General features: G+C 39.1%; 2 protein-coding genes across 4 annotated transcripts; one reads left to right on the top strand and one right to left on the bottom strand.

The window, feature by feature from the left end:
- The first annotated feature begins 14,053 nt into the window (after positions 1-14,053).
- On the top strand, positions 14,054-34,899 carry PTGFR (prostaglandin F receptor). 3 transcript variants are annotated; one of them, XM_032118398.1, is made up of 3 exons: positions 14,054-14,366; positions 15,790-16,637; positions 32,702-34,899. In XM_032118398.1, exons 2-3 carry the CDS (start codon positions 15,849-15,851, stop codon positions 33,005-33,007), a joined length of 1,095 nt encoding a protein of 364 aa, XP_031974289.1. In that variant the 5' UTR covers positions 14,054-14,366; positions 15,790-15,848; the 3' UTR covers positions 33,008-34,899. The 3 variants fall into 3 exon arrangements, with proteins under 3 accessions (XP_031974289.1, XP_031974291.1, XP_031974288.1); XM_032118400.1 differs by lacking the exon at positions 14,054-14,366 and adding an exon at positions 14,566-14,679 and having other exon boundaries at positions 15,790-16,316; XM_032118397.1 differs by lacking the exon at positions 14,054-14,366 and adding an exon at positions 14,566-14,679.
- Positions 34,900-97,019: 62,120 nt separating this feature from the next.
- LOC116448095 (vitellogenin-1-like) lies at positions 97,020-141,458 on the bottom strand. The gene is made up of 36 exons (XM_032118115.1): positions 141,419-141,458; positions 141,092-141,112; positions 140,715-140,866; positions 138,024-138,275; positions 135,708-135,869; positions 134,868-135,019; positions 132,019-132,169; positions 131,763-131,920; positions 131,498-131,663; positions 130,288-130,410; positions 128,512-128,730; positions 126,233-126,450; positions 126,055-126,152; positions 121,638-121,762; positions 121,450-121,551; positions 121,248-121,367; positions 120,807-120,996; positions 120,625-120,718; positions 120,327-120,512; positions 113,931-114,075; positions 112,180-112,399; positions 111,116-111,285; positions 110,035-110,473; positions 109,586-109,845; positions 109,447-109,503; positions 108,417-108,611; positions 107,188-107,394; positions 105,877-106,019; positions 105,216-105,354; positions 103,898-104,033; positions 103,007-103,193; positions 102,507-102,604; positions 101,828-101,922; positions 101,563-101,722; positions 100,218-100,379; positions 97,020-97,253 (listed from the first exon to the last, which is right to left on the bottom strand). Exons 1-36 carry the CDS (start codon positions 141,456-141,458, stop codon positions 97,135-97,137), a joined length of 5,661 nt encoding a protein of 1,886 aa, XP_031974006.1. The 3' UTR covers positions 97,020-97,134.
- Positions 141,459-144,179: the final 2,721 nt, after the last annotated feature.

The raw sequence follows: 144,179 nt of genomic DNA, 5'->3' as shown, positions 1-144,179 counted from the left end.
AAACTATGTAGATTTCATTAGAAAGAAGAACATTTTAGATTTGGATAGGCAAGTTATTTGGATAGGCACCCATTATTTTAAAGCAATAATTTAGTTTCTGTAAGATTCAGCCAGCCAAACTAGATCCAGTGGTGACACTGATTACTTCAGTAGGCAGGTGATGATCAGAACCATTTAATACCTATCGAAATATATATTGAAGGAGAATCAGGAATCCTTTCATGCCTCAACATTTGATTGTTACTGTTCTCCAAGGGAGAAAATTTTTAAGAAAAAAAATCAAGTAAAGATGGATAGTGTGTCTAGTACTGAACTGTAACAAAGAATAGCCAAGTAAAGGAATTTTTTAAATACGAAGTACAGTATTTATTCTGAGGCTGTCTCGATGACTATGTCTGAAGTGATCACAAGGAGGCAATCTGGACATTTGAACAAAATAAAAATGTTTGAATCAGGCGATCCCTGGGAACTGTTACTCTATGGCCAAGGTAAAGCATTGGATGCAACTTCTTTCCCTGCAAAAAGGACAAAACCAGACAAATGTCTGATCCAGATGACCTGCAGCTCCTCTGCAGTTCCTTTGGCAGAAGGTTCAGAAGCAGTAGGTGAGCACTATTTACATTTATTGGTGAAGGGTCCTGATCCTGGTTTTCATGTGTCATGATAAAGTGGTTGAGACAGCAAAACCTCAGCCTGCCGAGCTGTGAACCCTCATGGAGGTTAATGTTATGGTCAATACAGAACACCAGTGATAATGCACTCGATGACATTCAATCAAAATTTCAGGGAAAGGGATGAGATGTAGACTACAGCTGTTCAAACCTGTTGGAATTACTCTTTTCCAAATGCAATCAGGCTCTCTGCTGAGAGTCTGATTCGCAACATCCTCAATGTGATTCAAGTGTTTAGGTCCCTTGCATTCTAAGGATAGGTTTTGTGTGAAGTATGAGAAAACAAGGAGCATGAAATATAAATGTCAGCTGTGACAGTGCCTGGTTGTAGAAAAAGTAACACTGTGTTAGAATTTTAATTCCTTCCTGAGTGAATTACTCAGTCAAATTCAGGCCCACTGGAAAAAAGAAGGCAGAAATTAAATTTCTGATGCAGATATGCTCCTGTCAACATCATACACATGGGAAAAATATGTAGTAGCATGAATTTGACCTTTAATTAACTATATTTCAGCATAATTGCAAATATGAGCGGATTTAGGTATAATATTTAATGAAGAAATGTCCCTTACAGTTTACTAAAACAGGTAATATATTTTCTACCCCTATTTTTAGATCAGTTTTCTGAACAGGGGAGGGATTTTGGTGTATTGCTTGGTATAAGTGATTTTTAGGTTCTTTTTTTTTTTCTGATGTTCAAGCCTGAATTCTCCTACAAAACAAAACCCAAATTGTTTCTTAGTATTACAGTTTTCCCCAAATTCAGTAACTTGTCTTTCCACTTTGCCTAAGTGGTCACCAGGAGAACTTAAGCATGGTCCTAAGTGGTTAAAAGTGCACAGCCTTAGCATCCAGGGGAAGAGATCTAGAGGCAGTTCTGGTTTATAGCTAAATGTGACCTGGATGATCTATATGCTGAGACTGCACAGAACCCTGTTGCACTACAGGCATTCAAATCAAGCAGCAAGGTGCAGTTCCCACACTTGTATCACTCCTGATTTTCTATTCCTGCACTCTCCTGCCCTGTTGCTAAGTATTCTCATGCTGCAAAGCATATAAAAGAGTTTTCTTTTTTCCTGATCCTAGAAGGTTGCATTTAAAAAAATACTCTCATTAATAAATGAGAGTCAGAACTGGTGTTGGAAATGGTGGTATTGAACTAGCACCACTGGAATTAGTGAGTGAAACCTACCCAGAGATGAATGTCAGCCCAGGGAAGGAGCAATTGAACTGCACAGCTGGAACACTTTTCTTGGGAAAACCCTGGTTGTAAATCTAGTCAAAAAATTATATACTTCAATCCTGTAGTTTATCAGGTCACTACCAAATGGCCACCTCATTGTGATTATGCATGAAAGCATGAAAAAATGTGAAAAAATGTAAAAAAATACTCTGCTACAGAATTGTTCTCTTTACCCCATCTCCATTAGTTTGGAATAGGATTTTTCTAGAGAACAGCTGATTAAGTTCTTGAACTCTGTACAGAAATGTCACGCAATTTTTTTTCTTTCAAAAATAAAGTGAAATGGAGATTCTGCATGCCCATAATTTCTCATTTAAATGAATATGGTCCACAAGCTTTAATATTTTTATTACTTCATTGATTCACTGCCTAAATAATTATTATTTATTAGAAAGTTGTTGTTGATGTCCTGTATTGTTAAACCAAATTATTTATGTAGGCCTCATTTTATTGTCTGTATCCACACCTGAAATTCAGTAGCATGGCTGACTTCCTTGCTAGTATTTCTACGAAGAAAATTTTAACTACTGCTTCTCTCTTTTGCCTTCTGCACCAGCAAGACTCTTGGGTACAGCTTGTCCGAAGAAACATTTTCGGGAATGTAACATGATTTTCCTCTGTTTTAGTAAGGCCTTAATTGTGCAATGGTGAATAACTTAATTACTCGGTTAGCAAAGCCTAAATCAATGTGATGCTGCTGCATGCTTATACTCTGTGCTCCAATCTGCAACTCATTTTCCCTCTGACTCAAAAAGCCACTAATTCTAAGGAAAATAGTTCTTTAACAGACTTTAGTATTTTAAATAGATTTTTTTTTTTCTATTAGCATGTTTAAAACTGCAATGGCTAACCTGAAAACCTGACTCAGCCGTGTGACAGTGTGACAGTTTGTGACAAGAGGATTGTGCCATACACAACAGAAGATTGGCACCAAATCCTGTGTGCAATTGGGAGTTCTCTTTATAGAGAGTGCAGACTAATTTGCTGTTTGCTCAAGATGATGAGGCAATAGCAGGGCCATTTGTTTGGATCATTATATTTTGGGTCATTACTGAATTTTTAAAAAGAAGATTGTCCCACAGCCTATTACCTATTAGGGTTTTTGTTGTTGTTGTTTTAGGGTTTGGTTTTTGCTAGTTTTTTTCTGTTTGATTTTTTTTTTAAATGTCAGCTCAGTTAGAAAAACTTTTCTCTCTTCATGGATTCAGCTACAATTTATCTGCTCCCAAAAAAGATACCATACATCTTATGAAGGTATTAACAACTCATGGATATTGATGCATTCCATCCACAGGTGACTCTGAATATAGCTAAATTGCTACACAACTAATCAGGGCCCCAGCAATTTACCTCCAGATATTATTCTGTTGTCAGTATGCCTCATCAAACATAAGGACAGAGAATTTAAGCAAAACATTAAATAATACTTGCTGTAAACAGGTGATGAAAAATACCAGATCATAATGAATTTCATCCAAGAGAAGGTTCTGGCAAACAAAGGACATTGTGCTCAATGATCTTACAAACCTCTGAGTCACTTTGGCCTATTCCTTTTTAATACTGTACATTGCTTATGATATGTGCTCCTCTGCCTGTGACATTTACTGTGGGTACCGGCCTTGCTGGAATACTCTGTTTTCACACTCAAACAGTGAAAAAATTTTTTTCAAATTAAAACATGGAAACATGAGATTTGAAAATGGTAACTTTTCCTGGTCTGTGGTCATTGAAAGTATCATGAAAGAGTCATTGGTTTCATGAGGCCACAAGTTCTCCATTTGTATTCATTTCATTCAAGTATGGAATTTTAAAAAGAATTATTATTCATTGATCTGTATAAATTATGATGTTTTCATGGGATGTTCAGTCCCACATTAACTTGGGACTTAATAGTTCAGTAAAAGTAAAACCCCATGATTTCATTCATTCTGATCAGTCAATCAATACGTCTGAAAAATAGAGCTGCCAAGGAAATACATTTCACGTAATATACTCAATAAACAAAAAATAGCCAATTTTAAACTGATATGGTCTTAGAAAAAATAGAAGTTCTGTAAACAGTCTAAAAATGTAATATTGTTATGGGTGATTTTATATTCCTAATTTAGGATGTAGCTGTTATTATTTAAGAACCAGTTTTTTTAAAAACTGATAGTGTTTATTTTCAGAAAGCAGGAAATATTAAGTAAAAATATTTTCTTTTCAAGCATTGAAATTTCTTTTCTTGTCTTTCATAGCTTGCAAGTGTCTTCCCAAAAACTCCAGTGGCCTGTTTTACCACTGTGAACCACAATGTCTTTCTATAAATTTTACCTTTCCATTCTCATATGAAACCAAATCTACTCATGCAAGTCTTACCTGCCATGATTCAGTCTTTTTTTTATTCCTGGCCTTCCAGATGAAAAGAATCATATAAATGCAAAAAAAGAAAAATAAAAAAAATCCCAACCAAACAACAAACAACCTCTCCCAGGGTAAAAAATAATTAATTTCATAAATTGAAAAAAAACTGAAATGAAATTTGTGTGGTTGAACTGGGCTTTGAACAGGTTTGGCTCTCCTGTTCAGTACTGCATCAGTATCTTACCAGAACACATCACAGCTGCTCGCCTCTCATCTTTACTACATTCTTCTGATATTTTTCATTGCCCAATTTAGTCCAGTTAGCACTAGTTTTGTCTGCTTGGGCTTCATCCTTAGCATTTTCTTCCTTGGTTTTGGTATTTATGCTCCTGTAGAATATAATTTCTTCTCCCACTTAATTTCTGCTTAGCCAGGCTTGATTTATTTACAGCATTCCCTCAAAATTCACATTTTTCATTCCAACCCCTTAATCCTTACCCTTGTTTAATTATTTCCAGTCTCTTGGTCATCTGCAGTAGCAAGACAGAGCAATTTAAATTTTTCTAGCTGTGAGGAAACAGTAACACATTTTCGTAAATAATTCCTTTTTTATCAGCTTTTATCAGACATAACGGAAGACCTTCAGAAGACCTCAGAGGAGAGTGCATAATTAGCTGTGAAAGCTAACAAAAAACATAGGAAAGACTGATCATCTTGAAAATTAAATCAAAGGCTGAGAGCCATTCAAAATGAAACATGGAGACTCACTGTCAGTTTTCACTCCTCGAATACAGCTCAGGTGCACCAGGACCTGAAACAGTAAGGGCTCAATGTTTACCCTTCATCCTAAGGGCTAAGTCACTGTCAGAAGGAAGTAAGTCTGATCTCATACTAGCAAATGAAAGTTAAAAAGGAAAGTAGAAGAATCAAAGCTGTTACTCGGGTTGGGATGAAATGTCCTCTTATAAATGTCTTGATAGTTGATTATTTAGGCGAATTTCAGCAGAAATGGTACTTGTCCAGAAGCCTTACAGACTCATCCATTTAGTACTTTTCTAACCCAAATCAGGCTACTCAATGGCTGTCTTGTTTTCACTCCAGTGCTACATAGTGCTACTATTATGGATTAATTTTGTACCTTTTTTCATTTTACTACTGCAAGTAAAATGTTTTTTACTGTTCTACAGTAAACAGCCCTGCCTAGTCCAGTTTCCTGAGCTAGAAAGTAGAACTCTGATGCATAATTTCTTGGCTTACTATTAACTAGCTATGACCCCAGGCAATCAGAATGTTAAAATGCTATTAATTGTTTTGTTCCTAATTAGAGATTAAGAAAAAATAAGTCCTTCTCATGTTTTTACAACCTGTAGTGTTATTCATGGATTCACAGCTGCTGAAGAAAGCCCAGTTATTAACTCTTTAAAAGTCAGAAGTCAGACTCACTCTTTCTGTGCTTCTCTCACTTATATCTATGTATAAACAAATGTTGCTGGCCCCCAAGAACCTCTAGGACACTTTTTGTTCTGAGTCCATAAAGTCAAACTTTCTCATCAAGCACCTGTACCTGGAGAGTGTGGTTGAAAATCTGTGGCTCACAGATGTTTAGCCTCTGCCCCTGGACCTTCAGAGGCACATGGGCCCTACTGATTACTAAATCCTTGCATGTGAAACTTGCTCGGTCAATCTGGTCATGTAGAGGTTCCTTACTGAACTGGAACATTTCCTTTGTCCTAGAAATTCGGCCCTCTGCCCTTCAGAAAAGAAAGCTGTCCTGGTTTTTGAGACAAAACTTCAGGAGAAAACAAACACTCTGGAATGAGCGTTCCTCCCCTTTTCCTCCGTCAATGAGACAAATGGGTCACAAGGAGTGAAAGTGGGAAAAAGAAACCAAACTGTTTATTAACACACAAACAAAACAGGATTAAAAAACCCCCTCAAAACACAACAAATTCCCGGAGAGGGAACACACACGTGGGCTTGGACCAGCTGGGGCCACCCTGCAGGCCTCCCGCACCGGCGAGGAGGGAAGGGAGCCAGTGATGCAAGGGGAAGGAAAGGGAAAAAAGAACAAGAAAAACCAACAGAACCTTTTCCCAACTAGCTGGAACACAAAAGAAAGCAAAAAGCAGCACAGTGCTCCCAGCACACTCCCTCCGGAGCCCCCCGAGCTCCGAGCCGTTGGGCTGAGCCGTTGAACCGCCCCGCACTCGGTCCTGCGGCCCCGCCCCCCGGGGCCATCCTAAAGGCACAGCGTCCTTGGGCATTGAGCGGACGGTTCAGGAATAACGTGGCTTCATAACCTCACCCCAGGACATGAGCCAAAGAAAACCAGTGTGTTGACATGTACTGCACGTGAAGTCTCCTTTGCTCTCCTCCTTCACAATAAGCTCTCAGGCTTTGACTCTTTTGTTCCTCTCCAAATACCTTCTTGTTCTTCTCTCTTCTCTCCAGTGGAACTCCATTAATGCAATTATTGAAAATACCATTATCTTTCATTAGCTCTCTACTTATCAAATCCTGTTTATCAAGAGTAACTGGCTTACTGAGATTTCATAGGTAATTTTTCTGCTTGGCTTAAGGCTATAACTATGCAGATTGTATTAATTTAGTAAGAGCTCAATGGTTACATGGCTGCCTATCACATTAATATATTCTAATTAAGGATATAAACTTGTTTACCAGCTTTCTGTAGCACAGATTTTACTTGAGGTAAGCCAACACTGTGAGAACTACTTATAAAAAAATTAGATAATTCTTAATTAAATCCCTCCACAGAGAGATCTCTCCACATCATAAATGAGTGCTCTTTCTTTTCATTAGGATGAATTTATTTCTTCATCAAAAAATTATCTTCTGCCAGGAAATTCAAACACTTTCACTTAGTTGAAAGCCTTGAGGCTGCTTCTGGTTGTGGTTTGTTGTTGAGTCTAAAGCTCCTACTTTGTTTTAAGATAAGTATGATTCTAGGGAAAAAATAATGTTGTGAAAACATGAAGCTTTTTTCTAAAATTAGATTTGCTTGCCTAAGCTGTTGTCTTACTCTAAGTTCCTTTAGTTTACTTTGGTATATCATAAAAATTTATTTCTCCTCAATTTTAGATGATAAGACACTCAGATAACTTTTTATTATCTATCTGGAGAAATCACATATTTTTGCAACCCTAGCAATCTCTAGCTGTGGTGACATTGCTCAGGGAGGGAACTGTTAATTTGAAATGTAATCACTGGCTATTCTGGGGCTGCTTTTTCTGCTAAGCAACTGCCATTTACTTTGTTTGTAGCCTAAAGCCTCGTGATGTTACTTGAAATCTTCTTACTGCTTTTTAATGGACTTTGAATTTATATTTTATGATATACTTAAAGAACAACACTGAAGTAGTTTTACTTTGAAACATGAAAAATGATAAGAGGACAATCAGAGGGAAAAAAACCACCAGAAAACCAAATGAACCTTCCTGCACAGCAGGATATATTAGAATAGGATAGCATAGAATATTTCAAGAGAATAGAAGAGAATGGAACAGAAGCTAGAAGGGATATAAGGTGATCATCTAGTCAAACTGCCTGATCACTTCAGGACTGACCAAGTTCAAGCATGTTTTTACTGATGTTTCCAAATGACTCTTAAATATTGACAAGCTTGGGGTATCAACCATTGCTTGAGGAGTAATTAAATATAATAGGTTGGGACAATTTGAAGGAAATTATTTATTTAATTTCACATGAGCAGACTGATTGAAAAGAATACTTGATGAAAGACTTCTTCTGGCTTGTTTTTGCAGTGTCTCCATCCCGGAGAATGGAAGAAGAGAAAAAGAGATACTATGAAGTTAAAAGAAGTTAATTTAGTATCATTTTGTAGGATGTTTGTTCTTATGTCTCCAAATACTAAAGAGGTGAGTCATAAAAGAGAACATTTTGTCCCACATATTTAAAATAAAAGAAAATTACATTTTTATTGTTATGCGTAGAACTGTACTTCCACTCCTGATTAAGCCCACTTACTACAAATTATCCCAGCCTGAACAGGCAAGATTCAGTCAGTAATGGCAATATATCTCTCCTCAGGCCTTTTAAAAATTTGTGTCTATGGTAGTACAAAAAATGTACGCTTTATATAATCATAAAGGAGGCAACCCTTGGTTCTGAAATGTGAAATGGAACTTTAAAAAATATGTTAAAAAATGTTTGATCTGCTATTCATTAGTCAGATAGATGGATACAGAGCTACTACATGAAACTTCTTATAAATTCTTGAAGGGAACGCTTTCAAATTCATAGGTTTATAAGAGGAACATCCTCAGTGATACACCTGCTACATAATCACATTGCTACTACTCTATTCCTCTTCCCCCATTTCTAAGGGCTATACTTGTACAAAGTATTGCATAAAACTGCACATAAAAAAGAATCAAACCACACTCAGAAGGATCCTAATCATCTCCCATGTATGCCTTGTAGCATCATACCAGAAAAAAAAGAGTTCAAGAAAGTACCAGATATACAAGGTTTGCAAATGAAGAAAAAAGGGGAATTATTGTCCTGCAGTTCTTTCTGACACAGCCAAATTAGTCACTATTTGTAGCAATCAGATAATTTTAGGGTAACAGTGTGATTAAGATGAAAGTGTATCTCTAAGCAGGAATAAATGCAAATCAATAAACTGATGTAATGAGAGGTTTCAGTAGCCGCTGCTAATATTTAGCATTGGTTGTCATGCTCCATTATGGAATCATTTGACTAATATGCAACATCTTAATTTTTACGCTTGTGTAAACATTGCTCTGAACAAATGTGAATAAGGCAGCATAGAATCAAATTTTTTTGTTGTTGTTGTATTGAATATCCTGGAAGATTGCAAATATTCTGATTTAGACTGGAAATTTCTGCAATTAGTAATTTTTTTCCATTTGGAAGTTTTGTCTGTGTCTTTGATAGCTGGATGATGGATACTTGAGCTCTCTCCTCCTCTGCTAACACAGTTGGCAATGATGACTCAGTCAAATTTAGCTGTTTCAGCAGTTTAGCAGTTTAGTTTTGGATTTGCCTATCAAGGAATTGCTTTGCAGGTCTGCTGGTATCTCAGAAACAATCCGTTTGCTTCGTATCAACACCATCAGCCATCTGATGATCAATTCCTTGGTTAAAGTTGCCTCTGAACGGACTTCTTGGACTCTTCTTGTGAGATCACATTAAAACAGAAAATCTGTCTTTGCTCTTTCTATTGAAAAGAACTGCAATGCAAATATGAATGTCACAAATTATAGCAAACCTCTGTGTCCCCTTCCCGCCTCAAAACCTCACCAGGGAAATTGAGAATAATTCCTCTTTGTTCTGTATGCAGGAACTCTTACCTCATTTGCCAGGAGCTGTGTCTCATTATCAAGAAGCAAAGAATTTAACTTCCTTGATGATAGGGATGTTTAGAAAATAAAATGCCATTATTCACAGCTGTACTTCCAGTAAGAGCAAACAGTCCCTTGTTAGATATCAGCAGGTGGAAATCTCAGCAGAAAGATGCATGTTTGTTGTTATGATTCCTGATGACCTTTCTTGGTTTTATTTCACTCTGATAGTGAATGCTTACTGGCATGTTGGTGGTTTTAACCTCCTGAACTGATCTGGGGCTTGTTGCAAAACACCATTTTATTTATGTTTAACTACCTAGGAATTTCCTCCTTTAGCTGCACTGGCCAGTGTCCCAATTCAGGCAGTACATAAGCCACAATTTGTGACTGTTTTACTGCTTCGTGGTGAGGTATGAAGGTCAGAGTGGTGGTTATAGGAATGACAAAGCCATGGCTGAGTTGTCTGCATTCTGCTGAACCACACTTTTTTTAACTTGGTGAATTGTCTTAACATATTTTAAAATGTGTATTTTGAATATGACAGGATACAGCAAGTATTTTATCCACCCTTCTCAAGAATCAAGCAAACCCAGGATCCTGAGACCAGATCTTTAAGGAGACATATTCTGACTTCCATTACTTGTTCAGATACCTACACGGTCTAACTGCACACCAGTATGACCGTGCATGTGTTCTTCCAAAATCTATTTCCTAGCTTGGGCAGGAACTTACTGTTTTGTCTTAACACTATCAAGCCAGGACCCTGAGGATACACAACAGTCACATAATGCTTTTAAGAAAGCTTTATTTGCTAATTTAGATGAGCCTTCAAAAACCTAAGAATTTGTGACATCCTTTATTGTGCACTTACTGCCATTTTACTATGTACATGATCGCCTTCCACATTACTGACCTAATTTTCTGATTGCATTTTCCACACAGGAGGTGTAATTAATATCTAATGCAAAATTAGTCCTTATCAGTCTTAACTGTTTAATGAAATGAGATTGCAAATTGTCCTTCACTTATATGTAATTTAAAATCAGTCTCTTTGAAAATCTGCTGTAAAACCAAATTAACAACCTTAAAAAAGACATGGAAATAATTCTTTGTTTCATAATGAGAATACTAAAAAACACCACTAAAAATACAAGAAGAATTAGTAATGCTGGAGTTCTTAACAAATGACTCAGATTTTCCAAGACTATAATTTTTCATCTCTGTGTTTCTGCTGTCTGACGATTGCTTACTTCAGAACAGAGCAAACCTCTGCTCAACCTCTCAGCACTGGTTATTGACTTTTTGAAACTCATCATTTGCATTAATTTAATTTTTTTTCTCAGCCAAATAATACTTAGAATGGTATGTATGCATCAAAAAATGTAAATCTTTCTGATGTAAATCCCATCTACTCTAAATCTCCTTTTGTACGTTCATCTGGATATCAGCTTTTCCACTTGAATAGCTCATTCACCTTGTACAGTTGGACCTTTGACAGAAGTTTCTCTTTGGGGTGGCAGGGATAACACTAATTCTACAGAAGAAGGAAGTCCTGAAGGATTGCTAATTTTGAAGAAGTGGAAGGCAGTAACTCTAACCCTCCATGGGACAGGTACTGTAGGACTCATTGTCAGTGCCTGTGGCCTCAGAAGTCTTTTTTGTCTCAAACAATTATGGGCTGAACAACATGGCATTTAACAGATGGATTTTCACTGACAGTTTTATTTGACTGAGGTGCCCCAGATCTGATCCTATATTAATAATTTCCCTCTATAGCTATTTTGATTTACTACTTTTGTCTCCGAAATATAGAGGCTTTTATATCACTGCTATTTCACTAAATGGAAAGATGACACTTACTGTTGTTATGTACAAAAAGGAAAAGGTTTCCAATGTTTTGCAGCAAGAACTGTGAATACAATAAACATATATAGTAACTGTTACTGAAGGCTGCACAAGAAATTTATGAGTGGATGAAAAAGGAGGAAGAGATATTGTTTTTATTTGCATTCTACCAACTCTGTTGTTGCTGCTGAAATGCCTACCTGTTCATTTACAGCAAGGTTGTTTGGAGCTGGTATTTAGCAAAAAATTAGTGCAACATTTGAGTATGTTCCTGGATTTGTAACAGAAGGCTTTGAGGATTTGATTACTGTACACTTCATTTGGCAACCAGCAACATGCCTCTCCATCCAGAAGTTTTTTTTACATTTTCTTTCCACTGTTTGGTAACCAATGGGTGGACTCCAATTGTCACAGGACAAGAGATGTCTTTTTATATCTGTATCTCTTTCTCTCTCTGTATATTAAACTATTGCTCTTGAATTTAAACCTATTGAATGTGAGCAGGGAATGCTGGTTGATACTTGTAGCAAAAAGAGTATTTATCTTCTTGATTCTTGGAGTATCTGGGAGTCAGGATTTTGCAACAAACACAAGCAGCCCAACACATTAAGAACTGCTGAAGTCAGTGAGCTAAGCCAAGGCACCACCTCAGTTCTTCAGTCTTTTGCAGTCTTTGAACAACCAGAGCAACAAAGGCTTTAGAAAACACTCCACTGTGGCTCCTGCACCTACAGCTTTTCTTCTCAGACATGAAAATGAGCTCAATCAAACCCAGCTCCATAATGGTTGACTGTCAAACTGTTGATGAAAGGAGGAGCCACTGCCCTGAGGAAGAGGACATTAATCCTTCCTTTCCTTTCCCACAGCTCTCGCTCAGGTTTTGACCTGTGAAAAGACTGCTCCCCCCTAAGAAAGCAGTGGCTGCCCATTCAGGACCCACAGCAGAGGCTGTGATGGGACAATTTTGGCCACTCCTTCTGTTTTCACCAGTAATAGGAAATGAAAGGAGCTGACCATTGGTCAGTATGAAAAACTTACTTCTGCTGGTGTCACTGCGAGTTTTCACCCCTCCAACACCTTCTGAAATCTCCATCCTACTTAGCCATAATCCCACATACAAACCCAGCCCATTCCAGAGAAGGCATTATTTAAGTTATTCTTGTACCAGGAGCACACAAATGTGTAGAGGGCTGAGTCCCAGACATAGCTGTCCTGCTTATGCTGATGCATACAAGCTGCTGCCTTGCTCACAGCACAAAACTGGGATGTGGCTCTTTGTGCTCTTTGAGCTGTACAGGTGCAGGAGCACTCTTCAATACCTCTCATCTGAAAAGTGAGATGGAAGCTTACATTTACTTTCCTAATGCTATTTCTTGCCTTTTTTCTCCATCTTTGCAGCAGCTGAAATGCCACTCCCTCCTTTTGGCAGACTACTGCTTTACTCAGGATGCACTCTACAAGCCTGCCTTTCCCTTCCTTTCCCTAACTACAGTTTTACAAGCACACTGAAACAGCTGTCTTGAGGTTTTTCTGTTCTTTCCTTCGTCTTGATCTACCTGATAATGCTGTCTTAGCTTTTACCATCCACACTGTGGCCTTGAAATATCAACTTCATTGCTTCTTTTCAAGCAAAATTGCTCCCCTTTTCAGGATCTTTGGGTGAGGAAACCTGGCTAGGGAAGAAGGGCATGGAGCAAGCCTTTTGTAGTTTGAGATCTCCATCTCCATTTATTCCTGGTCAGGGGAACATAAAATAAACTCTCTTTCTCTGAACTTCAACAGGCAATAATGTATTTTGAAATGTTTTTATATTTTACTGTTGTCTTAAAAAAGAACTTATGGGAATTTATAGGTCCCAATCAGACCACATTGAGCATTTTTGCTCATTGTATGATAAAATGCCAAAATCTGACAAGCATTTTGAAGAAGAAGGCCATCATGTGGTGCTTTTAACTGTTTATGCAAGTGACTTTAAATACTACTTGAAGAAATAGATTTAGCTGGCCTGTATTTCCTCACTGGTGGATTAGAGAGAGGAAATTTGTACCCACAGTATCCAAGGTATGAAGGTAAGCAAAAACTGTAGTATATTTGAGAATTTTAATTTTTAAGTAATTGTCTTGTGGTGCCAGGAGTAGTACAGCTCAAGGCTGTATGTCAATGAAAACAAGTTCAAGATCCTCATCATTGTAGCCCATGAAAAATTCCATAATATTTTACAGTTTTGTTTTATAATTTGATGTTGATTTTATATTTTGGCTTATTTCTATTGTAAGAGTTATTAATAAAAGTTCCCATTCAGGCCCGTTTGGCAGTCCTGGACATTGATGGATGAAAGAACTTAAAAGTCATCTATATAACTTCAAGTTGTAACGGCTTGAGTGCATAATGGGAAAAAAAGAACCTTTGAATATCCAGACTTATCTGTCATATCATTAATGCCTCATCTGGATGTGTTCTCATTGTATTTCTTCAGTGGAGAAATGCTCCAAGTAGAGCACTATTAGCTCTGCTTGACCAGGGAGGTAGGTGCAAGGGGCTGTGTGTCTAATGATGTGCCCAGCTGCATCCCTGACAGTTTTCCTGGGGCTACCCCTTCCCGAGCTCCCTGCGTTCTGCAGAAGTGCGTAGCTGGGAAGAAGCACGTGGGAAGTGAAGAAGAGGTGAAGCTGTGGCTGAGGACAGATGTGGCCTCTTGGCTGCAGCCTGGTGGGCACGAACTCGCCCTGCCTGGGTGGGGTGGCCCCGTCGCCCGTCGCTGTGATGTGATGGGACACGGCAGCCTGGCTCTCCTTTCCGGAGACACCGCCGCACCCCGGCAGAGCCGGGCAGCCGCTCCGCGCTCCCGCAGCGCTCCTGCTCCCACGGGGATAAAGCCGAGCGCAGGGGCTGCGCCTCCCGGGACAGCGGGGCGAGGTGAGCGTGCCCGGGGCGTCGGAACCGGGGCCCTGGCGGCGACACGGGCGGGCAGCGCTGCTGCCCGGGTCCCAGGACGGAGCCGGACCGCGTGCCGGGGGCGGCGGGCGGGGAGGGCGGACGGGAGGCCGGGTGGGAAGGCGGAGGGAGGCCGGGTGGGAAGGCGGAGGGAGGGCGGGCGCGGGCGGTGCCGGCGGGAGTGGGGCTCGGCAGCGGTGGCGGCCGGCGGAGCTCCGCGCTGCGCCTCTCTCCGGCCCCGCGGGGCGAAGCGGACGGGAGCGGCGGCGGGGCCGGGACGGACACCGAGACCGGGGTAGGGAAGGAGCGGTGGCGCGGTGGGGCTGGTCCGGGCCGGTGCGGAGCGTGGCACTTGTGCCCGGCGAGCCGGGCTCGCCCCGCCCCCGGCGGGGGCAGCGCTTAAGGGCGAGCGGGGCGCTGCTCCCCCGGCACCGGGGCTGCTCACCTGTCTGTGCCCGCCTGTCTGTGCCCGCCTGTCTGTGCCCGCCTGTCTGTGCCCGCGGAGCGCGGGGAGCCGCGCAGGGAGGTTGCGGTGCGCGGCTCCGTCTGAGGACGTCGCCGGCCGCGCTCCGCTGAGCGCTCCCGAACGGTAGAGGTGCCTCTGGCTCCGGCGTGCCCCGTTCCCGATGTAGCTCAGGAACCGAGAGGCTTCAGCGGCCGTTCGTAATACGGCTTATTAACGCCTGCCTTTTTTTTTTTTTTTCCAATCTTTTTTCCCCTTTTTTTCGTTTTCCTGCCTGGGAAGGTTTTGCTATTAGGAATGTCCTTGGAGCAGAGATGGGAGATAAGCTGTAAAGTAACTTGAGGAATTGGTTTCTGAATTACGGCACATCTAAAAACAAAGTTTGTGCTTCAGCGAGGGCGCTGGGAAGTTGAAGGCTTCAGTGCTGGTTAGGTTAAAGCTTTGAAACATGAAGTTGTGGGAGAAGAATTGTTTAGAAGATGCTAAGACATTGTTTTGAGAATAAATGTTTTAAAATGGAGTGTGATTATGATCTCTAAATGCTTCAGTTTCAGTATTTCCCTTTTCACTGTAGATGGGCTGGCTAAATACTGTCATTCTAGGAGTTTGTTACAAAAACGTTTAGCGTAGTTTAACCACCAGAATTGTTTGTATTGTTTCTGTTACTATATGTACATAACCATTATGTATTTTATACATTATTTTGTATATATTATCCATGCAGAGACTCTAAATTTCCTGTAGGCTACGTTTGCATTGTGTAATGCATGCAGATAATTGTTTACCCTTTGAGTGATGGGCTTAAAATGTGATGCCATATCATATCACTCAGAAGACCAGAAATTAGATTTGTACTAATATTGTGGAATTTCTGCTTCAAATGCCATTTGAACAGTGGTATGCCTTTTACAGCATTGTGTATATTTGTTTTTAATATTGCAGATGCCTTTTGACTGCAAGACTGCTGAAATGCTTTGAGGGCTGCGTCTCCTTTCCTAATCATGAACAGTTCAAAATCACAAGGGCTGGCTGGATTTGGAGTCTTGAAAAACACAACGTGCCACACGGAGAAAAAGATTTCAGTTTTCTTTTCAATAATCTTCATGACAGTGGGAATTTTGTCCAACAGTCTTGCAATAGTAATTCTCATGAAGGCATACCAGAGATTCAGACAGAAATCAAAAGCTTCCTTTTTGCTCCTTGCCAGTGGTTTGGTTGTCACAGATCTCTTTGGTCACCTCATCAATGGAGCCATTGCAGTGTTTGTGTATGCATCAGATAAAGACTGGATTCGATTTAACCAGTCCAACATTCTTTGCAGTGTTTTTGGCATCTGCATGGTTTTCTTTGGTTTGTGCCCGCTCTTCCTGGGCAGTGTGATGGCTGTTGAACGGTGCATTGGAGTCACTAAGCCAATATTTCACTCTACAAAAATGACTTCTAGACATGTGAAAATGATGTTGACTATGGTATGTCTGTTTGCTGTTCTTATAGCTTTGCTACCTATTCTTAGGTTTAGAGCCTACCAAATTCAAGCATCGAGGACCTGGTGCTTCTATAAAACAGAACATGTTGAGGACTGGGAAGACAGATTTTATCTCTTACTTTTTTCTTGCCTTGGGTTCCTGGCCCTTGCTATTTCATTCCTGTGCAATGCTGTCACAGGAATTACCCTCTTAAGAGTCAAATTTAAAAGTCAACAAAGACAAGGCAGATCTCATCATTTTGAAATGATCATTCAGCTCTTGGCTATAATGTGTGTTTCTTGCATTTGCTGGAGTCCATTCCTGGTAAGAGCCTAATGTGTTTGCCAATGTTTAATGCACATCACTGTATAAAAGTTATACTTTTTTATCTCCAGGTTTTAAAGCACTTAAACTGTGATAGCAGCTCCACTCACTCAATAATAATAATTTTATAGCATATTGCCCATAATGTATGTACCTATGCATCTATAAAAACTGGTAGCTATTCTCCACTTCTGATCAATATTACATTATGCTAAATATATAGGGGTTGTGAGGATTGTAATTCCAATGCTGTAAAGCAGACAGTAGTAGCAGAATCATAGCTAGAATAATTCAGAACAAATATTGAGCTGTTCCAAAAATTCAGTGAATTTGGGAATTTAGGATTGGGAAGTCTTTTTACTCTGTACAGTGTAAATAATTTTTTTATTCATGGCAGTCTGATTGCTGTTATTTTAACAGTTTACTGCTATTTGTGAGCTGTGTTAGGGCAGTTAAGAACCTAAAAATCCTCCCCTCTATTAACAGGGTGTTAAGGGTTTTGCTTTAGAGTTGTGTTGAAAAGCAGTGGTTGGCCGTGGGTTGAAATCAGCGTTGGGTTTAGACCTAAGCAAGCTGGGTTTGTAATGTGGACAGATGAGCAGCAGAGCTGCTGTGGGCAGGTGGTGTAGGACTGTCCCTGCTGTGACTCCCAGAAGGTCAGTGCCACTGCTGTTAGCACGTGCTCTGTCAGTGAGCAGGATCAAAGGAAGTGGGATTGTGATATGGGAAAGAATTTGACAGATCCTACTGTATCATGGCATTATAAAGCTCATACTAGCTTTGTCTCCTTTTAGTGTTGTAAACATGCCTGAAGAAATTTAGTTTTTTTGCTAGGGTCAGAGGGTTAAAATCACAAGTCATATGAAATCTTAGTTTCTTCCCTAGAAACAGGGTCCTGTAGTTTTCCAGTGTTAAAAATGAGGGGCAATTTTGGTTCGAGGTAACAAATACTGACATTTAAATCTGATATCTGTATTAGATACAGCTATATCTCATCTGCTCACTGCTTATGGTAGATTCTGAAGTTACCTGAGTTAGTTCTAGATTAGATACTGATACCAGCCTAGCTGCAGCAGTTTGGTATATCTGGCAGGTAGCATTTAATTAATCCAGTATCTCAGGCTTCATGGAGAAAGTCTGTATATAAATGTCTGCAATCACTGAAATGCACAAAAACTCTTTCACTTCTGTTCAAATCACAGAGAATTCTTCTAGTCTTGCTCTGCAGTGTAGTTTGAATTCATTTTGGCTTCTGTCCGTGTCCTGGCTGTAGTGTGTGGAGCATAAACCAAGTTGTCAGAGCAGTATAGCAAGTTTTGTAGGGAACTTCTTTACAGTTTAGACACCATCTGAAGTTTGGGGCAAGCCACAGAATGGTTTTCAAGAAAAGCATCTCAGGTGACGACTTTACTTTCCATGAAAAAGCAGCATTATTATCCTCTGGTGGCATTTATTTTGATTTAAAATAATTGTTCTTAAAAGTAGGGATTAATTTGGTTTTTATAAACCCTTGGGTGTCAGAAGAACTGTAAACTTTTTTAATTCAACAGAGATACTTAATTTATTTAATGCATTAAGGAGCACTAAATTGCAACTACTATGGTTGTTCTTTCGGTGTTGGTAATTTTGTTATACCATTCAATTTTAATATTGCTATATATTAAATATAGATAAAATTATAATTTTAGAAATCATGGCAATCTAGTGAAATCACAGCAGCGGTTTTGTTAAAGTATTTAACTTCATCTGAGTTGTAGTTGAAGATGAATTATTATTATAGAAGGAATTTTTTTCAGACCCTTTTTGGAGTTTGGTGTTTGCTTCAGCTTACAATACAGGCCCGTGAATGACTTCTTGCTTAATTTTGTACTTGGTATTTTTTGGGACTGTGTTGCAGAGGGGAGCTGGTAATCAAGGAATTCTGGTTCACGGGGTGGCAAATCTGCTGGTGCTCTCTGTCTGATCCAGGCTTGTGCTGCTTTGCCTCTTTTGAAATGAGATAAGGCAAACTTACACTGTAATCAGCCTGGTGCTATGGAAAGTAGTTCTGCAATATGGATAAATTTAGGTTAGAAAGGAAGAGTTAAAAAAAAAAAAAAAAAGTTGGTGTAAAGTGGGATTAAATTCTTGAGACAAAGTTTCAAGGAAGTGAACAATTACTGTTTTAGCCAGAGAGTTTCACTGGGAAATGGGATGGGGTCTTCTATTGGTATTTCCTTTCTCAGCTGTTATGATCATAGAGTTTATATCAGTTAATTTGCTGAGTTATGTACCCATTCCTTGTTTTGATAGCAACAGAACACAAACAAAATTACAAGTGTGGCGTTAATTTAGCAAGATTTTTTGGCCTGCAGTTGAGTAAAGTCTTGTCAGGAATGTACTGCTCAAGTGCTACATTAAATTGATCCAGGGTTTATCAAATTGTATGCTTTATGATTAATTGCTGATTCAAACCTACTTGTCTGATGTATCTGAAAGGTCTCAGGGCTTTTAATTTGTGAAAAGAATGGTTTACATTCTATAATATAATCAGCATGTACCAAAATAAGTTCTTGACGTATGTATGAGCAGGTGTTCATAGGTGAAATTATCTGGAAAAGGACATAAATACATGCTTGTTCTGCAGTCATTTGCTTCTTTACTTTTTTTTCTCCAAGCTAAATCTAAAAGTCAGAGTTTGAAGTGTAGACTTTGAATTGTGAATTCTACCTATGTTCTCTATCCCAAAGAGTATACAGAACAAAATGTTTCGTGGGAGTCAAATTGCCTCAAAGTAAACCAAAGCAATTAGAAACCAAACAAACTTCTGGAAGAGAAAGTGGAGGAAGGCAATGCGTTTTATACCACATGTGGTTTGCAGATACAAGAGTTTGGATTCATTTGTGTGATTCCCCATCTGACGGGGGGTTTACTTCGTTTATTCCCCATCTGTTTTCAATCTAGTCTGGTATGTCCATTGACATATGTGTATGGCTACCATAATCAGTCTGTCCAATACTGTAATCCAACTGCAGATTCACTTCACTATTAGATTTTAAATTAATTTTATTTCTTTTCCAAGTGGAGTTAATATTCAGACATTGTCACTGTCCTGTGATAATATCACTTTCAGATGTCATTAAAGTCACAAGACCCTGGATTGTCCTTTATAGTGTCTGGTGTGGAACTGAGCTTGACTTCTGCATCTGCTCAGTGGTAGTGAAGTTGTTTTGATGCCTATTTATATATGTGTTTAAATGTATATATAACTAACACTTAATATTATAAATAATAATATATATTATTGTAATCAATAACCACCTCTGTCTTAAGATTCCTGAAGGTATGGGGTGTTTTTCAAAAGCAGAGCCCATGGCATGGCTCTTGTAGAGCTCTGCCTGGAGCTCTTGGACAGGGAACTCCTACTGATTTCTTTTTTTGCCTTTTGATTTTTTCCCCAAAGCTCCATCTCATCTGTTTTTGGAAAATAAGCAGCTTTTTCAACTTTTCTGCCACTGTGAGAGAATCTTTCCTTAATGAAGTATGGGAATGAGAGGTGCTCCCTGCTCCTTCCCTTAAGGGGGAACACTGATCTCCTTTTGAGGAGTTGAGAGCGAGAGAAAATTCACAAAAAACCCCAAACAAGTGAAATTCATGATTTTTATAATAATATATGTAGTCAATGAGTTGCAGAGGCACATTTGTTCTGATGGTTCAAATAATTTTGCTTTGTGATGGGTAATTCCAGGTAAATATGCTCTGAAGATAGTAACATCATCTTCTCTGTGTAGTTCTCATCCTTGCGAGAGCCTTAGCCCTTTGCTTAAGGGTATGTCAATTTTACTGGATGAATTTGGTCCCCAGGGATTGGATTCCCAAAGCAAATAGTTGGATGGGAGCATTTTGTGACAAGCACCTCTGATGAAATGCATTGTTATATAAAGCTGTTTCTTGGCTGTGACTTGACATCTGGCGTGTCATGAAACAGCTTGGTTTGGAGCTGTGTTTGTATGAGCAGATTCTGACATCGGTATGTCGTATTCTGTAGGACTCAAGGGATAAACCTCTTATAAAATTTATTTTTTTGGAGTAGCAAAGAGAACTGCCTGTAACTATGGACAGGAGAGAGTTATTTCAGAGTGAATTTATTTACAGGAACAAATTATGATCTGGAAAAATTTCTAAACTTTTTCATGTGTGAAACACAGCCTGAGAAAAATACTTCTACATTCAAATTATTCTTGTTAAGATCTTTTTCCATGCAGTTAACTGATTAATTTCATTCCAGCTTTACCTCCCCTCTACTGCAGAAAATAGCCATTCCTGTTTTTTTTGGAAAGAGCTCTGTTTATTTCATATGAATAAATCAACTCTTATTCAGTTTGTTTTTTTTTTACTGCTTAGATTAATTTTTATCAGTCCCTTCTCATGTAATCTCTTCTCTTTCCAATTTGTTATGCTAATTGTGTCTCTCCGAACTTGCTCTGACTTTTTCTTGTCCTCAGATTGTCTCACGCAGTGAGGCTTGATGACTGCTTTTCCTGCACCTAGGGCTTGCAATTTACTGAATCACTTCAACTCAGAAGCTGCTGGTGCTGGTCTGAGTGGTCCTTTCAGAGAATGTGCTCTGGAACTGGTGAGAAGGGCAGTGATGTACTAACAGGGAGGCTTTTGTTGGAATACCCTTGCCCCATCCTACCCTAGTTGCTCCACCAGCTGTTTTGGGTGCAGAGACAGGCTCACGGTTGGTGTGTGCTGAAGGAGGTCAGTTTGTTGCAGGTTTTTTTGAAGGAGGTCAGTTTGTTGCATGTTTTACACTAAGTAAGTTCTGGGCCACATCGTTGGGTACAGTATAAGGTAGTTTGATGTACAAGGCAATCCTCTGTGCATCTCATTTGAGTATTTTTGCATGTGTAGCCATGTACACACTTTGCCAGGAGTTCATATCTGTGTTACTCTTGAAGTTTCTCCCTCCATTCTTGTTTTCTGTCTTTAATAAGCTGGTAGTTTATGGTTCTGTTACACTACCTTATGCTTATATGTGTGATGGGCATCATCTATATGGGCTTGTTGCTTTATTAATGCTGTTTGTATGCCTTCATTGCTGGTTGTATTGTCCCTACAACAGAAGAGTTACTGAAAAATTTATCCCTTGTGCTCTTATGACTGGTGATTTCTCATAATCAGAAAGTGCAGCTGAGGAGAAGCAGGGAGATGTCCCAAGATGCAGGTCCATGCTCTGCCAGTGAGGACTCATCTCTCATGGGGGGCTGCTCGGCAGAAGCCTATTATTGTCTTACTCTTTATTAGTCAAAGCTGCAGCCATCGTGAGCTTGTTTTGCCTGCACAGGCACAGTCAACAGGGAGAGTGATCTTTTCTTTTGAAATAGAATAAATTAGGCTTTCAGTTTCCAGTCCTGTGTTTCTGAAGAGTGAAGGAGGAGATACTCTTAAATATGTTCAGCTAACCTTGCAGCTTTGAATGCTGCTGTAAACTTTCAGTGGGAAAAATGACACTTACCTGTCCTTTTCAGAGCTCAGATTTTAAAGAAGATAATCAGTGATAATTCCTATGCTTGTGCTGGCTTTTGCCATTGAGTTCTTGCTAGAACGTTTGTCTGCTGACACCACACAAAGACAGGATGCACTGTCAGCAGAGTGGTTTGTGTTGGGTCTGGAACACCTCACACCCTGCCTGTGGTAGGGGAGGTGACCTGCGGCAAGTCTACCATGGGAGAACTCCTTGGACGCTGTCTGTGCATATTTGAGGGTGGGTGCAAACCCCTTTTAGGAGCCCACTTCTGTCACAATGATTTTAATAAATGAACCAGTTTCATGGGGAAAGGAAAAAAAGCTTTTTGCCAGCAGCAGGCCTGCTAGCTACACCTCTTTATCTCTAGTCCGAAGCATCAATACAGTGATAGTTATTGCTGACTGTAGGTAGTTATTTCTCTTCCAGACTTTGCTGTGTCAGCGGAGATCAGGAGTGTCAGTTTGAATGAATAAAATGCTCCCTAAATTCCTCTGAAAAGGAAAAATTCTCGTGTTTGATTGTCTTTTTGAGCTACATTAGAGAAAGAGCTCTCCCTCCTGTCACGGTCCTTTGATTGTTTGCTGAGTTTCTCAATACATCCATTAACTCTGTGCAAATTCAATTACTGTTCTTGCTTGAGTTTCTCCTAGTGTTTGATAACTCAAGGTTAAATTGCTGAAAGATTACTGTCATTGCTAATATTATGGCCCTAAAGTTATTTTAAAATACATAACTCATTTTATAGGTTAGGAGGAAAGAGAACACTCATTTTTGATTGAGGTTTATATTAGTCTCAGAAGTTAGTTAATTTGTTAGACAGAAGTTTCTTTCCAGCTTAGCTCCCCATGGAATAAGGTTTATTCAGCAGCTCAGACAATTTGAGTGTGCTTTTCTTTGTCCCCATGAAAATACTCCTGGAGAGAATTTGCACGTGTAACAGTTTAATACAATGCATTTAAAAGTCCAATCCACCTATTCAGATGTGTTTCTATGATACTAGAAACCTTTGGATTAGATGTTCATGCTTTTACTATTGGTTGTAGAGAACTTTCTTTTATTTAGTATTCTTAAGTGGCACAACTGCCTAATTCCACCAGGTTAGATGAGAAAAGGAATGAGATTAATTTTTGACTATACCTACCTAAAATGATACTGAATTTTAAAGATACTGTTTTGGTGTTTAGAATTGGTCTGTTCCTATTTTCATCTTTTACAGTACATAGAGATCTTACAGGCCTTATCCTTTCTGAGAAAGAGGAATCATTTTAACAAAAATGTTTATAAGTGTGGGCCAGGGCGTAGTTTATCATAGAGTACTTAGAAACTGTATATTAATCGTGGCTATATTTGTAATTCAAGTGTTTACCTCCCTCTCACAGAAGTCGGGGGGCTGAGATGCTCTTCCAACAGCACAGTGCTGGAGAAGAAATGGGCAGTGGTAGTGATACAAAGCAGGGAAGGAAGGAGGGCTGAGATTGACATACTGCCCTTTACCAGAGGCTTACCAGAGGCTTTCGGGGAAGCATAAATATAGTTTTTGTTATCTGTGTTTACTTGTGCTGTTTGGAAAAATGTACGTAAAGCCTTTTTTGAAAGTGCAGTGCTATCAGAATACAATAAGATTGTTTATTTTGGAGAGAAAAAGTAGGAAAGGTAGGTTTCCAGTCGTGTGAGAACGTGGCATTTTCAGAATAATGTGGTTCTGGTTTTCTTTCATAATTGTTTGCTTCTTGATTTTTAAATTTAGATGCTTTATACAGAATTAAACCATGAAGATCTATAAATTGAAACACAATATTTTGTTTCAAATGGATGCCAGTGACTTTCACAGAAATTTTTTTTCAATTTTGAAGTTTCCATCTCAAGAAATCAAATTCTAAAAACTTCACCGAAATAAATTTGCCATTCATAACCTTTCCTTGTTTATTTCACTTGGGTAGGTTTTTGGATTCTGTGTTTGATATTAAAAAGTAAGTCAGTTTGACATTCATTCTGTTGTTTGATATAAGAGAATTCTTCCTATTTCCTAGATATTACACTTATTCAGGCATTTCTTACTTGAAAATGTCATAACCATCTTTGGGAAATATCATACATGGCATAACCATTTTTGGATGGTTATTTTAGGAAAGCTGTCTTTCCTGACTATCTAAACACTTTAAATGGTAAAGTTGTTGCTGAAAAATCTCGGGGAGTAATACACTCACATGGAAAAACTCCAGAAAGTCCTTCATCCTCACCAGGTTTAATGACAGACATCAGGGTGTAATACACATTCATATATTCTGTGCGATAATTATTATGGTGTAATTCACAATTTGAGGTGTGGCATGGTGCTTTCTGGTGTAAGTTACTTGTCTCACTAGTGCTGTGGAATTTGTTAATGTCTGGGAGGAATTGCTGAGTTGCAGTTTGGGTTGCAAGCTCCCTGAGGACAGAGATTCCCTATGTGCCCAGTGCCCGGCAGTGCAGAGCACGGTCCCATCACAGCTTCTGTAGGTGTGCTTTTAGGAACAGCAATGGGCAGGGAGCAGAACACTGCAGAAAGGGTTTACACCGGGGGTGACAGTGAAGTTGTAGTAATCGTGACTCAGTCTTTGGGATTCATTTTTGTATTGGATGAGGTGAAGTAGAGGAATGGTGGAATGAACTGGAGCTGCTTTGTAGGTACTGTACCCTCTCCTCAAGGATTAATGTCCAGGCAGAGCAGGAGTGGAGAGCAGCTCCTAAACTTGCTCTTAGCTCTTCAGTCAGAGCCATGGGCTGAAGGGCAGGTTTGAGTGGCATGAGAGCTGTGCTTCTGCATGATTGCCCAAAGAAGGCTGAAAATTAACCTTTGCGTAAGGGATGTCCTGAACTGAGGTTTTTAAGATAGTTGGGCCTCAATACTAAACTCGCAGAAACAAAAGATTAACTGTCACTGGAGTATTGGAAGTTTATGACTGCTCTCCAGCTGGTTCCCCTCCTCCTGTGCTGGACCTTTGTGCTGCCCCTGAGGAGGTTTGGGGTCCTGAAGTTAAAGGAGTGGGGTAGGATGAAAAGGATGTAGTGAATCTGCTCAAGAGTGACCTCATGACCCATGTTACGGCTGACATCGGGGCATGAGTACGTGGGGAGGAAGATTCTTGTGCTGAGAAGGATGTGACCACCTATATGCCCATCTGCTTCACTGCATGGGGAAAGTGAAGCAGAAAGGAGGTGAGGATCCCTGTAAGTGGTAGCAATTTGGTTTAGGATTTACAGGTCATTAGTGAATTGGTAATAAACTTGAATCCATGTTTTACCAGAAGTGTGCATTTACAGAAATAATGAGAAATAAATCACTTTTAAATGGAGACTTGATTTTTCTCTTCCATCCTCCTCCTGAAAGGTGGTTGAGCTGCAGGCCCTTTCAGTTTATTTGCCAACATAAAAGAGAAAAAGTAACTGCAAATTGTATATTCCAACTTGGTAGATACATTGCTAATTCATTAGTCTTGATATTTCTGATCATAGCTGCTTAGTTTACTCCTCCAGAATGATACTTAGAATAAGTCACTTTAACAAAGGTGATCTAAAAAGAATAATGTAAAAGCAATGCATCATATCTTTTTTTGCCTCCAGTCAGATTTTTCAAACACTGCAAATGAGGTAGCACCAAGTGATTAGGTGACTGTGACTCCAGTCCATGTTCAATAAGGACAGGATCACCAGGAGAGTTTTAAATAGAAATTAGGAAAACATATCTTCATTGAAAGGGTGATCAAGCATTGGAATAGGCTGCCCAGGGAAGTGCTGGAATCACCGTCCCTGGAAGTGTTCAAAAGGCATGTGGGTGTGGCACTTGGGCATATGGAAAAGGTTTAGTAGTGAGCATGGTGGTGCTGGGTTAATGGTTGGACTTGATGACCGTAGAGGTCTCTTCCAATCTTTTCAGCCTGTTCTATAGCTGTGGACCTCTGCAGCTCCTCTTCCCCCCAGGCTGTCTGTATATTGTCTCTTTTTTTCTTCATTCAGACAGTTCTCTTCCTCCCCAGTATCAAGTGTTATTTGTGATTCTTCCTTTGGATATTTGTAGGGTATTAGTGAGAGAACTTCTGTTGTTCCTAAATAAATTAGAATATTTATTTAACCATTAAAAATGTGATTTTTTTTTTTTTTTCCAAATGGGTGTGAAAACCTGGAAGAGCAAAGCAACAATAGAGAAGTAATAGGTCATTTCCAGGGTTTGAAGCTTTACCCAACTGACCCTAATGGAAGAAGAAAAGAATCCCGAATACTTACAGTCCTTGCCTCCCTAAAGATGGTCCTTATTATACATATTAGAAATATTCTATTGTTTTCTGGTCCTTAAAATTGTCCTGTAAAGCTTCTCTAGCACTGCTGGTTAAAGAATATATGAATTTTATCTATAAAATTAATTATTTTGTGCAAGAGATTTTTTGTTATAGGCCTTGTTCTTAGGCAGGAATACATTCCTCACGCTGTGGAAACAGGCTTTCTTGTAACTTTAAAACATGTAGCTCAGGAAACAGGTTGTTTATTTGACTTTGGTATGGACGCTATGTCTTTTCATTATGAAGTGAGTCATCTACTGTTTCCAATGCTAGAATCTTTTCTATCCATATCCACAATGCTTTCCTTTCAAATGAGTTATCAATTAAGCTGTGAGAGTAATGACATTGGCATCTAGTTGAACTAAAGTATTTCTTATTTTGCTGGCAAGGAAAGGAAATAAAGAAAGAGGCTGTCAATCCAAGATAGAAATATTTGGATTATTTAGGAGAAACAAAGAGGTGACCTGGAATGTTTTATTCAAGCCCAACAGGAATTTATGCTACTGCAAAACTGATGCAAAATAGGTAGTGTCTAAGGGGAAAGATGACAGAAAATTAAAACTTCACTTTCACTTAATGTTTGCAAGTTCATGTGCACACACCCCCCACACCTCCCTGCTGGTAATAAAGTGAAGCAGGCTTGCTTCATAATTTCATTCCTGTAAACTTCAGTGAGAAATTCCCTGGTCACAGACTAAGCTGTGTCTGAGAAAGAAATATGAGAAAATATGTTTATTTGCTTTGCAAAAAACTGTGTTTTTCCTATTTTCTCTATACTTTTTGGACTTTCTACACCTCTGAGCACCTTTAGCTCAACAATACCTTCAAAATGTTTATGCAATTCCTTTTTAAGGGGGGAAAATAGTGAGCCAGTGGATCCACTCTTAATTTTTAGTGGCATTCTTATTTTATCACAGAAATACACATGAGACAAAAGGAGACTCCCTTATTCTGCTGCTACTTCTCAAGGGCTGATCCTGCAAAATTTTACGTAAGGAATTATTACATGTGCCCTTAAAAGTACCCTCTGGACTTTAATGTGATGGAAAGCTGGCTCATGTATTTTGTTGTCTACAATTCCTTTTTAAATTGACTTTTTTTATAAAATCGCTATGTTCAGTTAAAATTTAATTGCTGAGCTAAGTGATCATCTGGTATATAAAAGTTGAAGATACAGTTAATGTTTTTGTTTTAGAAAGGGAAAGGAAAGCATTAGGGGAAAAACATGTTGCAGATCTAGAACATAAAAAGCATTATGTGGCATAAGTAGAACAGTGTGTGTACTAACATTTTGATGGCAGAAGTGGTGCACTGCATATTGTTCTTGGAAGCTCTTGTTTTTAAACTGACTTGCAGAATCACATAAAAAATAAAATGAAGCATACTCAACTTTGTTGCAACAATTGCTTGGCTTGTATACTGCAAGATCAATATAGCAATGGTAGAGGCAATTTGCTGTCAGTGTTTCTTTTTTATTAGCTCTACTTGGGAGATGTAAAATGGTACATAAAATGTGCAGATTATGCATTTTTATTTCTTTCTCCCGCTATTTTGCAAATTTATTTTCTTAAAGTCTATAGAGTACAACAAAGTGGCATCTTGTATGATCCCTTGCCTCTTAGACTGAAGCTGCTTTTTTGACACAAAAAGTGAAAGTTCCAAAAACTCTAGAAATTCAAAATAAGTGTATATTTTTTGTTTCCATGGTTTGGCACGTAATCAGTAAAGTTCTGCCTTGAAACCTCTGTGGTGTAGGAGAAGGGGATTTGCACCTCAGGGTTCAGCATAGGCAGTAGTGACAAAACATAAGTGTTCTGCAAATACTGAAAAATCCATGGGCTTTCTTCCATTAATGGAAATCCTCAGGACTAAAGGAAATCCAAAGGAAGAGGAAGAGGCTTGGGAGGGTCTGCAAGGTTCCCACAGGGAAATAGAGTCCAAAGGCTGAGCTGCAGAAGACAAGAATTTCCGATATTTGTCTACTCTGCCTTCCATGTCAATCTCTTGGTGACTGGTTTTTATCCAGTTTCCTGAAGTCAAGGATAGAACCTGGATTTAGAGCCTGTGAGGTGAAATGCATCAAAGTTGCATTTTTGTCTTTCTTCTTAACTAGCTCTAAAGTCTGCTTCTTGTTTTGACTGGCTGTCCTTGAGTACTAACAGGAATGTGAGTAAGCAGCAGAGCTTTTTAGCCTATTGGTTGCTCTTGTGTAGACCCAACTGGAAAGAAAATTAAATTAGTGCTGTTTATGTTTGGTGAGTGGTGTGAAGCCTTGGAGCAACTTTTTTGTTTATTGCACTGAGGTTTGTCCTGAAGGGAAATGATAATTCTCTGATGCTGTCTGGTAGGTGCAAAATTGAAGAAGTCAACAATTTTAAATTGTTTTAAAAAATTTTCCGTCAGACTTTCTGGATCTTGCAAAATGAGCTTTGGCTTTAATGAAGCTTAAAATTGGACAAAAAGTCTGTAGAAGTTTAATGTATTGTGTCAAGTCCTTTCTTGACACAAATTTGATTTCTCTCTATCTATTTTTAGGGACACGGAATTCTCTGGTCTTTTCTTAAACCAGTAAGGACTAGTAGGAGTCAGAGTAGCTTTATATCTTACAAACAGGTACCCTTGGTTTAAAATGGCTTTTACAGTTATTCTTTTGTAGTACCTTTTCTAAAGAAAGTTTGAATTGTCATAGTTACATCATGTGATACTTTTTCTTTTTTTGCAAACCAGGGAGACATACTACAGCTGTCTTCATATAAACAGTGTATAAATCAGCAAAGTGCTACTTGGATTCTTACATTTCTAGATAAGTTAGAAAATGTCATGAGTTATGTTTTTTATTTACCAGCTGGGGATTAATTTTTTGAGTCACACTGCTGAATCTGCATGAATATTAACTTTAGTTGTGGAGATCAAAGATGGTTAGATATGATGCAATAGTGCTGCCTCCTGCCCACTTGTGTGTTGCTGGCTACAGAGAACAGAATTCCTTTGTCCTACCTGCCTGCTGGGCCTACAGGGAATGGAAAAAAGTGTTTGAGTTGGTTTCCTGACTTTGAACCAATTATTGACCACTAATACTCAAATAAGAAGAAAAGAAATGTTCTTTTTGTGCCTGTCGAGGTGGTCCCACTCTCAAAAGTCCACTTGGCACTGCACCAAGTTCTGGTGGCAATTTCTGAGCTGATGACTTGAACCATTTCAGTGACGCGAATTTCTCACACCCAGGGAGCAAATACAGACTGTCTGCATGCATTGCTTCAATGAAATCCTTTATTTAACAGCTGCTAGTGTATTAGTCCTTTTAAGAATTTATGGTTTCAAACTGATTTTGGAACAGTATTTTAAGAATTTAAATTTAAATAGAACAAATTGACTATGAAAATGTGATAGAAATAATAATTTATTCCATTCCACCCCTCTTCCACTGAAGTTTAGGTCTTGTTCTGGGAATCAGCAGATGATTTTAGAAAGGCTCCAGGACACAGTCTCCTCATTGCAGTGTTGGTGCAGTTGATTCAGTTGCTTGCAGTTTTCTTCCAAGATTTTTCAGAAAATGTGAAGGCCCCCAGGGCAGGGCAGTCCCTTTGGAGGAGTGAGAAACTCTCTCACTTCATACTCAAAGTGATGGCAACATGTTCTGCTGCTCTGCCACAAGTATTTTAGGATAAAAATGCTCATGCTGAGGGCTACAATGAGATTCTCAGTCTTTCTGTATGGAAATCTCGGCCTCTCAGAACTTCAAAAAGCTGGATATTATTTTATATTACTTTTTGAGATACAAGAAAGAAAATATTTTTTAATTTCTGTGTAATACTCCCAAATAATGTAAGTAATATGGTTAGGAAAATCTTATTTTATAAAACAAAATTTGTAGATAATTAGATTTTATCTTATTATTTCAAATCCAGGGACCCACAGCTGAATTGCTTAAACATGTGACTGTGTATATAAGCTCTACTTGCTCTGCCTGAGTTCAGATGTATTATTTTTTGCATGTCCGATGTTCAGAAGAGGCAACTGAAATGTTCTGGATGAAGCTTCTCCCCCAAGTGTCAGAATCCATAAATTATGTATCAGTTTTCCTTGTTGTCCTGATTTACTTCATGCAAATCTGTAATCAAAGCAGAGGTATGTTTATGTTGAACAGCAAATGAATAGATTCACTTAGAGGTGATTGCTTCTAAATGCAAGGGAATCTCACAAGTGTTCTAGGTAACATGAGAAAATAAGTTTTACAAAATCTGGATAGAGCTACTTATTAGCAACATCTACTGCTTGTTTTTCTGGACATGACATTGCGTTGGATTTGGCATTTATTAACTCCAGAGAATGTGAGAGAGGAACAACAAATGAATTTTTAAGTACATCAAGAGGCGGATTAGGAACCTGAATGCCTGTGTTAAGTCAAACATGCTGTATGGGATAAGGACATTGGTCTTGTGGGCGCTGTTGAGCTGTCATTTGTTGCCTAGTCCTATTTGCAGAGTAAGGAGTATTCTGTCTGAGTTTGCCTTGTGGTATTAGACCTCTAATAAATAAAATGTAGACTGTCCTGAAAAACATCCCATGCGAAGCCAAAGGAGCCGTTCAAGTTTGGGTGGGCTGCTGATGTCAGAGGAATGTGCCCGGTGGTTGTGGGGTGAAGAGCAGATTCAGGGAACTGGCTTGTGTTTGTGTTGGCTTGGTGCTCAGACATTCCTCCTCCTTTCCACACCAGTTCCCAGCTGTGCTCCTGCCAGCCCTACCAGCTTCCTTAGCAATGTTCTGAGGGGCTTCCTCTGCTGCTCCCATAGAAGCCATACAGAAACACTGGATCAAATGCTTCGCCAAACAAGTTCAGTGTCCTTTTATGCATTCACTTTGTGCCATTCAAGTTTATACTCAGATGTGGTGACCTGCAAGCTATAGGTAGGGTCTGTAAATACAGAGAAGCATTTAAAAAAGAGCGAAATAGGTTTGCTGGAATGCTGAGCTTTAGTTTTCTCTTCCTTCATTATTATTTTTTAGTTTTTCTGTTGAGTTTTTTTTTCAGTGCCTCTTTTTGAAACTACGACCCTGCACTTAGACAGACTGACCCTACCTCTCATTGCTCAATAAATCAGTGTACTCACAGCATCAGTTGTAAAATATCCCGTTTCTTAGTTAAATAACTGCAGCACTTTAAAGGCTTTGGAACTAAAAGCATTGCAGTGTTTCATCTTTCTACCAAAAAAGTCTTCATGTGGTTTTAACATTAATAACAGGGAGAGATAATTTACCATCTTCTGGCAGATTCCTGGCTTGGCAGATCAGGCTTTCTTCACACAGGAACTTAGGTTACAAACCCCCAGTGGCAGCCAGCCTGTAAAGGAGGTCTCTGCAGGGCAGGAGTCCCAGTGGCCTGAGTTTCACTGGGGCTGTGTCTCACAGCCCAGCTTGCTGCTCTGCAGAGCAGGGAGGCCAGAGCCACAGCTTGCTGGGCTGGTGTAGCCCTTGGGTATCCTCTGCCAGATGCTGTCCTGCTGAGCCATTCTGGAATTCCACCATGTGGAATTATTGTCTCTGGTAGTGTTGTTGCTGGTGGAGGTCTGTCCATGTGCAGCACCTCCAGAGGTGAATGAAACCCTCTGCATCTCCATTGACAAGTGGAGGGGTATCAGTGGCTTTTGTCACCATGGCTTAAATTTTCCTTCAGACCTCTAAATCTTCTGGTGTCAATAAATTGTGTTCTGCTGCAGTGTAAAACATGAATCTTCTTGTTGAAATCAAGGTACTGTGTTCCTTATGCAGCCTTTAATTAGGAAAATGTGAAAAAATAAATAGCTTTTATAAAAAACGTGTTGACCTACAAGTGGATTCTGCCCTTGAGAAAATCCATTTCTGGAACAATATTGGCATGCTTTGTTAGATCAAATTCTGGATTAAATTTTTACTTGTTGCTCAGATCAATCCCTGGTTGCCATCCTCTGCTCAAAGTTCTGCAGAAGTAATTCAGCAGAGGCACATGTATGTCCTTTGTAAAACATTTTAGAGGATTTCTAGGGTGATAAATGTTATATGCCTGAAAGTATTTACATTGCAATTTGGGATGCACTGATGCTGTGAAGGTGTGAAGTTAGAGACAACGTTGAAACAATTTCACTCATGCTCTCTTGGTATATTTTTTAATATATGGTTTTAAAATATGTGATTTTCAGATAATTTAAATGCTCTCGGTGTATTTTTTGATGCATAATTCTAAAATACTGCCTTTTCAGGTGACAATGGCCAGAATTGGGATTAACGAGAGTCGCTCAAAGGAGACCTGTGAGACGATACTTTTTGCTCTCCGAATGGCCACGTGGAATCAGATTTTAGATCCCTGGGTGTACATTCTTCTCCGGAAGGCTGTTCTTAAAAACCTGTACAAGATCACAAGTGGATGTTGTGGTGTGCACGTCATAAACTTACACATGTGGGAACTCAGCTCCATCAAGAATTCTCTGAAGGTTGCAGCAATATCAGAGTCACCAGTAAGTTCCAAACAGATAAACCAACAGCCTCTCAGCTCTATGGGACAATAAAGTTTAGCTCAGTCTACGAAGAGATGATGGAGGCAACGCTCCTACGTGGGCAGTTACCTTAAAATGAGTTCCAAGGCTCAGTGGTTTGGCATTTGTTTTAAATTGTGAGTGGTTTGTTATTGTTGCTTACCAGTTTGATATTGGTGCTCCAAAAGATGCCCTTGAATGTTTTAATTCACTTCCAAAACTGGTAGTGGAATGTTAAATCATCTATATTTTTTCTCTTCCATGTGCTAAAGTGAAGAGGCCCCTTATAACACTCCCCACCAAGCCTTTCACCTTAACAGACTTGTACAAGTGCAAAAGTGATCTCCAGGGTGATTTTTGAAAGGGGTAGATTTTTTTCTGCCAGAGATACCCCCAAATCCTTTGCAGAGCCACTGTTTTCTAGAACAAAGTCAAGCATCCTTTCCATAAGGGTATTCTATACTTCTAGGCATTGAATTTACCAATAGTGTGTATGAAAGACACTTTGCTTATGCCCAATTTATTAAATGGTCCACTCTGCTTGGTTCATTGACTTGGCCTCTTAATTATTTACTGTTCCATGAATTTTTGGGAGAGCTGCAAACTTCATCAGTGTTAGCGTTCCTTTCAAATCACTGACAAAACCTGAGGTTCCCTGTGGGAACACAGAAGCAGAGGAGCTCGGCTGCCTTACAGTTATATTTTGAGATGTATTGGTGAGCTTTTAGTCCTTTCAACACATTTTGTTGAAACTAACAGGCATAAAGCAGTGGTTAGTCTGTGAAAATTGTAGTTTTCCCCTCCTTACCAAACTGAAGGATGATTCTGGAAGCGTTCCCCTAGTGCATGTACTGAAATACTCATGTGGTACATTGGTTTCATTTGTAAAAAGTCACGTGTGTCGTGAAAATGTGTGTGACCAAATGAGCACCTCTGCAGGGAACTGCTCTGGGAGCAGGGTTTTGTTTGTGAAAGCAAGTTGGATGCTCAGGTTTTGCAGGGTCTGTGTCTGAAGAGCTGAGCGCATTCAATATATTTGAAAGTACCAGAAAATTTTTAGGACAGCTTCACACAGAAGTTCACACTTCACCTTTAATGCTGCTAAAAGAAGCTTTGGTTTTTGTGACTGTGTGCTGTTCAGAAGCCAAAAATGAGAGATACTGTTTTAAGATAGGTCTATGTTATTTTTACCTACTTAACTTTAAATAACTATATTAGTGAAGTGTTGGTATATTTGAACGAAGTAGTTAAAAACAGATTCACTAATAAGACAGTCTGAGGGACCAAAACTATTCACAAAGTACAAATTCATGTTGTATGTGAATATAGTTTATAAGTCAGCAAATGAAAACCCAAAAGGTTTAAGTATTTCTTTTTAAAAAAATTTTTTTAAAGCTATTTCCTTTTTGTTTTAAAAAGGTTGAAAAATAAGTGGGTTAAATAACCCTGTAATGAAATGGCTTCATTTACCCTAAAGAATTTCTGTATGTGATTTTTTTTTTTCTCAGTCATAGGGCTGATAAACTGTGGAGAGATTTGATGTTAGTGTAAGTTCTGCACTATTGCTTCACGTGAGTTCTGCTGAAATCTGGAAGCATTCAGTCAGTGCTCAACTTGGCTTTTGATTTCGTAGAATGCGATGTCAGTGTATCTGTTGACATAAATTATTTGTTCCTTATGGCAGATTGTTGTTTTAGCAGCTGAAAAATAATGTTGGTCCATAAGTTGTTGAGATATTTGATCGGTGAAGAAAGCTTGAAAATGTTCCATTTTGTTATGTGAATAAATGTAGCTTGTGTAGTTCATTCTGGTTGGTTTGTAAAACAACAAAGCAAAGTTTATGTGTATATGTGATTTCTTATATTTTGTGTACTAATACACATTGAATGTAAATTGCAAAGCCTCATTAAAGTTATCAAACTGTATGCTGTTATGGTGTTTTTGTGTAACAAAAAAGATCCCAAGTTATTAAAAATAATCCTTATGACAAAAAACCTCACACTTGATTACAGCCAACCACTAACATTTCCACATGTGCTATCAGTTGTGAAGGCAGAGAGGAGGCCAGGGAGAATTCAGATAAGAGGTACCAGTGTTTGTACACAGCTCTCACACGAGCAGCTCAGGGCAGTTGGTGGTCTGAGGCAGACAAGGTCACGTTCTGATGACCCATGCTTAGAAAATGCAAATAAAAGCAGAACTGAGGCAGTTTAGTGCTTGGGATGAAAGTATTTTTATCCAAATATCTGCCTGTGTTTCACATATACTATGAATCCTGAAAAAAATGTGAGTTTTGCTGATAATATTTTGCCTTTCTCAGTGATGTGAGAACCTGCAGAGGCAGCTCAGGATACAATCACCCAAGGACCTGTTACCACTGAAAGTGATTGGATTATCATTTCATTTCATCTCACAGGAGAGCCAGCAATGTGCTGTGTTGTATGATTAGCAAGTTATATGTTTTATGGAATATGAGATTATTAAAAAAACAGTGGGATGGCTTCACATTAGGATCTGAGTATTGGCCAGACAGGGAGCAAAGGACAGGCTGCTCAGTGATGTGCTGATGATCTCCTTAGAGGGTGGCTAACGATGTGAGCAGTCATGAGCTGCCGATTTACTGCTGGCAATAATTAGTGCCTCCAGAGCACGCCGGGGCAATAAGTGCTCTGGTGGGACGAAAGTGAATCTCATTTCTGACTAATGACTGAGGAAATCCTCAGGGTGGGAGAATATTTTAATCTAATTGGGATTTTAAGCAACGGCAAGCTCTATAAGGAGGCACGTTATCCTAAAATGAGGTCCTGGCCTGGCCTGAATCAGCCTGCTGAAGGAAAGAAATCATCAGTAACCAGTTGCTCATCACTGGTTATGCTCATCACTATTATGCAAATACCTGTAGTTTGTTACCTGGATACAAAGATGGAGAACAAGGTTCAAGATCTTTTAGATGTGATTATTGAGACAAAGGGTCCACCTTGTGTGTTTATTTTCAGATATCTGTATATTAAGTGTTTTTATTAGTTTAGTCTGATGCATTAGCAACAATTTCAGGAAGAGCAATATGTACCAGTTCTGTAGCCATGGTGATACTTTAGGACAAGATGTTGGGACCTTTCAGATGTGCCTTATCTGCCAATGCACTGCTCCAGGATGTTCCAGGTAACACAGCACTTCACTGAGTAATGGCATAGATTGGAATGAGATTTGATTTTCTTGGGAAAAGTGCTCAAATGCCAAGGGAATTTACAATGCCCATGGTGACTTTTATTGCTTCCTTGAAAAACCCCAGATGCTTTTCAATTTTAACTTCTGCAATCTGCCACCATTAAAAATGGCAAAACTGGTCTTTCATTCCAGCAAACAATGACTTTCTGTTAAGAGTTCCTGCATTATATTGATGGAAGTATTTACTCCTTGAACAGACAATGTTTTCCTGCTGAATGTCAGTTAATTTTGGTACTAGGAAATTTTAAAATACTAATAGTGTAATGCTGTTTCAAAAGTGAGATAAAAGAGGGGCTGTTTAAAATGCATTTTGTGTTCTTGAGATAACCCCAAATTTACTGCTATGGTGAGGAATAGCTGCAAGGAAAAAAAACCCATCATGAGTTCCAGTACTCCTTGGCCATCAGCTCGTATTGAGGGTGTATCTCAGGTGGAAAATGTTGCCCATTGGTGCTGTGTTGATTGGCTCAGTAGCAACATGCTTTGTATTCTCATAAAAACGACTTTTTAAAGGTGTTTTGCTCCTTACCAGTGGCTGCAGCAGTGTGGGGATTGGTGGTGACAGGTGTTGTGTGTCACACAGCTTCTTGTCTTGGACACTGGAGCTGGGCAAACAACATGTAAAATATCATATTTGATTGTCTGCATGGAACAGCCACTATCACAGCTTGCTTTCTGGTGACCATTAATACATCCAGATGGATAATTTGGAGGCAGACATTTTTATGTTCTAAACAGAACAATTCAGACTATCAAGTAAACTGCTCTCTCTACACCAAAATGTTTGCTGTTATTTTTACTCAGTTGTTTTGGGACCCCATGCCCTTGGTGGGAAGAGGTCAGGCTAGTGAGCAGGACCTACACTTGCTTATCATTAGAGATCCTTAAATGTAACTCACAGATTCTTTAGCTCGTACTTTCTTTAGGCTTTCCAAGCTTTCCTGGTTATTTAATTAGCTCTCAATTTTTTATGGTGAAGGCTGAAAGGCAATGACAGTTGCAGGTCTTTATTGTCTGTTATTGGCTTGTCTTTGGTAAGTAGTAATTTGTACTTTTTCTGGTTTCCAGTTCACTTTAATAGTGTCTGGGAAATCAGAACCTTTTGTAGCTGGTGCTCTGCTTTTATGCAGATGGATGCAATACACATATGTGGTCTACAGTTTCTGGTTCAAGTGTCTTGAATGCTACCTCTGAGTACAAAGTTTGTTAGTTTTTTTTAGTTTCTTTCGTTCCCTTAAGGGATGCCATAGGAAAAAGTTCCATCCAGCTCTGGAGAAATGCAGAAGTGATTTATGTTTAGAAGAGGTAGGCAGTGCAGTCGAGGAATAGATCTGCTGGCGGAAACAGGGATTTGAGCAGAGAGCCTGAAAATTGTGCAAGCCCTAAACCATTAGGTTCTTACTCAGTACAATTTATTCATAAGAAACAGAAAACAAACAGACATAATATTTGCAGCAAGTTACAGGAAGAATTAATAACACAAAAATGCCAAAGGTCGAGTCAATCACAACTGTTTGCTGTAATAGATCTGACCCTCCTCGTGTGGGGGAAAGGCTTCCTGTAAACACTTCAGCAACTCCAAGAAAACTTTAAGTAAACTTTAAGAAAAACCCTGTTTACTTCACTTGTCCCTTTCTACTGCTTCCTGTAAATAAATTGACATCTGAAGTGATTGGACAATGGCTAGATATTAAAAATATAATTTCAAATGCAATTTAAAAAACTGTTTATAATTAGGGTAAGTTAAAGAGTGACATAGATATACGAAAGACTTGGTCTCTTAGCAACACATTCATGGAGGCTTTAAAAAAAAGTCCTGTGGTTGCAGGAATATAAACATGTATCTATCTAGCTGTTTAATTTCAGCACCATGGTTGCAAAATAAATACTTTCTACAGAAGTTTATGAAAATTAATCCATTTCAATTTTTTTTAAAAAACCAACATACTTTCAGTAGGAGGTTGACAAGTTAAAATACTTGAGGCAAAAAATTGTTACAGTAAAACATCTCTACAAAGCAGCTATCCTTCCCAGCAGAAGTTTATGTGTGTGTATTTACTTTCTTCTAAAGGCAGCAGCAGAAAAATACTTTAAATTCTGTTGTAAATTATAAATAAGATATTTATAATCTGAAACAATTTCTTAATTGGATTGCATCTTTCAGTCCTATTTTTGCTTCAGACATGCTGAAGGCAGAGCTGTGTGGAAGTGAGGGCTCCAGCAGTAGAACACTCCACACCAAAGCAGCCTGGTAGCCTAGAGTGGAACTTTTGCAATGACACTTGGCCAAATGAGAAAGTCTAAGTTTAATTTCAGGATTCAAATTTATTTTTATAATTCCTGACCAGCAGTGACATCTAGTAATTTCTAGGATGCCTTAATTTTTATCCATGAAGTTCCCCAAGTGCCTGAAACACCATGTGCTATCTGCCGCTCCTGGTCTATGTAACACAGGCACAAGAGGAAGATGAAGAACACAGAACTTTACTCCATGATTGCCTGAAGCAATTCAACCCCTGCTTCCTAAAAGAGTAATTTGGCATTTTTCATCTCTGTGGAAGATATTTTGTTTTGTCTTTAAACTGAAAGAGGGTAGATTTAGATTAGATATTGGGAAGAAGTTCTTTCCTGTGAGGGTGGTGAGGCACTGGCACAGGTTGCCCAGAGAAGTTGTGGATGCCCCATTCTTGGAAGTGTTTGGGATCAGACTGGATAGGGCTCTGAGAAACCTGGTCTAGTGGAAGGTGGGCAGGGGGTTATGTTTCTAAATTATTTTATGTTTCTTGCACAAATTCTCAGCCACGTGTCCCAAATCAGACTTGTTTTCAGTGCAGCTAATTCTAATCCGTATTTGTGGTTGATAGAACAGGATTTCTTGTTGCTGTGCTTACTTTTGGACACACTTGTGCCTTCTGACAGGTGCACTCTGTATTTCTGATAAGTGAAATTCTTTGTGGTTACCCTTCTTGCAGCTGTGTTGCCTGCAACCATGGGACTTCAGCAGTGATCCCCTTTAGTTTCAGCTTTGTGCAGCGCAAACCAAACAACCTCTTTGATTGCACATCCTGAAACATTTAACAGAGCACATTAACACCACTCCTTTATTGTTTTACATCATTTCCTAGAAGAGAATAATCACTTTTATGAGAATGCAATGGCAGTATCAAATTTTACACAGTGTAAAATAAAATATCTCGTTCAGATTTGTCTCCTCCAAATGCACCCATGTGTTACCTGATTCTTTGCAAATACGTTTAACCTGGAGATACTTTTTACTGCTCTACAGCAGTCTGTAGAATCGAAACTTGCAGATTAATAGCATATGGAAGAACAATGTAAAAGTCTTTTTGGGTAAAGCTGAAATGAAAAACCCTGCATTTTCTTTCTGAGTGATTTAGAAAATAGTCTAAGGCGTCTGAATCTTAATCTTACATATGGTGCCTTACTGGTCCTCTGCCTCCCTCATTTACAACCATCATGCAAAGACTCATGTTGTGCAAATAGTGAGGATTCTTGAGAAATGTAGCAAAATCTTCAAGAAAGAAATGCAATCCCTTTTAAAGTAAAATTATTTTGTTAAAAATTACATTTTATGTGGTATGCTTACTGCAAGCCTATTCCTCTTGTAACCACTGTCAGAGTTCACATTGACTTTGATGGAATGGTTTTCAGTTCTAGAAGATTTGACAGAGCTGTAGCAAAACATTCCCTGCTTGAAGAAATACTGATATGTTTTGAAATTACTTCCTTCTACCAAATAACTGAAAACTTGACACAAGATAATTCCATAAAATATCACTCACTGCTTCATTTCACTCCCAAACAAATGTTCACATTTCACCATGTTTGGCTGCTGGGTTTTGCTCTCCTAAGTGTCATCTTGGAAAACAATTTATTTCCCAAGAAATAGTTTACATGCTTCCGGTGATCTAAAAGGAATGCACTATATGGTTTGCAAATACATAGAGGACAACCAGGTTTCTCCATGGAGCCTTTGCAAGCTGTTTCAAAAAGTTCTGATTTCAAAGAAAGTAAAAAAAAAGCCAAGTGAAAATTAGCATCATTCATATTTTAAAATTTGCTTTTGTTCTTAAAGCACTTCAGGTCATAAAGCAGGAACTCTGCTTTTTGCTGTAATTAAGCAGGGGTGGTTCTTCTAACTTGCATGCCTCTTCTTTATTAAGAATTATCCAACTCACTGTAACTAATTTTAGAGGATGATATTTTTGTCAAGGGAAGATGAATTATTATTATGGGGATATCCCAATAACGAACTATCATCTACTGCATCAAAAAGCTGTGCTCGTTTTTGGTCAGCAGTTTGTGCTGTGTATTGTTGTGCTAGTGCTGAAATGTCAGCAGTTCATGATAAATGGTCTGAGTTTAGGGTGGTAATCTGCAGAAAAATAACATCCTGAGTCAAAGCCTTGTTATAGCTATATGTGAGTGCTGGTGGCTCCTGCCAGTGAGTAATTAGTGTTGTAAGGTCATGCATACTATGTTTTGCTTAGTTCATTTTTCTTTCTCAGATATAAAAATTAGAAATGCCATTTTTATCTTAGAGCTGTGAATAACAGGTGACTCAACCCAGGATGAATGTGTCTGTGCACAGCATGTTTTCCAAAGAAATACAGAATTATGATAATTTTGTAGTGTAAAGGTTCAGCAGTGAAATAGATTAGGAGTTGCCAATGATACTCAAAGTCATTATTTGCATGCCTCTTTAATTTTCTTACATAGAAAATTTTCTTACTTAGAAAAGGCTTAGGAAATGTAAATCAAATCAAGAATCATGTCATACTCTAGAAAGTACATGTCTAAGTCTGATCTCAGTGCTAGTGTGAGACTTGGATCCTGGATATGTTAATTGTGAGTGAGATCACAGAACATCTGGAAAAATCCTGGATGACAAAACTAAGCCAATAAGACTTCATACAAGGTAAAAAAACTCTCAAGTGTGTTGTTGTCCGGTATACTTGTTTTCAGAAGAATTATGCAAAGAACAGATGGGGAAAGTTACAGCTGTAGCTACCCTGCATTTCAAACCAGCTTTTGACAGAGTCCAGTGCCCTGACCTGAATGGATGAGCTTAGTCCCTATCTTCATATCTTAACCCATATCTCCAAACAAGGAAAAAACTTGGCTGGGGACAAGGAAAGCTGTCTAAAGCAGGTTAAATGATGGTGTCACATACATGGCAGCCGAGCCCCATCAGAGGAGCCCCTGTTTGTGCCTGTGCTCTGGCCAGGAGACAAGGCCGTGTGGCAGCGTTTCCCATCTGTTTCATGCTGCAGGTTGCTTCACAGAGCCCCCAGATAAATCCCACATGTCAGCACTCCCCACGGCCTTCTGAGTGATGCTGCAGGGGTCGGGATGTGATGCTTCAGCAGTGGCAGGACGCCAAGGAAGCCCTTTGGGGCTGAGGGACATTGCTGAGCACAGCTGCTGTGACGTGTGAGCATCCTCGGGAGGCTGGGTGGGGCAGCAGAAAGTCCTGCCAGCCTCCGACATCTGCAGATCCACTCTGCAACTTGCGTGGTGGGTGAAATCTCTTATGCTCAGCCAGGATGAGAAACATTGGCCTAAAGCCGGGATGGTGAGATGATTGTGAAAAAGGAGGGGAAAAAGTCACTCCTGTAGTAGATTTTTTAAAAATAGTAGAACATTTCATTTGAAATACAGTTCTGTAAGAACCTGCTACCCAGGGGGCAGCACTGGTAAGGTACTCATTCCTCAGGGAGACTGAGGCCACTTGAGAGTAATAAAAAATTATAAATGTTCCTACTTATCTCAAGTCTTACTGACTATGTGCAGTCAGAACAAAGAAATTTCTCAAACAAGCCTGTGTGGAAGGTAGGGGCAGCTCTTGGGAGCAGAACAGGAGTTCCTTTTTTACTTGATGCACTTGGTTTTCCTGCCCCAGATGACTTAATAAAATCATTCTGCAATGTGGTCAGTAATTTCTTGTCAAGGTGTTCACCTGGAGTGTAGCAATGTCAGAGAGAGGTGAGTAGACACGAGTAAAAAGTCTACATAAATTCAAGGGACATTAGCATTTTCTGTGGAAAGTACTACTACTTTTGTGAATTTGAAGAGAAATTAAAGAGAGTCTGGGTGATTTTGTGATGGTCTTTCTTCTGTTATATTATACCTGATAGGAGAGAAATATTCTTTTTCATTTCATTTGTTATGAAAGTGGGACTCATTTCTGAGGAGACCTCAGGTTCTATAAATCCACATACAGTAACAATGTCCCTTCAAATTCAGGTTTATTAAATGCAAATGTTGCCCAATTGGGACTGAATCATTTTTACTCACATGGAAAAACAGTAATTGGTAATCATAGTCTACTACAGAAGAAACGACCACCAAAGCAATCCATTAGAAAGAGGAAAAGCTACCCCTAGCACTTCATTCAGCACTCCTATTGCCAAGCTGTCTTGTAATTTCTATTTTTCATCTTTCTTCTATTTTTATGCCTCTTCTCTGTTTTAAGTGCTTTGTATTTTCATTGTCTTTGGTAGGGATTTATGGCAGGTGTAATGAGAACTGACCCTGTTACCCTTCTGGTACGCTTTTGTGTCCTAGTTCCTTTCCCAGCTGTCCATCTCTACTGCTTATCTTTGGGATGATGAAATGCTCATCTCCTCCACCATTTTTTTCATAAGCAGCTACCAGCAAACTCAATGTACAGTGTCTTTCAGAATAAGAAGTGATGTAAAAACACTGAGTTACAACAGAATAAACAAACTGAGAACCACCGTCAGTCAAACGCACATGGCAGAGGACTGAGTGCAACATGATGTTACAGTTCTTTGTACTGTACATTCACAGTTGCTGTCCTCTCAGCCTGTCTGCTGTGCAGATCAAGGAGTGCAAGGACCAGTGTTGTGACTGTCACCTTTTTGAGAATATTTCTCCTTGGAGGGCACATGCTGGACAGAACTAAGTCTCACCTGGGGGGTCATGAACAGTGCCTGTAGTCCCATCCCCTCACTAGGAGGGTCTGCTTGGCCAGAGGAATCCCAACAGCTTTGCTGTGTTTCCCCTGCTTTTTCCACCAGGAACAACAGTGAGAACATGAGGGGAAATGAGGACTGTGCCACTAATTAAATTACTTTTATGAGCTGCGCTTGCTAATTCCTTTTTTTTCTTCCCCTGTATTAACAAACATTTATTACTGCTTGCAGACAAAATGGGAGATGACGGTGGTCATGCTCTGAAAATGGGTTCTCCAGTGTCTTTTCAAGTTGCCATAAACTCTGCTACCAGTTTCGAGTGGCTTATTCTGCGTTGGGGATGAGTTATATTTACTGTGATGGATTCCACTGCTACTAACCCATGATGATTCACATCACAATCTTTCATGAGTGCCTCGTGTCTGCTCGCCTCTTTAATGCCTCAAGTAAACACGACAGTCCACAACTGCATAGCCTGCCTAAGATAAAAATAAATGCCTGAGTAGGGTTAAAACAATGATGCTCAGTAATGTCTCTTGTGCTGAAGACAGTATGTTCAAGTTTTTCCATCCAGAGGAAAGGAGGGTCTGAGTGAGTTCTTCAGTTGTGGTTATGAGGGAAGTTTCTGCTTGTCTAGGGAAGATGCATAAGTAGACATACACTTGTTCAGTATTTGCTAATAGCTCTGTATGTGTGAGGCAACATGCCACTATTCTACTCTTCACCAAAACAATTTGGGGGATGCAAGAAAAAATGCAGTCACAGAATACAGGCTCCACAGGTTTCTGGCTGTTTTTGCACCACTAAAAATGTACATTTCTGTCACTTTCTTTGACTCTGCTCTTTTTTTTTTTTTGATTGGATAGAGCACAACTTATTTATATTTAAAATAATTTTTAATTAAAAATTCCCTACAGCGGCAGGGATCTGACAAATATTTATCAAAATCTTTGCAATTACTCTAAATTTATTAATCTCTGAACAAAATCCCGTGTGCACTAAAAGACTAATCTGACAGGTATCCTTTTGACACAACATGACAAAACACAAAAATAGATCCTTGAGTCTTTAAAAATATCCCAAGGCTGTAAATGAGCCCATTAGAAGACTTTATTGTCTTTCATCCAACAACAAAACACAGATGCCTTCTTTGGGGCCCAAACTGGATGTTGTAATGCCAACATCCAAATCTTCCAGCCAGCTTCATTCCTCCGGACTGCATGTTTTCCTAATTTATTCAAAACTCTTTGCATGATAATTGTAACTTGAATCTTTCGAGTTAAAAGTGTTGTGGGACTCTAAGCAGAAGGAAAAAGCTGGGATTGGGTAAGAAAAGCAAGACAGAATGAAGATTTTCTTTAGGCAGCTTTAAGAGATTTTGAAAGCTAATGAAAATGAACATTTTTATTAAAAAACCCACTTTTTTATTTTCAAAATATTAGTAATGGGCACAAATTGCTATTCAGTCCCAACTGAGTAGTATATAATAAGAGTCCATGTTCATTGGAAGCTGGAAAATGTCATGTATTACTGTTTTTAATGGCCATATAACCTGTTTGTTGTATCACTGGAGCACTCAGGGTGAAATGCCAAGGGTAAGATGTTCCCTAACTATCCACACTGTTTTTGGCTTGTGGGATCTTGGCATTCTCAGTAAACATAGAATGAGACACAGAGTTCTGAAGGCACTAGTGAGAATTCCTTTTACTAACACCTAGTTTTCATTTCATTTGTGTTCTATTTTAATAGAAAATGTTTCTTGAAATAACCGGAAAGGTGTGATAAAGATTTATGTGAAGTTCAACTTCCCATTACACTTCAGAATTCAGAAATGGCGGAAACACAATTTATTTTACTTTTTCACTTATTTGGTGTGGAAATTCAAGTGCTGTCCTTTGTGTTGGTGCCATGGTTGATTTTTAAATTTTCTTTTTCTTTTTTTAATGTACCAAGAAATAAGGCTTTTGATTCTCTTGAATGTTTAGGAATATATTTGGGCACTGAAGCCATGGAGATCTTTTTTAATGACATTCACCTTATCTTAATTTCATTATTCTCAGTGAGAAGATAAAGGGATTTCCTTTCAGTTATATGTCAGTAAATCAACAGATGCTTAATGATACAGCAGTCAAAACAGGCAAAGGGGCTCACAGGATTTTAATTTAAAAAATATTATTCAAACTCAGCCACAAAAAGCCCTATGAGCTTTTATATTTGAAAAGCAAAAGTCCTGAGGAAATGGAGGGCTGTATTTTTAAGTCTCAGAAGGCAAGAGAACTTTCACATCCACCTTCAATCAAAGTAAGCTGATCTCCTTGTTACCATCACAAGCTGTGAACTCTGTGTGCTATACAGTCAGTATGTGCGGTGAATAGAGCAGTATTTATCTCTCATGCCTTGAAAGGAAAACAACTTGAAATAAAAAAAACCCCTGAAAGTAAACTGAAAGAGACCTTGGTCTCCATCGCTTAAGTTGTGTTTACTTGGGAGGGACAGCCCCATTTGTGTAAGAGCAGACTATAAAAGTTCAGAGTCCAAATTGTGAGAACAATAAGGAGCTAGAAGAGAATCCCTTATCTAGATGCCATTAGGAAATTCTGACTGCTACCAGCAGTGTGTGAACACTTCAGCCACATCTGCACTTTCTAAAGCATTGACTTGTACTTCTTTTATCTGCCTTGGAATAATTTGTTGAAGGCAGGAAATTACTTATTTGAGCTGGTACAATAAAGATAGGTATGTAACTAGGTATTAATATGCTTTTAAATGGCTATTAAAATGAGGGAGGCATGATTAAATCTGCAGAAAGATTCAGTCTTGGATTTGATTCTCTTCTCATAGTGATGGAAATAAAAAGCATTTAATGGAAAAAGAAACCACACCAAGCAATTTAAGGATATGCCAACATTTTGCGCTCCAGTGTGCAGTGGAGTGATACCTTATCTCAGTTCAAATAATGTAGCAGGAGTATCAGGAACAGTGCCTGTGCAGTATGAAGCCTTGCAAGGCAGGCAGGCATTTTGTAATGGAATCCAAGAGATGGCCTTGAATTTATTCAGGAAATTGGCTCATAATAAATGTACATGGTTTAAATGAACATGAAAGAAATTAGTATGCTGTAAAATTGACTCATTTGGTTCTATGTTCTAGCTGAATTGAAATTATGGAGTTAATAGGTAGTCTAAGTCACATCATACAAATGATACACAATCATATTACTTAGTAGTAGATTTAATAATTACAAGAGAGATAAGATTTATTTGCAAGTCCTTTTTATGAAATTTAATACAGACCTCTTATTAGGTTGGATTATATGGGGCAGGAATTCTGATACGATTTCTAGTTCAAATGGCAGAAGAAACCTGCCTGTCTTTGGTTATTTTTTTGCTACAAATATGAAATAGCAGTATAATGTTGACTTGAACAGAGAGAGCAAGCAGAAATATGGTTTATAAACAGTGGCAGCCAGGCTTGCTGAGCACATACATGTAGTCTGTCTTGATAGCAGGCAGGAAACAGGACAGTGTGGGACAGGTTAGCACAACTGAGTGAGGACTCATAGCAGCTGAGGCAGATCTCAAAACGGGCAGGTGGCTCAGAGTCATTCAAGGTGTTGTCATGAGCATCTGCATGGATCAGGCTCAGACAACGTGATCTCAGTCCTGAAGGAACTCAGTGGCCCGAGTGTAATGTCCCTAATCACCTATCCCAGCCCCTTCCTGCTCCGGGTATGGCAGGGGAGGGTGGGTGAGCTGGGCACTGGCTGGACCCTTTTCTCTTCTAATGAATTCTCTGTCCCTGAATTCTCACAAAGGATGTTTGTTGTCTACGTGTTTGCAAGGAGGTGGCAATGAGCCCATCTGGGAGACCTCGTGAGAACTCCAAATACAACCAGCAGTTGCACTTGCTGAAGTTTGAAACTTTAACCTTTTGCTTGAAATAGTTGTGTTGGATGGCTTCCTGAAGGGAGTCTTTTTGGGAAAAAAATCAGCTAAAGTGGTTCAGCTGTCTGTGAAGACAGGACTGGGGAATGATATGTTATTTGGCTCACAGCCGGTGGGAAAAAAAGCGAAGGATTGTTTTGTGGTGCATATGTACATGAACCATGAAGTTTGGCTGCAAAGGCTGTCTAAATTATTAGGAATTTTCTGAGAGCTTAATTTTAAAATCTTCATGTCTTTAACGAAGTTTTCAATTAGTCGTAAATGTGATAAAAAACTTGCCTTCATAAAAAAACTTGATTAACATAAAACCCCATCAGAAATTATCTGAGGTGTTCACCAGACAGAAAATAGATAGTCTTTCTTTGGGCTGTATCCATTCTGAATTGCTCTGGAATTGCAACACGTTTGTGCCTTTCATGAAGGGAACAATGTAGGAAGTTCCTGTGGAAGGGACAGGCTGTGGTAGATAGCACACAGGGTTGTGTGGGAAATGAGGAGGTTTGGGACTCAGGTTAAGGAGCACCACACAGGTCCTGGTCCTTGGAGTGCTGCTTGCTGGCAGTCTGAACTTCGGGCTTGGTGTAAAAATGGAGGCTGTGGTGTAAAAACACCTTTTTGACAGGAGAACCTCCATCACTGAATTACTCCATTGATGCAGTTATGATGAAGAGGTAAATTCTTATCTTCTATATTTTAGGAGACAAAATTTTTAAGTCAAAAGGACAGGGTTTTTTTTTGGAAATAAAACTTACTTTTGAGCACAAAAAATATTAAAAGCTCATAAAACTTCTAGCATTCTTTGTTGGAAAGGAAATATTTTTAGTTCTTAAAAAATAACCGTTTTCCTGCTTCCTCTGTTTCCTAGTTCTACAGAATAAATTTTAATCAGATTATACATAAAGAAAAAATTAAGAATATATAGAAAACTTTGATTTTAGAAAAAATATTGCTTCAAATTATCCTTCCCCCCCACCCCCCCCCGTTTTATCTGCTTTCAAATAAGGTACTGCTAGTCCCATAACTACCAGCAGCAAACTAATCACATCTAACTATTTCTAGATGTTCATATTTTTATCACAGATATATATACTTTCTTGGGATCATACACCAAATGATAATGTATATGCAATGTTAAAAATTAATACCAATGTTATTGCTACTAATAATAGCTATTAATTGCTATTTATTAATTGCTATTAATTAATATTGCTATTCAAGTAGTGAAAGAGACAAATTATTTAAACATTTTTTTTCTCCTGAATGGAGTGTGTCTGTACATAAACAAATGTGAACACACAGAGATAGGTATGTATAACACAGCATAAAAGTTTAAATTTAAAAGAATTGAAGAAAGATCTAAGCCTTGCCCTCCCATTTATAATTATTAAAATGGCTTGTGTGTCGAGAGAAGGGACACATTCTGTGTGGAACAATTAATTATGTGAAAACAATCTGTGTAAATAAAATACATCAATGTACAAGCCATCTGGAACTTTTATTGCTGCAGAGGGAAGAACAAAACTTTTCTGTTCTCTGTAAAAAGGATTCTTATTTGCATCATTTTAGCCTGACGTATTTTTATCCTCGTCTGGAATACTTTTATTACTTATGTTGTAAGTTCATCTTGGAAGGTTGTTTTGACTCTGCACTGATTTCAATTTACCTAATAAATAATTTCATTGTATGCAATTTTGACCATCTTTTTACTCAGTTATGATTAGGAAATCACATGGGAAATGTGATACTTTGCCTATAGCAGTGCAAGGCATTGCACTGTTCTAAGTCAGTTTTAAACACAGAAAAAGATGAAGATATATTTATTCTTTCCTGCAGTCTGATCTCTATTAATTTTGCTACTGTTATTTCTAAATGAAATTGTTTGTTTTCTGTTTTGCTGGTTACTGTCAGAGAAAAAACCCTGACCTTTAAAATGCTGCAGCTGAAAACCCAAAGCCTTTGTATTACAGTAATTTTGATGCATTTTGAATTATTGTGTGTAATTCTGTAATTCCTTCAGCTGTGTGTTGTTTTTCAGGTAAGCCCATAGACAAATAACTTGGACCAGGAACAGTAAGTCTGAATGTGTTTTACCTCTTTTTGAGTTAAGAGGGATGATGATTTCAACTGGGATTTTTTTGAAAAATATTTTATTAAAAATACTGTTTTTTTTCTTCTTTCTGAGTCAATATTTTCTAATATGATAAATTTCTAGCTATCCCTAACCAGATGACATTGGTTTTCCTTTTAATGTTGTGAGAAGTGGCTTCAGACAATAGGACCAATTAGCAAAGTACTGGTGTGTCCAGCTCTCCATTGTGGTATCCTAAAGGACCTTGAAGGGAGTGCACTTGCACTCAGGAGATTGTACAGATAAAAATCCGAAACCCAAAGCAATTGAGTGTAATTTTCTTTCCCATCTGCATTTACAATCCCAGTAGGATGAAGCTCGTAGCTGAACAGATGGAGTCACTAGAAACTATCACTATATCTGTTAGATTTTGAAATTATGATAGGGTGCCTAAAGCCCAGCTCTCAGCAAGGAAGACACAAACAGTTATGAAGCCAGAGCCCAATGGGTAACTGTAGAGAGGCAGTGGAAACCTGTTCCCCATGAAGAAAGATGGAATCATGAATTGCTGCTCTTGTGGGACCATCAGTTCATCTTGTTCGCTTTGCATCAGTGATAAAATTCCTCATGTGGAGAGGAACAGCCAAAGTCTGTCTGGGTGATGGCAGGAACAGCTGGAGATATGCTCTGTGTCTCAGATATTTAAAAAGAGAAAATCAGCTTCTCTTTCCTAAGTCCTGAAAATGTCTAGAGCAGAACAAGAAAACAAGCTGTTGGTCATACTTTCCATCTGATCCACAGGTTTAATGTGTAAAACAGGAAAATCCCTATTTGTAAAATTATTCTCAAGCATGCCTTAAGCATATTGTATCATTTTTAGAATGACTGAAAAATTCTGAATTAAAACCAACCAACCAACCACATGTTTATGTAAAACAAAACAGAAAAAAATATTTAGGTCTGGTTAATGATCCAGAATATTTTACTGGACCCTGTGTCAACAAATCAAATGAAGGGAGGTTTGTAAATTTGACATGATGTATAAACAGAGTTGTACCAGGGCAGATGGTAAGGAAATACTTTCTTCATCATTTTTGAAAGAGAATGGCAAAATCCAGTGTGAAGTAACTTTAACCTAATTTTATTTTGGGATTCTTTTGCATTGCCTGGAAACTATGTGTCCAATATAATGCTGCCTTTGTACAGTGTCTATATAATAATGTTCCTGGAAAATACAAACCAGATAGGGCCTAAAACTTTGCTGCCTGTGTAAGTCTTCCAGTTTCACATTTTAGAGGATAACTCTAGTCACAAAGATTATTAAACAAATCTTACTGGGGGATGTCACATGTTTTTCTTATTTTTCCCTGTCAGATTTCTTGGGTGTGTGTGTTCTCTGTGGTATGTGAAATATAGGTTTGTTGGTAGGCATTTGGAAATGCTCTGCAGCTGAATTTTAATGTTATATCTATAATAATTTGTGAAATAAATTACAAAAGGTTCCTCTTTGGGGCATATTTGGGTATCCCGTAATCATTGCACATGCAACAGCACATGGAAATTTTGTCATCTGGGAGGTACCTGCTCTATTTTGTTCACCAACTAAATAGCTTACGTTTTAAGGGTGAATTTAAAGACCAAGGAGTATATTAGTAAGTGTATTTGAAAATACTATTTGCTGTTGTATATCCACAACAGTAGTATTAGCTTTAAGTGCAGACCCCTATCATGTGGATTTTATTTTTGCATTCCTTTTATTCTGTATTTGCATTTTCTCAGTAATGTGACCAGATATTTTGAGGTTTTAGTTAAATAAAACTTAGTTACTGACATTGTTTGCTTTGAGATAGAGCTTTGTAGTTTTTGCAGTTTGAAAAACATTGATAAAGATGGTTCATCTAATTCTGTCAGAGAACTGGAGTAACACATCTGAAATGACACTATGCTGAGAGCTGCTTAAATTCATGCCACTGCGTGACAGTGTGCTATCAGATCTGGCAAGCACTTCATTATAGCTTCTTCCAGATTTGAATCTATTTTTAACTGAGGCTTTAAGGTGCCTGAAAAAAAGCATCTGCTAGAATAAATTGGAGGAAAACTTAGTTTTTATATTTATTGTGCAGGAAGAATATGATAAATTCCAGATAATGAGAAGCAGTAGAAATGTGCAAAGATCAGTTTGATCTGGAAGCTTTTTGGCACTTTGGAGTGTTCCTTTGGCTTGGCTTTTGAGCCTGCTTACTGTGAAGCCAAGAATGTATGCCTTTAAATTTAAACGTTGTACTGCCTTTCAGATTGTAGTCCATTTGTCTTCTGCTGTAATATTATTCACCAGTTACTGAAAAATTCCTTGGAGTTACTGTTGCTCTGGTTATCCTTTCTGTTTATGCTGTGAAAACTCTGTTGATATTCCCAAATTCTTGCAAAGCGATAGAATCCTTTGAAGTTTTTGCATCTTCCCCCAAATACAGCAATTTGTTTCGTGATATTTTACCCTTCTGTTTTGTTTTGCTGTCTTGAGGATTGAAGTTCAAATTTCTCTCTTTATCTCCCACATTATTTTTAATTCTTTCTTGTTCTTGGTGTCAAGATATATTCAGCTTTAAACTTGACTAACTTTTGCTTGCCAGCAAATAATTCCTAAGATTTCTAGTCCTTCTGAATGTCCTATGGTAGACCCAAAATGTAATACAGTCTGAAAGAGCTCAGAGTCTTCACTTTTAAAATAGTCACAGTTTACTTCCATTTTATACTTTCTAAACGGATATCTTGTAAGTTTGAGTGTGGTAGATGTCATGTGTCAGTACATAGTATCTCAGTTAATTGTCCATCTAACCAGAGCAAGGCTTAGAGAAAACAGTTTCAGAAATAGAAATCTCCAGGGATAAAACTACCTTCTGCTTATCTTTTTTCTCACTCACTCCCATTGCTTGCTGAAAGCCTCTGCTTCTGCTGTTCCCACATTTTATGTTACTTTTACTCTGTTGGGACATTTTTAAAAAGTCTTAGCTTGCTCTTGCCTACTGTGATTTGTTTTTCCACAGTTTCACACAGTCTGATGTAGACTTGCTTCAAAGGATTTCTAAGTTTCTATGTCACTTGACGCTTGCTCTTTCAGTCTTCTGCTGCTTTCTTCTGTTTTGTTTTCTGCCTGTGATTTTGTTTTTGCTCACCATGCGCAGGAGATGGGGTGGCATGGCCATATGGGGAGAGAACTTGGCCTTTAAGACACAAATCTATAACAACCTCAACATCTGTGAGTGCTCCATGCAAAAAGGAGCAAACATTCACCCCAAGTAAGCAATCCCCAGCACAAAGAATCTGCTGCTGAGAAGAGGAATATAATGGAACTAGAGGAGGTGGTCAGACGTGTGAAAGTGTTTACATGACAAAATAAACTAGAAAACCCATAACAAGGCAATCCCAGCAGGAAATCACTGGGTCTGTGTTTACTTCTTGTCTCCATCTGGGGTTAGAGGAGAAAGGTGGCCTCTAACAGCAACAGCAAAGGCACAACACTCAAATTACAAATTTGTGCCATATGTTTTCTAATGCTTGAACAAATTTGGGTGTGGAGGTTTTAGTGCTTAATGAGAGGCTGTCGTGGAGGTCATCAGGTTTCTAACAAAACTGAATCACGAGGCCGTGATCAGCGAACTGATGAGCAGAATGCAGGTGTCTGGAACAATTGCTCTTTGCTTGCTTTGCTTTGGTGATGTGATTTATATTTTGTGCAAGAACTTTCATAGATCTCTCTTGAGACCTTCTCTATGCCACCAGTTGCACTGAGTGCCTTTTCACAATAGCACATTTCATGTGTGTGCTGTGGCTGGTTCAGTAAATATATTTGCTCCTCTTAGTAAACTAAAAATGGTTGATTTTTCCAATCAGCTGTGAAGATACTATCCTCAGCTAGCATCTCTCTCTTTAGTGTAGAGACCAGAATGAAATGAAACTGCAATGAAAAAAGTGCCAAGACAAACTATTTTTTCCTTCTGTTTAATTTTCTCTCTTCTCTAAGTCTGCCTTTTCTTCTGTTTCATACTCTCTCTCTCAACTCTTCCCTGCTTCATTTTCATTTCCTCTTGTTCTTAGGTGTTACAGTAGAAGCTATGGTGGTATTATCCTTCAGAACCAATGAATATCTACAAAAAAGGAGGAAAAAGATGCTATAACTTTTGCATGTTATATATATATATATATATATATCTACAAATTTTTAATTTTTCACTTTTCCTTTTCCTGGGCAGCAGAAAAAAAAAAGGTAATTTATGTATTACATAAATACAGAAGATAGAGTGGGTTTTCAGTTGTTTGATACCGTGTTTGTGTTTCAACACACAGTGGCTGCTAGGACACTGTCTTACTCATGATAAAGATAGGAGCTTGATGGCAAGTTCTCACTTTTGCTCTGCCCTGATTAAGATCCATGTTTCCCTGGGTGTTAGTGCACTCTCTGGGTTTTGGCATTCATTTCTTCATGCTAATTAGGCATAATTCCTATGTATTAAATATTAGAGTTAATAATATATTGACTATAATTAATTACTGGTGTATTTTTTATTTCTAATGGACACGATGGATAGTTACATGGTAATGCTGTAATAGAGAACATGGGGCAATATAGTGCTGTGTTGAAATAATGTCCTGAAACAATGCAAACACTGCTTCCTCCTAATTATGAAAAAAGCATGAGTTATTTTGTTTTTTAATCTTTGATTTCAATGCTCTGGCCTGGCAGTGGTTCAGTATGTTAGAGTAGATACTTCCAAAATGATTGAAAATTGCTTCAGAACATCTCCAAGTAATCTTTTGTCTTTGCTATGAATTAAAAAGAATTGGGACAAATTCAAGATTATATAGATGAAAAAAAGCGTGGAGAAAATTTCTAGGACCATCTGCAATCCACTTGAACACCCAGAAATGTAAGTGGGGAGCAGACACAAAAAACCAGTCTAGTGCATTCTAACTGTTGTAGTAAGAAAAAATAGAGTAAAATATGAGGAGAAACCTATAAATTGCTGGGAATCAGGGAGCATCAAAAGACCCAGCACAAATATAATTGTGTGCTTTTTCCTGGCTCGTTGCTATTTCTGTCCTTACCAAAGAAGAGTTGAGGCAGGGAAAGGCCTAGGGGAGAGAATAGAGCAGTGTCAGGGCTGTGTAGGAGGGCAAGGATCGAGAGAGCTCTGGTGCTCTGGCTTCTGTGGTGGCTGTGTGCTGACTGACATGGGGAGGTGGGCAAGGAAAAAACATCAGGAGGACCCCGTATTTATTTGGAATTCAGATTTGTTTGCTCTTCTCAGCCCTGGCTACAGTACACTCATTTGAGTAGCTCCTGCTTGCTTTAGACTGGAAAAGCAGTTTCTATTTGTCATGCACAAAGCCCTGTATGAATTATCTCAGTCTGAACAGAAATTAATGGTATCTCTTGTTCTTCAAAGTCTCAGACAAACTGCATATCTTAATACTGTGAGTCATATCTGATATCCACTTAAAAATAGAGAATCATTTCAGAAAGGAAGTTCAGCTGAAGGATATCACTTTTCATGTTTTACATTCTCTTTCTTAGGATCAGAGCAGTATTTTAAAATAATGTTTTTGGGAAAAGGGCAATTAATTTATTAGTAAAATAACAGTTTCTGTACCTTAGAGATGTTTTCTTTTACATGTTGTGAAGGAAATTCCTACATCTTTGCATAACATTGATTTAGGATCACTTATGCAGGAGGAAAATCTTAGAAGAGTAGAGTTTCAGGAAGGATTCAGAGGACTCACAGTAAAGAAACTAGGCTCTTTTACTGAATTTTATGCCTTATTACTGGCTTGAGAATTGGAAGATAGGATTTGTCACGGGTGGAGAAACCTCCACTCTGTCAGTGAATTAATATAACAAGGTTCACACATCTTGTGTCTGAAAGAACTAACTGGATGAAGATCAAATTTGGTTTTGTAGTACTTCAGACTGTACTCATAAAGCCAGTGTCATACAGCCTTACACACATGCTTTACATGGCTGTAAGAAAATGGGTTGTGTATTATTCATTGATGGGAAATTCATCTCATGGAAGTGCTCTATTCAATAAAGCCATCACGATAAAACACATCAAGACTTAATGAGCAACAAGACCAAACTAATTATTATGTCATTAATTAGTAAGGATTAGACTAAGGGGTGATAAAGTGTTTTTCACCTGCTCATCACAAAGCCCTTTTGCAAGTCAGCATCCCTGTTCCTCAGGGAGACACTGATGTGCTGAAGGTCAGTCACCTTAAATGGGAAATAGAACATGGTTCTACTGGGGCCTAGTCCTGTGCCCTGGGCAGAAATAGCCCAATTACACTCACTGACCTTTTCTAGGAGCATTACTGAAACTAATATTATGGATTGCTGCTGAAAAACATGTTGACTTAATAAGCCAATTCAATTTCAAATTCTTGTTTTACAATCAATAATATTTGGTTTCCAATTACTGCAAAATTACTCTTCAGCCTTGGTCAGAATATTCAGCAGTGGAAAAATGATCTTTCGTTTATTTCAGAACAGTTTCAAAACGTCACAAGTTGACGTGGAAAACCCAGATGTTTTTAATTCTGAAAATTGAGAAATAGATTTTGAACAGGAAAATTATCTTGTTTGGTGAGCATCCTCAGGAAGAAGGATAGCAGAAAATTCCCCAGTTCCCTGCCAGGCTGTCATTTATATAAAAAGATGAGTGGACATAGTTTTGGGGCATCTGTGCAGAGCCTTGGGAAGATCTTGAAGAAATCAGAAGTAAATAAATAACCTCCACAATTCTTGCATCTTCATCAACTATTAAATCCTCTACCAAAACTCTCAGAGTAAATCAGATAATTTGTGTTCTTCATAACCTTTCTTAAGTAGACATAAGAGGAACTACAAATATAACTTACCAAAATACTATCTCAAAAATTAGCACAATAGTCAGGAAATGCTAATTTAAATTTCTGCGAAGATGTCTTTTAAAAAAAAAAATAAAATTTACTGCACTCTGTGCTGTGACATACTTGCATTCCATGCTCAGCAGACAACATTCTGGGATTTTGACACAAGTGTGGAGGAGAGCACTAAACCTTCAGTTTTGATGGTAGTTGGCATAATGGTCCACTCAGGATCTGAAGCAGAAAACTTCCTTGGAGGACAGGCTGCATATTGCAGCAAGGTGTGGCATATTTCTCTCAAAAATTTGAGTGAGAATCTGCTATTTATGACTATGTAAAGATGTGGCAAGGGCTGTGAGGGACCAAGAGTAAACAAACATTGCCATGAACTCTGACCTTAGGATCCTGATGGAATGGGTTTAATCTGAATTTTATGTGGGACTATTCTCTCTTTTGGGTGATGTTGCCATACTTGATCTTTATAAAGAGCATTTGTCATTTTCCTGCTTTCTAACTTATGAATGTCTAGTAAACTCTTAAGCCACTGTTACTCGGGTAGGGAATTTCTTTTTAACATGAAAACATTTTTAGAAGCCTGCTTGAAATGCATGATTAGAAGTGGTGGCAGTGTACTATCAGATGATAATTTCATTTCATAGTGATGTTTTATCCTTGGTCAAGAGAAGGCCCTTTGGATTTCCTCCAGTATTCTGTGGTTTTCTTTTCATTTTGAAGGGCTCTAGAGTCATATCAAAGCCATAACATGTGACTGTGATTTGCTGTAATTAAGCAGGACTGCTTTGTATTCAGTTGGCATAATTGAGATGCTCTCTAAGAGAGCATGAGCTCTGGGCTACAATCTGGCATGCAAGTTAATCAGGAGTTTCAGCTGATAAGGCATGGGTGGGAATGAAGAGAGTGAGGGGTTTTTTTTGTCTGGCTGAAGTGAGAGGTGCATGCAAGGCAGCTGCAGAGGGGGGAGTACCCAGCCCCCTCCCACAGGTGGGTATGGATCTGCTGGGAAGTTCTGTCTTGCCTCACAGTCACGTATCTTGTCCTTGTTTCTGCGTGTTTAGTTTTCCATTCTGGTCACTGTAATCAAAAGTCAGAGTCATGGAGTTGCTCTGTCTCCCTTTTGGCTGTGATTGTTTCTGCCTTGTCTTGGGTGCAGCTGAGGCTTTTACTGTGCTTGGTTCTGCTGCTCAGGTGCTTCAGTGGTGGTTTGCTGGAGCCTGGGAGAGGAAGGTGCTGCTGACATCCCTTCTGGACTTTGTTTTGGCAGCAATATGTGATGAGCTTCTAAACATAGGTGTGAGGACCTGAACACCAAACCTTGGTGAGACAGAGTGGGACATGGAAAAATAAACCAGTTTAAAACTTTTAATGAGCCAGGAAACTATGACAAAGGAACAAAAGTATCTTGCCAAAAATTAAAGGTGAAAGTAGAGTTCTCTTTTTAATCGTATGTTCTCAGTTCAAGCTTCTTTTTTTTTGCAGGAGAGCTGGATTTCTGTAGAAAAATCCAATATTCAGCCTGTCTCTTTAATCAGAACTTCCACAACTCAATCTAATTTCCCAATTGTTGATGATTCTTTTTCTATCAGTTCACATCTAAGTCTTCAATGGATCTTTTTTTTCCCCCATAAGTAAAAATTCTCACTGGCAATTCCTGAAAAAAATGTTGCTCTTATATTGGCATGTAAATTATCCTTAACTATCTGCTTTAGAGCGCAGTATTTCTTGCTGATAAATATTCCAATATTTTCTGCTCTGAGACTTGTAGGCATCGCCCTGTGAAGAAGTGAACTTCACGTTATTGCTCTTTGTTGTGCTTGTCAGTGAAACTACCAAGAATGACATATTTGAACCAGAAATGTCCATGCACTTTCCTTACCATTCCCCTGTGAACTTCGAATTTTTAAATTCAAATTTTTAAATTTTAAATGCAAAGTCCTGGAATTGTTGCACACATCCTACTGCTCAGCTAAGAAAAAAGGTATTTAGTGTGTTCCAATATTTTCAACCCCACTTGAGTTCAAAGAATTTTTAATGTACCCTTTAGATATTTTGCTGCTTGATTATAATCAGAACATAAAAAAAAGAAAAAGAAGTTAACTCAGATAACCTGGGCAGTCCTGTCTTTCATGTATGTGGAAAGGGGAAAAAGTAGAACATCAAAACATCTGTTTTAAAATGCTGGAGAAAGAGAGGAATTTACGTGTATAAAGTCTGTGTTACCATGTGCCTTGAAAGGCTCACTTGACCATTTTAAGTAACTCTTGAGTAACACTTCAACAAAATATTTTCCAGCTGTTATTTCTGTCCCTTCACTTAAAAATGTTATTTCTAGCAATATTATTCAACATTTCTGTTGTACGCTGTGAAAACCTCTCATGTTCTGCTTCTGCAACTTTTCATTTCAGCTACTGTTTTTTGTTTTTCTAGGGAATCAGAAAATAATGTAGGTAGGAAGAGACCTCAGGAAGTTGCTTGTTCCAAACCATCAGTCTAAGTAGGTCTAACTTTAGATCTGGTTGCTTAGGGCCTTGCACAGTCAAATTCTGATTATCCTCAAGGACGGAAATTGTAACATCAGTGTAAAATGCTCTTTGATTTCTGTGGTGCAGAGCTAGGGCTGGATGTATTTTAGGAGAAAAACCAGTCTAACACTCAACATTCAGGAGGTTACCAGAGTTGGGATTGCTGTGATGAATCAGTGGCTTGGGAAAGACCTCAATAAGAAGTTGGATTTTCAAAGCTGTGTAGCCTCGAATGGCATGATGAAAAAGTAGTAGTCAGGACTCAAGGGATGTTTTCATGTAAAGAAACAATCAGTATTGAATAATTTAATCACTAGTAAATATCTCATCAGTATTGCTGCTGTGTAGTCCACTAACTTCAAATTATCCTGACAAGCCAATTTTGATGCACATCTCTGTAAAACTGTGTTCTATTTCGTGTTTGAACTTTGGGGACTTTGGTTTCGGAGGGATATTGCTGTAAGTTTGAAGAGAGTCTCAATATGTCTGTCTTTTTACTGACAGAAATTAACCTCAAAAATAAGGTTAAATGGATTGAATAATAAGACACTGGCATATAATACTGAAGGATTAAAGCACTAGGATGTGCTTTTGTTCTTTTTTATTTTTGGTAGAGTGTATACTGGTTGTGCACATCTGGAAAGATCTCAGTGCAGTTATCTGTTCAGAGTTTATTTCTACTAGCTATGTTTACACATCTGAAATTCTTTCAACACACATTTTAGCTCTATAAATGCTAGTGTCTATCTAGTGTACAGATGCATATAGGATATTTCATTTAATAAATCTATTTCTACTAAGTTACTGTAAATTTCCATTAACGTATACAGTTCTCCTAAACTAAGCTATGATAATATATCTTTTATAGAAGAACTAAGGCAAAAGATAACACATTGGAAATGTTGCTTTGCTTCTTCTATGCTGCAGTAAAGCAGGAGATGGCAAAACTACTTCAGACATGGAATCTAATTTTAAAAAAGTTAATAATATATATATTTGGTGAGATCTTTGTTCTTTCAAAATCACAGCATACATCTGAGATGATATTTCAAAGGTAAAACACAAATTTTACTTTCTCATGTCTGTTTTGGGGTTCATTGTTTTCAGATGCTCTTTTTAGCAGTGGACAGGGTTCTGTGGAAACAAACTTATTTCTCAACATTTTTCTCCTCAGAGAACTTTACATCATCAGGGTACCAGTGAGGAGTGGGACTGAGCATCTAATATCAGGAAAACCATTCAATTTTCCTGTGACCTGTAGTGTGGGAAATGTGTAGTCATATTGCTTTTCTAATTTCTCTGTTCTGCTGGCTTCCTCCCAAACCAGATTTAGGAAGAGCAGATTCATCTGGAAATGTACTTTTTCTCGTTCTTGTTTTTGCCAAATTTTCAATTAAAAGTGTTCAGCAAGCCAAGAAACCTGCCTCCCTTCTCCGGTCCCCCCCCCTTTTAAAAATATTTATTATGTTTTTGCTATTTTCAATAATTTTGTACTTTTATAGCCTCACTTTATGCATACGCACATAAATATTTGAGAATATTTTCCATGTAAAGGCTCGATAGGAGTAGTTAATAATTTTTAGAGAACAGAGAGGGGTGCCAAAGCTCCTCTAATGGGACAGCTATGGAGTTTATGCGAGAATGAGATTCCAGTCCTGAAGAACAGAGCAGGCCCTTAAATGTGGATCTCTTCCACTCTATATGAACAAATTACAATGTGGAATATATAAATCTGTCTTATCAGGAGTCTCTGTCTTTTAGGATAAGGGATTTGACATTAATAAGTGTCAAAACCTTAAATTCCATTTTGAATGATACTCTTGTCACTCACCAGCTGTGCTTATTTTTCTTTTCTTCTACCCCCATAATTTGTTTGGCCCTTCCTAGGAAAGTGGGAAAGCTTCTTTGAGGTAGTGCAGTTTCATAGCGTTGTTAAGAGCACTGCTTTAAAACCCAGAGCAAGTAATAGCTGCCTCAGTGACCGCCTGGGACTGGTGACTTTCACTGTTAAATGAGCAAAGAAAAATGGATTTTTCACACACAAAAGAAAGCTGCATAAGTTAGACCCTGTCTGGTAAAAGACTCAATTTGATCACTGAAAAGCTATTCAGGTATTCTCTGTTCATTTACTTGTTAGTTTTTGAGGTAGAATTAAGTCATATGAGCCATTGTGCTTCCTGTAGGAACCAGAGCATTTCCAAAGAAAAGGACCTTAATACGAATCTGACCTATGGCCCTTTTTAAAGTGTTTAAATGAGAAAAAAGAAACCATGAACTCCTCTGTCATCTTGGAAATGTTTAGAACTGAGATGTACTCATGAAGTCCTTTCCCTCTGCACCTTGAGGAGAAAGGGTGAATGGGCTCTTTGTGCTATCTCTGAGTGAGAACCTAATAGTATTGAATATAGTGGTAAAGTGTACACTGAGCAGGGAGGAGGGATGATTTTTCCACCACGTGTGATGTGAGACACGTTGGTTAGCATCAGGGAACTTGCCACAAAAAGTACAACTAGAAAAATGAAGTTAAAAAGGAAAATGAGCTTGCTGGGACTGGCATTGTAGCACTCACTGGTGTAACACAAAGGAAAAGTATTGCCTAAAACACCCCATGCAGGTGAGGAATTGATACTCTACTTGAATACTCTTCCAAAAGATGGTTTATGTAAGGGATTAGGGCAAAGTAAGTGGCTTCAACAAAATTTCAACTTACTGTTTTATGTAGGAATATTTAAAGAAGGGAATAAAACTCATACTATCCACCGAGAATTAGACAGTTTCATTGTAGAAAAAATGAGATTTTATGCTATAGATTAAACCTATGAATTGCCTATGTAGCCAGATGGAAGATGCATGTAGGATATTTGGGTTTAATAAGTCTAAGTTACCTTAAATATCCACTAATGCATACAGTTCTCCTAAACTAAGATATGATAATTTATCTTTTATAAAAGAACTGAGGCAAATGATAACACATTAGAAGTGCTGATGTGCTGCTTTCACCAGAAAATCCACATACCCTTGAGGAAGTGAGGAGAAACCGGATCCAAGGCTGCAGTCTAGCTAGAGTAGCCTTTATAAAAAGGACTGCTATTAGGGAAGTTTGGGAAGTTAAGGAGGGAATCTATGGAGTTAGCATTTGGTGATATAAATGGAAGGACTGAGAAGACACATTTAGAACTTAACAGTGTTCTGAAGTTCTTCATTCCATAAGATATCTGGAAAGCACATGTTTTTGAATAATGTGATTAAATAGATGTAGTGATGATCCTTCTTGGGCAGCTGTTTAGCTGTGAGGAATGGTACAGTGAATACTCAAAAAGTGAGCCAGGAGCAGAGGCATGTGCTTCTCCAAATATTGACCCCACAACATTTCACTTTAAAACTCTGGTCTCTAGCTATAATGAACCTAGAGCTGGAAAAAGCAACAGTGTGTTTCAAGCTATTGGATTCTCAAAGTGCTTTTTTGTTTCTCTGGCATAATTAAGTCATATTTCTGAACAAGTGAGAAGCTTCCTTTCTATAGAGGAGTCCTACAATAAAGTGCTGTGCATTTGGCTGTGAATACTGGATCCCAGCAAAGTAAATCATGGCAGTACTGGAGTTTCCACCGAGCTTTCCAAACACAACTCATAGTATTATATCCTTTATTATTTTTATTATTATTACTACTAGTAGTAGTATTAGTAGTATGCTGTGAATTTCTGACGTCTTGTTGAAGTTCAGTTTCTTTCAGTCTTCTTGACTATAAATATATTTGACAGAACAAAAAGCAGTCAGAGACTGAACCTCATGGTTGGCAAGGGGAATAATATGTGGATATAGATAGGTCTTAGGCACCTCACACAGCCAGATCAAACAGATTTAACAGTAGAAATGAGTTTAATCATGGCTCACCCTCATTCTTTTAGTCACTCCAATTCAGAGTATCCAAGAAGAAAACGTAAGCTCACTTTTGACATGTTTGCTTCGTGTCTGAAATTGGGCTGGTTTGTCTTTTACTTCTCAGCACTGGCAATCAAAATTGCACGGTCATGTGCAGGTTCCCTCAGGGGCAGTGAGGAAATGCTCAGCATGCCCTAGGAAGACCTGCTGTGATGGAGTAGGGTGTATTGTCCTTGGACTCTAAGCTCTACAAAGTTTTATTCTTTCCTTTCCTGAAGTTCTTGTCAAAGGACATTGCCCAAGATTTTGTTCAATCAAACATCCACAAAAACGATGCCTTTTCTCTAATCACTGTCAGACAGGCAGCTAAATAGGTTAACACCAGAACACTGGGCAAAGTGAGTCTGGAAAGAGAGTAAGGACATTTATTGCAACTTAGGAAGGATAACTTTGAAATATTGAAACCAGAGAGTTCCTTGTCTCCCATATTTGATCTACATTAAAGGCCTATTTCAATCTCAAATATGTTTCAGAGGTCTATTAAAATGATGTGCCAGGAACTAAAGAAAAAAATCTTCAGTACATAAATGGAAAGATTTTTTTTCCTGTAACTGCCAGCCTAGCAAATTAATTTTTGGCCATGGAAGTAAAATCGTGTTCTTTATTTCTATTTCATTACCAGTAATAAGTGGTCATCAGGTCAAATTATGCTCCCACAAAAGTGTGTAACATTTTCTGATGGTCTGGTAGCATCAAAACAGGAGCAAAACTGGGCTGTTACCAGGCAGCATATCTGATAGCACTGCAGAATAATAGATACCCTGGAGGAGGAAAAGGCTGATACTCAGTGGAATAGGAAATGGTCTTAGGGCTACAGTGAAGTGGTATGGCTATGTTTCTTAAGGCAAAGATTAGGGAAATAACTGATAAGTATGATGCTGCAGAAATACTGAAAAAGAAACTATTCTTCATAGAGAGATGTATATATCTCCAAGATTTTATTTTTTAACCTTCACATGTCATAAGCTAACACTTGGTGCAGGCTTCTGCATGCTTTCATTGTTAATTTGAGATAGTCAAGGGCTCCTGGCTGCAGCTCAAAGGGATGGCTGTCTCAAAAGGACATTTCTGCTAGAGGGTGCTCTGTGTACTCCATACCCCTCCCTTTCTGCCATAACATGTTTCCCTCTGCCCTCCCCTGAGAACCACCTTTCTGGGGCTTAGTGGAGCAAATTGTTTCAACAAATACCCAAATCTGTCCCCAGTTTTGTTCAAAACCCTCAAAATCTAAGTACCCCAGCAGTGCCTAAGCTCTGCTCGCCTGTACTACAGGTGCTGAAGAGGCTTTCATGGCCCTTGTACAGAGTGTAAATCGTGTAACTGCTACAGTCAGCTGCTTCCCACACCTGTCCCAGGTGCAAGGGCACAGGAACTGGGAGCTGCTGCTGGTTTATTTGTTCCCAGCATCAAGAAGGATTTCTGTGATGGATGTTGCTGGAACAAATGCAACTGTTCATTTCCATGGACACAAGCCACAAAAGACCATCAAACAAAGCCAGAGTATGAGGATGTTTATATAAATAAGTATACATATGTGAGTATAGATTATATATATACACGTGTGTATGAATATTACATTTCTTCAGAGAAGTGAATATGGGAATAACAGAGCAAATGATTTTCAAGGAGAATCCCCAAATAGCCAGTCATTCTACAAGAGCTGACCTTAAAGGTGTTCTCAAAGAAGTATTGCTTCAAACTGGCAGATTGAACAAGTAAAATTTTGAGGATGTGGATTTTTAAAAGGCAGACTGTAGTTTTAACATGTTTCAGTGTTTCTGAAAAGCTGTGATATTTTTTGCAAGAAAGAATAATCACAGCAGAACAAAGTAATAATAATTGATAATATATAATATTTTGACAGGCTGATCTTCACTGAAGACTCAGTCAAGCTGCTCAGTTTTCATTATGATTTTCACCAGCTTATGTTAATTTCTTGGTTGTGTACTAATATTATTTTTTTGACCATTACTCTTGATTTGTACTATCACAAGACTAAGGAGAGATAGTGCATTAACCATAATGGATTAGTCAAAAAGTGTTTCCATCTAATGTTGATCGAGATGAGGGTGTACTACACTGTGCCATGGTACTCTGGTGCAAGGTGTGCATTCAGGGCATTCTCCAGCCTTCTTCCTCTCAGATGCACCCTTGTGCTGTGGTTCTCTGTTGGTGTGCAGAGAGAGAGTCTCTGTTGACAGATATTATCCTCTCAACAGAAGACCTGTGATAAAATATCATCACTAAGAGAAATGGTCTGCAAAATATTGGTGGGTGCAATGTGATACAATGTCTTGTATCATTCAAGACATCACGGAAAGGAATTAGTTTCAGTAGTTTCAATGCAATGTTTGTTCTAGCTGCCAGTATTACACAATCATTTTGGATAACTCACAGTCTTATTTCAGCAGTAGAAGAGAGCTGTGGGAGCTGGAATGCTGAAAGCTGCTAGTAATGGCAGTGGCTGTCTTGGAGTTTTCCGGAATTTTTTTTTCAAATCAAAGCTCCTGAGAATGGAATTTAATTTGTGGTTGAAACCCATGTCTCAAACAGGTAGAAATAACATAATAGGTTCTCTAAACAAGTTCTTTCAGGTCAGCCAGCTTTCCCATTAAAAATTGAAGCTCACTTCAGAATAACCTGAAATTGAAAACATATTTTTTTCTTTAAAAGAAAAAAAAAAAAGGGGTTTTAAAGAACAGGTGTTTAATTCCTGTTACTGGTACCTTTATGGGCTCTTTTTTCAAGAAAAGCCTGAAGTGATTTAATTGCATATTTTCTTTCTGAAGTAGTGCAAAAATTATATGGTGCCATTTTAATGTTTATTCTATACTTCTCTGTAGCTACCTTTGGTTTATTACACTTGGTGAGAAAGTGTCATCAATGAATTTTCTTTGCAATAGTGAATAATCTCAGTTCAGATCTAGATCCAGACATGTTTTGCTGGCATTGGAATGAACCAATGAAGCACATCTTCTGTGGGGATTTGCTGATTTGTTTTTTGCTTTGAATTTTCTCCCCTCCATGGTTTACATTCAGAGTGACCTAAAAGCTCAAACTCAGTCTCTAACAAACTGAAGACATGAAGCCAGGTTACTGATTGTAAGCATATAAGGGTGCTGAGTGTACTCTAAGTTCATGTAAACACGCAGCTTGATTCATTGTGACTTACAAATTCATGGGAGACCTTCAAGAACTCTTCAAAAAAAAAAAAAAAAAAGGAAGAAAGAAAAACAATGAAAAAACCCAAGGCTAATTTTCAGATTTGCCATGAAACAAAGGAAAATTTCTTTTAGACCTAGATTTCCTTGTGCAATACTTGTGATCTATAAAGTGCAAGAGACTTGCACTTTATAAATCATCCTGTGCTTAGGACTGTAGAAGCCTCCTACTGATGTGTGTGTGAACTAATAATGCTGAGAGAAATATGCAGCCTTTAGGTTTGAACTCAGTACTGGCAGAGTTCAGCAGGCCCAGTAGCAGCATTAATAGTGCCAGGAGAGAGCTGCAGGGGAGGATGCTTCCTCCCTTCTTCCACCCTTTGTTGGATGGTCACTAACTCAAGAGAGAGTACAGAGCTAAATTGACTTTGGTCTGATATATGGACATTTAATGCTTGGCTTCTCTTGGTATTCCAAACTCTTTTACAGGTCAGAAATTTAAGAGCTGATATGCGATGAAAATATCATAACTTGGCTCCTCAAAGCTGAACAAGTAAATTTTTTTTTCCTTAGGGAAGGAGGGAATTAGATTTTATTCCTTATAGAGAACTCCTAGTTTGCGTTACTGGCATCAGTCAACATCCTCAGCTGTCTGAAAGGGATGTAAAAATACACTGATTGCATTAAATGATAACTGTGCTGTTTAACTATAACTGGTTTTGGCAGGTTATCTATCTACAAAGAATTTATTCTAGTTTTACAGATCTAAAATTTATTGCTCTTTAACAGAATACAGTGCTTTGCTTTTGCATTCAAGTTATGTTTTGGGGTGATAATCAAGAAATAATTGTTTCAGTGTGTCTTCAATACTTCTGCTAAGCTTTCTGGAACTGCTCAAGGATGCATCCTTTAAAGAACTGCTGTTTTCTTATACTCTCACAAGCTTTTCATTATACTGAATTATTCATGATCAGCAGTCAGCCATGCAGATATTGGTAAAAAATATACTGGCAAAGATTACCATTACTGAATTATCTACATTTTAGCTGCAGGCACAGATCAGAGATGAGTTACAGACTGAAGTTGGAGAGGGTGAACCTGGCAGGTTTGGCATCCCCAAAACCTCAGCATTCAAGTCAATTTCTAAAAAGGATGGAAAGACCTGCAGTTTATTTTCTTGCTATGTGTAACAGACAAGTCCTAAAGATTGTCGCCACAGTGTGGAATTAGAAACAACAAAACATTCTCTAGTGAAATTTGTAGTGGTTTCTTTGTTTTTTTTCAACTGTTCTTGTTTGTCACCATTTTGGACCACTGGAGGCCCACGGGAAACAGGCATGCCTGACATATGGACCATAAGTTATTGCTGATCTTTTGTTCAAGAGACACATTTGAAGTGTGATTGGTACCCCATCCTATTCTGGGATATTCCTACGCTTTACCAAATCAGCATCACGTTGTCCTGAAATGATCCCAGCTCAGCTGGGCTGAGACAGGGCTGTCCTTCATCCTGCTGGCACTCCTTGTTGTAGCATGTTACAATGTTGAACACACACAGTCAGGAAACTAGTAGGTTTCTAGGCAGGAGGCAATATATGTAATTCCTTGGCCTGCTTTGAATCACCTTAATCTAACCTTTCAGGAAATGTTATGGAAATTCCCCAATTTTAGACCAGCAGAAGCCTTAAAAAGAGATATCCCTGAGCCCTGTCACTACAGCTGAAGTGTAAGCCAGAGACGGAACGAAACAATTTCTTTTCCTTGCTTAACATCACTGTGCCCAATCACGTGGCATTTGGGGGAGAAAACACAGGAAATGAAACAATGCCAGGTCAAATATGCCAAGCAATACCAAGAATCCTTAAGAAAACAGTGACAAGTAGGAGATGCAAAACATCATGATGGGAGAGTGAGGAGGAGTGCTGCTTACCCTGCATCTGATGTGGTGGCAGCCAGCCCTTGTGATGGGAAAGGACTCTTCTCCAGCTCTCTCTCCCAGTGGCCATGGGTGTGCAGTAGTTACGCTGTGGGCTGTGTGTCCATGTGGAGGTTGAAGTGGGGAGTGACAGCGTGTGCTTGTGACTGTGCTGGGGCCAGGATGTTGGGACAGCACAGCCACAAACTTGGCCTGACTGGCCCCAGAGCGTGTGAATTAATCTGACAGATTCAGGAATTTTGCTTTTTCTTCTGCTAACAGAAGGTAGCAGGGAGAAATAGACTATACATATATATAAATGAAATGAAACTAGAATATTGCAAGCTATGCGTGATGAATAAGGCAAGCATATTGTGTACCACGGCACAGACAATATACCATGAGGGCCATCTTGTGGTCAGAGACAGTTTATTCTCTGTGAGCACAGCAAAAAAAAAAAAATACCCAGAAATTTTTTTATGTACCTGAAGATACTGTCAGCTACATTGTAATTCTTAGAACCTCAGAATGGTTTGGGTTGGAAGGGACCTTAAAGGTCACATAGCTCCGACCTCCCTGCCATGGAAAGGGACACCTTCTACTAGACCAGGTTACTCAAAGCCCCATCCAACCTGGCCTTGAACTCTTCCAGGGATAGGGCATCAAAGTTTCTCTGGGTAAACAATTCCAGTGCCTCAACACCCTCACAGTAACAAATTTCTTTCTAATCTCTAAACCTACTATTTCAGTTTAAAGCCATTCCCTTTTGTTCCATCACTACAGGCCCTCGTGAAAAGTCTCTTTTCAGCTCTCTTCTAGCCTCCTTTATGAACTGGAAACTGATGTTAAGGTCTCTTCAGTGCTTTTTTATTTTCTCCAGGCTGAACAACCACAACTCTCTCCTGTTTTCTTAGGAGAGGTACTTTGGGGACTCCTCTGGACTCACTCCAGCAAGCCCCTGTGCTTATGCTGGGGCCCCAGAGCTGGGGCTCCAGGTGGGGTCTCACAAGGGCAGGGTAGAGAGGTAGAATCCGCTCCCTCAGCCTGCTGCCCGTGCTGCCTTTGACGCAGCTCAGGACACAGTTGGCTTTCTGGGCTGCAAATGCACATTGATGGATCATGTTGAGCTTCTCATCCACCAACAACCCCAAGTTCCCCTCCCAAGGCTGCACTTGATCCATTGTCTGCCCCACCTGTGTTTGGGCTTGGGATTGCCCTGACCCAGATGCATCACCTTGCACTTGGCCTTGCTCAGCTTCTTTGAAGGTTACACAGACCCACCTCTCCAGCTTGTCAAGGTCACTCTGGATGGCATCCCTTTCCTCCAGAGGGTCAAAATTAGAAATTGATTGTGATATGCTGTAACAGATAGAGCTGCTCTGCTGCTGGTCATTAATTGGATCATTAATACTCAAGTGACAGCACGATTAGCTGTGATCCCATGCCAGTAAACAAAATAAGATGTTCCACGTGCTGGGAAGGCTGTTGTAGATTAGTAACTAGATTCAGAGTTTTCCCTTGATGAATATTTTATAACTATTTGCTTTGGAAATTTCTTTCATCCTCTAAATTGTATAAAAGCTTTTTGAAATCCACGGATTAAATACCATCACAGTGCTAGAGTTAAGAATGCTATTATTTGTTGTCAAATAACAGTTCAAACCGAGAACCAACATCCTTTGCATGGTTGTCACAATGAACCCAGTCTGTGTGAGATGGAGTTCTCAGCTGCACACCTCTTTATTTCTGTATTCCTGTGTTCTTGATGAAAAACTAAAAATGATGAATTAAAAGGAAGACTGTCCATTCAAATTAAATGTATTATCCAACACAGACACGGGCAGTTGAATACGATCTTCTCTGTATCACCTGATCTATTCAGAATGACTCCATTTCCTTTTTTTGTGTGCTTCCCAGTAAATCCAGATGCCTCCCAAAGAACCCAGGAACTTTACTGCTTTCCTAATGGGAACCGTCTGCCAATGGTGCTGGACAGGCACAGCTTTGCTTATTTTATGTGGGACTATGATCCATGGTCAATTAACCAGGCTTTTTTGGTTCTAGAAGAGGTGTGTTTACAAAATACCAGCCCCACCATCTGGTACCATTGGCTGCAGGTCTGCTGTAGATCACTTACAGTGAACAAATATTTTTCTCATTTGTCAGTCAGCCTTTGTCCACACACAACTGACTTTTCTAATAACATTAAGTGTTCCTTATTGTACTGTTTAACTGCTGCTTATGGATTATTTAATTCTTTTAATGGCTCTGCAATGGTTCATTTGCTTCCTAAAATTATTCTTTAAAGTACTTGTGCAGATGGGGAAAGACAAGGTTGATTCCTCCTGCAAGGAGCTGCTGATAGATTCAGAGATGCTGGCTGCTGAGCACTGCTGTAAATATTCACTATCTCAGCTCTGCAGGCTTAGCCTCTTTGTAGAGTGTTTGGGAATATCTGATAGTGCAGAGTATAAAAGCAGAACAGGGGAGAGCTGCCTTCAACTTCCAAATGAAAATGACTGATTATAAAATCTGTATTTTAATGGCATTGTCTCTCCCACGAACATTTGGAAGTTAAGTCAGCAAAGTCCCAAACAGATTTTATGGACCAGGCACATCCATGGGTTGTACAGGCACATGTCACTCACTGGTAGTGTGGGTACCAGCTCCCAGAGTCACAGTTTTATAGCTCTCTGCCCACCTTCTCAGGTGAACTGCCTGCTCTGGAGAGAGGCTGTCTGCACTAGGCATGAACCAGACCAGGAGAGACCTCACCTGGGATAAGCTTTCAGCAAAGCAGCCTTTCAGTCAATGCTCAGCTGGCCTTGTATCATGGTGTGATAACACAGCCTGGCTCCTGGACACCTGCTCAGAGGAATGACCATCACCTTTCCTGGAGGGGAAATGAGAGCAGCATCGGTTAGAATGGTACACGTGTCCCCTGGAGGGGATGTCCCTTCTCCCTTTCCAGCTCTTTCTGTGCAGCGCTGCAGCTCTGGTGCTTTCACAGTGCCCTCTGCTGCAGGCTCTTGATTCGGATCACAGCAGAGCCCTCGGTCTGCTCTGCATCAGCTGGGAAAGTAGGTACTGCTCAGGGAGCCAGACCACAGCACTGAAGTGTGTCCATGTGCAGAGAAATCCCTGACACAGTAGAGGGATTGTGAGCTGAGTGAGTTGTGGCATTAAAATGTATTTAAGAATTTGTATTTTTTAAGAAGCCAGAAGGATTTCTTGCATCTACCTGTCAGAGTATAGAATTACACAAGTATAGAATACTTAATAGAGATATTGTGATTTTTCTTGTAATGCTGAATCACTGAGGACCTCAGAGATGGAGTACAGAGCCGTGTAGAAAGTGCACTGGATATATGTATATAATTTGTGTACACAGCACACTTTCTTATGTTTTTGAATGGTCTGATAAGGAATTAAAATAAAGAAAAGGAACCCTTAAGAAATTCAGATTAGAACTGTTTCAAATAAATAAAAATTTTCTTCAGATGAAAGAACAAATATTTAGATAGATATGCATATATGCAAAGTTGATCGATTTCTTTCTTTACCCCTGTAACAATCAAGATCCTTCAACTGCAAGACACCTGGGTCCAAACTCGCTTGGGACTCTGTCAGCACAGGTGTATGTGAGGACTTGAGGGGGCATTTTGACACATTTCTGCAGCTTTTGGAAGGGAAAAGGTACTTGACTCTGAGGTAAATTTGTGCAGCTTGGCTTCATGACTTTTTTTAAGCTAGTTGAAGTTTTCCCCAGAAGATGGAGAAACCCGATTTCAGTTTTCTCAGGGAAATTGTGCAGAGGAATGAGGAATCAATGACCCTGCTTAGGGCAGCAGCCACCTCTGAAACCCTTTGGGTATGGGGGGAGCTTGTTGTGAATGGACTGTGCTGCTGGGTTTTGTGTCTTGGCCAGGAGAGAGTCAAGGCAAGAGTCTGAGTCCCCTTTCTCACCATACCAACAGGATTGTTTACTCCCTTCTGCTTTTTCATTGCACTGGAAGGATGGCAGAATGTAAGTACTTCATTTCATTTCCATTCCTGAGAGCATTTGTAGTAAGTGGTGAGCACACAAAATTATAGCTCTGTAGTGGGTGAGAAAGCTGCTTGCTGCAATCAAAGTGAGACAGACTCTTGACAGCAGACTTTGGTGCTGTGAAGAACAGAATAAATGAGACATGTCAGGAATTATTCTGACGACATATCTAAAGCTTTAGGACAATCTTGCCAGACCTCAGAGCAGATGTTTACCCTCCCATCTTCTTATGATATTGCCACTTGTTAATAAAATGTCCCCACTTAAAGAAAATATGGGGTTTTTCCCATCTGGGACTGTGCTAAATGCTGTGTCCTGTGCTGAGACGTTTCAGAGTGTTTGGTCTGTTCTTTGGGGGCATTGTAGTTGCATTGCCTGCCTCCTTCTAGGGAATAATTGCCCTTTTGCAAAAAAATACAGTCAAACATCTATGTACTATTATATACTACGCTCTCTAACAAAAGTCTCAGTATATTTTCATATCAATAGCAAAGAACAATGAGCACTGACATGTTCCTTAGTATTAAAATGTTAGCAAAGATAGGAAAAATTAACACAGTCCAATTCATGAATGAGGCCTCATCAAATTAATTGCTGAAATCTGGTTAATACTCATTGATATTTTTGACTGTGCCACAGCTGTCTCTTATTTTACATAAGGATATTGCTCAGAAGGTGTTAATGCAATTAATTAATTATTAATAGTTACTTTTACAAAAGCAGACCATAATGTTATTTATTACAAAATAACATATGGGCAAGCAAATCAGTGTTAGCAGTGTATATCTGTAGCTAGTGTTTTATATTGATTTACTTTTAGCTCTCCGGAACTCAAGAATATTCATGTGTAAAACACACTCTTGATATTTTAATTAATTAGTTTATCTAAACCAGTGATAGAAAGTAGAACCCATGGCATTGGTGCTGTCTAGTTTATTATTATCCTGCTACCTTTTTGGCAAGCAATACACAAATTTCACGCTGCAATAACTCCCCTTAGATTAGCTAAGGAGAAGGAGGAAGGGAAAAGAGAAAGGATATAGAATGAGTGCTATTTTTGCAACTTGTGTTCACTTTTTTGTCCCCTGTGACAGTATAGGTTTGATGTAACATTTAAATACAAGCAAAGCAAAGTCACTGATACAATTTCTTTCTTGCGCCATGATCTATTTAGGCTGAATTCTGTTGACAGCTGAGTAACACTGTTACCTGCCAGTATGATTACAGCAGTGTCCGCCTTCATTTTCAAATCCAATTTGCATTTAATAAAATGAAAGATGAAAGCAACCTGGCTGAAAGTGCATCATCAGCACCAGCTTGCTGAATAATGGATTTGAAAGACTGGAAAGAAGTCACCAAACTAGGTACAACATTGGAGTGAATCTAGGTCAGAGAAACTTCAGCATGACTTATTGCAAGCCCATGACATAAATCATGCAGGAGAGGCCAGAGAAGACCAGATACTGAGCTTATTTATTGTAGAAGAGATTGGCATTAATGAGCTGGAGGAGCAGAATGCATCCATCTGGGATCAAAATACCAGCATGTCCTTCAAGGGGATGGTGACTATCCAGAAAACACTATGGCCAACCTGTCCAGAAAGACCCTGTGCTCCAAACTGTAGGAGCTGGGGTGGCTTGGACGGTCGGTGACGAGAGATCTCTATAGTCAGATCTTGGAACATGCGGTTTATTGCAAAGGGCGTGGGTACAGGGGCACTGCTTAGAGCTGCAGCTGGCAGCTCTGAGCAGGCCCAAGAGAGCAAGAGAGTAAGCGGGTAAGTAAAGAGAGAGAGGAATGAGAGTGAAGAAGTGAGAGAGAGTGTAGTAAGAGTGTGAGTAAGAGTGGAATGGTGAAGTCCTGGTTACAATACAATAAATCATCTTCTGTACTGAGTATTCTAATTGTCACTAACCAATCTAATACAAGATACAAATCCTATAGCATTTACATACAGCCTATAAGAGTTCTTATATTACCATAGAGTGTTACATCTTAACTTCTAAAAACTACTCTTTGGACCCCTTCTGCTGAGCTAGTAGGGTCTGCTCTGACCCTTGGACCTGCCTGCAAGCAGAGGGTATTGCTCAATCAAGAGGGGATTACCTTCAGTCGGCCATACCATTGTTTTCCAGTTGTTCAGTAACTAAGACTTGGTATTTCAAAAGTGGCTTTCATTTCGATTTCGCCTGTAGTTTTCATATTCCCAAAATCTTTTGTCAGGCAATCATATTTATAAGGCTTTCCTGTTTCATCTTCCCCAACACAAACCATGGGAGAGTTTCCTGCTGTCTGCAGTGTCATCCCAAGGCACCCATTGCTCCTCCTGTGCAGCACCAGGGAGTACACATGGGAGCTGGAGGTGGTCAGGCTGTGACCGCAGGGGCTCAGCCGCTGCCCTGGCAAGGTCAGCAAGCCTGGCTGGGGGCTGAATGCTGCAGCTGCTGCTGGTTTTATGGCTTGGCTTTTCTGGGTTCAGCTGGCATTACCCGCTCTATCCTGGCTCTGACAGAATTTCTGTGGTGCTGCAGTGGCTGTGAGGGTGGTGGGGGGAAGCCTGTGGTGGTGTTATGGATTATGGTGAACCAAAAATCAACCCTTTGTGAAAAGTCCTGGTATCTCATACTGTGATTCTTCTTTTTGGGCACAGGCAGGGACAACGTTTCAGCTTTGGTTCATGTGGGTTGAATTATTGCTGTTTGCTGCCTTTCAGCAGAGAGAATTGAAAGTTTGTGGGTTTTGGACTAGCTTTGATTAAGGCCTTTTTTCTCCTCTGGGGGATAAATATTTAGTGCTCAGTTGGATAGGGACGTTTTCCAGTGCAGTTTTGTTTTCAGCATGATTTCTGTTTTCCCTTCCATTTCTAAATCACAAAATTTTGCAACAATGATTCTGGATGCAAAAGAATGGAAGTAATTGGTTTGTGGGGGATTGGATATCATGACAACGTGCATATGTTATTTTCTTTCCTTTATCTGCTTTACTTGTAAGGCCTGTTACCTAACTGTCATTTTCCTGGCTGGATTTCCTGTTTTGTGTTCTTGTGCCAGAGTATTTATTTCTCTTTTGTCTGCACCCAGTACTTGTAAGTGTCTTAATTGTGTTTTTTCTTGACATGCTCCTGTGATGCTTTATTTCATAAAAGAGTACACCTGGCAGGGAAGCCTTGTTTAGCCCATCAGTTCTCAAAAGTGTTTATAGAATAAAAAAAACTTCCTGATGTTTCTGAAGGCGTAAATATGTTCAGCCACACCTAATATTCACAATTGTAAGTTATTTTAGTGGTATTTTTTTTCAGAAAATGATAATTATACAACAGTAATTTCTTTCAAGTTTTACTATCACATGTATTGCAAGGCATGGGGGAAACATTGGTTTCAAAAATTTATATATCTTAAAAGGGCTATGACTTTGGGTATTACTGCTAGCACAGTCTCTTATAATGCTTGTCATTTTAATAGACTTTTAAAAGTTAAGCTGTATAAAACATGCTTCTGAAGCGAGGAAAGAGGAATATACCTAACCAGTGAAGATGGGCAGAAAATCTGCATAAATCTTACTGGGGGAGGTGATGTAACTGGAACCAGGATGTCAAAACTTTCAAGGGCCTGACAGCTATCAGCAGAACCTTAAGTGAGGGGAAGCTTTTGTTCAGTAGAGCTGATGAACAGCTCACTGATGTTAATAGGACACTTTTCATGTAGTTTGGATTTTTGGACTTTGAATCAGGTCTAACATTCTCATTGAAAGTGTGATATTGCAATCCTTCTGTTGTCATAAGAATGACACCTTCTTCAGAGGAGATTATTTTCTTTTGGAAAGGGAGGGATCCATGAAGGAAATAATTGATAGTCTTAAATCCTGTACTTTGGAAATTCAGGTTGTCTTTATAATCCTCACAGAATGAGAAAAATTACTAGCAACTTCACAATACTTAGAGCAGACCTGATAATGGAGTAATTATTTTACAGAAGAGCACATTCTTTATTGCAAAGATGAGCATTTAATTCTATCTATACACAGCTTTGCAATAAAGGTAATAATTTCCACCAGAACATGTATGATTAACTGAGCAACTTGGTATAGAGTTGTCAATCTTGAATGTTCTGGTAGCAAGGAAAGAACAAGGACACCTTGTCTGTGATTATTGTTATTGGGGTGGGAGTGGACAGAAAGATCTCACAAATAGTGTCTCAACTCACCTTAGGTGTATCATTTAGATCCACAAAAGAGAATGGGGGATAAGGGGAATAAAGACGCTAAAATGACTGCCTGCTTGCTGCTGAACAAAGCATTCCCTAGGAAAAATCAAACTTGAAGTAGAAGCATAAGATGGAGGAAATGCATGATCTGTGCCCGAGGAGAATAATATGGAAGTAGAGAGAGAAGAATTAGTACAACTTAAAGTTCAGGAGAATAACATTATCTAAAATCACAGTGCCTTGAAGGCAATAAAGATATTTTAATATCTTTATATTCCCCATTTTTAATCTGTGGGATTTTTTTTTAATTAGTAAGAATTGAAGAAGTGAAGTTCTAATTAATTTTTTTAAATATGCAGGAAATTATATTGTTCTTTCTAATAGTACATATGGTGGATTAGTAACTTAAAAAAAAGATTTTATTTTTTGCTTAAAATGATAATTGCATTAGTGGTTCATAGTCTATTAATAGCAATGTAACTTTTATGTGCTTAGGTTAAAAGACATGCTCCAAACCAGAAAAAAAGCGTTAGAGATGTGAGGTACAATGTGTGCTGGCAAAATACTTAAATGGAACACGGTGGAAGTGAAAACAAAGTTTGAGGAACAAACATTTGAACTTTACAATTTGTATCAATGATTTGTCTCTGGAGAGCTGTGGGTCACAGGAACTTCTGTGCCTGTTCAAACCACAGACCTGGGAACATCGGGAGGTGACCACTGCAGTGCTTCAGGGCAAGCAGCATTTGTGTGCCCAGCACTGCACCCACCACCACACTACAGAAGAGAAAGGAACCTCATTTTCTCATCCCTGAGATTTTGCAGGAGTTCTGATGAGCTTTTGCCTGTATGTTGTGTAAGCAGTGGAACTATCTGCAGTATCTCAGTTTGTTGATATCCTGTGGCATTGAATTCCCTGAATTCCATAGAATACATTTGCATGAATTTTTGGCTTCTAACTTTCCTGTTATTTCTCACTTTGAACATTAGTTTGGGAAGACAAAGGACTGTGATCTCTGTTTTCTGAGCCCTGTTGCAGCAAGAGTTGTTTTCTGGGAACAAGGCACCTGCAGAGGACAGGGACAAGAATGTATCTGTTGTTGAGCACACAACAAATTTTGTGTAGCAAAACACAGTTTTGCTGCGAGCACTTTGAATTTGCCCATTTGTTGATCTGCTATGCTGTCCCCTTTGCTGGGAGAGATGGATGGGGCTCTCCATCCTCCTGAGGGTCTCTAGACTTTTGAGGTGTTAGTACTTTGCTACCTATGCTTACATAGCTACTTACTTGTAAGTGAGGTGTTGATGAACATGTAAAGGGACTTTCTGTGTTCTATATATATCGAGGAAGATGATGTTTCTTAGTGTCAGGTGTTCTTATGTAAGGTTTTCTTATACAACCTGAGAACATTTGCTGTGGTGCATGTTTTATTACAAAATGACTTTACAGATAATACTGATCTCTATTTAAATAGCATTGTGCCAGCAAAAGAGTCAGTACAGATGTTGTCACCCTCTTCTGTTTCTAAAGCCTACATATACTGTGAAGGGAGATCCTCATTAGGTTTGAGCTACTGGAACAAAATATTGCCTGCCTGGACCGGGCTGTATGTAAACACATTGTCACCCAGCTACCAAACTGAGGAACCAGGTTAATGAATCTTCTTTCTTTGCAGCTGGTAACAGTGAAAGCCATCTCATTTTGGCATCCTGCTATTCATTCTGTTGTTTTCTGCCCCTTCAAGCTGCTGGTGTTTTCATTTCTGTGTTGAAACTTACAGACCATGGGGATGTCCAGGACAGAGCCCAACCCTCACTGACTCACTCCTGCTCACTGAAAGACATAGATAAATGCTATAGAGCTGTGGATTTGAGGTTTAAGGAAATCCAAGCCTCCACAGTGAAAAAAGTACCTTGTAACAAAAAATATTAACCGCAAATTGCTTCAGAGTCCAAAGCTGCAGACCAGACTGAGAGTATTTACTCTTAGCTGCGTACATTTTTTTCAACACAGAGATGAAAGAAACCAAGTGGCATCCAGAGGAACTTCACAATCCTCTTTATAAAGGGGACAGCAAGGTATGTGTGAGAGGAAAGGCAAGGGAGTCTCAGCAAACCTGATGTCTTTAAAAATGAAATGGATGAGCCATATCTACATAGATATTATATAGATGTGGAAAGAGTTGCATTTAAATTTCATACTGGTTAAATGCTGTTATAAATACAAAAGAATGGGCTATGAACCCTTGACTTCCATTGGTTCAGAATCTATTTATGTGTTTTAGTGTGTATATATACATAGAATTGGTGACTGGGGCCTTAATATTACTGCTAGACATTTTCAGCCATCTCAGGGAGGGCTTTTCTGCATCCCATTCTCTGATCAGCTAAAATCTTAGTGGAAATCCCATCCTTTCTCCAGTGATAGTTTTAAGAAGGCATGCGACATAACGAAACTGGTATCTCACGGTTTGTGCAGAGTGGAAGAAGACACCTCTTTAGAAGCAAATACTGCATGAAGAAATATAATTTTCCAAAGAAATAGCCCCTATAAGGAACATTTTCAAGAAACACACGGTGAGGTCTATCACTGAATAGCTGAACCCAACGCTTGTATTTATGAAATCATGCTTTATCTGTGAGAACCAGAGTGATGCGTTTCAGACAGAGAGCAGCCACAAATCTCCGTGGGGAACACTAGTGAGTGTGTAACCCCAGCCCTTTCTCTCTGTCTGCAGGCTAGGGGACACACTTTCAAGCAACAGTACCACAAGAAATTAAAACATTCCCTTGACATCAGAGACAATAATTCAGTCTTTGTTTCCAGATGAAAGCACAGACACTTGCTTGCCACTGTGACAGAAGTAATTTCAAAACAACAAGTGTTAGGGAGCACTCCGTGGGCTACGATGAACTACAGGTTTATTACCTTTTATATCTTTTGTATCATTTTTATTCTGCCTGGATTTAGGTTACTCAGGGAATCTTGGAAAAATTATTTTAAATTATCTGGGACTGAGAGGAGATAACGTTGTACGTATTCGAGACAAAACATCCTGCCACATGAAGATTTATTTTTTAGCATCTTTATCAAAATTTTGGTTTACTTAGAGGTAGATGACTCAAAGACAACTTTTGATAACACAGAATAATAGATATGAAAACAGCCTGAACCACTGATCAGGACTTAGCAGTCTGGGCTATTCATACCTGGGCAAAAAAGGACAATAACCTTGTTTGCTGGCTGTTTCCTTATCTGGCTGAACAGCGAAGATTTATTTGGCAAAGCTGTCAGTATGGAGAAGGGCAAAGGGCAAAAGCAGGGTGTGATAGAAAAATAATTCAAACAAGAAAACTTACAGCTGGTTTGAGCTGGGTCAACCCATATTCTAGTTTTTGACACCCATGCACAAAGAGGAAAATGCAAGTTGGCTAGAAAAATGCACAGATAAAATTGATGTGCTCCCTAGGGGCTGCAGCTTGCTGAAATTCCAGATCTCAAGAGCTTTTTGTAGACCATAAAAATGTCAGCACAACAGTCTGCTGCATGATCAGTCTTTATAGAAACTGTTATTTAAAATATGTCTATAAAAAGTTTATAAGTAATGCAAAATATTAACGAGGACATGGATATGATTTTACTTGTTCAGGACTGACTAGTCTAGCACTTTTTGATGCCTTTGTTATGCTTAATAGATACAGAAAAAGTCATTCCAAAGATGACAAAGTCCTTGAGACTAGATAAAGATATGTCTTCTTGTGTTTCTTTTCCTTTATCTTAAAAATGGAGGTAAAACAGTTTCCTTTACTCTTGTGTCCCTTGTTTGTTCCAACCCTGGGCCTTGAATTTCAAGGACCATAATTTCTGTTCAGGCATCTCTCTGACCTCAGTAGCCCTGACCTCAGGCTGGTGTTTCGAAGCACTGCAGTTAAAACTATAGCAATATTAATATTATCAGTAATAGGCAAGGCATCTGAAATGGGAAATATATCTGGAAATACTTTTTCTCACTTTCCCTTTCAAGAGAAAAGAAGTATTTCTAAATTACTGGAATGTAATTTTTTATCTCTTCTTAATAAGAGCAGTGTCCATGGTTACGTTGCTGCTGTCAGTCATGCCAAGTGTTGTTATCAAGGTACAGCCATGCATAATAAAAGTGATGGTGTTTATAGTTGTTTTATTGGTAAAAATTATATTCCAGCTGAAAGGTTTGCTGAAGATGAAATGGAGTTTCACTTTGCATTAAACAGGAAAGAGTGCAAAGGAAAAATAGCCTATTAAAGACAATGCACTGTATGCAGGATTATAAATTTGACCCTCATTTTGGAAATGAATCTCTAATCTTGCTGTGCAAGCAACACATGCTGCGCAATAATAGCACAGCCATAACATCAGGTTTAAAAAACTGCACATTCAGTGTGACAGACTTCTTTGGAAATGACCTAAATCTGGTGGAATGTGAGTCAAAGGCAGGCTAACTTAAAAAACTCTGGTGATCCACTTTGAATGTTTTCACTGCTCTGTCTCCTGACAAGTGTCTGACATGGACACAAATTGCATGGCAGATAGTCCTTGCAGCAGCTACTCTTGACTGTGGCTGGGAAAGTGGCTTCTCTTGGGAACTAACTAAAGTACATTCATGTTCTCCTAGGAGGTCGTTTAGTTGTCTTTGATACTTGAATTTTAGTTGCTTGTCCATTCCTATGAAATCCAAGTGCCTTGAAGGCTGAGTGCCTCTATGCCCAAACTGCTTCAGTTCGATGGGATATTGCAGAGTGAAACTGGGGGCTAATTCTCTAAGGACATACAAGAGTTCTTATGCTTGCAGTCGAGACATGTAACTCTTGATTGTCCTGACACCCCACAGGATCAGTAGGGCTTAAGGGTGGAATTCTTGGAAGCTGGTGTACTCAGAGCCACTTCAGTAGGCCAGGAGGAAATCTCCTTTCCCCCACATAGGCACTTTGAGTGAGAGGCGGAAATCTTTGTACACCACAAGCTCCACCCAGGGAGGAGGACGAATGAAGCAGTGCCTCATGCTCCCTGATCTTGGGATGCTGACCTGGAAATGCAGCTGTCCAGAAAATCTCATCCCCATTTTAGGGAGGGTAAGATGTGTTAGAAAAGATAAGGGCAGGTGAGTTATAACATAATATTCCTTGTCAAATCATCTTTACTCTAAAATACTCGAGGATATTTATTCTAAAATCCTTTAGGTTATTCATTCCTGGATAGGGGATTATCAATTTTGCTTTCCTTTTACTGCAACCTAATTAAATATTACTTGAAATGGGGGGTATGATGCCCCAATTAAATGGATGACTGCTGTAACGATTGAACATTTTTTAAATTTAATGGAAAGGATTCCTGTTCCAGGTGCTGGCAGTACCATGGATACCAAGGATATGTACTGTCCCCGAAAGGAATGCCTAACGGTAGTGAGGCTGCAGTAGTTACATTAATGTTACTATTACACATAACTTCTCTCTGACCCAGGAAATATAATAGCTTGTACCAAACTACTACAGTGGAAGAGAAGAAAGTACGTCTGCACTGTGCCATGGAGGGGCAATGCAGAGACATTCAAGCTGCTGCAGAACTGAAATAATATAATTGCACTAGCACGTTGCAAATAAGGTCTGCCAAGAGGATTGGCATCATTATCTAACCTAGTGATTATGGAGCTTGGCCAAGAGTGAGGTATTCCTGGTCCCAGTCTCTATGTCCTTGATTATTTCTGGCTTGTATCTGTTTTTTAATCCAGATGCCATCTAATGTTAGATATTTGAACATCCGAGGGAGCAGAAACTGGGTCCCAGGTCTCTTATACTCAAATCCAGGTTTGTCCTTCTTTGCAGGCTCTGCATTTTCCCCCAGGAAGTAGAAGCAGTAGTTTCAGCTCTCCTCAGCAGGGAAAAGCCTGGAATTCAGGTCTACCACTTCCTGAGCAAACACTCTATTCGGGTATTATGTAAAAGGCCATGTCTGTGAATAAAAACTTGGTATACATTAAGATTGCTCAAAGCATACCAAATAAATCAGGCTCTTCAGGAGGGACAGCTAGTTTGTAAATCCCAAGCAGCCTTTGTTGACAGAGAAGTGCTTAGATTGTCAGCTCAGCTTGGATTTTTCAGAAATCTAGTGCAAAATCCCTTTGTGTCTTCAGTTTTCATTACCCCCTGAGCTGTGAGGCGGAGTATTCGTGTTTGGCATTCAGGATGAGGTTCTTTGCCTGTCCTGTGCACCTATAGCAGCTGCACCCAGGGCCCCTTTCCTGTAAAAGGATTTGTGGCCAAAGAGCAGCAGTGCAGTGAGAGCAGGAGCAGTGCTGGACTGTTAGAGGGCACAAGCCTGGCAGAGGACAGCACCCAGTGAATCAAAATTCAGAACAGGAGACTGGTGAATGTATCAAGACGGAAAGTACAAACAGATTCCCAGTCTGCTGACATGTTCAAAAGCTGCTTCTAAAAAAAAAAAAAAAAAAAAAAAAAAAGGAGAAAAAAGGTTATAGCTAGAACAAAGAGGTTAATTTTGAAAGAACCGTATAAGCCCAAATTTTAATTCAGTTGTGAAAGGAAACAGCCTTTTAATACACACTTGGGCAGTTAACGTCTCACCCTTGTTAGTTTCCTGAAAAGTGATGCTTATTGCTTACACACTAAGAGTGACTGTCCAGAGGCTGTGGCCCATACCTAAGCAGCCAGATAATAACAAGCAACAGCAAGTTCTTTTGTGCAGCTATGCTGCACTTGGCTAACTGCTCCCCATGTCCTGGGAAATGATGTCTAATGCCAACAACATTTGTGTCTTGGTTCTTGTCTCAGACATGTGGAATTAGAAAGCCTGATATGTCTGTCCTGGGTACTCAGAAACTTCTTACTGCTCTGGCATCTTTTCCCAGACAGTATTAATTCTGCAACTGAGTTACACAATGGTTTACACATACTAAATCTATTAATGTGTTCATAGCATGAGGATTGCCAGGCCTTATTTACATATGTGGTTTATAAAACCTGAACATGATTTCCCGAATGCGTGCCAATGCCCTGTATCGTCTCCTGATATGCTCTGAAAACCAACCTCCTAATGACTTTTAGCCTATTCCTGAGGCTGCTTATGTTATTGTAAAGTTGTTGAGTTACCTCTAACAGAGCCAGCAGCTCACTACTGAGATTTCATTCCCTTGTGAGATGGTAAAGCAACTCTTTTTCTCAGCTGCATTAGTTGTCTCACTGCAGATAACTCAGCCCAGATTTGCATAGGTGTTGGATGTCACAGCTGTATGTCCCAGTGGCAGCAAAAGGCACCCAGGAGTGCTCAGTGCTTGCTGAAAAATGACACTATTCGGATTTCAAATTTACCACTGCAAATTAGAGGAGTGGAAAGTATGAGGCAATGAAGGATAGGATTTATTTGCATTCTCCTGATTCCAGTATACTGGTGTGACTACTAAATATATTTTGAGATCCCCTGAGTCTTAGTGAGAATGTAATATTTTTTTTGTTTTAACAAGGAAAGGAAGAAAATGATGGATGAAATTGGATGTCACAAATTTTATTTAAACACGCTGTCATTGATTTGCATTTTATTTCTTGGTCCAACTGCAGTAGGAAAAGGCTGCTTTTTCAGCTCTCCAAGTTCTATGATTACAAGAGAACCCCCTAAAGAGCTGATAAAACAAATGTGACAACTCAAGATAAATAATTGCTCCTGGCTAATTGTTTCCAAACTACAGATGCAGTCATATAGTCAAAAATCATCATTTCATGGAACATGGCCAGTTCATGGAACATCTGTTTCATATAGAAATGCTGTGATTCATTTTGTATTCCTGTCCATTATGTGCTCTTGGTGAATTTAGTGCAATTACGTGTAGAAAAAGGTTATTGCTTTTTTTGAGGAAGGCACTGTAAGCTGCCATTTTTCAGTGCTGTATTTCTGTGCTGTATTATTCCTCCCTACAAAAAGCAGACAGAAAGGTGTGTCAGAAAGACATTATCTTCAAAAACACATGGAAGGTGTCAGTCTGATTTCAACACAGTTTTGCGCAATTTATGATTGTTTTCTGTCACATTAACTGTTAACTCTCCTGTTTGGTAAAGACACATGTTGATAGTTAAAAACTTCAAACAAGAAATGGCAGGATTTTCTGAAAAAAATTGCTTGTGAGAAATTTTGCTGGGCTGTTCCTTCTAGTGCAACAAATAAACAAACTGCCGTACCAATAGAAGAGATTCTGCCCAAATTTGGCTCTCCACCCACGGGAATGGATGTGGAACTGAAGCCGCAGTGATCCTGTCTGTTAATTTTTCTGGGTGTTTGCTCTGTTATCTCACTTCCTTTCCTATAAAATGGGATATTAATCCTTCTTTCGTTCAGAGAATTAGTTGGGTTTTTGCAGTCCTTTGGTACTATTAATGTAGGATTTCCTATGCAGTTTAACTCATCTCTCCCTCTTTGCACAGACACTCTTCACTACACCAGGAACCTTTCTTTACAGAGTCAGATTTGCTGTTTTTCATTAGGAGCTGATGAATGTAAAGCTGAGATTTTCCCTGAGAATCTGGAAGCGAAGCTGAAATCACTTCAGTGAGAAGTTAGCTGGCATGGTGAGTTTTATATCCCTAAATTAGCACTGGAGAGAAGGGGAAAACTTAAGAAGTAATTTCACAGTAAAGCTTCAGTGTGCTGGTGAGTAGGAAAATAAAGTATTCTTCATCCATGAATCATGCTCACTCCTGGGGAGGAGAGATAGATACTTATTGCTCTTGCCATTTACCCTCTAGCCAGCTGTCTGAAGAAGAGTCATGCACCTATAGCCACATGTTGAAAATATCTTCTCTGCTCTCTCAAGTTGTTATAATGGTTAAAACAGAGAGGAATTGTGAAGGACTTCCATTATTCTCCCCATTTAATTTTGCAGGATGCCCTTTGGTGCTTTGACTCTGCGGTACAGCAGAGTCATTCTGATTGATGTATACATCTGGTGGACACCAAAATAAGGCTACCATTACTAAGAAATACTGACTTTGATGTCATGAATTACAAAAAGAAGAAAGAAAGCAGTAAGACCATTTTGAAAACATGAAGTAGCAATGCTTACTAATTTAGCAGATATAGCACAGAAGAAGAACACCTAAAAGCAAATAACCCCCCTCTAAAGTATGGGACTGTAGTGCTAGCAAGCACCAGTTCAGTCTTATCTCCTATGGATACAGTTGCATGCAACAGCAGGAGTGTTATTTTCTCCCTGCATGATACAAGTCACTTCCACAGGAGACAATATGCAATCCTAAGAGCTAAGTGCTAGGTGTTTCATATTTGCTGAATCTCTTGCTTTGAGTCATTGATTTCTTCACATCGAATCTCATCTCTGGCCCAGTTAGTGAGCCATTAAGTGAGGAGTCTACTGTGTTGATGAAATAATAATTCTGTTTACAGAGCGCCTTCTCACCAAGGCACTGTAGGTGCAGCACAGTGGCTGCTTAATTCACACTCTTTTAATAATTAAAGCTTTTCTAACTAATGCCTTTGTGAAAAACTGAATTCTTGTGTGATCTTCAACCAGAAGCAATTGCTGAGAGGCTTCCTGGGGAGCAGCTCCTAGAAGGTTGCCCATTTGTTTGGTGCCAGAGCATGCTTTCCTTTAGAATGAGGAAAACATTTCCTTCTTTTGATGAAGGTGCTCAGACCACATACTCAAGCGCATCAGCTGAGAAGGACAATGCAGTTGTACTCTATTTCTGCCATACTTTTGTCCCATTAGTGATCATCACCATACTCTGAATACATAAGTCATGTGACAATTCAAAGTCTTTTCTCACCTTCTAAAAAATTAAGATATGCTGAAATGATGCATATTCCTTAAAGAATAAATTGTCTTCTGGTAGCAGAGAAAAAGACAAGCTTAGGAAAAGTAAAGGCTAGCATGTCTTGCTGCATCCAGCCCAATCAAGAATGGCAGGAATTTACCCATCCAGCTGAGGATTTCCCTAGAATGAACAAAATCTTGTTAATATGTTTTTGGACAATCACATTCTAAAAACCTCCCTCTACTTTTTTCTTTCTTTCTTTTTTTTTTTTTTTTTTAATTCTCATGTATAATTAAGGAAAGAAGGAGAAAGGGAGTGAGGTGTGCTGGCTCTTAGATGATGTACTGTCTCATTGCCTAACATCTGCACACTGCTGGCTTAAATATGAGCATTCCCTCATGTTCCACTTAAGATTCATTAGGGGTGCTTGCAAAACCTGTCTAGAGCTTTTCTTTCCTGGGCCACCAAAACACATTTTGTATGCTGGGTGAATCTAATCCAGGAGAGTGTTAGTTACCAAGGCAAAGATTTTGCTTGAACCTGAAGGGCTTGTGTCTTCTCTTTTTCCCTTCTGTGGACATTCATGAAGTTTTTGTAAAAAGACACATTAGGGCTCGGTACATACCTTGTGTGGGTGTAAAAATGACACACAAAAAGAAGGATGTAAATGATCACTTGTCATAATCCTAAAGTGCCCTCATTAGTGCTTTGCATCTCTAGACCTGCTCTTGGGCTAATACTGGGTGATTAATTAGTTGTAGTGGCTGGATACAGCTCTGGAGTGACCATCTACAGGGGGATAGCTGAGACACCAGCTGTGAAACATGGTGTCTCTCACATCTGGCTGCCATGACTGTCCTTGTAGCACAGTTTAGACTTCAGGTCACATTACTGCTTGCTTTTGAACAGGAAGAAAACCTAGCAGGGAGCAGATGATAGTCCATGTTGGCAGGAATGAATCAATTTGCTTCTTACACTTGTGTGAACACTGGCTTCAGGAAGCAGTGTCTGTTGCCACTGCTGTGGCATGTCCTTGGTGGCCATGTCAGGGGACCACTGACATACTCAACAGGTTACACTCATCAAGCTGAAACACTTTGAAAGTGCCCAGCTTTTATTTTTAATATTCTCGCATTTCTGTGCCTATGTTTGGAGGGAGGGCTAAGGGACGGTGCAGAGAGAATAATTTCAATTCTCATTGCATTATCCCAAACAATTTCTCTGAAGGTTATTGGCTGCTGTAGTAGGTGAATAGTTCTGGTGGCATTAACCCACCTGAGAGCAGCTTGTTTCCTGAAAGCTGCCATGTGTCCTGGTGTCTGGGTGCTGACAAAGGGCTGGAGCTTATGTGGGTAGGGTCTCCAGACCCCCAGGAAAGGGGTGGTGGTTGAGAGCAAATGTCATCAGCCAAACTGCATCCAAGTGGCACCATTGCTGGTGTGAAGGCAAGGGAGCAGCTAACACAGTCTCCTCAAACAGTGCCTTTGAAAATATTTTCCTAAGATTTTTACTTTGCTTTTGCCACAAAAAGAACAGCTAGAAGATAGTTTGAGAGCTCTTTAAGATAAGTCCTTTTGTGCCTTTCCTGCAGATGCAGGTAATTGCAGAGAGATTTGGGATCTGTCTAAGTCAGATCCTGCCCATTAAAAAATATATCTCAGTGTTGGATTTGACATACAGTGTTGACATCCTTCTTTCTATAGTAAGTCAGATGATATGTTTAGCAGACAGCTACTTTGACAACTTTCCTTCTGAGAAGCTGGAGGAAAATGCTGAAAATTTCTGTTGCTTTTGACATTTTATGTGCTTCCAGGGCTAATCTTCGTAAAATTCTGATGTTGGTGGGTCACTTACTGATACCAGAGGCAAATGCAACTCCAGAGCCTGAATCTCATTGTAGTTAGGGAGCTGGACCTCCTGTTAACAAAAAATATTGCCTTGCTTGCATTAAAGGGAAAACAGAGTCACCAGCTTCTGAACTTTGATACCAATTCTGCAGGATCTTTCTAAACCTATCATTTCTTTCCATTAGAAAAATCACCTGCACAAATCTTTCAAGAAATTATCAAACAAATACTGCTTCCTCTTCATAGTTTAAATTACGTCTTGAATGATTCCCTACACAGTGTTCTTTACTTTCTTCCTTTCACTTTGCTGCACCAGAAACTACCCTCTGTATCTCTAATAGTTGAATAGCTAAATGCCCATATTATGTGATAATGAATAACTCCACATACAGACCCTGAAGCCATTATGAAGAGTTATTGAACAAGACTTGAGCTGCCTATGTGCTCATTCAGAATGAGATAAAAGCCAGACAAGTGCCTTGTAGAGTGAGTCAGTCTGGATGTCTCATTGTATCACCCCTTACATTAATAGGAAACACTTAGAATGGGATCTCAACAATTTTCTGGAAGGTTTCTGACTAGTTACTGTGACTATATTTTTTCAGAATAATTATCTTCCATAGGATGTACAATATCTAGTTTGTTTTCATTTGCATTGGTTTGAAGAACATTAATACATATACCACATTTTTACTTGAGTATTTGAGGAGAGTGTTTGGCTTGCTTGCAGTTATAAAATTTTTTAGGGACACATGTAATGAAGTGTCAATGTGTTTTGGGAGAGTTCCAACCATGAATATTTTCAGCGTGTCTTACATCAGCATCTCTGGTAGAAGATACCATCACTGTATCTTTTCTGAAGGTACAGGTAGGCAAAATTAGCCATAATGAAAACTGATTATATATTAAAGTACAGGGATTAATTTTGTTAAATGCTTGGTTTGCCCTCTAGTGGCAGTGAGTTTGCAGCTGATGGACCCCCAGGAAGCAGCCAAGAGGAGCTCAGAATATCACTAATGGATTTTATTTAACTCTGTTGTTTGTTTTATGGTTCTGTCTATTTATCAGCCTCTACTGTGAGCATATAACTGTATAGAGAAGGCTTCCTCTCACCTAGAGGCCAGGGTGAAGTGTGAGTAAACGTATTTCCTGCTGCTCCATTCCCTCAAGGGTAAAACCGTAGAGGAGATCACCGAATCGCTTATCTAGAAGGTAAAGGCAGCAGCAGCTGGTAGGAGCAGAGGGGGCTGCTGTTTGGTTTCCTGAGGGTTTGCTGTAGGAATCGGTTCAGCTTGTTGAGACGCACTTGATTTTGTAGTGCTTTCCTGACAACCCTACTTAAAAACTAACAAGGGAAAAACAAGCCCTGCAAATAGCATAATGCAGAATTCGGGCAAAGAGAAGAACTTAAAGTGGGAAAAGTCTTTTCATATGAATGAAATCTTCTGGGGAGGGAAGAGGGTGATGAAACCTGGTAGCTGTGAAATTGCTGTGTTGATCACCAAGCAAGAAAACCGCTTGGTTTGTCATTCAGAAAAATTATTGCAGTTTTCAGTCTTGAGACATTAGTATAGTAAGGCAGACTATGCCACACATTTTATTCCTCACATACTGCTTTAAAATATCTAGCAACATTTTTGCAGCAGAAGAAACTTTTTCTCCTTTTTTCCTTAAGTGCATATTGATGTGGAGGTAAACAGGAAGGCTCATGTTTTCAGTGTTAGTGCAACTATAGAGGAAATGGTTGACATTTAAGGATGATGTAATGAGGAAATTACCAGGTATCTTCCTGAGGGGGCTGACTCTGGGTGATCCCACTCCATCTGTATTCCAGACACCCATGACTCAGGGCCATTGGTTCTTAAAAAGCACTATTTATTACTGCCTTGATTGCCTTAGGATGAAGTGCTTGTAGACCAGTGGAAGTGTAATGAGAGCCTTATTGGATGAGAGACTTCCCAAGCTAAAATATGAGTTTTGGCGGCTTGGCTAAACAAATACATTTCCAGCTAGCAGTTGTGAAAATCTCACACTGTCTACAGCCCAGAGGTTATGCAAATGTAAGCTGTTGTGGCACTGCTTGCTTCTTCTGCTCCATATGGAGCTGCAGTTAAAAGGGGACTTGATGACTGGAACAATGGTGAAGGGATGGACACAATTACAGGAAATATTTCTATTGCTCTTACAGGGCCATTCAGGCATAGAGTCCCGATCATCTAATCTCAAAAAAAACCAGATGCATATATAAATAATTAAAAAACTTATTTTAAAATGAAACTTTTAAGGAGGAACAAGCTCAGGAGGAGCAAAACTTACACATTTCAACTACTCTTCAGCACCACGCTGAAAACATGAGGCAGGTGAGTGAAGGTGACATTCAAATGTTTGTACCATAAAGGATTTACCCTTAGAATTGATAATAGAAGCTGTAAAAGCAATGAGAAATCCTCCTTAATTATTTTTATATTTATATTGGCATGATATAGAGCCGTACTCTAGTCTGAGCTATGATTCTGCTCGGCCAGGACAGGGTTCTCTCTGTAGATGCTTGTTCATGTAAAGCTGCAGATTTGGTAGAACACAGAGCACAGAGCTTTGCCTGTGCCTATAACCTAAACCATGACCTTTAATTCAGCCAGTCTGTGCCTACTCATTAAGAGAAAGCTGAATTGCCAAACATTGTGCAAAAATTTAGTGCTTTGAGTGCTTCAGATCCTTTGAGAAATGTAAATGAAATAACTTCATCTCAGCACCCTTGAAAAGTTCCTCTGTCCCCTGCCTGAGTGAAGGTGGTGAGGCAGAGAGCAGCCTGCAGGTGCTGCAGAAAGAATCCTCTTCCCAGGGCAGTTTGGGGCTGTCACATTGCGCCTCGCTCTGTGCAGGAGGGGGACATCGGCATCCCAGCATTTCTCATGAGTGGAGCAATCCATTTTGTCGATCTACCAGCTGGCCAAAGGATGGGGGCAGTGCCAGGTTCCCTGTCTGCCTGGTGCTAACCAGCTGGCCCTGGGCATGCTTCGGAGCCTGCAGAGCCAAGCTGAAGGCAGGAGGCAGCGCGGGGGAGTTGGCTGGTAGCTGGACTTGGAGTTGGCAAGCTTACCCGGCCCAGGGAGCAGTGTAATCCGTATGGCTGCAGCTGGGGATCTGAGGACTTGGCAAAGGGGGCAACCTGCCTGCCAGATTTATTTTGGTCTGTCAGGCAAGGTCACCAATTAATTCCTCTGGAGCATTTCATTTTGGTTGCATTAGGATTTTCCAATGTGAAGCTGTAGTGTTGTAGAGATTGATGCCCAGCTTCACAGAGGAAAGAAAAAGACTTAGGTACGATGCAGGTGCTTATACTCAAGACTGAAATCCTTAATACTCCCTTCTATACCTTTAAATAGCAAATTCTTTTAGTGCCTAACTTTCACAAGCTGTAGAGCTCTCCAGCACCCTAAAAAGGAGCCTTGCCTCTGCTCAGAAATGGTGGAAAATCTGCAGGGCTCAGCCCCTTCTCACATGTAAGACATGAAAAGGACCACACAACTTGCTCTTCTCTCTGTACCCTTTAATTTCTACCAGTAAACCCCTCTAAAGCAGAGCACCTGTGATTATGCTTATTCAGTGTTCCTGCCTATTTTCATTCAATGATTTAACAGGTTGAACAATCATCCGAGATGTGAGCCTCCTTCCCTGGCCCACCATCCCCCGGCTCTGTTTCAGAATGGGCAATGTAGGTGCCAAAACCTGGAAGGTGATGTCAGGTATGGAAACCTGTTCCCAGGGAGCCCAGGACCCTGTGAAATGAGATGTGTATGACAACACCTTCAGCATTTCCTACTGAAGTCTTGGTAGGTGTCAGGCTGGAGGGGAAGGTACCTTGGATCCCACCTTAAGTGCTTAACTGTCGTTAATAACAGAATTCAGTACATTGCTCTGGGGACAACCCTGAGCTCTGGCTTCAGACACATGAAAATCGGGTCTCGTAATACAGTGACTCCCAGTGCCAGAGACAGTGGTGACTCATGGTGTAGATCAAAAGGAAGTGGTGGTATTTCTCAAAGGTGAAACGACGTTCAGAGGTACTGATGTATCTGCATTGAGTCTGCAGTAATGTAGGCAGGTTAATGTCATGGTGAGACAAGCATTGGTCTGCCAGTTCTAGCCCCAGCCTGAGCCTCTGTTAATCTCTCATGCCCATAGTGAATCTAATCTGTATATCATCCCCCAAACCATGAACAGATCTTGAATATTAATAGTTTTGTTTTGACCACAGAAGCAGGAATCTGAGTAGAATTCTAGCATGTTAGCTTATTCAGCTCAAATTCTTGGCTCTGTTTCTTTTGCTGTAATTATCTTTTTTATCAGCTGGCAAAAACAAAGCATCAAAGCAGCTCTAACTAGAGTAAATTCTCAACCATATAAGAGACAGATATGACCATGGTTACACAAGGCATTTAAAGATTGTTTCATATAATGTGTATAAGGAACGTTGAGTTGCTTCTACTTGTGAAAGTTAAAAAGATACATGGAGGAAATAATGTAAAAAAAAAAATGGAGATAAGTTTGAGAGGAGCTAGTTACAACATTTAATGTGTTTCTCACCATTTACTCTGTTTTGAAATTAATTTCATTCCCAAGAAGATTTTAAGAGTCACGCAAATGTCCTGACACTTTAGTATGAAAAGATCATTTTTCCAAGTGAAACAAAACAAACGTGGCAAAAGCCTGAGGATTATTATTTCAGCACCCTAGTTTAGCACTATGGCTGTTATAGTGACCCTTGCAGAGTTTATGCAGGACTTGGGGTTTGATGGTGCAAGTATCCAATTAGTATTTTTCTCCAAAGCACTCTCAAAAAGACCAAATACATCAAAGATGGTGGAGAATATGGCTTTTCAGTAAGAGGACCCAAATATACTTGGGTTAGCTGCTACTGTAAAGATTTTGAGTTAATTTTGCCTATGGTATGCAGATGGCAATTGGTGTCATCCACAGTAATCCACAGAAATTTTGGATGTTCAAACTTGGGTGTTCTGGGGCCTGAACTCCAACCTTGCATTACATCAACATCACCTTTACAACAGCTACTGTGTCACAAGTGCCCTTGACTCAGCCTGTTTGTGATCTCAGTGGAAGACACTGCAGAAAGAAAGTCCAGAGAGGAGAGGGAGCAAGTCTGTAAAGCTCCAAAATCTTCAGCTCATTGATATTTTAACCTGGGGTACATTGTGAATTCTGAAGATGCCTGAACAGATGGGGCACTGTGCACAGCTGTAGCACTGCCTGCTCTCCCAGGAGCAGGGTGAGGGTGTGTTGAGGTGCCTGCTTTTGTCCTGACCAGACCAGTGGACACATAAATAGGGAAGGAAAACTGGGATGGCAGGAAGAAACAGGCTACAGATAATGAAGGGAAAGCTCTGTGTCAGATCTGTTGATATAGATAATTAATTCCTGCTGCCCAAACCCCATCTGAAAGGCAACTTAGTAATGTTAGTACAGAAGCGTTTGCTGTGAATTACAGCTAGAGTGAGCTGCAAGCAAAAAAGAGTGATAACCAGATTTTTTTGTACATTAAGCATTTTCAGGTACCAAAATAACAACTTTCTCATATTGATTCAGGATGAACTGTAAGTACTATTTTTGAAAAGCTCTGGATTTTCTTAGTAAACTGTTCTTCCAGTACTGCTTGCAGTATAATTATCGCCTAGCCAGCAATAACAGAAATAAGAATGTCTTCTGCAATGTCTTTTTCCTCTGGGGACAATGTGAAATGGTATTCAGAATGGTACCAAACTGTTATGTACTTGAAGGAAAAAAACCACATAGTAATCAAGTGTGGAGATAAGAAGGAAAAACACCCCACCCCAAAGCTTGATTGGACTCTATGTAAAACTACCTGGAATGTATCAAACCTATAAATAAACCTAAAGGAAAAAGGTTTAAACCATTGTAACTAAATAAAAGCGCCAGTAGATGGCATGAGAGACCTTGAGATTCGACATAAAGCTCAGCTGGCCACTAATAGCTACTCACTTCTGCAACCTTCTGAGCTGTCTCTGGTTTTAGCCCTAACTATCGTATTTGCTAGATTCCTGAGGTTTCTTATTCATCAGCTGCACTTAGATCCACACAGTACATTTATTTTTAGGGACAACTAAAGTTCATTTAATAACTCATTCAAACATGCTGAGTAAAAGCCTAGCTCTGTTGAGTTTAACCATTGGCTTCAATGGGGTTAGAATTGTAGATGCTATTTTTTTTAATGCTCACACTGCGGAGCTGGTATTTCATTTCCAGGAGGGGTCTGGTATTAGTGGTTTTGTCCTTTCCTATCACACTGCAGCTCCTTTCTCTGGAGCAGAATGATCATGCTTTCCTGAGAGTCACTGTGTCTTTTAAAATTAGTGAATCAAAAGAGCCAGGTCTGATGGACAAAAGGTTTGTTTTCTTTGTCTAGGATACAAAAGGCTGTCTCTCCAATAGCCTTTTGCCTATCTCTCTGTAATAGCACCATCCAATTCTAGGCTTTTATGAATAATCCACTAAGGTTTAACCAAAGCTGACCGTGAACAAATTAAGAATATTGTTTTGATTTTTTCCAAATGTATATTTATTTTACAGTTGGATGAATCTGAAAATGAAAACCTTCAACTTAGCAATAAAATATACTCATGTGGTTAGGAGATCTAGTGGAAAAATTTACTTTTCATTTCTAGAATCACTGAAGAACTTGCAAAAGACATATGGGACTATAAATTCATAAGCATTTCTGACTCCATCAAGTAGGTAAGTAGTCATATCTTTCTGATGCAGAAAATGAGACACAGAAGTCCCCAGGCTCATGCAAAACCACATTACAGAGCTGCAAGGGCAGGATTAGGACACAAGCCTGGCTTGTGCTTAGGTCTGCATCTTTTTTCTGACACTTTTATTTAAACAATACTAGAGTACCATAATTGCAAGATTATATTACTTGGTCACTGCAGTGAAGTCCAGAATTCATTAACACATATCATTGAGAAGCACTAGGAATGAAAAGCAGAATGCATAAAAGCTCAGTCCATGTAGTACACACTTTAATACTCAGTTGGGTACATAGCTTTGGTTTGCTTTACAAGATAGGACAGGCATGATTTCCAAATGAGATTTAAGTCTGGACTGCAGATATTCTCCCAGATGGGTTGGAAATGTCTGTGTGGTGCATTAGAAATTCCAGAAGGGCTTTTTCACACTTGTACTGCTAATGTTCTTAATTCCTTTGGCAAAATGAGCTGGTTCTAAGTCTTTTGCTTTGCTGTGCTCACTGCCAACCTCAGGCTTTACCAATGTTCATTACATTGTGATTTTACAGCTGCAGTGAAGCCTTTCAGTCAGTCAAAGGCATTCAGCTGTCTCAGCAAGAGGGCACTAACGAACAGGAGCTGGAGAGAAAGGAAAGCTGCCCCTACAAAATGGAAATAACGAGAGCTGTGTCCCACCTGTGCCCTGTGCAGACCAGAGAAAGGTCTGTGCCTGTGACTGCTCTCCTCCTGGCTGAGCCAGCACCGCAGCTCAGGCTGCAGTGCTGGTGGGGTGATGGTGGGGGAATTCCCTGCCCTGTGAGCAGAATTTCTTCTCTTAAAGATGGCTGTTTGCTGTTACTAAATTCCTGTTCTAGTAGTTGAGCATGAAACTTCATTTTTCTTCTCTCCCTACTACCTTTGTCTTATCTGAAGTGGTTGACTGGCAAAAGTTTCTCTTTTGTAAACAAACGGATTAAAGAGAAAGGTGTTGGATTAAAGATGACAGTCTGATCCTATGAAAGTCAATGTCAAATCTCCCATAAGCCACAGTGAAAACAATACCAGGAAGAAAAGACTAGTATGAGTTTAAAGGAAAGCGGAATGCAATATTCTTCATCTCCCCTTGTGTTTGAGGCTATCTGTTTTGCAGTCTGGCACTTCTGATGAGCTAGTAAAACACAGCTTTTGTACAAGGAATTTGTGAATGCTTTATAACAAATAAAAGCACAGGGCAAGAATTCATGTTACTGGACTTAGTTTAAAGATACATGCATGAAAAAAGCTATTGAATACAGTGCTGGCTATTTGCATATATTTTCAAATACAATATATAGACTAAATTAAGGCTGGGTCAAGAGAAAGAGGCAGGTAACCACCTTTTGCCTTTTGTAGGTTATCCTCAGGAGAAAGGTTTGGGGCAGAGGCAAATGCGCTTGCCCCAGGGTGTGCACCAGCCATCTGGTTTGAACAAACTTGTAATAGCTTACTTCTGGAAGTAATGATGTTGTGGCTGTACATGGAGAAAAACCGGGCCTTTTCTGACTTGAAGTTGGTGGCAAGCTGCAACTCAAGAGAGAGTAAAAGGAGTACCACCATACATTACTCATGTTTCTGCTCTTAAAAGAACAGCACTGTGAAATGTTATGCTGTAATTGTTCAACTATTTAGTCTTCAATCATCTTTCTGATAGATCAGTTTTTAGTTAGAAAGAAATTTATTTTCTTTAATGACAGTTTCCTGCCAGGGTTTGGGTTCAGCTGTACCTTGCCCATGCTAAGGCTTCTCTTGGAAGAGTGTGCTGGCTGCTATTGCCTGTTATGGAAAACGTACCATGGTTTGGTGCAAGGCTGATTTGTGACACAGGGTGAAGAGATATTGTGCCATTGCTCGGGGTTTGAAGGTGCCACCTATTCCTAGTCCCCTGGGGTGGGAGGGAATTACCTTTCTGCACAGTGACAGCTAGCAGATTGACTCTTTACAGGTTAAACACAGTCTGACTGTCCTGCTTGTATTTTATTTTAGCTTTATGATGCTATTGATCTTACATATCTTTCTATATATTGCTTTTTGGAGTATTTGGAATGCTACTTGATGCATTATTGTTCCCTGAAGTTTTTGAAGCCATCATTTTCATAAATATACAATAGGAGATGGTAAAGCAAAAAAAAAGTTCCTATTCACACTTTCAGTTAGTTCATGAAGCAACAGCACATCCATTGAAATTTAAATGAAAATGGGGACTGTGTCACACACTATAGCTCTCTGGAAAGCTACAGTGAGAGTCTAGCAGTCCAATTCATTCCTTTGTAGAATGTACTAAGGCTAATGGTCTTGCTGGGAGTAAAATATACTTTTTTGCAGAACGGTGCCAGGAACAGACGTTGCTCTTTACCAGAAAACATAAAAGAAAACAAATGCTTACTGTGTCTTTAGTATGCTAAATATGAAATTCTTTGCACAATGGAATGTTAGCAGTAGCCATAATCATGTTTTCCTTTCATCACCTAGTGAATGTAATTTTAAGAGAGGACTGCTGTAATTATATCACAGATAAAAGGGAGCAGAATTTCTGTATAATATTAGAGTCGGCCTGATTGTTTTGTTGATAGGGAAAAATAAAGAGAGACCACATGAATACTTATTTAATGAACATATTTATTAAGCAGTGCAGACTGTACATAATGCATTTGACTTTGCAATAGGCTTATTCTCTTCAAGCACCTTTCTTAATATTTTACTACAGCTATTATGTTCCCTTCTTATCTGTCCAGCTATTCAATTATTTGTGTGGTATGTCTATAGCACAACGCCAAACAGTTTAGCTTAACTACAGCCGCCAGTGCAGGTACAATCAATGTCAGCATCCACAGACTCCACAACATCCTCAAATGCAGATTTCTTATCGCTGCTTTTCTGCCATTCCAACAGGCTTACAGCAGTTTCTGTCAGAGGAGTGAAGCCATTGTTAACTAACATCAAGCAAATTAACACATTTCAAAAAATACAGTTGTGATGGCTGTCAACTCCCTCATCAAGTAAAGAATGAAATCCTGCCCTCACGACTGACATCTAACTGACTCATTGACTTGGAACAAGATTTTCATCCATGATATAATTACTGTAATACTTCCCTAAAACCAAAATGAATTACATTTCTTGAAGCATAAAGACAACAGGAGGCTGTGAAAGTGCTGGAGGTAGCCCCTGTCAATGTAAGACCACCACGTACCAATCCACATCAGCAATCGCTTTTTATGTTAGTGCTGCATATCACCAGGTATTTCAGCTGACTATTTGTCGAAGTTCACTTCTGAAGGGTAAGCCCTTTGGAGAATTTTCAGAGGTTCATAAGCTTCTAATTAAAGTTTTCTATATACTGTGAAATCTGGCAGAGCATTGTCAGTTGCAGTATTAACCTTACCACACTGCTTTATCAACAGCAGCTTGAACAAGCCATATCCCTTAATGCTCAAATAATCTAAACGGAATAATGATATTCATCCTCCCAATAAATATTCCTAGTTAGTTGGAGGTTTATCATTGCATCTGAAAGAATATTAGGACATCCATTTAGATTAAGTTTGTATAATGAGAGTGCATAAAGCTTTCATAATTTTACTTCCATTTGTTTTATTCCTTAGTTGGACAGTACATTTATAACATGCCATCTCTCATCACAGGGAAATATGGAGACTGCTGTATGAGTTCAGGTTGTATCAGTCACTTATCTTCTGAAAGGTTAACACTCTCCTTGGCTAAATTACTGTCCAACATTAAGCACGGGTTTTGAATAATAAAATGGATAATAAATATTTCCCAGAAAGATCCTGGAGATGCTTTTAAAATATATATATTATATTTTCAGGCTGTGAGATGAGAAATGCTATAAAATGTCTGAATTCTGTTTTTGATATACATTATGTCTCTTTCTCTTGGGCACACTGTGGGTCTCAGCACATTCATATCCATGTAGAAACAGTTTCCTCACAAACTGGATCATGGCTAAGTAGCTGTGATCCCCATGGGTAGGCCTTGTGGCATGTTTGAAATATAAACCAATATGTGGACTTAAACTTGGAGTGATGCCTGCCTCAGTCAAGTTCCTAAGGCTACAGTCTTGCTGATTTGAGTACAACAGGAGAAATTCTGCATCCTTGTAGTTCATTTTATCCTTTCTCTGCTGGTGGCAGTGATGGGGTGCTTCTATTTTGAAACATCAAACTATCATGTCTGAGTTCTCATATAAAGAGCAGAGAAAAATTCTTTGTCCAGTGTATGTATGTTCCTAGAGTGAGAAAGATGAGGACTTCTACTGCTTCTACTGCTTCTCCAAATCATCAGGCAAAGACAGAACAGTTTTTAAGTGCTGGCCTTGTATTTCTATTGATCCTTAGCCTAAGAAAAAGCAATCGATTTACCAAGCTAAAGAACAATAAATGGCATCCTTCTTCTTCCTTCTCTCCCTTCTCCTCTTTTTCTATCTCCTCCTCAGGATAAAGAGACAAATAAATAAATAAATAAGCCCTTGATTAGAAGTGTTGATAGCAGACTTCCCAGTCTCTGCTTTGGTAAATGAACCAGAGAAGCCTGCAGTTCCTCTAAAAGCAGCACTGGCTGCAACAACTAACATCTTTTTTTCTGATTTTCCTCTTTTCTCAAACAGTTTTGTGAGAGAATGAGACAGCTTTATTATAGCCTAATATTCTGAGGCAGTGAGTGGTCTAGGGTTATGACACTTCAGAGATACAGACTGGGATACACAATAGAAATCTGTGAAACATGGATATAACAAGATTTTGGAAGGGTTTTTTTGTTGAAGGTGGGTTTTTCTATTCATGAAAGAATGCATCTATTCTCATTTCAGGGAGCCATCAGAAAACTATTAACACTATCACTGTGCTACTTGTTGAATAGGCTGCTGCAGATGACTATTATAGAGAGATTCTCTCTGCTGTTATGGCTGCTGATTCAGCACATTGCAGGTATTAATAACACAAGCAAAGTGCAAAGTTCTACACAGATGTTTAAATTCAGACATAAAATACCCTGTCCTCTCCAGTACTACTCAACAGAGGGGTGCATTGGCTCCAGCGAAACTACACTGGATTATCCCAGCTAACAATGGATTTCGCCAACAATGGTTAACAGAGAAGAAACCACTTTGCTAGATACTTCCTAATGGTAGGTTTTGCTCTAAGCTATATAGGTATTTAATTGAAAGATTTGGAAAGAATGCACCAGAAATATCTGTAGGTTCCAGGCTGGATTCTCCTTCCATGATTATATAACTTCAGTGTGAACCTGTGTTAGACAGTGCCTCATATCCTGATATAAATGAAAGGAGAAAAAGGCCTGTGGTGTTTTTTTTTAAAAGGTATGAGAATGTGTGTATAAAGTACCTTAAAATACAAACCATTTTTTAGAACAAGCTAGAGAAACTTCCAGCAATGTGTTTTTGCTGATGTATTGCACAGTGGCATAGCATGGCAGTCCAATCACAGCAGTCATGTCACACTACTTGACTGACTTTGGATTGCTTTGCTTGCCCTGGTCTACACAAAATTGCAGGCTGTAATGTGCATAAAAGGACTCAGTGTTGCTTATCTCAACTTTATGGAGGTCCTGAAGACATGACAAATTTTATTTTGTGATTTTATTGATCGCTGCTGCCCCTTCTACCAGCTCAAGTGTTTTTCTCAGATGATGCTACCTGCCATCACCTAACCCAGCTTTTAGCTGGCCAGCACTGTCAGCAGTTATAGCAAATACTAATGGGATTAAAAACAGCAGCTTGGAGAGGAGCTGGAGCAATACAGGTCTGTGCATGGCTGTGCTGTGTTTTGTTCTTTTGAGTGCTCTGACAGCTCCTGCAGTACGTGACATGCAGAGGGAGAAAAATACCATACCTTTTGGGAAGCAGTGGAAGCCAACCTTTACTGAAGTTTTTTCGATTGGAGTACAGTCTTTTATACATTTCAGTACTGGGTCAACAGAGTAGCACGTGGATTCCTCACCATCAATAGTGGGATTTCGATTCAGCTTCACATAGCTGCGCTGCAGCTTGCACCCTAAGAGGAAAAGGAAAGGTAGTTAAAATTGTAGAAATAAATCCCAATCGATCCTTGCAATAATAAAGGTCCATATTTTCTCCTCAGCTTTTATTAAAACACAGGTATCTGACAAACCATTTTCACAGTAGTGAGGTTATCAAGATAGGACAATAATAAGTTGAGGAAAGAGTCTGAAAGGGGAGCTATTTTTAAAATCTAATTGCACAATATAACCCAAATGGAATCATGTATACTCAGTTTTTTAGAACTACATAATACACAGAAAATAACCTCTCATGTCTGAAAGCTATTAAGAATAGATACTGCAAGCACAATGGCTACTTCATTGCATTAGGAAAAATGTCAACCGTAGTGAATGGATTAAAAAAAAGGCAGCATTTATATAATAACATCAAGAATAATTTTTGTATTGGATGATTTTTATAATGCTGCAATTATCTCACTAGAAAGGTATAATGTAACTTAACAGGATTCAGCTATGACTGTTTCCTGACACACAGATAAGTACAATTCTGCTGCCACTGAAGTCAAGGAGAAAGCAACCATTAACTTCAATAAAATTATTTCAGGTCCAAGGTAAATGGAGACCTACCAAACAAAACTGTATTGATCTTATGGGAGTCTAACATTGTTTTTCCATCTACGTGTGAGATGAAGCTCTTTACTGAAGTAGTTCTAAATGTTTTCCTGAGATTTTGTTCTGCACCACATTTCCTCATGTGGTGCAGAACAAAAGTGAAAATTTTTGTGCTTTGGAAATTTACAGTAATGTATGATCTGACACTGCATTCATAGTTTGCAACTTGTGTGGTTAAATTAAGTCTGCAGGCAACAGCTGAAACAGTTTTGATACAGTGGTGAAAATTGTACTTTTTTTCAGTGGGAGCAGGATTAGGGCTGATTTTGCCTCTCAAGAAAAAAGCTACTCAGTGTAAGAAATAAAAATAAAGTATTTAACATTGAATTGCACAAGAGACAAAGACTTTTGCTGGAGTATATATTCACAAGCTGTGTTTTAAACTGTCAGTGGTTAATAAAGCTAAAATGGATACATATTGCTATTGAAATTTCTAAGTAAAAGATATCTGCTCCTTAAAAAAACCCCTATTTTCTAGCTTTCAGCAGAGGAAAAGTGAAATTATAATCTATCCAAGCATGAAGTTTTTCCAGATACACTCACCACCAGAACAGGTTTCTTCTAGCAGTACCCATGAATGAACAAACGCAGAACAGCTGTGTGCCAGCCTATGGTTTGGCATGAGGAGTTCATTGGCCTTTTCCCTGTCATTATTACCACAAACTCCGCAGGTCTTTCCTCTCATCCATGAAGCAACAGTAACCTGCAAAATAGCACATCTTTTTCGTGAATGCTGTAGTGCTGGTCTATCACACTGGCAAGGTACTAGGCAGAAAGAAAGTGGTGACCTTGAAAGTGAGTGCAGTACCTTAAGATTTACACCATCAAAAGTCACCTTCTTCAGTCCCAGTGCTGGAACTTCCACAGTAACAGTTGCTCCATTTTTATAAATTTTAACATTGTCTGTAAAAAGATGGTGAAACATACAGTGATCATCTTAAATTAATGGAGAAACTGTGTAGCACAAAACTCACCACAAAGCGTTTTCCTTCACAATGATCATTTTGCTGCTACAGTTAAATATATATATATATATAAAAATAGAGAGGAAAACCAAAAATAGAAGAAATAACATATTTTCAAATATATTCTACTGCTGTTACCTATAGTTGGAACTGACTTCTGTATCCAGCGTGCTAAATTTTGAAATGATGATGACAATGGTGGTGCTCCAGCTAAATGTCTGAACCAAAGCATCCCTCTGTGACTAAACATGAACATTTTTTCTGAACAATCACCAGCCGGGATATATGATAAGAAAGGGCTTTATTTATTCACCTGTCACTTATGCTGGAGGAAGGTAAGAGTGTATATCCCACAGGAAACATGAACGTAAGTCAATACAAATCTTAAGAAAGTAGTCTTCAGTTTTTCTTCGAATTAATTCCAATTGTGTTTTCTTTACACTGAGATTTTTCTGTGAAATTTATGAAAACTTGATATTTAGTTCCCAGGTCAGTCCTGGAAAACTGGGTAACACAGCTTACCTTTTTCATACTCAGAACCTCCACTGTATGATAGAACTCGTTCTTCATTGCATGCCACAAGGAGAGATGAATTTGAGGCAGGACAAATTGTGATGTTCCTTCAGAAAAAGCAAAAATCAAAGAGGTTAAATTAGTGGTTAATTTAAAATGTGAAAAGTACAGATATTTGTGACTATCTGAATTTTGAATGGAAGAACAAGCAGTTTTCTTTCCAAAGTGCAAAATTCATTGGTACTTTGGGCTTTAATATTCAACCTTTTAAAAAAAGACAGCAGGGGGACTTAGTGAGCAAGTTATCAGATATTGGTGGCTGTGGAATTCAAGACAAGAGCAACTACACCAAAGAGCCTCAGATGAGGATCCCTTCTGGAAATTCTGTCTTTCCCCAGATGTCTCATTGAAAATCAGCTTCACCTTGGAACTAGAAATCTCCCACTCCCAGACTAACTCCCTGAAACTTTATACCTCATTTCTGAGCCCTCAGTATAAACCACACTTACGCTGATGTTGTATTTATGTGAACCTCTCTTGAAAAAGACTGAGGATCAACCTTTCTTGTAGTAATGATGAATTTTGGGTGTTCAGTACAGTCTTGAACCACCACCAGGTTACAGCTTTTATTGAAAGAATATGAATGGCTCACATGATCAAATGTTTTGAAATCTCTCTCCCTGATTTCACAAGTAGCTGCAAAACAAAACCAGAAAAGAAACGGCAGATATGGCCACTGTTTATGCTGCTGTGAACTATTGAAAGACACCCCTATGAGGCTGAACTAGCCAGCAAACAGGAAGGAAACTTCCTCACCTTCTTGGCAGAAGCCAGAGTCTGCAAGGACATGAGAGCACTACAAAATAACTACCTGCCATAGGCTATACTAGTATTGATTTTGATTATGTGCCAAACGCAAAACTCCATCTAACAGGGACTAAAATGTACGAAATTCTTGAGAAACTGGAAGCCATAGCAAACTGTGATAAAAACTCCCCATTTCCCACAGGAGTGTAGGCACTAACCAGGTAAGACTCACACGGCTGCCTCCTTTTTGAATAAAATCAACTGGGCAGAAAACTACAGGGACTCTCCTGTACCCATCATCTCATGCCTCTCAATGCAGAGTTGGCACCTTCTCAGGAGGGGCAAAAAACAACCTATAGTCCTTGAAGACAGGAGTGACTTCCAAACTCTGAATGTTTACAGCAGTTTGAAGTCTCTTCATTCACCTGCCAGAAAACCTGCTTCTCCATGAGGGAATGCACTGCTGAAAGCAGGGCTAGAGATGCTATGCTTCCCTAAAAGACCATCACAAGAAAAGGCAAGGCCCAGCCATGGCAGAGTATGGATCTACACACATTGCTTATTCATGAGACAAACATATAAGTAACATTTACATTGATCTTCTTGTGCTATTTGTGAAGCTATTTCAGGAAATAAATTCCAGGCAGTGATATCTCGAGTCTCGTAAGCTGAAGATGGGCCTAAGGGCAGAGTGAATGGCAATCGGAATCCCTGACAATAAAGTGTTACCTGAAAAAGCAGAAATGAAAATACATTAAGATAAATTGAACCATATGCTCAAGATATGACTGCAAAAAAGCCCTACTCTTTTCTTGAAAAAAAAAAAAAAAAATTCTTGAAGATGTATTTCTATGATTGCAGTTGTGTTAGTCTCTGCAGAATGCAACCAAACCTTCACCTTTTGTGAGGAATCATTATCATCTCTTCTAGTCATACTTCCTGACTTTTTGAGAAATTGTTAAGAACATTGAAGAGTAACTGATGGAGATGAGTTTAAGTGATATTTGAGTGACTTAAAAAATAAGGTAATAAGTTGAGTAACTGAGATGATGGATGTGTTTGGAAAAATGAATATCATCGATTAAGGGCTGAAAACCAGCATGTTCAGCACTGGGGTAAGATCCTTCACTGTAGCTACAAATTATATTTGCCAAGAGAATCAAATGAATGCCTAATGTGCCTACCTCTTCATTATCACACATTAAAGATCCTGCAATACTGAAGCACCATGGAGGGTTAAAGACACACTAATTTCTGTGTGTGAATAGCTAGCTGTTATTAATTTACCAGAGATCCATAGGGGAAATTTTTCAAAGAAGCGCAGAGGGATTTGGTGGAGAAAGACCAATTAATCAGTGGGAGTCTTCAGACCCTGCCTGTGCAAGCTGCTCTGAGAGGGTGGGTAACTACTCCAGTTTGGTTAGGGCAGATTTGTATTTGTGGCTTTCTCAGACCAGTCACATCAGGCATGGTTACTGCAAATGTGGGACTGGAGTGCCAACACACACAGATGCTGTTTGTGGGTGCAGCAGAGTGTAAAGTGTTCTCAAGGCCCCCACCATCTGCTCTGAGACCCTCATTCAAGAACTAGTCACGCTGGGTAAAATGCATACAGGTGTGAGTACAGGGCAGTCATACTTGAGACAATTTGGGCCTCACTGCTGTTCTCAGAACGCAAATAAAGTATTTGACTACAGAGTCTGATTTTCAGCTCACTACTACACTGGACCAAAGCAGCACAAAATCAAGAGAACTGTTGTATGTATTTCAACACCCACCTAATGTAGTCAGGTATACAGCAGCTTCTCTAAAAGGGAGTATTTTGCTTTTTGTTTCTTTACATTAAGTGTCAAAACATTCTAAGTTGAAAATCATTCAAGGTAAGAATAGGAAAATATAAATTTAAGGTACCTCAGGAGCTTTAATTACTGTATCAATTGTTCGTGGAGATGTTGCAGCTGCTCTTACTACAAATTCATGAGATGGATTTCTCTGATGTATTTCTGAGAAGCCCAACACGAGTGCTGCACCAGGAACGTATTGCACGAATCTAGAGATAAACAAGATGTGACAAACTCAAGTACATGAACAAAAGCACACATGGGATGGTAAGAACTACTGACAGATCTGAAAAATCAGGAAAAAATGGAAGAACTGAAAAGTCAAGGAAATAATACTTTGGGTCAAATTAAGTGGTTGATTTTATCCAGAAGAAATACATTGGTTTTATTTTGCCTGTTTAAAATGGTTATTTTTTGAGATTGAATAGAAGAACTTTTTAAAACAAAAAGGCATTTTGAACTGAAATATGAAATGATTAAATAAGGAAAATGAAATCAAGCATACTAAGCTTTTAAATATTTGGAGGCTATCATTTAATATGAAACATGTGGACAAAGTAGAACACATTCATAAAAGACTTGTGTGCCACTGAACTTGTGGTTTCCATCCAAACACTGCCGGACAAGTATGTTTGGGTTAAGAAATTTCATCCCATTCTTTCAGTGTTTTTTCAAATGCCAAATACAGTAAAAAAGTAAAATAAACACTTATGGAAGAATGAATTACATACACTGAGCTTGTCTTTTTTATCCAGGATGGAAGCTTTTCCCATTGCACCTTCAGCTGTACAGCTGGCTTCCTTGCCAGTTGTCCTGTAGTAGCCACGGCTGCTATCCTGTAATCCCGGCACTCCTTGCCCCACCTCAGTCTGGCCTTTATAAACAGGGAAACAGTCAGCCAAATTTCAGAAAAGAATCCCAGAACAAACCTTGACCATTTCAAACCACAAAATTTTCTTTCACCAATTTGTGCATTGATGCTTAATATTTCCAATCTTTCTTTTGCTCAAAACAGGCTGACAGAGAAATTTTGACTTCTTCATGCAAAATCTGAGGCATAGTAGGAAAAAGGTTTTGTGGTCTGTGCAGAAGTACATGTACATGTTCCTGTCTCAAAACAGCCACTGAAACATGCTGAGATTTCCTTAGATGTGGTAACTTCTTAATCAATATGTACTTTTTCCTAGAAGAGGGCTGCACTAAAATTTCTCTTCACCTTCCCCAAGACCTCCTGATTTGAGCCCACCCCACTTTCTTCAATACTGAATATCATGCTGAATTTGTTAATTACAGCTGCAAAGAGCAAAGGTTTGTAAATTTCTGCACAAAGATCTCTTACTCTAAAAGGGTCATGGGAAACACAGGGATATTCAAAAAAAGGAAAGACCTGTTCCTTCATTTATGATGCTCTCTCAGGCATCAACCCATTATCCAGCTTTGCTTTTTCCATCTTTTCATAGAAATCCTAAGAAATACAACACTGTAAATGCATTTGCATTATGAGTCTTTTGAAATCACAGTATAGTCTGACTTGGAAGGGACTGAGAAGGATCATAAAACTCCATCCAGAAGGAGTTAAACTACTAAGTGAACGGCCCATACAGGGATCAAATCCAGGGTCCTTGTTATTAATACCATGCTCTAACCAACTGAGCTAATCCAGGGGTCAATAAATTATATACAGAAAAACAGGCAGATTCCTGGACAAGAAAACTCACAGTAGAGCAAATAATAAATAGTGGTGAAGAAGTCAATTTTTCAAATATTTTTATGCTTCTACTGGTTATATTTTGATTTATCTTGAAAATCAATATTTTTTGCCAGATTTTAAAGTGTCTGAGTAAATTTTTTTTTTACTCTTAATCTATTTCTAATTCAAAAGAATGGTGAAAGCGAGGAACATTTTCTGAAACTTCACCAACTTTGTGAAACATTTAAAAATAAGTATGCCTTTCCTGTTTAATACTCCTAATCAGCAGGTTCTCTGTGCTTACTCTGGGCTTTGTAGATGTCTTTCTGTGCAAAGCTGCCTGTGCACTTACCTGTGCTTTCAGAGGCAGTATCACAGCATCAGCACACGCTTTCCAATTGGTTTCAGCCAGCTGAACCACAACTAGTTGCACATCAACTTTGGCAGCATCAGAACGAACATATGCTGTAGCTTGATAACCTTGATTTCTGTTGTCACTCCTTACTGCCTGTGCCACAATCGTAATGCCGGGTGGAATTACATCTCCCAGGAAGCTGCGCTGAAAAACAGCCCCCAACCATCTGTGCTTAAGTATTTCTGTGTATTCACTGGAGAGCCTGCAGTCCAGTTAATGTGTGCTGATCGCAGGCAGCAGCCCTTGTCCTTCATCAGTTTAGTTTGCAGCACATATTTCCATATCCCCAACAGTTAAGGATAAATATGGTTGGAAACTTAATTATTTAAAGATATGATTATTTTGATGAGGGATCCAAGACTCTTCTAAGCTATCTTTATGCATAGTAAGATTTTGTTCATTATTCTAATGTTTCAAATAGCTGCCTACAGTGTCTACTAGAGACATTCAGAGCAGTATACACATTCACAGCTTATTTTACTATACTACAGTTTCTTCAAGCCAATCAAATATTTTGAAATCCTTCTTAGTACCAGAATTCCCCTAGACATTGCCTGCATTTGCAGAGCTATTTGTTCTATTATTATGTAGATACCTTTATGCAGTACAATTATAGAATACTAAGTGCATAATTGTCTTGGGGTGACAAAAGGTAAAGATGATCTGTGCATAATGGGCCTTCACATTTACCAACCAGTAATGTCCATGGAAAATCTGATTTTAGTTATACTCTGCATGCACTCATGACCCCCAATCTACATTTAGAAATAATTAGGCAGACTTATTTATTTCCTCCTCCTTTTTACCTAAAGCAACTGATTTTGCATTCTGGGCTTTCATGGGAAAAAGAACATTCTTTTCCCTCACAGCTACATTCCCTTCAACTTTTATAATTTCCAAATCCAGGCTTTCACATACTGCAAACACCTTCAGAAATGAAGGAAAAGAAACCAGCAAACAAAAAACCTGAACACAAGGGAACTTGAAAATTTTTTTGGAGGGAGAGGAAATATCTCAATGAACTTCGACTTTCAATTTACAGACTTGACTTTTAGTGTCCCCCCTGAGCCTAACCCCCTCAGCTGGTTAGTGCCAGCACATCTACAGCTCCCACTCAGCAGCCAGCTAAGCCTGGCTACTCTTGGCTACCACACACAGAGCTGTACCTCGTGTGTCAGGCTGGAGCCATGTCTGTGGTGGTGGATGCTGACTCTTTTGCTCCTCCTCGAGTTGTGGGCAGAATTTTCTCCATGATGGTAGCTGCTGCTGCTACTGCTGCTGCTACTGCTGCTGTTTCTCTGGCTGCTTCCTGACTCAGAGGAAGATGATGATGAACTGCTTGATCCTTTATGATCTGGATGCTATGAAGTAAAAATAGGTTAAAAATGTATGAGATGGCCTCTAGTTTTACAGTGTAACTATCAAAATCAGAGATGTCAGCCTCCCTTTATAGGTGACAGACATATCTAGAGTGTTACTTTTATTTTCATATATAGACATGAAATATGTTGGCTTGGAATGTGCCTCGGATCCACCTCGACATTTCTGCTGAAAGAAAGACTTCATAGACACTGATTGCAGATGGCAACATCACACTGTTCAGGTCTAATGCTAGGGACAATGAAAAGTGGCATTCAATAAGTGGTCAAATATATCCATACCCAGAAAAAAAAGAGACTACAATTTATGAAAAACACTATAAATCATCATCTTCCTCTTTCACAAGCAGGATATGTAATAGATGTAACAGGTAACACCTACAAAAGCCACTCCATTATCACCCTTCTAATATATGCTGAAAATAACTTGTGCCATAATGCATACTGAACCTGGTTTCTGAAAAAAATCCATGTAATGATTTTGCCATGGTTGCCTAAGAACTGTGGACATAACTGTTTGCATTGGAAGGTCCAGCTGTTTTATCATTTCCCCATCGTCTTTGTTAACCTAGCTTTGGCTGCATTGAACTTTTGTGTGTCCTGACCCAAAGTTGAGGATTACAAGTGCTGCAACACCAAAAAAATGTAGTGTAATAGCATTTTAGTAATAAATCTGCTTTTTTTGTTCATCATCAATATTGTTATTGGTCATTATGGAGTGGTCAAGGGAAATGGCCCAAACAAAGCCCTTCAGCAACAGGCTTGATCACATCAACTGTAGCTACCATGGCAATGTGCACTTGAATTAGGCACCTACCCAATGGATGTGAGCAGACCTGAAGTGGAGACTGTAGACTTTTGGAAGGTGAATGTCCTGCAAAATTCCAAAAGAAGTTATTACCTACAGCTCAGTCAAGATCACCTCCTAGTAGAAGTCAAAGTATTAGACATTTTACCCATTCTGTAGAAATGTCCTGACTGCTGCCACTGTTCACTTGGGACTTGATGTGTTTTGCCTCAGCTCGTTTGTCAGATTTGCTGTGACGATGGGAAGCACCAGAGCTTTCGCTGCTGCTGCTCCTGCTGCTACTCTGTGTTTTAGGCTTCTGCTCACGGACACTTCTCTCTCCTTCAGCAGCACTGGTAAGTGGAAATGATGTGGTCTTGGACTGCTTCTTAGCTTTATGCTTTATACCAGATGCTTTGCTGCTGCTACCTGCCCTGCCTCTAGTACTGCCTTTGCTGCTGCTATTACTGCTGCTGCTGCTGCCCTGGCTGCTGTCGCTCCTGCTTCTGCTGCTCCTACTGCTGCTATGCTTGCTGCTGCTATTCTTACTACTACTGCTTTTGCTACTGCTACTACTACTGCTTTTGCTACTGCTACTACTACTGCTCTTACTGCTACTGCTGCTGCTCTTACTGCTACTGCTGCTGCTCTTACTGCTACTACTGCTACTCTTACTGCTACTGCTGCTGCTCTTACTGTTACTACTACTGCTCTTACTACTACTACTGCTGCCCTTGCTGCTACTACTGCTGCCCTTGCTGCTACTACTACCACTACTACTGCCACTGCTACTACTACTACTATCACTACTACTGCCACTGCTACTGCTTTTGCTGCTGCTACTGCTGCTACTACCACTACTGCTGCTACTGCCACTGTCCCCAAAAGGGTAGAACTTCTTTTCTTTGGCTTTGGACTGCCTTGTTTTCAGATTTATCTGGGTGCCTCCCTGTGATGCTCTGTCATCAGAGTCGCTGCTGGAGGGGCTGCTCTTTGTACTCTCGGCACTTCCACTAGCGCTGCTGGCACTGGACGAGCTTCTGTATTTTCTTGTCCTCTAGTCAAGGGTAACATTGGAAAAACAAAATTATTTTCTTGTGTTCCTGCAGAACGGCATAAGTAAAATCAGATGCAGACACCTCTGAATCTCTGCTGCCTTAGAAGACAAGGTGTATGCTTGATAATCTTCTTGCAACACATCACAATCACTCAAAGGCAATTTCATAATAATGTGTTAAACCCACACATAAGCAGACCAATACCCCAAACACTTTTGTGAAAAGAAGCACATGCAGCAGTTGTTCACTGCACAAGTACATGTAACTGGTATCAGTAATGACAATGTTGTAGCTGTCACTGTCTCAGGGCAGGTTGTATAGCTGGTGTCAGAGCATTTTGCTGCAGCTGCAGTAGCTGGAAATAACAGACTACTTTTTGGCCACACAACAGCTATTTAATCTCTTACAAGAGATTTTCAGAAAAGCATACAAAACCAACCCGCTCTTTCTAATGTCTTTCACTTGCAGAAAGGATGAGTGCAAACAAAAGACCTGCAGAAAGACTTGTGTGCCCAAAACCCTGTCTTTATTTTCCATTTTGGCATAATACCTAAACAAAGGAAGCTACTTAGTAAAAGAAATATAAATAAACTTTGTGTAATGTCTCCCACAAATCCAGAAGTGGAATTTTGCAGCAGTACCTGATCATCAGTGTCACCAAGGATTTTCTTCACTTTTTTAATTGCTTCTTTTCTGGAAGATGCTTGTGTCTCTGGATCTTCAAATGTTACTAGACGTACCATTTTTGTAGGAGCTTGGTCTCCTGCTTGAATTGTGACTTGTATTTTTTCAACAGGTGCCTCTGTGTAAACTGAAATTGCATGACAATTAATATTACTGTTACTATTAGCAACTGAATGAGAGAATAAGCCAATTTTACCAGCATTTATTTAGCCATTTTTTCCTCAAATATAAGTGTTCAATGATTATTATTGGTATTGAGCAACTTTGTTATAAAATTTTCTCTAATAGCTAAAGCACATACTGACAACCAAATTTTAAAATATTACCATGATACTGGATTCTTTTCAAATCAATAAACAGAATAAACTTGCAGATTTAAGTTGACCGAATTGGATTGCTTAAAGAGATAAACCATGGGTTAGAGAAGTAAACGTCAGAGAGGAATTGAGGCTCAACACTTGAGCTCTAAAGAATGGCCCAATGGTTAGGCCGTTAGTTTGATACTTAGGAGACCCAGATTCAGTGGCCTGCTGTGCTTTTATTTCTTATGATCTTGGATTAAGACATTAAGGACTAGATCCTGGCAGGGTTAATCCATAATTCCCTTTTAGAGTCTGGGTTTTAGAATGTAGCTACAGGACACTGCATCAGATCTGTTGCCCATGTCCAATTGCTTCATGCTTGCATCCCAAATCCGATGATTCAGGATGCATCAGACACACTCTGCAGGCACAGATCAGCTCTGCTTGACGCTGGCCATGCTGAGCGACATTGCTGGGAGAGCTGGGAAATTGCTGCTCAGGCAAGTGGGGGAGAAATGGATTTCTGCTGTGAACATAGTCTGTTGGCCAATACTGGCAGGCCTGGTACTTCCAATGGTAGATTTAGTGGTACTTAAGATGCAAAAAAATACATATGTATATACACATCTATATCTATCTATCTATATATATCTGTGTGTATATACACACGCTTCTACCACCCACATATTATTTTCTTTTTTGTGCCCAGTTGTATTTACCTGGCTTGAAGCTCACTTTCAGGGCATGCTCTCCAACTAGGTAATAAAGAGGCACATTTTTGATAAATGCTGCGTGTACACTTTTCTTCTCAATGCACACTTGAATTCCAAATGTACTTGCATTGAAGCACACGGACTGAACAAATGGCTCTTTTCGGGAAGAAGAGTGTCCAGAAGAAAAAAGATTTCCTGATGACACATCTGCTGCAGACTGTCTGTCCTGTTAGGTAGCACATATGTCAAGTTAACTCAGACAACAGTGAGAGGAATACCTGGATGTTATGCATCATATTTTGGTAATCATTATATATATTCTGCAGGGGGAATTAACCAGTTTATTCGAGATAGCAAGGCCATGACATAGGACAATTTGGTTTTAAATTGGACAAAATTATCATCTGAATGGGTCGATTAGACTACCTACTGTAAAAAGAGCTTCAGGCTATAAGAATGGAAAATTATATCACAAATTAATTCTAAATATTTAATTTTGTTTTCCTGGAATATTAGACAGTGTTAACATGTTCTTGAAAAAACTGAGTGTGCTTTAGACTGACTGGAGTCTTTCTTTTGATTTTTAATGTGTCAGACAACTTTCGACTACATCCACAAAAATTCTGACTCAGATGAGGTCTGACATGAATGTGATACTGTATCAATTAAACGGTCAAAACATATCATATATTAAAACTTTCCTCTAAAAACTATGTAATTTACATGTACTAAGCAATGCTTGCAGAAGAACAAATTGAAATTAATTAAAATCGGAATCAAATCCATGAAATGAAAACTATGATTTCCTGAAGCAATGAAGCAAATACCTAAAGACACATAATCATAAGCTTTCATTTCACATGTAATTCAGGTTTGCAATTAATTTTTTATGCAGTTTATAATGTCTCACAAGATTCCAGCCTTGCATGAGCCCTACCAAAACCCCTGTAATTTCTAGTGATATTGGGAATTCTCCACTCAGTGCCATTTTTCAGTTGCTGTTCATTTAAGAATAACTGCGGAGTGCCAAGTTTTCAGGAAGGGCAGCACAGAGACACAAAGCAGGAGAAAGCTTGTTCCAGGATATTGGAAACTGCTGTCACTGATAGCACATTTGTCTATTGACTTCTTCATAGGAAAGTGCTGCTCTTGTCCTCTGTGCATCTCTTATTTTATCTGAAAACCCTTCAGAGTTGCAGGACGACAACAAAACCAGAACAAGACAGTGTATTCCTCGCTTCTGTCAGTCTTTCACTGAACGAATGGTCACACGACGCCTTCACAACGCTGCCCATCTTAGAAAGCCTATCCCAGCTTTTATGGAAACCTGGCTCAGGAAGTTGTGACACAAACTGCAATCTGTCCTTGAATCAGGATACTTATAAGCATTAAATTCAGCTGTACAAGTTGAGCAGTAGAGCACCTTGTGGAACATTTGTGACTGTTGCAGGAATGTGATACTTGCATAATGGTTGCAAAGTCCTTTAAAGATCGTGAGCCTGTAGATGGCAGTGCAAAATTAATTACCAAAGAAAATACTTTTGCTCTAGAAAAAGTGTTGCAAGTCTGATGTATTACACTCCAGATTTTAAAATAATGTTACCATAGGGCTATTTGTGTTATTAGATTGAACTTGACTTATTTTGAGTGAAGCAGCATTGGTCAGAGATGAATTGTGCCCTTTCCCAAAGAGAAAAGAAATTGTTCCCTCCTGTTTAAAAGCCCAAAAAAGAGTAGTCAAACACTACATCAGTTACCCTGATGTTATCAGTCTCGTCTGATGCAGAATCTGAATTGAAGGACGTCTTCATTATGTCGGGCACTGCTTCAGGTAAAAGAACTGCAGTCATCTTACTAGCAGTCAAATCCCCAATATTTCGTGTAACAGCAAATGTCTTAGACCTGCAGAATAAACATTAGAGGAAACGTGTTGATAAAGCACTGCTGAGGAAAAGACCTGAATAATGCCTTGTAGCCTGCACTCAGCACAAAGTATCATACCTTGCAAATTGCATTACAGATATTTACAGCATCCTTCCTGTTAGCTGTGGTTTCAAGGACTGCTAAGAGTAAATAAAGACCCAGACCAATCTCAGGGGCAGATAGCTCAGTTAGGCTTTTAGAACCATGCTTAAACATGCTTAAACATGCTTAAACCAAGGTTAAAAACATTGCAGTTGGTCGGATCTTCATACCCTAATTCCATGAAAAGCAGCACACTTAGAAGCCTGGCTATGGATTACATTATTAAATTTTTGAGTCTCCTATTTTGATCTCCTGGACTTTTAAATTTTTAAACTCATTTCTGTGTGTTCGCTGCACTAGCCTTAGTTCTAATTTAACATTATATTTGGAAAAATACTACCGTAACTTCAAAAACAGTCTGGGGACTGGTGGCTACTCAAAGCTGTTTCCTGTACAATTTTTATTGAAGAAAGGAGCATGAAATCATTAAGTGTCTCCAGCTTGATTTAAATTCACTGGTACTCATGGCTTGGCCATGACTTGGCAAGACATCATGGAGAGTTGTGCAGGAAGGTTAAAGAGCCTATTTTATGTAAATACATTCAGTACATTGTTTCCAGTGTTGTAAACTCCAATTGTATTAGTCAGGATCCAGGATAAGTGATAAAAAGTGCAGCATGAGACTGAAGCTCTCACAGCAAAATATCCTGAGCCCCTGGCTTCATACCCACATTCTTCATGGAACTTGTTCCAGTGCTGTGAACTACGAGTTTTGTTTTGGGACAGAGAAACATCTCGAATGCTGTGTGCTTTTGAGAGACGAAAGCCTATTTCTCTCAGCTATTAACACTGTGCTAGCTCTATCTTATTAGCCATTTATCAGTTAACATCCATCTCGAAATTCCCCATGTGCTCTTTCTCAAGGATGAAGCTGATCTCTTTGCCCTGGGGCTTTTGTGGTCTGCCAATGGAGGTGTGACAGTGAATGGAAAGATGGTCTCAAAATGGTCTCTATTTTAATACGGTCCACACTGTACTAGCCTGAGCAATTCCGATCTAACCTATTTGAAAGATGAATTTGTATTCATTTGATAGCCCTCTCTTCCTCTTGAAGGCTCCTACCGTGCTGTGTGCAGTGTAAAGCGCACAATTGCTCTTCATGTGGAACACCTCAATAAAACGTGTGTCACCTGTGGGCTTTGTTTTCTTTTCCATCTCTCTCTTTTTTTAGATAAGGACATGACAGCAACGCTCCACGCTGGGTGATAGGAGAACCTTGAAGAATGGAATCTGAAATAAAATATTCTCCCTAACAAGCTGAGGGATAAAAGAAAATACAAACCAACTTGCATTTCAGGTGGTTCATCTGGGTAAAGAGACAAAAAGGGAAATGGTTTTATTTTAATACCATTCAATAATTCAAATGACCACTGAACTGTGGGCTGGATCCCCAAGCAGAAAGCCCTGGGGTTTCTCTTCCAATTTTTTTTAGTATTTTTATGCCAATAGTCTACTCCTGCCACCTAATGAAAGTGGAGGATCGATTCCTCCCTGTTGAGCACAGAGAGCCGACAAATGTAGCTGCATCACAGGTGATACATGTCAGAATCACACGGAACAGTAAAAATAGGCTACAAGTGCCTGCTCTGGTGCTTTAACAAGAAAAAACAGTCACAAAGAAGGCCTAAAGCTATGGTATGAAAGAATCTGTTCTCTCTGATCCCGCACAAGGGAGAAAAAATAAAAAGAAGATTTTCCAATATGTATTAGTGCATTTTTTGGATGAGAGAAGAAGCTGTGCTATAATATAAGCCAAACTCACTGCAGGGGTAAGGGACAAGCAACTCAGCTACGTTGGACCCACTGATGTTTCAGAGAGTGTGGCCTTACATGCATCCCTAACATGGGGACAGAAGAGTTCAAATGTCTGTTTAATACAAAAAAAAAATCAACAAAAAACTATTTTCCCAGGTTTTAAAACACAGCATGACATCACATCTAAATAAGTGAGATGCAAGAGAAAATCAGCCAGCCAGATCTTTAGCTCTCTTTCTGCTGTGGTGAAACAAAACCTCCTGCCTTTCCTACGCATCTTCCTTCCAACTTTAGTGCAAAGGTGTTACAAAAACAGAGACTTGGAGGCCCAGGTGTTTCCCTTTTCTGCCCCCCAAACACACCTTGCTGCCTCACAAGATCACAATGTACACTGCCTCTTCTGCATTTTCTGCTACACGTGGTGTAAACATGCTGGACAAAGAATTTTCTAATTTCCTGGTTCATCTTATTTATAAGATGCCTATGTGAAGCAATTTCTGGTTATCCTACAGTTAAAACAAGCAAAAAACCTTATGATACAAGCTCTATTCAAGATTATGTATATACTTCCATAGTCTGTCATTATGAATATGTGCATATGTCATTATGAATACTAGCAAAGTGCATTCTTTCTCCATATTTATACTTTAATCACAAAGCTCTAATTTCCCCTGAAATTTATTTGATTTTTACTTTTTGTAAATTTTGTTTAAAAGTATGTTGAAGTAACCATCTGTAATATACTAAATAATTATGTTAAAAGAGTCTTAAAAATAACCATTATTTTTAATTAAATTTAACTTTGATAGGATTGAATTGAAACACATGCTATATATTCTCTCCATAGTACGATTAATTACTTTGCTCTGATTTTTGCTACAGAGAGAGTTGAGCCCATAATGTGCTGATTTGTCTTGGGAATGCAATCTCTCTATCACCAAAGTTTTCTTTTTTTTTCCTTTTGAGTCTGTGATTACTTACCTGAATTTCTCTTTGGCTCTTGAAAATTTATATAAATCCCACTGCTGTGACAGGTTATAACCTGTATGGTGTGTAGGATATAAATGAACTTAATGCTATTGAAAACTGTTTGCTTCCTGTGTCTGAATGTGAGAGATGATGGGGAAAATAATATCACATCCTACCTAGCTTAAATGACATGGGACTGTAGAAGGTAACCCGCTGACCATCAAGACAGTGCCCAACACTAAAGTATTGTGAACAGAGCTCACAAACACATGAAAGATCAATAGCTTTCTAGAACTAGTTCTTTAAATGGTGAATTTAAAGCTAACAAGGGAAAGTGTCACAATATCTCTAAAACATTGACTTCAATTGGATCTTTATTATTTGTTAGATCTACGCAAAAGGAAGAAAAAGACTATGTTACAATAAAATTTTTAACCCACTCTATACAGCACATCCCTCTCTCTCTCTCTCTCCTTTCTCTCTACCGTGCCTTCACACCTTTAAGATTTTACTTTGCTTGGTCTTTGACCTCCTCAGTGATGTGCTTTGATGTTACATTCTCTAGTTATTGCTTTGCCTTCACTTGCACTCATTGCTGTTTCATAGCTCTGTGTGGTTTCCACTGGCCATTTGTTTTGTAACAGTGAATGGGAATGCTTTTTGGAGAGAAATTGATGGTGCTAGAAGTCATCTAGGGAGTATTAGTTTTCTCATATACTTGGCATTATGGAGCTATTTCCAAGTGACTACTTTGCTTTATAAATGGTAATGCTGCAGGGTCTAGAGCAGGGCTTGTGCTGGAACTCATGGGCTTTTCTGCTGTAATAGCTTGTTTCTGATACTGACTTGCTTTCTGCTCTATGGCAATGCATTTAACCCTTTTTTGTGTCTCATTTGATCTCCCCTTAAGTCAAAGGAGGAAAATATTTTTTATTTGTTTGCAGGGAAGATCCTCCTTCTAATATTTCTAGCTCTGCTTGAGGCTCTAAACTCTCTATCAGTATTCAATATTCTCATTTCAGTTCAGTGTCCTTATTGAGTTCATTAATATCTGCCTCACCCTCTCTAACAGTGAGAACTAGTGAGAGTTGGTGCCTGCTGTCCCTGATGACCTTAGAAGCAGACTGTCCTGGCCTCCATAAGAAACTGAACCAAAAAACCCATGCAGCTAACTTTTGATCTCTGAAATGCTGAGACACTCCCTACTCTGCACGGAGAGGACCTGATTACAATCACACTTGACAGAGTGGAGGAATTGTCTAGGGAGGAGGATGAGATGTCAAATGCACGTCAAATGGTCTGTGACTATCAAAGGGCAAGGGAAAATAATGATTAGCCTAACTGGTGGCTAAATTGAGGAGACCTGCAGAGCATCTCTGGGCCAGCAGCCATGAATGCTAATTGCAGCTGGATCAAGCAACTGAGCTCTTTTGTTACAGCTGTATTCCTAGAGTAGAAACTTGTTAACATTTCAGTGGTTTGTATAATCGCCGATTTCTGTTGTCAGTGAAGCTTTTTCCTTGGTGATGAATTTTCAGCTTCTCTTTCTCAGGTTTTTTTTCATGTGTGGGCGTGTAAAGGTTTTCTAAGTTTGGTCTACTGCTTTGATTCCTTGGACTTTCTGTTTCCTCCCACTCTTTGCACTTGTATTTCCATCTGTTTTCATTTGTTTGGCATCTGGCTACAACAGTTTTCCAGAGTGTATTGTAATTGCATGCACTGATAATAAATCAAGGAGACCTAACAGATAAGAAAACCAAATGGCAGCCACAGGGGAACAAGGTAAAACCATAAGAAACACCAAACCCTCTACGCTTCAAGGCATTGTCATAGGTTAGCAGGCATAGTCCCGGCTTGCAAAGGGGTGCTTACAGCTTCCTCTATGACCTGACAGAACCTATCAGCTGGCCAGTTTGAATATGGACAATTCTTTGAGCCACTTAAAATTGTGACTGCCTCTGTGATCCACACTTAAGAATAGAAACCCCGAGGCAGAGGATCTGTCTCATTTTTCTGGTGCTGGGACAGGTGGCTGGGGGCCCCGTGTGGGGGCCAGTGGGCCCAACCCAGGCTCTGTTTGGGCCAGGCCGGGCCGGGCCATGGCCATCCTGGAGCCGATGGGCCCTGTTCCACCCGCGGAACCCCCCCCCCCCAGCTCTGCTGTGGGCAGCCGGAGCAGCTCGGCTCTCCCCATCCCCACTGCAATAAGCCACATTCCAGCTGCAAGGCCTGGGTGAGATTAACCCTTTTAGTGCTGTGAAGAGCTGAAAACCTGAGGGAAGAGAAAGAGGAGATGCTTAAAGCTGAAATTCTGTTGTGAAGCTATGATATGTCAGAGTACCCGTTGTAATTTCATGAAGGCATGGGGGCGGGGAAGGTTCAACTCGTGCTTGTGAGCAAAAACACCTGTGCTGAGATAGGCAGATGCTGAAGCAGCTGTAATTTCATGAGAAGTTTGGACAGGGAGAGATGGAAGTGATGAGGACTTTTGCTCCAAACGGGAAAGGAGAAAACCTCAGTTCCTAGAGATGCTCCCAGAGATAGTCCTAAAGATGAAGATGAGGAAGACCCTTTGCTCCCAGGGAAGGAGAAAGGCTTCTGTTCTTAGAGATGAAATGCTCCCAGAGATGGGTGAAGAGAACTTTTGTTTCTGAACAGCTCAACCTTAAAATTGTACCCCAAAAACCTTCAAGAGTGGACCCTCGAAAGCAGTTGTGGGAAAAGCTGCAAGTTGGGGGAAGGGACTCACATGCGAGCAGAGAGACTCCTCTTCCTAAATGAACTGAACAAGGTTATTATGGAAGTGGTAAACAGACGGAACATCTCAAGGGTTGTCTTTTTACATTGTCAGTGGGAGAAGGGAGAAAGGTAGGGGGAGGAGAAGAGTTTTGAAGGTGTGGTATAATTTTTTTTCTTCTTTATAAATTTCTTTATATTCTTTCAAGTTTGGTGCCTGCTTTGTGTTTCTCCTAATTCTTATGTCACAGAAGATAAACAGTAATGAGTATTTTGGACTAAACCACTACACGCATCAAATGCAAATATAGACAGGTTAACTGTTCTAACTGATAGGATTCAGCTGGCTTATATCTTACCTAGTGTTTCCAGTTCAAATAATTGTATCAAGATAGAAATTTTATGTCATTTGTGTTTCAGATAGCTTATGGGTCTCCACAACTGAGATATAGCCCAAAGGAGGATTTTCAGGTGAAGACCACAGAAAGTAACACATATTTTCAAGCAAAGCTTTAGTGCGTGTCACTTCATTTAAAAGAAACATAAACTATACCAATCAACACCACTTATCCAAGCTGTAAGTCAAAGACAAGATTCCTAAATATATTTCAGTTTACTTAGAAGACTCTGCTTTGCTACATAGAAAGATACTAAGTGCTATGTCTTACCTTATGCTAATTATGTTTGTCTCATCTTTACATGGTGGCATTTCAATTTTGGCATTTTTTTCCCTCATCTGGATAGTGGCAACAACATTCACAGGTACACGACCATTCATTTTGGTGTGTGCTTCCAGCCCTGCCTGGACTGTGCGTGTGTTGATTCCCATTACAAAGGTCATCTCCTTGGCCATGCTGAAAAGGTAGAGTGAGGGTATAATTATGTTCACGCAGTGAACAGCTGCTGAATTTTTATGGCCTCTGTCACTTGAAAATACTATTCTTTTATTTTATACTAAATACTTACCTTAGACTCAGTTTTGATCTCAGCCTAATGTTGGCGTTTAGTAACTCAGTTAATCTGAAATCAGACTTTGGAGAAGGTGTAATCTGTGCCTGAACTATTACAAAGAAAGCAAAGAAAGCATTAAAAATGCCCTCTGGTCCTAGAAAGTACATTTGTATTGCTCAAGCAATGAGATATGTTACCATTTCCTGCCACTTTTGTGATAGAAGAGTAATAGAAGCTGGTCTCTGTTGGGAAGCCGGTGCAGGTGGGCACAATGCGACGGATCTCAGAGGACAGGAGAGCTTTGGTCCACTGCCTCCCTACACCACTTTGGAGGCTACTGATTATTCTCCTTAATGAAGGGATTTTTTCATCAGATCCATACCATGCCTGCAATTACAGAGTTCAACATGTCTAAATAAGCAGAACTTGAATATCATGATCCGTGTCATTAACTATGCCTCAGGGGAAATTCTGCCAGCAATGATTGTAAATAACCCTGATCAAAGCTTGACCTTATTTGCCTTGATTAATACTAGAGACAAAAACTCAACCATGAATTTAAAAAAGGAGAGAATGTATGAAAGTAACAGTATTTTAGAGCTTTTGATGCTTGGGTAGTGGTGCTTTAAAAATGATACCTGCAGTGCATTTTGGATGGCGTTTTTATCAAGTCCACCAAAAAACAACTCTTGGCCAAACATCTTCAAGTAACCTGATGCAAAAGGTTTGTCACTGGAGAATGCCTTCCAGTCAGAGAGCTGTGTGAAAAGATGAAAAAAGCCTGATTCTTCATAGTATTTGAGAAAGCAATATGAGATTTTATTTTCCCTCAGAATTTACCGTTTTCAGGATTTTCTTGAAGTCATAGTCTGTCTCCCAGTCCCTCTCAGGAGAGTAACCTTTAGCAAATATCTCCTGCAGTCCTTCAACTGTTATTCCCACCTGTGGGAAGAAGTAAAGTACAAATACCAGTTGGATGATGGTTGTAAAAAGGGATTAGAGGGCAAACTGTGGGTAGGCTGAATTACCTCCCAAGGATCAGCCACTCTTCCAAGGAAATGTGTCCTCAGCTGAGACATTGCCACAGTTGGAATTAAGGTACCCGCATTATTCAATACCAAATATTTAGCTGCCAGCCCACTCATAAGGAAATCTGCAGATAAATAGGCAGTAAGACACAGCACAGTTAGTTTCTAGGTCAGAGTGTGCAGATCATATCTGTTTACTAATTTAATAATCAGCATCATATGAGCAAGGCCAGAAAACCCAGCTATAAAACTGATGTTATATAACAGTTATAAACAGAATATTCTGCATTTTTTAACTAATAATGGGCAAAGCTATAATCTCACTGATTGTATGGTGGTTATGCCATTTTTCAGTTGCTTCTACTATATCATAGAATCTTATTACGGTTTGGGTTGAAAGGGACCTCAAGGATAATCTAGTTCCAACTCCCTGCCATGGGCATGGGCTCCCTCCTGTAAACCAATTTGCTCAAAGCTGAATCCAACCTGGTCTTGAACAGTTCCAGAACTGGGGTGTCCACAACTTCTCTGGGCAACCTCTGCCAGTGTCTCATAACCCTCACAGTAAAGAATTTTTTCCTAATATCTAATATAAACCTACTCCCTTTGAGTTTGAATCCATTCCCCCTTATCCTGTCACTCCATGCCTCTGTGTAAAGCCTCTCTCCAGGTCTCTTGCATGCTCCCTTCAGGTGCTGGAAGGCCACAGTTAGGTCACCCCAAAGCTGCCTCTTCTCCAGACTGAACAATCCCAGTTCTCTTAGCCTTTCTCATAGGAGAGGTGTTCAATCCATCTGATCATCTTGCTGGTCCTCCTTAAGACTTGCTCCAACAGGTTTATGTCCTTGCTGTGCTGGGGACCCCAGAGCTGGATGCAGCACTGCAGGTGGGGTCTCACAAGAACGGAGGAGAAGCGCGGAATCTCCTCCCTTGTCAGGCTTCTTTTGCTGAAACCCAGGACATGATTGCCGTTCTGGGCTGCAAGTGCACATGCTGGCTCAGGTCCAGACTCTCCCTCTCCAGCACCTTGAGTCCTTCTTGGCAAGGCTCTTTTGATCTGTTCATTCTCAGCCTGGATTTATGTGGAGGGCTGCCCTGACCCACGTGCAGCATCCTGCACTTGGTCTTGTTAAACCTCCAGAGATTCCTATGGGCCCACCTCTTGAGCTTACCCAAGTACAGAAAATATGCCTGTCCATATCATTTACATCCCGTCACACTCTGTAAAATCAGCTTATGAAATGCTTTTATGAGACATCATTTAGGGCACCTTGACAAAGGAGATGAGAAATGAAAACAGATTTGCCTCCTTTGCTAATAGTTTAGGGAAAGTGATACAGATGTCCTGTAAGGACAGATGGTGAGCTATAGATTTGTCTCTCAAATGACTCAGAAGCAATTTAATACATCTAGTTCCAAGTGCTGTAACCCTCACATGAAATGCACCAATTGTTAAATTATTGTTAACTATTGAGTGAACTTTGAGCAAACAATTTGTTTCTCTTTATGTCTCTACTTAGATTTATCATCTATAATGTTCTTAGGTACCGATAATCAGTGCAGAGCACAGTCAGGAATTCTTCTGGGTCTTGGCACAGTTATATCCTGTCCTGTTTTATGAGTTAAAGTAATTCTACAGCTTTTCTAAGATTCCTTAGGTTTCAAGAGGAACAAGGCTGACAGGAAATGTAGGCACCCTTGCTGTGCTTCCTTCTAGCCCTCCTCCCCTGTTCCTACACCATTTGGAGGATAAGGAAGTATGTATGAACTGTAATTTTACTACAGTGCCTTCACTGTTTTGCTGTAGGAATCTGCTGGTCTATCCAAAACGCTGGGCACTATCTACCTACAACATGTGAGGTTCAGAAACAGCTCATGCAATCAAGACACAGGTATTTATGCCACCCCACTTTGGACAGAGGAATAAGTGGAGAACATTCAGTAGATAGTAATGGTGATCCTACAAAAAATAAAAAAGAAAAATGATGCCACACTGGGACATTACTAGTGAGTTGACAGGAAACTTGGCAATGTGAAGACTAGTTTTTCTCTGAATGAGCTTAGCCAGAGCAATCGTAGATGCTTCATGGACAGGACACTAAAACTAAGACACAATACTTTTACTGAAGTTGTTAAAGCTATCTTTTATGTTCTAACCACAAAAACTGTTAGTTAAAAACTCCGTGGTACTTCCTGATACTTAATAAGAAGTACTGCTTATAAATGATTAAATGATTGTATAGAATTCATTGACTTGAAGACAGCAGCAATATTTTCCATACCTCAGGCATTACACAGTGCTAATGATCTAAGAATATATTTGCTGCATCACTGTGAGAGTTTGATGACACCTGCATATATCTGATTAAGTGTCTTGCCCCAAAGATGAGGGAAAGAAAACTTAGTGAGCAAAGAAAGCAGTCTTTTGTAAATATAAGCATTAGTCCACATTTAAATATATGAATCTGTGCATACTGAGAGTCAGATTCTCTCAGTCCTCACACTGAGAAGAACCTGGGTCACCCCTTTGATTTCAGTAGCAATGTGTAGAGCATGAAGCACTATTTGTGGTGGTCGTGTGTGACAAATTCCAGATTAGAGGTAGATTCAGCTGACATTATTGCCTGTCATTAAAAATTCAGCATCTAGTACCACAAAGATCTGTGATGCTGAGGGCAGATTTTTGTTTTTATCAAGGAGGTAGGTACTGCATTACAGCCGTCACTATGGTAACTCCTCCAGAATGGACTCACTGAAACACGTTTTACCTGTGGCTAGTGGAAACAAATCAAATCAGAAAGCTGGAGGATGGGTCCTCTTCCCATACCAGTGTAGTAGGAGATTGACTTAATTTAGCTGAGTTATCCAAGTCTAAGTTTAGCATGTGTGAGAAAAAGATCTTGTTTTTTTTCTTCAGGATGAGGACCTACTGAGGTGTGGTAGCCAAATTTCTGACAATGGGCTTCACCAGGAAGTAACAGCAATTTCCTGATGTACTGCATTTCCAGGCTACAGCTACGCCGGCATCCCTCATGCATATTGCACCTTTCTTTCTCACTGTGTGAAAATTTAGATGGCTTAATTTTAAAAGCAAAAATAAGAAGACAAAATGAGTACCTAAACCAAGAAACAAGTATCTTCATATTAATGGAAAATGTATCTATCCCTGAATGTATTCTAAGTAGTACAAAATTCACATGGTGTATATTAGTGACTGTATTTCTTTGGGCACTTGCTGTCTCCATCACTGAGGCAGCAAGCATGTGTATAGCATTTTACTGTGCTACTTGCAGTATGTATTATATTTATTTCTATTATAGAGCACATTAAATTGTCAAGTAAAACCCACAAAACTGGGGCAGGACAATAAAAAGATTTACAAAAGTCCTTCAAACCACACCCCTGTCTCTAAAAAGAAGGCAGAAGTACTTGTACACTCAAGCCCTGTGGATTTCAGATGTTTCAGAGTCTCTTAATATCGATTACTTTGAAAAGAATCTTAACACATACCAGTGAATAACAAAAGTGCTAAAAACATCCAAGTCCTGATAGATAAACAGCATGTGTAAGGAAACTGTGTTTGGAGATTTAATCTCCCTAGTCTGCCAGATACATATGCCAAATTTCTGAGGCTGTCATGGTCATTTACATAAGGGAGTTGCTTAAAAAATCTACTGAGAAAAATAACACACACGGAAAATAGCAAAAACTACAATGTGGCCCAGCAAGAATCTGTCTTCTAATCTGGTCCTTCCCTGCTTTCACTACATTTTTATGTGCAACTCCCTCTGATGTAGCTGGCCAGTCTCCAGATATCATGCATGGATCTGCTCATTCTAGTAAAGAATCTTGGTAGGAAGATGCAAGAAAAATCTTTAGACAGTAAGCCTGACGTAGCTGCTCATGGGTGCAATGAATTGTCACATCTGAATGTTTTCAGAGTTGTCTGTTTCACTGGGCACGGTTGTTAGGGTGAAGAGTATTTAGCATCACATTTGAATGCAACAGAAGTTGTAGGTGTTCAACACCGGCAGAAATTAATCCACTTCAGCAGTAATTTAGGTCCCTTCTGTTTGTTTGGTGCTGAACAATAGTATGAAATTGTTAAGCACCACTGAGACTATGGTGTTTGATACAGGAGCATGTGCCTCCCCGACTAATGAAAACAGAGGGTTAGAGCCCCACAACCCCTCTGGTAATTTCATGCTAGCAGTGTACAATGCAAAACACACAGGGACCTAAACACTCTTCAAATGGAGAGCCTGAGATTATAGTTTTTTCACTGAAGATAGGTAAATATGGAGGAACAGCATGCAGCCTAACAGCTGGATAGGAGAACTGGGCTCTCATACTATACAGTTTTTTTTTTCACACATTCACCAGCATATATTTCTCTACAAAATCTTCTGGATCTTACCTTTAAAGATACTGAAGCGGAAAACCTTGCTGAACTGATACCCAGATCTGTCAAATTTGGGACTTAGTGCTCTGATAGCCATTCTGCAGGCAGAAGCCCTGAAAAAGTTTAGTGAGCACATTAACGTTTCAATTAGTTTGCAACAAGGTTTTTCTTCTAGGAAAGGAATTTTCCTTACACCACTTGAAGATCTGGAGCTGTGCTTCTACCCAGGGCCCTCAAGTGAGAGTAGATGAAACTTGCCACTTGCATGCTAGGCTCCTTCAGCACAGCATCAGCTAATGTCATCACTATTGGAAGACCTGGCTTGGTTTCAAGCAAAACTACTGCAGCTAACATTCGGATTCGAGGATGAATTTTGTGATTCAGGAAAATCTCAAGGGTAATAGCCTGGACCTGAAAACAATAGATATATTCAGTTTTACTGTATGTTTGAACATTTTGCTGATAACCACCCAACACCAATGAATGATCTGTTTCATCACTAGCGCAGTAAAAATTTGGATTATTTAATTATTATGGCAACACTGTTCCTGGTTTCATAGTCTGAGGGCTGGAAGCGACATTATGGTAATGTAGTCTGACTTCCTACACAATCAAAGCTGAGGAACTTCACTGGATAACTTCTACATCAAGTCTTTTACACCTCTTTGAGCTATCTGACTCTAGGTAAAAGATTTCATGAATCCATTCCGTACCTGAGAAGTGATTTCAGTGATCACTTATCCCTACTCATAAAGGTATAACTTATTTCTAATAATTTGATCTTCTGGGGAATCTTCTGCTAAATAATAGAATTAGAATGAAACAAACAAAACCTGATTTATTACCAGAAATCTCTATGCCATATCGGCAGCTTAAACCAAAATTTAATGCAATAAATGTAAGTTCCTCAGTACTACTTGTGGTTGATGTGTTTGACCTCAGCAATATTCACTACCAAGACTAATTTTGAACTGGAATATTTGCAGTTTCCAGGGCGGGGACTGAGGCCTTTGGTCCTAAGCTTTAAAATGGGTGTGGATGATGCGCCACTGTTCTGGCAAACCATCTGCACAACCCTATCCTGCCAGGGAGAGTGCACGTCCATGAGCTGTAATGAAGAATGATCCAGAAAACTTCAGCAAACTTTGGAAAAACCCTGATTGGTTTTATTAATTTGAATATGGTGATCAAATACCAATGTATAAGAGGTGACAAAGATGCAGTAGGCCTCTTCCTAAACGAGGCTTTTCAAAATAAACAGTAAAAAAGGCCATGAATTAAGTATGCTTAATCCAAATACTGGTGTGTACCTAGCTACAAACCAGGTATTAGACTGCTTTTTGAACAATGAAAAAAGTGGTCACAATCATTAACTTGCTGCAGATCAATTTTCTCCAAAGAAAACGCATAGAAAATGAAACTGAGTGGTCTGGGGCACATGTGGAAAGCCAGGCCAAAGAGCAATCAGAGATGCAGTGTTGTTCTCAAACACCAAATTGGTTTTTTTTTTTCTTCCCCAGCAAATACCTTAACTCCTACCCTTGCAATTCTCTCCCTTCCTCCCCTGCATTTCCCCATCCAGCTCCTGCACTCTACTAAATTGTTTCTTTATTCTTTTTGTTAAAAGCATATGCTGGCTCACTATTGTCTGTGGATCAATATGTGCACTCAAACTGGGAGTCACATGCAAAAAATGAGTGTAATGGAAACCCTGATACTGATTAGTGGGTGAATAGTTAATGAAAGCTTTTATTTTACTTTTTATATTAAGATTTTACTTATATAAAACAAAAAGTTTCAACATCAGGACCAAAATCTTGGAAACCTTGAAAAGGTTTCCTTTTAAAAGCAGACTGCTTTAAAGTGAAAATGATTGTAAAGTGATGTCTGTGGTAGATGAGAGTATGCTGGTGTAGCCATTGTATGTGGGATCTAATAATTATCCCAGTGAGGGACACAAGTCACATTTAGTAAATGCTCTGTTTATGACTTAAACCCGCACAATGTCTGTAAATTTGTAATTAGGATGCAAGCCCTTGGTGTCTATTTACAATAAAATCTGGTCTTGAATTACGATTAGATGTGGCACTCAGCATTCAATGTCAATTCCCTGAAAACCTTGTTTTGTGGTTCTCTCACATACCAAAGGTGAAGTAGTACTAAACACATTTGGATCAATAATTTAGTTTTCTGTCTAATGTCCTTGGAAACGAAATGTTTGCAATGGAAATGCTGATTTGTCTTCATCAACAATGAATGTATCCTTTTGATGGGATTTTTTTGTTGCAGTCTGAAATATTGGAGGTTAATGTCAAAAGAAACAAGGCATGCCAAACAAGGAATGGCTAAGTATTTTTTTTTGAAAAATAATGCAATATTTGAAAAAAAGACCTGTTTTTCCTTCATCACCCATTATTAGCAGCCTTGTGAGTGCAAGTCACAAGGGCAAAGGAGGAAGCTTTGTTTTCTTACCATTTTGGGGTCTTTTAGGCCTATGTTTTTCAGGGCCATCACAGCAGTCGCATGGACCCTGAGTGGCAAATCCGAGGCACCAGTTGCATATCCTGGCAAAAACTTCTTGATGTGCTTGATGCTGGCTGGATGTCCTACATTCCCAAGGGCTTTCAAAGCCAGGGAAATTTCTTCTGTGCTAGACTTGCTCAACGCCTCTCCTGCAAAGCCATGAAGAAGCTGAAAAATGAAAACAAATATGTTGAGTTCAATTCCAGCTCTTATCTATATTCCATCCACCAGCCTATTCAGGGGTTTGACTTCCATAATTTCAGTTTGTTCAATTCATTTATTTTAAGTATTTTCAAAGTCTTTTTTTCCCTCATGAATAGAACATTTTATTCATAGAACAAGTATAGCCAAGACAGCTGCAATGAACAGCTTCTTCATCACTCTACCTTAAAGTTATCAGGTAAGATTTTTAAAGGAAAAAATAATGGCTAGGACCTAGTTCCCACTGCCTCTCAGGGTTAATTGGGAACCCTGAAACAAGGATGCTTGAGCATCTCTGTCTCATGGTTGAAGACAGGTGCAAAAATACAGATACAATTAAACCTTCAGACCCTTAAAGAAGATCCCTGAATATATGGCTAGTGGTGGTGCCCTTAACCAGCTATGACAGCCTCTTTTCAGCGTGGATTAATAGCTGGAAAATGAGATCATTGCCAAAAAATCTTTTTACAGCCTTCATTGTAAGCAACTGGATCACACTTCCATTAGCGTGGCAAGATTAGAAGTAGTTGTCTGAAAGCTGAATAAGAGAAAAGAACTAAATCCTGATAGATAACAGTTTAAAATGATAACAAATGGCTCTAAAAAAGAAACTGAGATATTAGAGAATAATTTAAATACAGATTCTGTACTTTAAAAGAACACATTTGAGATCCCTTGATGGTGCAGAAACAGTCTACTTGATATAGCTAATCAAATGAAGGGACATTTGAATTCATTGAATAAGCCTATACAATCACTTGCTTCGGGAAAGGATTTTCATTCTCTGACATAGGGCTTCTCAGATTTAATTAGCTCGAGAGCACTGGTGGCAGTTGTAACACAGGCAACGTGTAGGAAGGTTGCCCATGCCTATGTACTACAGGAAAAAAAATCATGTCAGGCACACAGTGTTTCTGGAACACCCTGCTCTCACTGGGGATGGTGGATTGATGGGTGCCAAAGACTGAACACACATTTCTCTTTCCTTTCTTGTTACTGGCTGAGTGGTTGGCCTCTGTGAACCACGACATGCGTTTTTAGAACTGGGAAATGCTATTTAATGACTACTCAAATTGTTTTGAGGCCTGCTGATTAAAAGCAGTGCAGAACAGGGAGGGTATTACTGTTGTAACAACCTTATAGTCTGTGTTGATGACTGGGCTCTGCTTCTGGCTGGGATACATTAATTCTGACAAAAACCTAGACTTTTGTGTCACTTAGTTAATTTAGAAATATGCATAATACCTGTATTTAAAGTATTTTTGAGCAATGTCATGGGACTTCATTAATAATTGGCAATAAAGCACTCAGAGATACTCAGATAAAAAGTGTTATGAATTGTTTGCTTCTTCCTCTCACTCTCTTTTGTGTGCTAATCTAAAGATAAAAATGTTGTATTTAACCAACTGGGGTTCCTTTCCCCAAAGGAAACACTGCAGTGAAGTGAAATACAGCTTTCTGAATAATGAAGAAAGAACTCAAGGCTTAACTTTTCTTTTAAATGATAAATAACAATGTGATTACCTGGAGACACTCGGAGCAGGAGTCAGATGAGGAGCACTGTTTGTGGCACAGTGAGGCGTAGCTGAGATGGCAAACCTTCCCAAGCACAGAGGTTGAGCGCGGGCAATGCTTTTTTACAATGAGCTGGGGAGAAGGCAGTTGTTCGTTACCCCCATTAATGAAGAGAAACATTATTGAAAAATATGTTTCTGCCTAATGAAAGACAAAACCAGGCTTTTGATATTTTTTTTGTTGATGGATTTTCTGTTAATCAGTGGATAGTACTGTATTTGATAGTGTAATTGTAAAGCAATTCCAAGTAACATCTGGAAGGCAGATCTGTTGCCTTTATAGTGTTTCAGATTTAAATTTGGCATAGGCTATAATCCAAAGGGAGGAAATCACCCCGTTATGGAACAGAAAAATGCACATTATTGAAGAAACATTCATCATGTTTTATGATTGCCTCAGCTGTAGATACAATGAATTTGAGATTTGTTGTGAATGGACCTCAGTGCTTTGGGCAGACAGGAATACTTTGTATAAATGTAGGAGCTGACAGGAGGCATCAGCCCGCTGCTTTCTCGTGTGGGAAGCTGAGCAACACCACACAGTAACAACCAGGCTGTCATGGCTTTCGCTGAGGGTAAAACCCTGGTCTGAGGTTCCTTGTCTCTACCTAGGGTAGGCAAAGATAAATTCTTGCATCTGAGACTGGGATGAAACTCTGCATACAGGGTTTCATATAGAAAAAATTGCAAAAATAATTACACTTTCTCCTACGTGGCCTTCACATTGACATAATTCCCTTGGTTTTGACAGATCTTCTCAAATTCATACCCATCCTTCTAGGTCAATTAGGACAAACACACGGATATAACAAATATGTATTTCTTGCTCCCTTGTCTTTGTAGACAGTCAGAGAACTAATTTGATGTAACTATAAAGCACATTTGGAAAAAGAGCAACTAGAATCCACTGTATGCAGCAATACCCCTCAGAGACAGGGGTTATTTGGCTCTTTATTTCCTGTTTCATTCTGGAGTAATTTTTGCCCTTTTGATTTGCATTCTCCTCCCCTTAAGACAGCCAGGAAACAAAGCCCTTTCAACCTCACTAGAGGACATAAAACCTTTATACTTTCAAAGCCTTTACTATCTTGTCAAAGGAATAAATACAACAGATGTTAGAATCAGCAAAGAGTGGATAGAGAGTGTTTAGAGAATCCTACCGTTGCTTCCTCCATCACATCCTGAGTTGGAGTGCTGGAGTGCAGAGCCACAAGCACTGCTTGAGTCACTTCCCAGTTGGTGAGCTCTTGCCTCTCCATTTTATGCCGCAGGAACCTGAGTGCACGGTGACTGGCCACTGCAGGAATTATATCCAAAATGTGGCGCCTGTAATGGGAAAGACAAGCAGCATTTTCCAGATCTGCCTCTGGAGACAGGCTTTCCAGAGGTTCTCCGGCAGAAAAGCACCACCTTTGTTGCCTGTACCTGTATGCTGGCCGACTGGAGAATTGCTTCCACACCGACTCGTAATTCTCCTCATTTGCTGCACGGAAGAGGTGCAGAAGCTTGAGGGCTTTTGCGGGTGCATCACTGGGAAGCTGGTCAGAGGTCACCTCTACTAATTCTTGCAGGCTTTCCTCTATCTGCAGAAAGATGAAAATGCAGGAAGCTCACATGCATTGTATCCCACATGCACAGATTTTAACCTCCAACAAAGAATCTGTCCAGTGGCTGAGTTTACCTGGCTTTCCACATCTTTTATTTTGAATAAGTGGACAGGAAGCTGAAGCAGTTCACTGCCAAACTGGTACTGAAGGGACCCACGATTCTGGTACTCTTTCGGTGGGACCTCTGCCCTCTGCTTCTGCACATCAGTCAAAGCAAGTCTCTGCCTGGAATGGAGAACCCCAGAAAGAAAACATCACAAGATGCAGGGTACAAACTAAAAAAAACCCCAGTAATTGTACTTCCCCACAACTGCAAAAGGTTTTGTTATTGTCAGGGCAAAGATATTTACAAAGAGATGCATTTGGATGCGATGCTCAGAACCATACTCTGAGGAGGTATGCACTTGCACAGCGGGGCTCCGATCAGAGCCAGCCTTTGCCTTCCTTTGGGAATAACCTGGCTTGAGAGTTTATGGAAGAAGAGGGAGGTGAGAAGCTGTGGCCTGAAGAATATCACAGGAAGGATGTGTTGCGTCTTAAGGAGTAAATTATGGACTGTAGAAAAACACAGATGGGTAACTTGCTCAGAAATTATAATTTAATTTAAATATTTTAAGAAGTTCATAAAAGCTGTTATGTGTCTGTGTCTCCTGGAAGCTTCAAATGGAAAGTTTTTAGATACAATAAGAAATGCTACAATAGTTTTACTTGCACTATTACAATTCCCTCCCCATTTTGTTTGGTAAGCTGAATATCCTCGGGACTACAAAAGAAGGTTCTCCTGAAGCTTTAAATTGGATTTACCAAACAAAAAGGGCCACATACATTCAGGATTAGTCTTTCGAAAAGTGCTCAACCTTCTGAAAACTTTTTAAGAAGCAACAAACCTTCATCATTTGTTATTAAGGATAATTTCATTGAGAGACTGTCTCTACAAATATTTGCTATCTTTTTACATTTTCAGCTAAAGATATGCAACCTATCCTACCAATTATGTTTAAAATGGGTCATTTAGGACACTATAATAAAGTCAGGCATTTGTACTGAACAACTGAAAACATTCCAAAAGCAATATTGCTGTACTACAGAGTATCTCAAAATCTCTGCAGAAAATTGGTGTGTTTATTTTGGAATCTCTATGATCTTCTGTATCATTTCTATTCGCTCCTTCCATATGGATTGCAGAGAACGGCTGCAGAAAAATAGCATATAGCTGCTTTACAGACAAGCAGCTTTCAAGAATTCAAGAATTTGAATAGAAATCGCTACAGAATCAGCAGAGATTTTTTATCTCTTGACATTTTGTACAATATTATTGAAAGGGCATTTGGGTCAGAAAGTATAACATCAGGTACACTTGTTCAGATTTAACTTCCCCTTCAAATCATGATGCATCTATTATGTCTTCATTTTCATTGTTTTGGGAAGTGATATAGCTGCCTAGAATAGATGGGAAAATGTTATATTCTGAAGAGAAGAGAAAGTGAGTGCTAAAGATAGGATTAAAGTGGTGAAACAATAGCAAAACCTCTCTTGGCCTTGAAATGTGCTACAAGAGTCTTATACTGAACAGGCCTGAAAACTCAGATCCAGGTGTTTTAAGGCCTTGATAGGTTTTTTTTTTTTTTTAAACAGAGAATGCATTGTGGAAATAACTCCTGAAGACTTGAGTGAGATATTCACATCTTCCCAACTATCTTATATTTGTCCCCTTCAGCTGGGTAATGATAAAAATGCAGAGAAAATGGGAAAAGTAAAGGTACTACCCTTCTGAGAGCTGAGAAAGAACTTAAGGAAGACATTCTCTACAGGCTGCAGAAGGGGAGTGTAAAACGTCATAAGTCCATTGTCTCCAGACTGTAGGTGACTCACAACAACCTATAATTCAGTAAGAGCACTGCAGTTGTGTCTATCTACACCTTGATTGCAAGAGATAAAAAAGCCACTTTCACTGTTCTGTTTGTTTTTTTCTTTGCTTGGTTAGCCAAATTGAACATGATCATTATATAAATGAAGTTATTCAGGGAGTTATTGACATGAACTTTCTGATGTTGCTGTTTCCAAAACCATATATTTTACCAACAGATCCTTGCAGAAGATAATGGAGCAATGAAGATTACAGCAGCTGTAGGGTAGGATTGAAGAACACCTTCTTCACAGTGACATTTATGCAAAAACCTCTCCCTTCAGTAGGGCACTCCTATTTACAGAGCTCACAATTAAATGGGTAGCTGAAATTTTTTTCAGTAGATGAATTTTATAGATGAAAAAATTTTCAAATACTAAATGTTTGAGTGCTTGAGCTAGGAGCACAATTTCATAGACAACCATATTCTTGTTTTGTCCCAAATTTCTTTATGAAATATGCAAAATTTGCTGTAAAAAAGCAAATGCATTTAACATGCTTTGTGCCCAATTGTTTTGCAATAAAACCCAATTTCCTATCAAGAAACCGTTTTGATGGCAGATTTGCAAGCAGCCCATGGTATTTAGGAATCCAAAGTCCTATCTAGGTTTCTTGTGAACTAGTCTCCAAGGACCTCTTACTGCATTATTGTTTTCCAGGGAATTCTCTTTCTTGAGTAACTGTCTTTCAAAGTATTTTACTTCAAATATATTAGTTCACAATTTCTCAGATGGAATTACATTTGTTTTGGCTTTTACAGCATAAATCAAATATCCCTGAGAAATAAAATAGTCAAGTCCTGCCAAGTTTAGCTAACAAACTTTGGATAGTGATGTGCATGTTTCAGGTTTATAACTAACAGTGAAGGTTGTTTTTATGAGCTGTTTGGGATTTTATGTAATTAAATACTGGCAAACAATAGGCTGTGGAAGTAAAGGATTTATTTCACTTATGGAGTTTTACTCAGATTACTGGGTTGCTGAATTAGTTGCTGAATTAAAGGAGTATGTATGGTACCTTGCTTCTACAATAGCATTCCCTCCTGTTATCTCATTGAAGGGTGCAAACTGGTGGATTTCTTCGACATCAGCTTGTGTAATTACAGCTTCACTACGTGCATATTTAATTTTGTAATTGTAAGTAGCAGTTGCCTGGGAATTCTTGTTCCTCTTTACAATATAAAAAAAGGAAAGAAACAAAGAAAATAAAAAGTTATTGAACTTCGAAATTCTGTGACTAGAGGATGTTACCTCACCCACTTCAACCCATTTATTATCCAGGGCTGTTTTGTTCATTGGCCATAAGAGCAATCAATGTGAATTCTGCACACTCACTTCCATGGGAGAGGTCAGGCATGCTGCCTTTCTCCATTACTTCTACTGCTAAGAAGTGTTAGCTGCTTTTTCCTTTTCCCAAATATAAGTAATTGGTCACTCCCTTGAGAAGGAGACACATTTTCTAAGGAGGAGAGCAGCTGCATAAACCACACATTTTTCTATTTCAAAGACAGGATTATAGTAAAATGCAGCAGTACCTGTCTTGAATAGCTGAAAGTGGACATTGTGAGTATTTTTTTCACTCAACAGAATAGGTGAATTAACTCATGCTGATAATTAACAGTTTCCAAGCCAGCTAGTTTGAGCTAGCTCAAGTGTGCTTGCAGTACATGACAGTGTGCAGCAGAGACCTCTGCTTCTCTGTGGGATCATGTTCATACAGAAAGAAAATATTGACAACTGGATACAGCAGATCTGATTCTTCCCTCATTTTTAGTATTTCAAACGAAGAGATTATGTGGATATCAAATGTTCTGCCTAAGAATATAAAATACATGTACATAATACCACTCTGATTTACCTGCTGGCAGGTCTTGCATGGATGAGTGTATGCTGAACCTGTGACAACTTGAACTTTCTTTTCACAGCTGTTCAGGTCCTTGGATTTGGTCACATAGACTAGGTTTGCTCTCTTGTTTTCCTGAATTGCATATGTTGTATTACAAATACCTCCAATCCCAGCCTGGCAAAAATGAGAACAGGATCAGAGAAGTTATGCAAAGCTTCACTTCACCACATGAAATTTCCTGTTTAATTCTGCATTTTCAAAATTACCAGTAGAAATGAATACCTTTTTTTTCATTATACTCTCCAGAAGCAAAATCATGATGATCATTACTTTCATCTTTTTTTTTACATGTACAGGTTTTCAGTAAGCCAAATCAGAGTCCCACTGAGAGAACTAAATCTCCCCAAAGTTTCACTTGGAGCCTCAGGAAAGGGGAGTAACAGTTTTCAGTTAGAGCTGTTGATTATGAAATATGATTTGAGGAATATTAATAAAAAAGTGCCAAAATAATTTGACCAGTCAGAATGAAATCTTAACAGCAAAGTATTTCAAGGTTGGAGATGACATTCTGCCCTCCAAACTTGCTTTCATAGACAGCTTACAAATGCCTATGGAACAGGCCTTGCAATATCAGGTGATCTGTCACAATATGACCAGCAATAATTAAAAAGAATTTCAGGATAACAGCGTTTTGATTGTGGGTTTTCTTGAGTTCACAGTTTCAGCTGAGCTCTTTGATAATATTTTTAGAATATACATTTATAAGAGCTTTTAAGTTTCTACAGTCAGTGAGATTTTTGTAGAGAAAAAATGCTTGATTGCATTTTAGGAGGAAGAGTTATTTTCCTGATTTTTTTTATTGTTATGGATAGCATAGCTAGTGCAGAGACCAGCTCTGGGCTATGTGAGAGCAGTGAAATGGTCACGTGGTGTTTAGGAGGCAAGACATACCCACTTCATCTTCAGCTTAACAGAATTCCCTGAGACACTGTGTCTTTAGTAAAGGCTAGAAATAGGAATTGCCCAAGCTTTCTGAAAGACTTGTACTCTGCAAATACAAGTGTGGGGCTCTGCACACTGCAGGGTGTGGTAGAGACATCCAGACTTCAAATGGGAATGTCCAGCCCAGAGAATTTAGTGGGATGAAGCACACTCCTGCCTAAGTGAACTTTCTGGCTGCAGTTTATGGCTGGCTCAGATAGGCTAACCCTGAACCCACAGGATGGGATGTACACTTTCCCAGCTTTGTCTTTTAAACCTTTCTGCAGCTCAGATTTTTGGGACTTCTAATGTTGATCTTCCTTTGCAGAGTGACTCGAGATTGTCAAGCAAGGCTGCCAAAACTCATTAATCAGTTGTCTGAGAAAAGCAAGGAAAACTTGGAAATTATTCTAGGAGGTGAAGTCACATCTATTGCCTAGCAGTGAGAGTAGTATATACTGCTAACTGAATTAGAAAGAATTAAGATGTGAAACTAGATATGAGAAAATAGTGCCACAGAATATCCAACAACACCACACAGATTTTTATGTGCAGCAAACAGCATGAAAAAAATTAAATCATACATTTCGTTTCCCAGAAACAACTCTACTTACATAAAAATAAATTAAAAAAATTTAGGGTTACTCTGGTCTACAGTTTCAATAAAAGCAACATAAAAGTATAATAATTTCAAGGTTTTTGCTGATCTCTGAATTGAATGTAGTCTAATCAATGTAAATATGGTTTCACAAAAACTAAACACATTGCAATTTCTGTGGTGAATAGTAATATCAGATGATTAACCTTGACTAATATATTAAAAATTGAAAAACAGTGGAAATTCCAACAGAGCATCAACTGCAACTGTCAAAGATGTTACAGTAATGTTATGACATATATACTATTTTCTTCCTAAAAGAGGAGCTAGAAGAGATTAAAGTATATATGATTGGTAGAAAAAGTCAAATTACTGTTATTTTAAAGTTAATATTAAACTGTATTGTTAAGCTTGTTTTATACAGTGTTCACATTTTATGTAGGCTTCATCTTTCACATTTTACTTTCTCTGAAATTAGAAGCCAGATTTTCTAAGGGTTTAATTCTGCAAATGCATTTTCTGAAATACTTTCATCAACCAGTTTAAAAATCTGCTGTTCTGTTGTCCTGTTTAATCACATCTCTATCAAATGTTGTCCCATATGAAAATTAATCATGATTTCCCACACTTAGGTCTTTCTTATAATTGAAGTTCATATCAAGGATGAATTCAGAAAATGCGGTAGAAGACTCTGAAGTGAAATTTTATGTATTTACAGATCCGCCACCATGGCCAAACCCCAAACTCACCTCCTGTAAACTGTATGAATTCTGCATCTTCTTTATGCTCAACTCCAGCACGTTCATAATCCCTCTGTAGATGTTCAGCCCATCATCCGAGACAGAATCAGGAGCCATAATGTTTCCCACGTGGCCATTGCTGTACTCAAACTTGACGGGGATACTGAGCAGCCCAGTCAGGGCCTGGGTCAGTTTGAGTGATCGAGAGAATGGGCTCGTGGGCCAGACACCATTGTACTCTGCAGCTTCGATTGAGTGAATCTAGAACAAAGGGGAAATACAATTCCTCTTTCATTTCTTTTCCCCAGTTAACTTTTTTTCATTATAAATAAGCATCTAGAGCTTTAATCACATCAAAAATACATGTTTATAGAACACAAAAACTCTTCAAAGGGGAAACTTAGAAGTTGTCATTTAGCATAACTAGTGTTAATACACGTATTTCCATATATGAAAGGAAGTATTTCTACAGGCTGTATTTCTACAGCCACTGCACTCTATTCTGTTTCATAGACAATCCGTATTGCCAAAGGTTGACTTGTACAAAGAAATGAGCCAGAGAAGAACCACATGAAGCAGGCTGCTACCCAAAAGTGGTGTGGAAGGTCTGCAGGAAATTGCAGGAGAAAGTTAATGTTGCATAATGCATCATTAACTCCTGTTGTGAACTCTGCCATTTCCCTCACTGAGGTCACAGAGCACAGGCAGCAACCTGAAACTAATAAACACGTGGCCTCTAGACCAGCCAGACACACGGAATTAGTTTGAGCAGCGGACAGCAGGCTACAGAAATTGTACTTCCCTACACGCTTTGCTGTGGAACCAGAGGCTGAGGCACTGTCTCCAACCCCACTCTGCACTTCATGCTCCAGCCTCAAACTGGGGCACATCCAAACAAGTAGAAAGTTGTGCTAAACTATGCATAACTTGAATAATTCCTACCCCATGGGAACAGGCATGTTTAGCTTAGTTTCTCGGAGGACCCTTCCCTTCTATACATTTTGACAATTTAAAGAGACTTTTCTCTGACACCTCAGGCTGGCAATGTGGTGCAAGATGCGGATTAGTTTCTCAAAAAGCCACACAAACTAAATTCTCATACAGCAAATCACTGGAGACGGCACTTTCATATTTATTTTTGTTATTGTTGGTGGAGATCACTGCCAACCCCAGTAACTGAAGCTTACAGGGAAGGCTGTTACAGAGCAAATCCCTCATGCTGCCTCTTGGACATGCTTCTGGCATATTGCATACAGGCAGGTTTGGGACTGCTCTGCAGGGTCAGGGCGAGGTAGTTTTCCCCAGCCCTCGGGGCCCAGGCAGGACTTAGGCTGTCTGCTTGGTTTTGAACACAGCTGGCAATTCTTACTTGTAGGTTTGTGATGAAAAAATTGTCAGCTGGAAACTGCCCAGGGAACAGAGCTTTTTGTTTGGGCTGAATGTGAACTAGTAGGCTGCAGATGAAAGTTTAATTCCCTGAACCATCCCTCCAAACTGTCTAATTTAAATATAACAGCAGCAAAATAAACTTTTCCCAGAGAAGAAGGGAATAAATGTACTATTACCTTTAGCTTAGAACTTGCCCCGAAAGTTGTTGTGTTTTTTTGTCTTTTCTCTTTTTCTTGCCCGAAATTATTTCTGAAATGGAAACTTTTCACAAATGCAGTAGGGCCAGTAAAATCATGTTAGCAGGTTTTAGAGAACAGGAGTCAATTTTTGGTGAAGACTCACCCTGGCACACCAAGAGCTGTTTAAGCAGGAATGAAGGAGGATCTGGGGTAAGGACAAGACTGCTTCTTCCTCTTTTCTGATGGGGAAGCTTTCTAGTCACCACTTCATATGTGTGACTCTTATTTCCTTGTTTTTTATGTTTTGAAATCCATCCCCTTACAAATGTCATGGAAAAACTGTTTCCCATCTAGATCTATTATAATTTGAGCTTACAAAAATACCTAGTAACAGCAGGCTAATTCAGGCTGGAAGGCTACAACATTTACAAGCATTTATGAGACAGTCACTGCACTTTTTAATCTAAAGTTTTCAATTTGCCAAATTAAAGCTTTTAGAATGATCATTTTTCTTCCCTGTATACAGAAGACTAAGTGGAGTTTGTGTAAAGCAGTTGAAGTGTGCATTTCTATACACTCATTATAAGTGAGGATAGGCTCCTATTAAAGGCAAAAGTAAATTTCACATAATCAAAACCCTTAGTAACTACTCTGCATGCAGTAAAAATATACAACTGAGGATGAAAAGAATGTCACTCAGGACCCTTCAGAAAAAGAAGCTACCAGATGACATTAATTATGCTAAATATTGAATCACATGCAACTACTGTGGCATGTTTTATTGACTTTTGTCTGCTGGTTATGAAATCAGTTGATTAAATAATCCTAGGTTGTATAGTTCGGAACAATTTGATTGATCCAGTAATAAATTATTGTGCATTTCAAATTACATTCCATTGTCTCCCTGACCACAAAGCAGAAGAAATCCTTCAAGCCCAAGGCTGGCTTGAGCTGAGAATTACCTGGCAAAGTGCAAATAGAATTTAGGGCACTGTATAAAAAATAACAGTGTTAGTTACATTATCTCTTAGTAAGCATAACACACGATGAAACCTAATTACTTCACAAAAGCTTAAAAAAGAAGCTAAGTATGATGAGAATTTTACCTTTCAAATTGAATACATTTTCTTACCCTAATAAGACAAAGTTTTGGCTCAATACCACTAATTTCCACTTTACTTTTTATTCTTATTCCAGCTCTTGCAAGTCCTTTCTCTGGAAGTCCACTGAGAAGCATGGTTTCATAATTAAATGTATAAACCTTGTTTTCACTGAAATCGGGTTCTGCAAAGAAATGGTTCCCATAAAATATTATACAGAAGGTACAGAACATATTAAACTACCTGTATTAGAATGTATGGAACAAAAAAAGATGAATTTGTTCATTTTTGCATTGCACCTGAACAAAATTAGCTGTTGTAAAGCTATATTAAACATTGATATACTTTTCAGATTCTATTTTTAATTTCACTCATTATAATTATATTAGTTGATAGGAAAATTACTTACGGTAATTAAGATGCTGGCTCCCTGAAAGAGAAAAAAAATAGAGGCATGAAATGACAAAACAAACCCAAACCAACTCCAAAATGTTAACGTGTTGTGGTATAAAAGGCTAGATCTCATCTTGCACATATAGCATAACCCTTTCTAATTAACTTCTATTTCAGCACTAGCTAAATGCCTTTTGTTCCCTAAACAACAAAAGAATTAATAAAGTGTTTTTCCTACAACATTTTAAAGTTCATGTCTGCAAGTGAACTGTATTCAGATTCTGAAACCTTTTCCTGAATATACAATTTTAAATTCATCAAAGCAGATAAGTTGCATACTTACCCACCAGGGTTAAAACCAGGGCTAATATCAAGCCCCTCATGATGGGGATAAAGTAAAGGTGAACGTGATGGGTTTTTCTTTTATAAAGGCATGTGATATCACATGTTTCTTTTGGCACATTAGTTTGACAAATAAGTGTATTCTAGAATGCATATTGATCAATCAAAAAATAAACATTTCTGAGGTCACGAATGCTGACAACTTCAAATCACCTCATGATTTCAGCTACCTTACTTTCTGTGTAGTTCACCATGTTTGCAAGCCCCGTGAAATTCAGCAGCATACCTTGGCAGGTATGTGCTGAAAACAGGTTTTATTTTCAAAATATCCTGCTTCCTACTTTTCCCCATTTCTCTACATTTTATTTACACAGTAAAAATCCCCTAAAATTTAAATTATGCAAATATAGTTCCTCCATCATAACTGAAATAATTTAGCTTTTTTTCCAGTCATGTCTTCAATCTCCTGATATTTTACTCTTCATAAGGGTCACTGCTTTGGAGACAAACCTTGCTCATATTGAAACTCTACTTTTAGAGGAGAATTTCCGGTTGATTTATAGATGTAGGCTTGAGACCCCTTAGAGCTCATAGCCATGCAACGAGAAACTGCCTTTCCATGGTATCTACCATGTCTGTCTTTGCAAGCATATCTTATTACCCACACCTGGAAAGACAAAGCTTGTCAGTACAACCATCACATTAGCCTGTGGCTAATAGTGGAAGCTTATACTATGAAAACAGGAGGGAAATTAATCTCTTTGTTTTTAAGGAGAATCTAATAAAAAGTGAGTTACGTTTCCAGCAGGACCTCAGTGAGTTGGGAGCATTGGAAGCTTCTCAGTAGGTTCTCACGGGGTTTTTGCCGCTGTCACTCTTGGGGAGATATATCCAGAATTTCCCACTTGCAGCAATAACATTTAGATCAATCCTTAGCAAAATTATGTCAGGAGGGAGTTTGCTCCCTAACTTCAGTTATACGTAATTTTTGCAAGTGTTTAATATTTACTTTGAATTTAAGCTTGTCTTTTGGTCAAATGATAAATTAAATATCGTGTAAAAAACCACCTGCTTACAAAGGTTACGGAGGGGACAGGAAGGAGAGCTCAGGAATGTATACCTGGTATTTCCTTGAGGCTGTGGAAGGTGCAACACAGCAAATACTGCATTAAGTCAGGCAACCAGACTTTATCTTCCAGGAGGAGAACAATGATTTCTCTGCTAGTATTGTTCTTCAGGGAGGAGAAAGGTGAAACCTAAACTCAGGTACTAAGGTCTTCACCTTTAGGCCTAAAGGTACATTTACTGCAGGCCCCATCAAACAGTCCTTTACGTGATTTCTTCATTTACTTGGAGTGGTGCCACCTGACTGAGGAATAATGAAGTTCATTATTGTGGTGCCAGGGCACCTGAGCTGGAGCGAGGGATGGAGCTGCATGGTCCCTCTACTCCATCATTGCTCCACCAGGAGTCAAGTGAGGGCTCCCTTTCTTAAGCTCCTTCACTACCGAAACCTCTTGAAATCCTGAGGATTTTAATATCACAGGTTTCCTTCATGAAGAGAATGATACAGAACTGGATGGGCAGTCAGACCTTCCCTGAAATTAAATTTCTCTAGTAAAATATTAAAATATATGGTAGACATATGAACCAATTCAAGAGATTAATAATTGTGTTGTTGGTTCAATGTGAGCTCAGGTGGTGAAAATTAAGTGCACACAGATTTGCCTCGATGTTTTCTCCTAGGGTGCTGAGTTCTGTGAGCTGTGACAAGACACACCATGTTAGCGAGCCCTGTGAAATCCAGCAGCACACCTTGGTGCTGTCAGATGTAGTCAGAAATTCCTTACAAACAGTTACATTTTTTGCAGCCAGAATGGAAGTAAATGCACAGCAGCAAAGTAATACTGTAAGTGGTAACATGCAAAACTCCTGCTTCGATCACCCTGCTTTTATGACACTGCGCATCAATGCCACAGCTTGACCTCTGCAGTAATATTGTGCTATCATACTGAGCTCAACTAGCTCAATTCCACAGGACAGAATATATAAGTTTTTATTTTATACAGAACTGTATGAGAGAGAATATTTACTTAAGCATTGTTATTAATAGCACGTTGAAATACCGTGTGAGGGACACATACATATTAAAACAGAACTACAGCATTTTTCAAGTCTAATAAAAGGTTTTATAATTAAGGTGTAACATGAATAGATTTGTTCCAAATGGGTAGTGAAAATACTGCATTTCTTTTTTCTAATGAAGCACACTGAGTCCAAGCTTACAATCAGCATGTGGATACCCGATTGCTAAAATAACAACTACAATAATTAAGATGGTGCAGGCTGCCATTTTCTCTTTATCTGCAGGATGTACTCTCTCTTTTAAATAACTCCTCTCTACCCAGGCTTTTTTTCTTGGGGGAGAAGAGAAAGTGATCTCAGAACTGTTTTACCCATTATTACTTTAAAGGAACTACCTAATAAATTCAGTAAGTATAGAGGAGACACAGCTAGAGTTTGAGGGTCACAGCACTGGGCTCTAATCCTTTCTTCAAAGTGGACACCTCATTCCAGCTAGTTCTGAGGGAATAAACAGGAGATTTATCACTTTAAGGAAATGGACAAAAGGAGGAAAGGTAAGAGCCATACATTTTAAAAGAAATACAATTTTTCTTACACATTCAACAGGTCATGTTAATGAACAAGAAAATATGCGAAAAATAAATAAACCACAATTAAACAGACTCTCCACAAACAAC

The sequence above is a fragment of the Corvus moneduloides genome, chromosome 9, assembly GCF_009650955.1.
Source record: "Corvus moneduloides isolate bCorMon1 chromosome 9, bCorMon1.pri, whole genome shotgun sequence".
Taxonomy (NCBI): Eukaryota; Metazoa; Chordata; class Aves; order Passeriformes; family Corvidae; genus Corvus; species Corvus moneduloides.
This window is presented reverse-complemented; position numbering and strand designations above follow the sequence as displayed.

Bases quoted from the DNA above. Each gene is read 5' to 3' on its own strand.
- LOC116448095 (XM_032118115.1), bottom strand. From the start codon at position 141,458: ATGAGGGGCTTGATATTAGCCCTGGTTTTAACCCTGGTGG. The intron at 121,368-121,449 runs GTAAATTCTGAG...CTTTTCACACAG, and splicing joins TCAAGAAAATCCTGAAAACG to CTCTCTGACTGGAAGGCATT. The intron at 101,923-102,506 runs GTAAGCTGTGTT...ATCTTTTTACAG, and splicing joins AGGTTCTGAGTATGAAAAAG to ACAATGTTAAAATTTATAAA.
- PTGFR (XM_032118398.1), top strand. From the start codon at position 15,849: ATGAACAGTTCAAAATCACAAGGGCTGGCTGGATTTGGAGTCTTGAAA. The intron at 16,638-32,701 runs GTAAGAGCCTAA...CTGCCTTTTCAG, and splicing joins TTTGCTGGAGTCCATTCCTG to GTGACAATGGCCAGAATTGG.